Raw genomic sequence first — 142,392 nt, forward strand, 5'->3', positions numbered from 1 at the left:
ATACCTGTAAAGTGAACGCATGTCAAAGATTTTATGTAACCTAATAATGAACGAAGCAGTAAGATGTTTGCAGCTTATCAAAGGAGAAGCCGAGGGACCGCTGAAATGAATTTGCAAAAACCAGTCCATCCATAGGGCAATAGTCAACTGTATTTCACTACACTCAGCTAATTTGTGTATCTACAGACAAGAATTTTTTGCATTGCTGTCTGTTTTCTTCCGAAGTATGATATAGTGCAGACAAAAACAAAGGCACACAGCCCATGGAATCAAATGATTACCAGAGGCTCCTGAGTTCTGTTGAAAGAATATCCAGTAATCACTTCTGTCATTCTAAAGTCTGAAAGCTCTCCTCACAAAAGGATGGCCCTAGCCCCTGCCTAGATGCTCAGACAAGGAAAATGGAGGGAGGTGAGGAGGGGGAAGACAGAAGCGCCCAGGTGGAGGGGTCAGTCAGAATACTGACTTGGTACATTTGAGGCACCATCAAGTTGAGGTGATGTCAGTGAGATGGCTCTTCAGCGCGGGCTTTAAAAGAAAGCAGAAGGGGCTAAAGGTAGGAAAGGGGTCCCAGGAACAGGGAGAAATTCAAGCAGAGGCACAGCGGTGGGAAAGAACCAGATACGCACGGGGGAACAGCGGGGGTCAGAGAGAAAGAACCCAAGGGTTTTCCCGTCCATCATTACTACACACGGTGCAGCGGTGTGTGGGTTGCTCGGTGGACTAAAGGGAAGACTCCCTTTTGGTGGTGTCTTCCATAGCGGATTTTACTCACTGAGGACAGAACGGGTACGCACGCACAAAGGTTGTGGAGGTTGAGGACCTGACTACAACCCTGGCGTCCCCACCTACTAGCTGCACGGCAGTGGACAGTCACTGTGCGTTCCCAGGCCGCAGTCTCCCCAGCTGTGCACCTAGCACCTGCATCCTGGAGTTGTACTATGGAGACCGAATGTCATTTTACCAGCCCCAGGCCGGGCATGCAGGGAGTGCCCAATAAGTGCGGGCCCTCAGTTGACAGTACCAGGGGGAGAAAGTTGGTGGAGGCAGAAGAAGAGACGGAGATCCGAGAGGCTGGCCAAGCACCCCGCCTCCTGAAGCCGCACAGCAGGTGGGCGCCTGCGGGGCCTGCGCAATTATTCAGAGCACCCTCGTTCACTAGGAAAGTCGTAGATCTGCGCCTGGGTTTCCCACACATTTCCCGCGCACCTTCCTCTAGTCCAACCTGCGGGAGGCTCCTCACCTAGGGCCAGGGAACCGCCCACGACCCAGGCCTCAGCCAATCAGCGCACCTCAATGCTCTGGCTCTGATTGGCGCCGGCGTGGGCACGTGCTCCGACCTGGCCCAATGGGACTTCACCTAGGAATGCGGGCGCGCCCCAGAAGTGCTGTGCCTCGGGAAGTGAGAGCCAGACGCGGGCGGCAGGCTTCCCGGGGGCCGTGCGTCTGTGCCCGGGCTGGTGCGGTCCGGGCTGCGGCCGCGCCGTCCTTCTCCCGCGGCGCTGCGAGCCCGCACGCTCCCGGTGCCCACCAGAGCCCGAGCGGGGGCCGAGGGGCCATCCCTGGAAGGCGCGGGACAAGCCCGAGCCAGCGCGCACCTGCTGGGGCTGCTGCGCCCTCAGCATGGGCTGGGACCGGGACCCAGAAACCCGCCCTTAGTCTCGGCCACGAGGGAAGTCGAGGTGTGAACCCGCCCGCACCCCTTGCGGCTGCGCTGGAGGAGAAACCCTTCCTGCGCCTTCCAGCCTCGTGGCTGCATCACACCGTTTGCCTCCGACCGACTGCCCATGACCTCTGTGTCTGTCCCCGAAATGCCGCTGCCCCACTCTTAAAAAGAGAGGTGGGATTGCATTTAGGGCCCACCGGAATAATCCAGGATAAGTTCTTCCAGGCCTTACCAAATCCCATCTTTGCCATTTGAGGGAATATCCAGGTGCAAGGGATTACGACGTGGACTTACCTTTTTTTTTTTTTCCCTTAAAGATTTTGTTTTATAAGTGATCTCTATACAAGGTGGGGCTTGAACTCACAACCCCGAGATCCGGAGTTGCATGCTCCAGGGACTGAGGCAACCAGGCGCCCTGGATTTACCTTCTTGGAGGCCACCATTCAGCCCACCACAAAGGCCCATGAAAATGTTTTATTTTATTTTACAGAGTTACTTGTTTGTGCAGGATTTAGAGTGGGGGGAGGGGCAAGGGGAGAGAAGCAGACCCCACTGAGCCAGAGCCCTAGCAGGGCTACCATCTCAGGACCCCCAAGATCCTGACCTGAGCTGAAATCAAGAGTCAGACACTTAACTGACTGAGCCACCCAGGTGCTCTGAAAATGTTTCAAAATCAGAAGGAAAAAAATGGAACTTGTAGGTTGAGGAAAACATATGTAGTTGCTGTATTCGTTTTGATACCAATACATTTGTAAAAATAGAATTTTCCCCCAGAGGAAGGAGTCTACAATACAAAGTGCATAGGGCCCCTGAAAATGAGAGTTCCAGCCAGCTCACAAGGAACCCAAATCTGACAGCGAAGTGATTAAAAAGAGTAAAAAGCCAGATAATGGAAGGCTCCAGAAGGCGATTTCTTGTCTGAGTGACGGGGAAGGAGGAGGGTGTTGTAGGCTAAGTAGGGAAATTAGAACTGGAGTAGGGGCCTAACATTTGGCAACAGCCTGGCTTTATCAGGCACCATTGTGAGATTTAAAAAATATATAGAAGGTGTTTCATTTTTTTCCCCTCAAAACAGCTTTGTGAGTTGAAAATTATTCAAGAGCAGGTTTTTAAAAAAAAATTATTTATTTGAAGTGCGGCGGGGAGAGAGGGAGAGAGAGAATCTTAAGCAGACTCCATGCCCACCATGAAGCTCAACACAGAGCTTGATCCCACAACCCTGAGATCCTGACCTGAGCAGAAATCAAGAGTCGGACACTTAACTGACTGAGCCGCCTAGCCCCACAAGAGCAGTTTTATTGAGATACAATTGCATAAAATACACTCACTTATTTAATAAAATGTATGATTAAGTATTTTTTCATTGTTTTTATTTAAATTCCAGTTAACATACAGTGTAATGTTAGTTTCAGGCGTATGATACACGGATTCAATAATTCCATACATCACCTGGTGCTCATCACAACAGGTGCACGCCTTCATCCCCATCTCCCACCTACCTCCACTCTGGTGACCATCAGTCTGTTCTCTATAGCTAAGAGTCTGTTTCTTCGTCTTTTTTCCCCCCTTTGCTCATTTGTTTTGTTTCTTAAATTCCACATGTGAGTGAGATCATATAAGATCATTGTCTTTCTCTGACGGACTCATTTCATTTAGCATAATACTTAGTTCCATCCATGTCGCTGCAAATGGCAAGATCTCATTTTTTTAAAAGATATTTATTTATTTATTTGAGAGAGAGGGAGCACAAGTCGGGGAAGCAGCAGGGGGAGAGGGAGAAGCGGACACCCTGCTGAGCAAGGAGCCTGACCGCGGGCTCAATCCCAGGCTCCCAGGATCATGGCCTGAGCTGAAGGCAGACACTTAACCGCCTGAGCCACCCAGGCATCCCAATCTCATTCTTTTTGATGGCTGAGTAATATTTCATGGTACATACATGACATCTTCGTCCATTCATCAGTCAGTGGACATTTGGGCTCTCTCCATAGTTTGGCGATTGTTCATAATGCTGCTATAAACATTGGGGTGCGTGTTCCCCTTCGAATCTGTATTTTTGTATCCTTTGGTTAAATATGCAGTAGTGTGATTGCTGGGTTGTAGGATAGCTCTATTTTTAACTTTTTGAGGAACCTCATGGGGAAAATGGGAAGTCTCTAGGAACCATGCTCCCGTGTCCACCCTTCTTTGCAAGGGGACTATCCTGGTGTCTGGGTCCCAGAAGAGCACAGAAGGGGTGGCTTACTAACAATAGAAACTTTACTTCCCAGAGCTCTAGAGGCTAGGAGTCCAAGATCAAGGCGTCTACAGAATTGGTATCGGGAGAGCCGGCTTCCTCATTCGCAGACGGCCACCTTTCGGTGGCCTCCTCCCATGACAGAAGGGGCAAGGGAGCTCCCTGGAGTCCCTTTTACAAGAGCAGCGGTGTGAGGTCTCCCCCCACCGCAGGACCTGAGCGCCTCCCAAAGGTCCCACCACCAAACACTGTCACATCGTGCATTAGGTTCAGTATATGAGTTTCGGGGGGGACACAAGCGCACCCTCCGCAAGGGCAACCTAGCTGTGCTTCCCAACCAGAGATGGTTGGAGCCTGTCTCTCCAGCCTCTCGAGTCCTGGCCGGGCTCGTGACTTGTTCTAGTCAGTATAATGTGGCAGGAGATGATGTGGTGTGAGTTCTGTGGACAACGTCAAGGGCTCTGGCCCTGGGGCCCCCTTCGTTTCTGATCTTGTGCTCCCGGAGCCAGAGGCTGCACTGCTGTGAAGCAGCCCCGGTGGGGCGTGAGCAAGCCACGTGAGCGGGGACGCCCCCACCCCCCCCGCCCGGCCTGCAGCACGTGGGGGAGTCCGGGAAAGAGCAGCCCAGGGTCCACCCGGGTTGGCGAGCCACTGAGTCAAGAGAAACGAGAAATCATTGTTGTTTTTTTACCATGAAGTTTTGGGGTGGATTTTTACATCGCAGCAGATAAGAAACCAGAGCAGATGGTGATCTTTCAGTGGATTACGAAATCAATTTTCTGGGGGCAAAGACAGCATACAAAATAGAAGGCAGCAGAATAGAACATGTAACAGTGCGTGTGGGACACAGAGTTCCAGTCGTCCGCTGCCATGTAAGAAAGCGCCCCAAAAGTTCATGAGAAAAACCAACCAGCGTACCGTGCTGCGACATCGGGGATGGCGAGTTTGGACAGGGCACAGGGCAGCTCATTTCCGTTTCCAGTGGAGCCTCGGCCGGGCTGGCTCAGATGCTTGGCCGTATGTCTGGGGCCTTGGTTCTCACTGTTGGGGGAGATTCTTGCTCTTTCTCCCTGGCCTGTCTCCGGGGACCAGGATGTCCAGTGTGGCTCCCTCACTTATGAGCCGGGCACATCCAACGGGACGGGAGGAACCTCTGGGGTCTCACCGTCCACGGCCCCTCCGTGCGGCTCACTTGGGCTCCCTTACAGCAGGGTGGTTGGTCCCTGGGTGGTTGGACTTTCCTACTTGGGGGCTGGTTTCTGTAAGGCTTCTGATGGCCTCACTTCAGGGGTCCCCGAGCGTCACCTCTGCACAGTCCCGTGGTCAGCCACGCCAGTGAGGCCGGCGCAAGCTTAAGGGGAGGGCTTAGACTCCACCTCCAGATGGGAGTTGTCACAAAGGACCTGTGGTCCATCATAACTGGGACGCTCTTCACCAAGCCTGACACGTCACTGCTTCCAGGACACATCCTGCCTTCACACGTATCAACCCAGGCGCCCCTTCCCCAATATTATTTTAAAGCAAATCCCAGGCACTTTATTATTTCATCCATAAAACCTGGGGAATACAGAGGTACCACGTGCCCTTTGTGTTGTAATTCCAATCCCAGCAACCCACTTGGCTGGCAATAAGTAATGCTAAAATTCTCATCGCCCTTAAAGAGATGCCAGTAGATAAATCCTAAGATTGATGAGCCCGGAGCCCACACTAAGCACACGTTACTTAGGAGGAAGGCAGGAGGGGAGGAGCGGGAGCAAGGACAGCAGCCGCTGCTGTTTTTCTTGAAATGATGAGGCTGCTGTTACTTTGCTTAAAACATTAAAGGGGCGCCTGGCTGGCTCCATCGGTGGAGCATGAACCATCTCAGGGGTTGTGAGTTCGAGCCCCGGGTTGGGTGTAAAGATTGCTTAAAATCTTAAAAAAATAAAAATTAAAAATTAAAAAGAAAATCGGGTGATGGAGAACCGATGACTCAAATCTCTTCAGCCTTGTAAGTTGTGTAATGTCACAATTCCTCGGTGACACTGCTTTTGTTTAATTAAAAAAAATTCAAATTAATTTACATTACTTTTATTTTAATTAAACATTTTAAAAACTGCTTTTAATTTTAGGAGAGCATTCTGGGCCGTGGAGCGGAAGCCAGGAAGCCCAGGCTGGTGGCTGCCCCTCATCGCGAGCAGAGGACCGTGTTCTGTTGGCTTCCTCAGAGGAGGGCCGGTGAGACCTGTTTAAAGTATTCAAGATGAGCCCCACCTCAGCCCGGGCCTCGGGACAGCGGCCACGTGGGGGCAGTCAGGGTGCCCTCGCACAGCTCCGTCCGTATGGTGCGCCGCGAAACCCGTCCGGGGGGCCCCCCACGTGCCTGCACGTGTGAGCAGCGGCTCTATGGGACACAGGCCTCCCGCAGCCTCCCGCGCCCCAGCACAGCCGGCATCCAGGCGGGCGCTGCTTCCTCCCACTGGCGGGCGGGACCGTTAGTTGGGGCGTCAGGGTCTCCCCTGCACACCCAAGTGGCTGCCCTGAGCAGGTCCTCCACAATAACCTCCAGGTGGTTATTGAAATTGCTTTTAAATAGAAAAGAGACACCCTCCGCCCTTCACCACCACCAATTTGTGGCGGGGCGATGCTCGGCACCCTCAAGTTCAAAGATCAACGACGAGTAAACCCGTCTGCACGCAGAGCTCCCCTTGATTATTTTACAGTCCTCCGCTCTCTCCCCGGCCAGTCTCTGAGCCACTCCCTCCCCAAATCTCCGCTCACACTGCCCTTTGTGTGACCAGTCCTGTTCCCTGGGGGGGTGGGGCTCGTCCTCCCCACCCTGATGTCTCCAGAAGAAATGTCCAGGGTGAGGCGGGCTGACCGGCGGCCCCCCGGCGGGCACCTCTCTCTCCAGACCTCGGGAACCCGTGAATGGGGCTTCATTTGGAAAAGGGGTCTTTGTAGATGCAACTACGCGACAGAGCTTGGCGACCGTCCTGGATTCCCCGGGCAGGCCCCTGACAAGTGTTCTTACGAGCGGCAGAAGGTGAGCGAGCCCAGGAGGACGGCGTGGAGACGGCAGCCACAGGAGCTGGAGAACCCGTCCACGTGCCCAGGACGGAGTCCGCACACAGCCAGGAGTAAAACCCAAGCCCACAGTTACCTCCAGAACCCCCGACGCGAGACACGAACGAGGGGCTTCGGGGCGGCGGTGGGAGGAGCCCTCAGTGGGAGCCCGGGGCCATGGGTGTGGGAGGCGCAGACCCAAGCCGGGCAGCCCGCGCCTTCTCGGAGCAGCAGAACCTCCCGGACGGCGCTTGCTGCTCTCCTCCATGGACGTTTGTCTCTCAGGCATAAAGGGAATCGCCAAATTTTTTTAATGAAACACTTGCACCTTAACGAATCTGTGACAAGTTGGGTTTCCAGAAATGCCCGAGGCTTGCCTGGCTGTGGTCGGGGACAACGGAATGTGCGGTTAAAAAGGCAAGGAGTCTCCGCACTGTTCCAGATCTCACGCTTAACGCCCAAGAAGTAGGAAATGCAGAAAATAAGGCTTCCCCTGAGCTCGGTAAGCTCAGCCGGCACAGGTTCGACATAGGAAGACGCGAGGGAACCCAGCTGTGGCCTGGCGGAGACGGGGACCAGCCGGACTCATCCCCGGGAGGAGGACCCGCTCGCTCAGAGCTGGAGCGGTCAGCGCTGGTGGCGCAGGCAGGGCGGGTCGGTGAACTCCCAGCCACGTTCCTCGCAGGGCCCGCCCCGTGGGGCCACAGTGGGCGGTGCCAGCCACTGGGCTCAGCGCCCCCTCCCCCCAGGAGACCCCCATTGGGGGTCCCAGAGTTGGCTCGCCCTCCGAGCTCCTGCGTGAGAGCTGGGGCGGTGGCCACCCCCCGGGGAATCCTCTTCCAGCCCTGCAGTCGGGTGGGCCCCGCCTGAGCCGGTGCACCTGCCCCCTCCCCTCTGCCTGCTGCAGGAGGCGCCCCCCACCTCGGTTCCCAGGGGCCGAGGTAAGTGGAAGGACGCAGCCCTGGGCACCTCTCGTGACCGCGTGGGGAGAGCAGCAGGAGAGTAAAGCCCCCACGGAGGACGGCCCGGGGACGAGCAACAGTGCTGAGCACGCGCACACGCCCCCGCACCTCCTCCGGGCCCTGGAGGAGGCCAGTGAGACCGAGAGATGGAGTCGCTGCGCCTCTGGAACCGAGGGCACAGACCCCGGGTCCTCCTCTGGGTGGCGCCCCATCCTACACCTGCACCGCGGGGCTGTTTGGGTCTCCGAGCTGCTCTGCACACCAGACGCCCTGGGGGCCCGCAGGGGGGGGGGGGGGGGAAGCACGGAGTCGGCGCAGAACGGCAGCTGGTTCTCAGTACCCTTTATTGGCAGTGGAAAATGCTTCAGGACTGTATTGAAAGACAGCAATAAATAATACTGTGATAAAAACAGTTCAAAAGTAGACTGTACATACTTTGTTACATAATCAGGAAGTTCACAAAAGATTAATAGAAAAACAGGACGGTAACAGTGAATTGTACAAGTAAATTAAAAGCAGAAACCAAACGTAAGGACATGCCGTTTCTATCTATGTATCAGCTGCATAATAAATAATGCACCATGATGTGAACACATTTCTTGCTGGCTTTTTAATACGCCAAGTAGAAAGTAAGAGTTACATTTGCTACTTATACAATCCAAAACGGCTATCTCATCAAAATCTAAAAATGTACGACTAGGTCCATTCTTTAAACATGTTTACAAACAAATGTAAAAAGATGATTTCCATAAGAACAGTAAGGCCTTTGTTAGAATTGCACTACATTATTTCGGGGGGGGGGGGGCGCAGTGCTTCCTGATTGGTCCTCTAAGAGTTCTCGCCAGCGAGCTCCGCACCAGGAGGGCACCCAGGCCCCCCGCCCAGGGCCCCCCCCTCCCCAGGCTCTCAGGGTCCTCAGCTCGCGGCTTCAGCCAGTCGCTAAACACAGGCTGCCGGAGCCCACCAGGACAAGCCTATAAAGAGTTCACCAGTCCTAAGAGATTTTCATAGTCTTTCCAGTCCAAATTTTCAGAAGCTGATATTTAACACCAGATATTTTTAATCTGTTCAGGCTATGGTATAAAGCATTTCTTGCTAGAAAAAGTATAGTTAAGGTCAGTCATTAAAATACAACAACAATTGCTTGAAATGAAGTCTGCTGATTTCAAAATGATTGTTGTAGAGCTAGGTTTTGTTTGATAACACACGCTGTGTCATGATGATTTTACAAATGCGGTAGAATCCTTCTCTCGGTCAGGGTTTATTAATAACAAATTAAGTAATGATAATTACAATAAATGCACAATTTACAAAAGCCCTATATTTGTTCATAGGATTTATACATACAAGCATTACAGTACATTCATTTGAAAGACTAAATTAGATATAAGAACACGAATTGATTTGAAAGGATATTTATAGCCTGGATATACATGAAAAAGTAAGTAACTATATAAATGAAGTCATAAGTTTACATAAATATAAGAAACATTAAATTCTAAAATATTTTCTCTATAGTATTCATGAATTTTTCGCTAATTAAAAACTCTGTAATAAAATATCTCAGGGTCCATATAACAAGTATTAACAGATTAAAGATTCCGTTGAATTTTAAAATGTAGTCTTTGTGGGATTCAAAGTGGTGCATGATCATCTGTAGAAGTAGTGCGGGTAAACTGGAAAAGAAAAACAAACAAAACAATCAGTCTTAAGCCACCTAACAGTGACTTCCGGGCCCGGGCAGGCCCCAGCACACCTCCCCTCCCGCCCTGCGCTTTAGCCCCTCTGAGAAGTCAGAGAAAACATCAAACATTTTGCTTATCAATGATTGACTTCATTTTGGCCTTTGATTGACTTCATTTTGGCCTATGTCCAAAAGTAACCAATTTTTAAAAAGGATGGAAAAAACAAGTATTCTTTTTTTTTTTTTTAAGATTTTATTTTTAAGTAATCTCTACAGCCAACTTGGGGCTCGAACTCAGGAGCCTGAGATCAGAGCCGCCTGTTCCAGCGACCGAGCCCGCAGGGAGCCCCCAACAATCACATACTCTGGCCGAGACAGGAAAACAGTGAGAGCAAACAGAGCTCCCCCAGGGCCCTCGGAGCAGGGAGAAGAGGGCCAGGCTCGTGGGCCTGCACCCGAAATTTCACAAACTCAGCCCCTCTCATGGTAATGCACTTGGTTTTTGTTTTGGGTTTTTTTTTAGACCAACCCCTTAGGGTGTCTGGGTGGCACACCCGGTGGAGCATCGGACTCCTGGTTTTGGCTCAGGGCGTGATCTCAGGGTCGTGGGATCGAGCTCGGCATCGGGCTCCAGGCTCAGCGCAGGGTCAGCTTGAGAGTCTCACTCTCTGCCCCTCCCCCACCGTTCACGCATTCCTGGGCACACGCTCTTGCTCTCCCGCAAATAAGTATCTTGGAAAAAACCCCAATCTCCCGGTTGAAAGGCTATCAGTGTCACACGGTGGTTACAGTCTCATGAAACAATACTTTGGGGCCCGGTTCATTCAAGACCGCATCTGTAAAAGCAGGCCGGCCAGCAGCAGTGGCCCGGGCGCCCCACCAGGTGCACGCAGACGCCGAGGCCCGAGAGGCTGTGACCCGCTGGGGACAGTCCGCTAAGAGCCGGGCGATGCTCTCTTGTGCTCTCCCGCCTCCCCCCACCACCCCGAAGACAGCAGCAGATGTGGGAGCCAGCATCTTTGTGTTTAAGGAAAGAATGGAAATACATGTCTTCCCTTAAGAATCAAGGACACACTAGCCTCTCCAGGTTAAGCGTGAGCATCCAGAACACCAAAGTCCCCTCCACGGGCGCCGAGGGCTTGTGCGCGTGCGTCTGGTCAGCTTCCTGAGCTCACGGGGCCGGCTCTCCCAGCTACTCACCTACAGGAGGCGTCAGCAGGAGTAAGTCCTGACTGTGGCAGAATCCAGCCTCTGAGGTCCTGACACGCCACCTGCTCCGACGACCACGACGGGAGGCGTGCAAACACAGCATGCAGTTAGTCTCAGAGCGCCGCACGGCCGCACAAGCACACACGCACACTCACGCCCACAGCAGCCCCCACGGAGGGGCTCCCGGGGGCTTCCGAGCGGGACCGGAGGCGCCCAAGGAGGGGAACCGAGTCACCGAGTGGGCTTGTCCCCATCCCCCGAGCAGCCCGGGGGTCCGTGGGGCAGCAGGTGACAGGAAAGCAATTCTGCCACACACATCTGCATTGTAACAACTATGAACATGGTGACTGTTTCTCCTGAAAGCCTCCAGACTTACAGGCTTTTCTGGACTTTTTTGCAGCCCAGCAGCAATGTGAGCATTATCAGCCCGCTAAAGGGAGTCGGGTGCCTGTCCCGCTGCCCCCTCTGTCTGAGAAGGATGGCCTTACCCTCCCGGCAGCAGGTGCGGGACGATGACTGAGCCAAGGAAGCCCAGGCCCAGCCTCCCTTCCAGCCGGAAACGGCGCGCACCACAGATGCTTTTGTTCTATCAAGAAACCATCCGCGGGGCTCACTAGGTTTTTCCAACTCTGTAGCAGCTGTGGGCTGCTCCCAACTACAAGCCCTGTCTCCCCACAGGCTGCCGGTACCCTGCCCTGGGTCCAGAGAGCACGTGGAGAGAGCTGGGGCTGCTGACGATGGCAGCCGTGGCCCCGGGCCAGGAGGCCTGTGGCTGCCCCCGGACACGCCAGAACACCCGCTGGGCCGGGTTTCCGCCTCCGCCTCCGTTAGCAACGTGGGTAAGAGCTCACCTTCCACGGGCTACGCTCCCTATGCCTTTTTCCAGGGTTATGTTTCATTTACCTGAACTGTAATCCAAATGTCGCTGTTAACATTTATAATAAGGAAAAGGTGACTTGTGAAACGAAGCTGACAGCAGCTGAGACCAGGACAGCAGGCCGACTGCCCAAGAAGTCTAAGACTAAGTTACAACTAAAATCTATAAAAATTACCTACAGGCTTCTTGAAGAAGAACGCTATTTTTTTTTTTTTTAAGTTGAGTTTTTCCCTCGTTAAGCATAATATTGAAGTCTGGCGAAGAGATGGCTTTTTAAATAAAAACGCTGCCCAAGGGCGCCTGGGTGGCTCAGTTGGTCAAGCGACTGCCTCCGGCTCAGGTCATGATCCTGGGGTCCCGGGATCGAGTCCCGCATCGGGCTCCCTGCTTCTCCCTCTGACCCTCTCCCCCCTCATGCTCTCTATCTCGTTCTCTCTCTCAAATAAATAAAAAAATCTTAAAAAAAAAAAACGCTGCCCAATAAGCTGCTTTCACTCAAAGCTCAGCAAAGGCTTTATAGAAATTACTTTTCTCTGGTTTGTATGCGGGCAGCGAGAGCAGAACTCACAACCCTAGGTTCAGGCAGAGCTAAGGCAGGAAAATGGTAAAAACCACACCGTACAACTTCTACAACCACGTCCTTCCCTATAGCCTATCCATCCACGTCCGCCGAGAGCGAGCGCGCGGCCGCCCGTCACAGGCCTACGACGGCAGGGCCCCCGCGGCCAACACACACAGCACTCAGGATGCGCCAGACACTTGCCAACAGCTTCCCGCAAAGGACTCACCGCCACAAGCAATCAGTGAGGAAGACACCCGTGCGACAACCACTCTACAGATGGGGACACTGAGGCACAGTGCTCAAGGTCATGCGCCTTCTGCATGGCAGAGCCAGATTCCAGCCCAGGTGGTCTGACCCTCCATCCTGTCACTAAGTGGGACACGGTCAGAGCGGAGAGGTCCCTCCGCAGACCACGGCCAACTCTTCACTAGCGGTGGTCTCGAAGCAGAGGGACCGTCCAGGGATAACTGCACCCCAATCTGACACAGTGACTCTACAGCCGGTGTGCTCAACAAGACCAGCCACACTCTGAGGACAGCCAGGCTCCCCTTCTTCCGTCTCCCCGTCCCCTTATAACGTATAACGACACGGACAAGCGAGAGCAAGGACGAAGGTGGAACTGTGCCGATTACCATGGACTGAGTCACTCCTCCAGCGTGGAGAAAAGTCCTAGGGGTAAGGGACGTGGTCTGAAAGCCCCTGTGCTGCTCTCTGAGGGCAGAGCCCTTGAGGCCACACGAACACGTCTCTGCAAGTGTGGATGCCGGTCCAACGCTCTGAGGACGCACATGCTGCTTAGCTTTATTAGTTGGAAGAATATACTAATATTCAACCAGATAAGAACTTAAAATATCTGTATCGTTGTAAAACTTTTCTACACAGATGTTAGGATTAATTTTACAGCATGTAAACCTGGGCATGCAACAGCCCCCACACACTTGTTACGGATTAAAGAGGCCGTCCTGACCACTATTAATGTTCCAGCCAAAAAGCTGCTCGTGCTGCCGACAGGTGGGCGGGGGAGCACGGTGCATCACGTACCGTCCAGCTGCATCTTCTTTGGCTGCATAGAGGGTGAGGACAGAGAGGAAGTGACCCGGAAATTTGCAGGGAGAGTCTCTGCTGACCCAGCAGCTAAGCCACGAACGTCCTTTGGTCTAAACTTTTTTCTCCAAGAAGGTGCCCTCCTAAAGCTTTTATCATCGTCCTGGTAAATTAAAGGACAGAAAACAAGACTGACTTTAAAATACAGGACAAAATACACAGTAAAGTTACCAGCCCTTTAAAATGTCCTTGTCCCTGCATTTTTGTTCACATGTATCTAACCCCATTCTTTTTTGATTTTTTTTATTTATTTGACAGAGAAAGAGAGCACAAGCAGGGGGAGTGGCAGGCAGACGGAGAGGGAAAAGCAGGCTTCCCGCTGAACAGAGAGCCTGACTTGGGGCTCGATCCCAGGACCCCGGGATCATGACCTAAGCTGAAGGCAGACGCTTCACTGACTGAGCCCCCCAGGTGCCCCTCTGACCCCATTTTTGATAACCATCAGACTTCCTGCCCAGACTGGGAACTTCTGGGAGTAAAAGGAGGCAGGGCCACCCTCATGCTGGGACCCCAGCTGGGCACAAATCAGGATAGTCCTGGGCCACCTGGGTGTGCTCTCTCTGCCACCATGTGTCGCTTCTTATCCCGCAGAAATCAGCTTCTTGCTATGTAAGATACTGCATTTTTGTCTTCAAAACAGTCTTCAGGCTGGGACAGGCCAGCAGTGCCCGGCAGGTGTCCTGTTCCTGCCACCCTCAAATGTTCGCATGGCGACGGAGACAGTAACACGTCGCGGTGCGAAAGGACATGAATCATGGTTTCGAATGAGGAGAAATGAATGGGTCCTGTGTTTTTAAATAAACTTCTGAAACATTCTGCCAGAGCACAAGGGGCCCTGGATGGGGCTGAGGTATCCAGCTGTCCCAAAACACAACTTACAGACTCTATGCCTCGGCTGCAACCAAAGCTTTATGATGCGAAAAACATTTCCGAAGGATAGCAAAAGTTAAATAGCAGAAATTAAAAACAAACAAACAAACAAAAAAAAAACCTCCCCATCGTCGTGAAAATATTGCTTTCTTAATAGCTCATTTGTTAATAAATTAAGAGCAAAGCTTAACTTGTAAAGTAAAATTATCTCCACATTTGGAAGAGTTATCCAGACTACATGGCTCCTACAAATATGTATTAATTTACTTTCTTTCTTCATTTATTTTTAAAGATTTTACTTTTAGGTAATCTCTATACCCAATGTGGGGCCCAAACCCACAACCCTGAGATCAAGAGTCGCACACTCTACCAAACTGAGCCAGGCTGGTGCCCCCAAATATAACAATATTTGGGGTGACCCCAAATATAACATTTAATGCAAATTTAAAAATCTTTAGGCTGAAAACTTACTTCATCAAACCTTCGGTCAGTCCCTATGACCAAAAGGTTGTTAAACTCTCTTTCCAAGACAGCACGAGCCTGAAATCATAACAAAACAACCCCCCTTAGTGATATGCTAAGGATGTTAGCATATCAGTTATTTTTAAACCAAGACTTAAACAAACAACTCAAAGGATGAATGCTGTGAACACCACAGGGTACTTTAAGTCAGGGGTTTTAATGGGAGACGCATTCGCGGGCTTTGGGAGGTGGGATCCGTGAGCTCCTGGGACATTATGTAGCAAGTGTGCCGTGGAGGCCGCTGCTGGTAGGGAGGTTGAGGGTACTGGCAAAAGATATACAATGTTCTGTAGAAGAATAAAAACATTCCTGATTCTCCAATGAGCCCATGAATCAAAAAGGACACAGGGAAATGAGAAACAGAATTCCTGAGACCTCCGTGCGGCACACTTTAGTAAAAGCATCTCTCTCTCTCTCTCTCCTCTGCCACTCTACAGGCACCCGGCGTGGACGCAGGTCTCGCGCAGGTGGTTTACTCCAGGACATGGAAGGACAGGCAGACATGAGGAGGAGCTAACAAGCACTGTGGGCTTTGAGCCGCCGCATCAGGGATGAGGCAGGGGGAGACAGGACTGGCTGGCTGGGGGTTTGGTTACGCTCTCTCTGCCTCCACTCAAATGCGGAGCGCAGTGCTGGCGGGAGGGCGGGGTGCGGGCGTGGCCGGCATCACCTGCGTGTTCTGTGTCGGGATCTGCAGCAGGAGCGCCAGGGCGTTGGCATCGAAGGTCTCATCCAAGGCCATCAGCGCGCCGTGAACGCCACTCTCGATGAGATTGTTGGCGTATTCTTTAAGGCCGATCGATAGGATCCAGCGAATCACTCGATCATTGCTCCAAACTAGCACATCTGCAGATGAGTGAAAACAATGCTCAAAGGGGCTGCAGAAAGCTCGTTTCACCGCGTTCGCCCCGTAACACAGGATAAAGATCCACCCGCAGGCCCCGAGCCTCCAGTTCCTGACACAAGACGCGAGCTGCATGGGCCCCGGGGGCACTGCCAGGTGGGCAGACGGCCTCTGCTGCACCCGCACACCGCCGTCCTGGCCCTTGGCTTGTCCAGTGGAGACCGTCCTATTGGAACTCAGCCTTCGAGTGAGCCCTGGAGCAAGGAAGTTATTACACACACCGAGTTTCTAGAGAATAGAAAGCGATGGGGGCCCAGGCTTCGGAAACCAAAAGGACACACCAAGAACCTGAATGCCCAACCAGGTACGAATGTGCGCTGCCTACAGACTTCAGGACTTCTGAAATACTCTCCTCCCATCAGAGGCGTTGGCCCTGGAGCCGGGCACCTTGTGATTCAACGCAAACCCCTCACAATCTCAAAGACTTTTTGTTATCGCATTTTAAAAACAGAGAAATTGGAAGATATTCTCCAGCGTATTAGAGACTTGGGGGGGGGAGATCTAGTATTTATGCCAAGTAATAAATTATTAAATTTGCTCTAGTAGAGATCTAAAAATAGCCACCCTGTAAAAATACATCCAGATGATCACCAGTTACTTTCAAAGACAGCTTTTGTCAACTCTGAAAAGATTTAAGATGGAAATACAAAACAAATGGAACAGATTTGCGTATCTCATTTCCCACCTCCTTTTCTAGATAAAAGGACAGATACACACACACACACACACACACACACACAGAGCCATAAAATATTTAGAGATCATTACTATATTTATATGTTAAATGTATTACATTATGTGTGTATATAGAACATATATTACAAATGTAGCTTATGGTTTTTCTTGTGATTCACACTAACTCAATCATGGCTAGACTATCCTTCAAATGGGCCATCTCCCCAACCATATTTTTATCTTTAATTTCTGTCTTAGTAAAGACAAGAGATGAAAAACAGCACTTACAGGACTGTGGTCGTAAGGATTACATAAATTAACCTATATGCTTAGAGTTGGTCAAGAGGTCTCATCTGCTATTACCATTCTTAGTGATTTCTTTATACTGAAAATTTGGGGAGATTTTACTTGGAGCTTAATCGTTAACATCTTATTTCAAAGCAAACTACTACACCTGCTCACTTAAAGGTGTCCTGGGTGGGTGGCTCCCCAGCAGAGAAGAGCATCTGCTGCCTCCTGGCTGTGCACCCTTCTCCCCTTACACCCTCCGCCTATTTTCTACCTGAAATATTTCTGCCAGCCCCCTGACCCCAAGAAGAGGCTCCCACCCTGTCTTTAGGGCCCAAATGCCATGTTAACCCTGCACTGCGCCCTCAGCCATGGGAGCAGAACCACACTGTTCTATTCTGGGTCCCTCAAGGATAGAGCAATATTTTCCAGACTTCCACCAAGCAGCACACAGTGGGGGCCTGTTCACCTCTGCTCTGTTGCTATCTAGCGGTGTGTAGGAGCATTTCTGAACAAAAGAGGACATGTGTCGTCACGAGATGAAATGTCTGAGGTCACCGGAAAAATGCTTACCTTGAGACCCCGACCTTACAGACTGACGTAAGCACAAGGAAATGGGCACAGGGGAGGGTCTTAGAGGCACACAGTTCATCCCTCCCTCCTCTGTAATGATGCCAGACGAGTTTTCTCCACTTAAAGCCTTTCCTGATTTTTTTATTTTATTTATTTTTAATTTCTTTTTAAAATTTTGTTTTTAAGTAATCTCTACACCCAATGTGGGGCTTGAACCTACGACCCTGAGATCAAGAGTCACAAGCTCCACCAACGGAGCCAGTTATTTTTTAACTTATTTTTAATTTTTTTTTCCTTCCAGTTTTATTTTTTAATAGGCAGTCATTGAACTGTTAGCACCGTGGGAAGCAGAAATATGCTGCATCCATTACACATAATGTACTAGCCTTTTATTTCATTCTGGCTTTCTTCTCTTTTTCTCTCCAGTTCTTTTCGGTCATAATTTAACCTCCGCAGGCACATAATTCCACACTGGAAACTGTTTCTATTACAAAAAAAAAAAAAGTTAGCCGTGGCAACAGTGCAAACTCCCTGAGCTAATTGGTCAGGACCATCCTGTGGGACGCACCTGTGGAAACTGTCGACCATCTTCAGCTGCCCGCGCAGGTCCTTCTTGGTCAGGTGGTCCAGCATGCGTGCGTCCACCAGGCACTCCATGAAGTAGCTGCGGTACTGCGCCAGGCCCAGGCTGGGCAGCCACTCATTGCCAATCCACTCGTGGTTCATGTCCCCATAGGCCAGGGTCTGGTTGCAATAATTAAGCACATCAGTTCAGAAGAAAAGCCATGGAAGAGGTCACAAGGGTCATTTAAATAATTTTTAAACTGGATTTTTCAATCTGTTACCTATTCTCAAAGGCTAAACTAATAACATTGTTCTTTATAATTTCAAAATAACTTGATCTCCTATTTACTCTTAAATTGTTAGTAACATTTTCTACAAAGGGAATTACACCATGAAGAGTCTATGACTTGTGCTAATGAATTTAACACATTTACCAAAGCACAACAAAACTGGTTACACATTGTCTCTTTGAGCTAGTTTTCATGTATAATGATACAACCACAAAGAACGATCACGGCTCATGAACAAGTTTGAAGGATCAATCCAAGTCTACTCAGTAAAAATATCTCTGGCTGGCTTTCATTTTATTTTTAACATTTTGTTTTCTGTATTTCCTTAATAAAACATGTTAATTTCAAAATCAGGTTTAAAAAAGTGAATTAAAACACAAATTGAAAGGAGATGAACACGGTAAGACTGAGAGGAGAGACGGTCAGGAGACCTCCCCCCCCCCATTGTTTGGTAACGGACTGAGCACCTGAGCCAAAACGACTGGCTCACATAGATGGAGAAGCCCGGAAGCAGCAGCCTCAACTAACCCAATGGATGTGAGAGAGCGCTCCACCCAAAAGCAGCGCACACGGAATATTCTCCAAAACAGACAAAGCTCCATGTATTCAAAGAGACTAAAATCATACCAAATATATCTCCTCTGACCTCAAGAAAATTAAATTAGAAATCCATAAAAAAGACATCTAGGGGGCGCCTGGGTGGCTCAGTTGGTTAAGCAACTGCCTTCGGCTCAGGTCATGATCCTGGAGTCCCGGGATCGAGTCCCACATCAGGCTCCCTGCTCAGCGGGGAGTCTGCTTCTCCCTCTGACCCTCTTCCCTCTCATCTCTCTATCTCTCACTCTCTCTCAAATAAAGAAATAAAATCTTAAAAAAAAGACATCTAGAAAACCCCCAAATATTTGGAATTAGCATACTTCCAAATAACCCATGTGTCAAAAGAAGAAATCACAAGGGAAATGGGAAAATATTTTGAACTAAATGAAACTGAACATGCAAGGGACACCTGGTTGGCTCAGTCAGTGGAGCATGCGACTCGATCTCGGGGTTGTGAGATCAAGCCCCACACATTGCATGTAAAGATCAATTAAAAACAAAATCTTAAAAAAAAAAAGTGTACACACAATCATAAATTGTGGGACAAGGCTTGAGCAGTGTCTTGAGGGAAATTTACAGTATTAAGTACTTATAAGTGAAGGTCATAAATCAATAAAGTAAGGTTCTACCTTTAAAAACTTGAAAAAGAACAAATGAAATCCACAGCAAGCAGAAATCAGTGAAACAGAAACTAGAAAAATGATAGAAAATAAAATGAGGAAAGTAAAACCTGGACCTTCATAAACATCACTGAAATCGACAGGCCCCTACCCAGAAAGAACAAAGTTAAATCACCAACATCAAGAATTAAAGAGGGGGCATCAGTACAGACCCTACAGGCACTGAAAGGGTAATATGGGAAAACTGTGGACAGCTGTAAGCAACCTGGATAAAATGGGCAAATTTCATGAAAGACATAATCTATGAGAGCCACTCAGTAAGAAACAGGTAACCCGTACCTAAACTTGAATTTGTAGCTATAAACCACACAAGCATAAGCACACATGGTGCACATACACTCAATCTCTACTCTAAATGCCTTCACTGGTGAACTCTACCAAACATTTATGAAAAAATTACCAATTCTACACAAACTATTACAAAAAAGTGAAGAAGAAGAAATATCTAACTCATTCTACAAGAGCAGCATTGTCCTGACACCAAAACTGGACACATTTCAAGAAAACTACAGACCAATAAATATCCCTCTTAGACACAGAAGCAAATTTTCCTTAACGAAGTATTAGCAAATCAAATTAGTAATAAATTAAAAGAATAAGGTATTATGACAAGTGGGGTTTATCCCAGGAACATAAGTTGGGTCAATATTTGAATGTGCACAATAGCCAAACTGTGGAAAGAGTCGAGATGCCCTTCAACAGATGAATGGGTAAAGAAGATGTGGTCCATATATATAATGTCCAATGGAACATGACTCAGCCATCAGAAAGGATGAATACCCAACTTTTACATCAACATGGATGGGACTGGAGGACATGATGCTAAGTGAAATCAGTCAAGCACAGACGGTCAATTATCATATGGTTTCACTTATTTGTGGAACATCAGGAATAGCAGGGAGGACATTAGGAGAAGGAAGGGAAAATGAAGGGTGGGAAACTGGAGGGGGAGACAAACCATGAGAGACTATGGACTCCGAGAAAAAAACAGGGTTTTAGAGGGGAGGGGGGTGGGGGATGGGTTAGCCCAGTGATGGGTATTAAGGAGGGCACGTATTGCTTGGAGCACTGGGTGTTACACGAAAACAATGAATCATGTAACACGACATCAAAAACTAATGACGTACTGTATGGTGACTAACATAATAAAAAAAAAAATCAGAAATTCACTGTATCAAAGGACTAAAACGAAAAACCAGAGATGTGAGAAAGGTGTGTGACCAAATCATTACTCATTCATTGAAATCTTAGCAACCTAGGCACAGACAACATCGGCCTCAACCTGATAAAGGGCTTCTACAAAAAATGCAGATCTGACAGCACACTTAGTGGTAAAAGACTGTATGCATTTTCCCTACACTCAGGAACAAAGTTAAGGATGTCTGCTCCCACCACTTTCATTCAACACTGTACTAGAACTCTCAGCCACGGTGATAAGGCAAGAAAGAGAAATCAAAAGCGTGAGTTGGAAAAGAAAGAAAACTGTCTTTATTTGTAGATGACTTGATTATCAGTATTAGAAAACAAACACAGAGCAGCTATCTGAACTAAAGTGAGTTTAACAAAGTTGCAGGATATAAGATCAATAAAGAAAAGTGAACTGTATTTCTAAATACTAGAAATGAGCTGGAAACGGAGATTTGAAAAATACCATTTATGATGTCATCAAAACCGATGAAACCCTTCGGGATAAATCTAATAGAATATGTGCAAGATTTGTGCCATGAAAAAGAAATCAATACATTGTAAGTACATGTATACACATCCAAACAAAGGTACTGGATGTTCTTCAGTCCAAGAAGGCTAAGTTACAGTCACAGGAATTCTGTAGTTGCCTTACAGAATCCTTGGAAATAGTTAACTCTCAACTACCACGATGTTCTGGCTTGAAAATACAGCCTCTACTCTATTATTTACACCAAACAAGCTAGAAGAAACTAGTCAAATTTCAACAAGAACGTTCAAATTCGATAGAAAAAAAGTTTCACTACTTTCTCTAAATAACCATGAGTGAGAAAAGCAGCAAACATTCTTGGAAAATTGTCACAATGTCATGTTTTTCATTCTTTCAAACCTCACTCTCAATATCACAGACCTGACACTTAAGAGTGTGAATATCCATCACTGCTTTTTGCCTCTGTTTATGTATTCTTAATTGGACACAAAATGCAAAGAAATTTCTAAACAGACAATTCCATGGGAGCAGAGCCCTCCTTAATGTTGTTTACTCATTACATACTCTAGTCCCACTTCTTAAGTGGTCCATAACGTGAGCTCCTGGGGGAACCAGGCTCAAAGCCAGGAGACCCACACCTCCTGGGCTACTGTCACAGCCTTCTGAAAAAGCCCGTGACAGGGATCTCTCTTGGTCAGAGAACACCTGGGCTGCAAGAAACTGCCACTGCACAGGCTCTATTGTTTCCAGCACTGACATGATCACAAATATAATTCTGCTTTGTAACCTCTGTAAAATGGGAGGGATGATGGCAGGTGTCAATAGCAGGCAGCTTGGTGTGCACAGAAAGCACACCGATGCTACTTGCTAAGTGAATGCATCGACGACTTGACCACACCCTGATGTTTTCTTGCCCTGAATGCCCAAGGGCATCTCAAACTCGCCCTTGGCTTTAGAGCTGGTGACTCTGTAATAGCACGTGGAAGGCACACTGTCCGACTTCTGCCCTTGGTAGCAGGTGGCAGTTGTACCCAGGACACCTCTTCGTTCTCCTCCCATCTAGAAGAGGGATGGAGCAGAAACAGTCCTTGCTTACGCTGAAGGCCGATGCTGGCTAATTTCTGGTGTCATTGGCATGGCTCATCCTTGTTTATGTTTCCACTGCAAAGAGCAAACGTTCAGCTGATTTACCTTACAAGTCACGCCCTGATATAGGGAATCTCATACCGAGGTGCTGCCAAAGCTCTCCTTCTTAATGTAAAACACCGATGTTTAAGCAGTCATGAAATGCACTCTTTTTAATTCACTGATGGTCATTATTGGCTCTGTAAAGGGATATCTGAGCGGGCTAAATGATTAATGAGGATATTTATCTGGAGTAGTGGCACAGAGTGTCTAAATCATAGGGCTGGAGAGGGAGCTCACGGAATATTAGAGGCACTCTCCTCTTTTGCTTTTAAAAAAAAAGCGATAACATCGGTTTGATTTTAGGAGTACAAATAGAGGAAAACAGCTGTTTCAACCATCAACTGGAAATGAGAAAAATTCAGATTTAAGATTAGTTTGATTTTCTTCAGATATACCATGATCCTTTTGAGATCCTTGAACATGATGCCATTAGTAAGAGCCTCGGGAAGAACCTCCTGGCCGCGCCCTTGCAGCCTCCGATCTGGCACTAAAACAGAACAGCGAGTCAGGCAGCAATGGGGCTAGAATCACACATAGGGAACCACTGCTTTTCATCAAGCTGTCTCAAATAAAGGCTGCAAAACAGTCGTGACAGAGCTTTTTGTGAGCTGAAGAACCAGGGAGCTGAAAATTCAAGTGTACGTTTTGCAAGGAGAGGCTTGATTTCTGAGAATCCCACAAGTAAGAAAGCCTCTTGACCAACACAGCAGCAGGACACCACTTAGTAACACCCTGATACACAGACAGGCAGGGACAGCCCCCGTGCCAGCTCTCATGCTGGGTATGTACCCCAAGAGCTGCCAAAGCCATGGCACACTGTATGACAGCCGTGTGGCTAAACGAAGTAATCTCTGTCACGCAGAGTTCACCACCACGGTGCCACATGAGAAAGGTTCAAAATTGTCCATGAGACGTACTCTTTAATCCTATGCTTCGCTCTGACTAACGCTTTAAGTCATCAACAATATTCTGCACAAATTAAGATGTTCAAAATGTCAAGAAAAGTCAATTACAAGCTTTCATACTCCAGCTCTTTTGCTGCGGTACACATAGTGAAGAGTATATTATAGAGAGTCTCCAACCTGAGCCCAGCTTCCCTCCTCATCCTCCTGGTGTTACGAGGTTAGGAATGCAAGAGAACATAACTGTTAGTATTGGTGAGCTTAGTGATGCAAGCAAATTAACATTGTAGGGAAGGTGCAGAGTGACTTGAGTGAAAAAGTTAAAAAAAAAAAAATCAAAGCATCATGCAAAACTCATGCAAAACCAAAGATTCCAGTTCCTCATGCAAAGAGCCAATTTCCCATGGCAAGCACGTCCATATAAGGAGAAAACTAGGGCCAGAACACGAAGACTGACCGCCAAACTGATGTCTCTCCTTAAAGGAGACAGGAATTAAATCTATTCTAAATAGAGCGAGTCTACCAATTTTAAGCTCCTGAAAAAAAAAATCTAAAATAGAATTCCATTTCACACGTTTAACTAATACCTAATGGAAATACTTATCGGAACAATTTAATGTGAAATGACATTTTTGCTTCCCAAGGAAAAGCCAAGAATCGTGCCGTTCTTAGGTGGGGAGCACTGGGGGAGGGCAAGCTCGGGGCTGTGACTGACCGTTTGTGGCGTGGCTGTGAGCGTTTCCATCTCTTCGTGCGTTAACCAGACATTTCCTGTGGTCTAGGGTGACCCCAGTGATCAACCACATCCAGGGCAAGGGAAGCAGTGACAAAGAGGAAAGGTGGCAGATACGTAAGCCTCAGGCACATAAAAGGAGCAGGTGGAGGCAAAGGCCATTCTTCTCACCTTTTCATTTTAGATGCCCGTATGGAAAATGACAGAACATTAAAACAAGCTCACCCCCTTCATAAAGGATAACCACACCCTACTAATACTGTGTTGTCAGTAACCCAAGAACAGCCCATAATTCCTAGCACTTCATTTGCCATGCTTACCACCTGAGGTATGCAAAATATAAAAACAACATATTTTGTACTTCTGAAAATTGTGAATGATTCTCAACTAAATCTTATTCAATACATTTACAGTCTTACCCGGACAGAGCACAACAAAGAGCACAGTCCCCAGGTCTAGTTTTGGACTGTGGGACAACGAACGGTCCCCAGGAGGTGCTCTGAGGTGACTGGGCCACGCGGACGGGACAACCTTGTCTGGGGAAACCCAAGAGGCAGGGCACAGGGCTGAGGGCGTCGTCCAACACAATGGCCAGTGACTTCAAGGAGCCAAAATCCCGGCCCCACTGAAGCGCCACAGCGGACCCGAGACCCAGCAAAGCGCCGTGCCAGCCGCCGGGCCCCTCCGGGGATGGGCGCGCCCCGTCTCACGGTGCGGTCCCCTGCTTGGGGCAGCTCGCCGTGCCTGTGCGCTGGCTCCGTCCGTGAGCAGCAGCCTTCACCGGACAGTTCGTAAAGACTTTGGGAAAACCACCCTACACCTTCATTTCTAGAAAGGCCACTCTAACTGGAAAAAACTGGGCCACAGGGACCCGGTCAGATGCTGTGACAGAACGTTCCCAGCACAGAGCTTCCTGGGCCGCAGGTAAGAGCGCAGACGGTTCATTCCGACCCCTCCCCCCAGAAACAAAGTGAAACAAGCCAGCCAGCAGCCCCTTTCTGTGTGGGGGGCCGCAAGCCCCGACTCGGGCCCTAACCTGCCGCTCGGAGCAGTACATCTGTGAGGCTCTTCTGTCTCTCCATCGGGTTTTCCCTCAGAGCAAACCAAGAGCAGAGCGGGGACTAAGCCAACCTAAAGAACCCGCACTCTACAGACCACGGCTTGGCCTGTCTTGTCTCCCAGGAACCACCCAGGTTTTCATTAGGGTAGGGCCGCCCACTCCATGAGGGGGCCCCCCGTAAGGGCGGTCGTGGTCCTCCCACATGGAGCAGAACCTCGCGAGCACAGACAAGGCTCGGGGTGCGCCTGCAAACTCACGGGCTGCTTCCAGCTCAGAGCCCCCAGGGCCTCTGGCTCCCGGAAAGGGCCCAACACGTCCCTCAGTAAAACACTGGGCACAGTGCAAGTGGGGAATCGAAGCTTTCTCCCCTTCACTTTTGGTCAATTCATATTAAATTAGAGATAGTTACTTTTCTATGCTTTTAAAAACTCGTATTTCTATATCACAGAGCCACACTGCAGCCAAGCGGTTACGTTCAGGAAAGGATCTGTGAACCCCCCAACTGTCACCAATTAAAAGTTGTCATGTTTCTGAATGCTAAACCTTTAAGTTGGAACACTGGTATGTTTGTAAGAACTGGAGAAGCAATAGAAACAGCAGGTACACTCTTTCTGCAAACACGCACCGTTCTCGAAGTAGGAGGGGCTGACGGACTTGTCAGGGACATGATTTCCTGAATCGCCAGCCTCAGCTTCAGCCTGTGCAGAGGGTTGCTGATGCCGATCTCACGCTGGATCTCCGTGTCCGACAGGGCCGACATGATGGCCCCACTTTTCACATTGGCTCGGCAAGCGGCCACGTACCAGGCAGGCATCCCAACCCATAGCTGGAGACAAGAAGTGTTAAGGCCAGAAGGTTATGCACAGCGTACGGATGGATGAACACACTCACATATGGAACATACTCCACCCCAGAGGAAAAGAAAGATCTACCTCTAGCCAAACAACAACGGTCGGTCCATCCCACTGTGCAAAAGGCAAACCTTGTCTCCGGGCTTCCTCGAGCAGTTCATGCCTACAAACAACAAGAGATTCAGCATGAAAGACCCACCAGTGCATGCAAATATAAAACGAGCTGAACAGAGCTATTCTCTTTACACATTTCTAAAAGTATCCTCAAGTCATCTCCTGGCAGAATTAAAGACTTATTGCCAACATTAACAATCCCAGCAGTCTTCATGTCCAAGGAAGGAGAGTCAAGGGACTATCTGAATAATGAGGAAAACTGGGTAGGAGAGGAAGCTGCAGCCAGGAGAGCCAAGAAGCCTCTGTGAGGGCCTCAAGGGGTCCACACGGACAACATCACAGAGTTTTGCACCAGGAACGGTCTGATGTGGCCAGTAAGTCATGGCCGGGTGCTGGCTGCTTCCAGTCTACAGTGCTATTTAGGCTCATCAGGTACTTGTAAGCTAAGATGCTGGGTCATCCTGTGGTTTCATCCCCAGGCTTTATACCCAGGAAATTTAAATCCCAACCATGCATATCAGCGCACACAGGGCAGACCGTGAGACTCAGATATCATCAGGAGCCAACACCCACAGGGCGGCAAGCAGGAAGCACCAGAAATATTCTGTAGGCTTGGCTCTAAAACCCCCAAACCATGACTTTACCTTATTAGCATCTTTAAAAAGGACTGTTTACTGATAACGAAGTTATGTAAGGGGCAACACAACAATCTTTATGAATCTTATCTTACTTTTTTGTGTTGTGTCCTTACAAGGCTTTCTGAAAGACACTAATTCTTCCTAAAAATGAAAAGTATCCCAGAGAAGGTGGGGTTGGACTGGGGGCGGTTTACCCTATGTGCCGGGGCATCCTGAGGCATTTTTCAATCCCTAGGTCACTTTTAGTGTTATTTCTCTTTAATAATTTCCGCAGTCCAGTGAATCTGTTATTTCTAAAGATATACATAGGCTCTTTGATATATTTAAATATTATTAGACTTTTCCTGAGACTGTGAAATCTACGTAAAATTAAAGCTCAAAATGTTTCACATAAAATTTCAAGTAAGTGTTCCTTTAATCAACCTTGGGTTTCCTTGGAGTAACAGATATTGTAATTACGCAGGAATGATTACATCAGAGAATGCAACAACTCTTTTTTTTTCTTTCTTTAAAGTAAGCTCTGTGTCCAACATTGGGCTCGAACGCACCACCCTGAGGTTGAGAGTCACATGCTCCACCCCTGAGCCAGCCAGGTGCCCCAGAAGGCAACAAATCTTAATAGCTTGGGGGGTGGGGGAAAGGCAAACTTTTCTCATTAAAATAAGCAAGGCTATTCATAAACCAAGAAACGGAGGCCCCCGGGCTGTGGGCATCCTGCTCCGTGGCCCGAACACTGCACGGAAGAGGTCAGAGGAGGGGCCTCTCTGGGTGGAATAAGTCATCAACGTGCTCAATTAAATGCTGACTTCTGTGTCCTAAGGACAAATTCTCAAAGATGGTGGCTATATTTTACGTGAACACTTACTTAAGCCAAGTGAGCCCTATGATCAATACTAGTATTTCCTTGGCCAATGGGCTGGGAAAAGGCCTGAGCTGCGGAAGCGTGGTCAGGTGCTAAGTCCTAAACAGTGTGGCCCAGCCAAGGAGGGGCTCTGCCCTAGGCCAGAAGGCCTTTCAGAGGCCCTGCACTCTCAAAATCCACTGAGCAGTGACCGAACCCAGGGCACTCTGCCACACGTTGTCTTTTAAAATGAAATAGTTATTCAGGAGCACCTGGCTGGCTCAGTCAATAGAGCATACGACCCTTGATCTCAGGGTTGTGAGTTCAAGACCCACACTGGACATGGAGCCTACATTAAAAAAAAAAAAAAATCAGAAATAGTTATTTGTTGTAAACAAGGACTATAGGGTTAAAAACAGTCCACGAATCCCATGACCTGGAGGCTGGTGCACATGATTCTGACTTTACCAGCACCTTCCTCCTGGCAATGGCCATTTGTGCATCAAAAGCCTTTTCTAATATGGATGCGCTTTGAGCTCGGGCCCGTGGTCCCGCTGAGACGGAGATGAGGCAGTGGAGACAGGACTGTGCAGCAAAGGGATGCAGGAGCCCGCAGGAAGGCGGGGCCACCGTGGGGTGGCTGCGCCAGGCCTCTGCCCGTGCTCGACTGCCTCCCCTATCAGTGCACGGCGCAGAGCACTGAACACCAGCGGGACCCAGGTGGGAACACTGGCACCCCTTCCTTCTCGCAGGGGTGACTGCTCCCCCGACATGAAGCAGGCCTCCTACGTGAGAGTGGATGACACAGAGCCCCTGGACGCCGCGCCGACGGGGAGGGCACACCCAGGACTCCAGGGCCAGCTCCACTGCCGTCCTGTCACTTGTCACAGGCACACCCCTTCCCCGCCAGATCTAGCGACTGTGTTTCCTTCTCTGGCCACTGGGAACAGCCTACCGCACACAGCCAACTTCCTTCATTTGTGGCTGGTATAAATTAAGTGGCTGTGTAAACTTACAAACTTGCCCGTGTACCCAGAGGGTCACTCTAATGAGCGACAGAACCAACCGGTTTTCTCCTTCTTTACTACAACTACAAAAATAAGCATGATAGGTAATAGTTTACTGGAAGGAAATGAGGGATTCTTGTCCAGGTCAATTTCCCAGAAAACAAAATTCTTCTGCCACGAGTTCCAGAGCCTCAAACACAACACGTGAGGTCGTGGGGCTCTGAAATGTCCAGCGCTTCTCTGCACCTAACTCTGTGCTGAAGAACTAGGTTACGAGCCAGTCTCCTGGAGGGGCGAGAAGACTCGTCTGGCTTCTGCTGTCATTTACTTCCTTCCTCTGCTTTCGGATGCCGCACTCCCCACTGTGGCTGTGTCCTCCTCGCTGTATGGCCCGGGAGCCCAGCCGGAGGGACTGCCCCCTCTGCGGAGGAAGACGGAGGAGCCCTGCACCTGCCACAGGGGTGCCAGTGTTCCCACCTGGGTCCCGCTGGTGTTCAGTGCTCTGCGCCGTGCACTGATAGGGGAGGCAGTCGAGCACGGGCAGAGGCCTGGCTCAGCCACCCCACGGGTGCTGCGGGGTGACTTAGCTGCGACCTAATTTCCCTCTAGACCCACACACCTGATTTTCCAAACACCTGTTCTAACATTAAACTGATGCGGAATGCCCAGCCTTATAATGAGAGTTGCAGGAGAAAGACATTTAGAAATCTGCTCAATTCTATGGTGAACAGGCATACGTATGTGAGAAATCACATAACCTAGGACAGATGACACGTGTTTTTAGTTAGGACATAAATATGACAGTAAAGTCGCCTTTCCTAACAAGAAGCACGTGAGCCTTTGCTCATCAAATACGGTATGACAACAGGCATCGGGCCTCATCTTTTTGTTTGTTTTAAAGATTTTATTTATTTATTTGAGAGAGAGAGACACAGCGAGAGAGGGAACACAAGCAGGGGGAGTGGGAGAGAGAGAGAAGCAGGCTTCCTGCTGAGCAGGGAGCCCGATGCGGGGCTCAATCCCAGGACCCTGAGATCATGACCTGAGCCGAAGGCGGACGCTTAACGACTGAGCCACCCAGGCGCCCCGTGCCTCATCTTTCTGAGACCGGCACCTCGGATGCAGGCGTACAGGGCCCTACCCACCCCCCACCACGGTTCTGCCAGCCACGCAGAGCATAGCTCTCGAAAACCCGAGAATAACTTCTGACTCCCTAAAAACTTAACTACTCATAGCCTACTGCTGACCAGAACTGTTACCAATAACAAACAGTTAACACACATTTTATATGTTACATGTATTATAGGCTGCATTCTTTAATAAATTAAGCTAAAAAAAAGGTTATTAAAAAAATCATAAAGAAAATATATCTACAGTGCTATACTTTATTTATAAAAAAAAAGTCTGCATATAAGTGGACCTGCACAATTCAAACCTGTGTTGTTCAAGTGTCAACTGTACATTCTACAACTTGCCATGCACGACAGCAGAGTATGGGGTATGACCCACCCGTAGATACTCAGTCATAGCTATGGTAACACAGAACCAAATCCATCAATTTGAACATCTCAGCTCCAGAAAAACCTACACACACACACACACACACACACACACACACACACACACACGAGCACGCACACGCAGTGTGAAATTTAATCACACGCTGGGGCAAATAACTTAATAAAGGCTGTCCTCATATGGCCAAGTACTTTAGCATACCTCCTGACAGTGACAAAATAAATGCAGGAAACAGAGGAAACGTTTGGCCAATTTACGCTCCCATGTGAAATACACATTTCTGGGAGCAGTGGGGTGGGAGAGCCAGAGGGCACTGCCCCAAATCTTAACGTTTTCATTACAGAAAGTATAAGATGTGAAATAAAACACATCAGCAAAATCTAAGGGACAGAATTTTCCTAGCATGGTTCCAGGAGCAAAAGGCCTAGCTTCAATATTAAATTTCACACAGCCAAATGGCAACTCCCCAAGATATTTTAAAACATTTTTATACAGTTCAAAGATAGCAACATTCAGATTAGACCACTGTTAAGCGGTTTCTACAAATTTCCATTCCCAGAGAACCAAAAGACTGAGTATTCCTAGAGTACTGTGAGCAACAACAGAAATAATAGCATTTCACCTGAAACAGAATCCACGGTATGTCAGTCAAGATCATTTTTATGACTTCTGAAAAGAAAACTAAAATGAGGCACATTTCACCAAAGAGAAACCAGCTGGCAACTCCAGGGGCGAAAGGGGAGCCAGCCTCTAGCAGAGAGGGTCCCGTGGGCTCAGGCGGGACATGCGGCCCCAGGCTCCAGACCAGTGCTGGCTCTCAGGGCACCCGAGGGCAGCCAGATGCCTTTCCCGTTGTCAGGTTCATCTCAGAGCCCGCCACGTCCTGCCCCTTGCCATCGGCCCCATCCTCCTTCCTGGGCTCACGTCCTGCGCCTCCCTGCTACACTACACACCGCCTTCCTCTGTTGAAGAGCATCAGTTGTCAGATCACTGAGATATGGTCCCAGCTTATCCAGTTCATCCACTTAACTCTGGTTTGGGACATGGGGAGCCAACACACAACCTGCTCTGGATCAGAAAGTCCCAGAGAAACGCGTCAGCACTGTGCCTTCACACCCCTATCCCGAGGCATCACACCACCAGAGATCCTCGGCAGGAAACTGTCCCCACTGTTATCACTCGTTTCCAGAGTCAAGACAATTTAGAACTGACGTGTAAAAATAGACTACAAAACTGAGAATCTATTTAAGATAAAAATTCAGACTCTCCTGGGGAAGGAAAGAAGGACAACACAGTGAGGATTTCCTGACAGATGACTGGTATGAACAGCAAATTCTGCATGCTGGTCACCGAGTCTTCACAGGCTGTAGTCCTATGTACAATCGGACGTACAGTTAGTTTATCCTGTGTATATTTACAAAGACACAGACGTATATCTCACGCTCCCGAGAGCAAGGGAGGTTAAGTGCCCCCCTTGCTCCCACGTACGGAGGAGAAAGCGGAAGCACCCAGAGCCCCAAGATGGGCCGGGGCCAGAGCCAGGATTCAGAGTCAAGTGCTGCAAGGCCGAGCCCCGAGTGCAGACCACGACACGTGCTAAGACAATTCCCAAGGTGGGCGGGGAACCCAGGTTTGAGTCCTTCCGAAACTTCATAAGTGCTCTACCACCTCCAGGAAGTACTGTTTAATAAAGGCCTCAGGTGCATCTTTTTGGACACTACACTCAGCTGGACGGTACATTTAATAAATAACCATTGGTTAAAAATCAGGTGCAACTGACAGCCGCTCAGTGAGATGACAAATAAAAAATGCTTACTTTTTTTGAAGTTTACGATTTTTTTCAGCCTGTCCTCCCAATTTGCTGAGTCCCAGGGCATCCTGAGAGGAGTTTTCTGTCTCTGAAGCAGCAGCTGTGGGGAAGCAGAGGGACTGAAGTACCGAGAGGAACGGACATGGCCCTGTGCGGGCTCTTCCCGTCAGGGGGACGCGCGTCCACAGGCAGAGCGCGAGCAGTTCCGAGGGCGCCTCTGCCCGGACAGCCAGCACACGGAAGTGCCCGCGCACGCCACAGTGGGCACGCCTGCGCCACCAACCTGGTCCCGTGGGCTCCTTGCCAGCGTGGCCGGGACGGCCTTTCTCTTTCTTGCCAAACAACCGGCCAATCGAGGACTTGATGCCCTTCTTCTTGGGGGCTTTGTGCAGCGAGTCCTGGCTACTGTTGCTGCTGCTGGGGTTGCTCACGGGGCCATCCTGTGAGCCTGTGGAGCTTGGGGACAGGAAAGGATCTTGAACAAGTGCTCAGCACAGCACACCATCCCACACATGCGACCTAGAATGCTCGGCGTTTTTAATATTCCTTCACACTTCACAGCCAAACCTGAGGTCTTGCCTTCACAGAGTACGTGAGAAGCACAAGCTCCTATCAACACTCCCCGGGAGGGCTGTCCCCAGGAGGCTGACACTGTCTCTTTTTCAGGGAGGCTGCGGCGCCAAGCCAAAGGGGCCGAGCGCTTGGGAAGGCACTCCTACAGACGCTGGCCCTGCTGCCCCTTGGGAGCGCTGTGCTCCTCCCCGAGCAGGCCCTTCCTGGCAGCCAGCGGAGGTGAGAACAGGGCCACGGCACAGAGGCGCACACAGCCCTCCCCGAGCACCACCCGGCGTGGAACAGAAACGCAAACAGTGCTGGTCTGGAATGGGGTGCATGAGCAACAGAGTGGCTACTGGAATGGCCTGGGTGTGAGGACAGTGCGGGGCTCTTGGATGGCTCGGAAGGGCACAGAGCGCCGCCAACAGAAGGAGCCGTCAGGAGCCCGCGCGCTGGCACAGGCTCCATCGGGAATAGAAAGTTCTCCACAGTCAGTGTGCAGACTCTGAAGACATGAAGTCGTCCTAAAAGTGCTGACACCATTTAGGCCCTTTCTTTCCAAACTGACTTTTGCACAAACAGCCATGCGTCTTCTGCCTGATCCCTACAAGGCTCCCCGAGCTCCCGCAGGCATCCCAAGAACATCGTTCACGTAAACTCCACTCAATTCACTGGTATTTCTTTAAAATCATTGTTCTGCCCTTTTTTTCTCCCCCAAGAAAAGATCAAGGATTTCTTAAAACTGCAAACTAGCACCGGAGAGTTTCCCGTGGGGTGCGCAGCGCCCGCGCGCGCCTTACTTTCTGCCGTCCCTGATGTCCTCGTGGCTGACCGTGTGCAGCGCTCCTTTGTGCAGCCTGTCTAAGCGGAGGGGTCTCGGGGAGGAAGGGGGGGACGTTTCACATTTTATCGTTGCCTTGTCATCTCGTACCTCTTCGCGGGAAGCCGGCAGCTGGGGGGGAGACAGGGAGACCAGTTAGTGACACTCCACCATAGAACAATCACGAAGGCTCTAAACTGTAGCCATAACCTTATTTGAAAACCTAGGGGTGTACAAAAAGCCTCAAGTTGGCCTGAGGCTGTGCTACGGGGTGGTCCTGTTTGTAAGCAGCAGCCCGTGGACACCCCCCGCCCACATGCATGTGAGTGTAGGGCGCTCCTCTCCCCGAGCCTCCTGGCAGCCTACAGCTCACCCTCCCCGGAACCCTGCGCTGCCCACGGCGAGGAAAGCCACTGTAGGGGATGGCAGAGACCGGAGCCATGCCCCCAACCACATCACTATAAACTGGGCCCTCAGGAGCTCTCCCTGACGGAGTGCTGAGAAGGAACGTGTTTATCCCCTGATGCCATTCAAAACAAGCACTGGTGAGTGCAGAACCCTCTCGTGCAAAACTGTCCAGAGCTTCTTGTTTTGGGGGGAAAAAGAAATAGCCTGTACCATAATCCATCAATTCTAGTAATGATGCAAGCCGTGGAGTCCCTAAGGTCAAGTTCAAAGTGAACAGGCACCCCCCCCCTTCCACCCCACACAGGTGTCTGGCCCATGTCTCTCGGTGACGTTATAACCTGAGGATGGACCTGCAGCCTAGAGACAGCGGGTTCCACAGGGCGGGGATGAAGTGACCCTGGGCTGCCATCACGAGAAGACGGCCCCCTTCAGACTGCCCGTGTTATTTTCTGTGTTGCATCTGTGCGGCCTCAGGCAGGAAGGCGGGGCCAGTCCGGCCCGCGCTTTAACCCCACCTGGCAGGTCTCACTCACAGATCTGGGCTTTGTGGCTGGCTAAGGCAGGGCTGGGTCTCATGAGACATGCGTGGCAAACCCCTGTAGGAACAGTGAGACTGGGGCAGCCAGTGGTGCTTTGTAACAGGACCTCTGCAGCTGCGCAGGGGCTTGGGGACACCCATGCGCATTAGCACCGTGCGGGGCTGAGCTCAGGTAGGACACAACCGTAACCAACAGCTGGATAAGTCATTCGTTCTTTCCTGATTTCCCATCACAATCACTGGACAACAAAAGTTTATGTTAACTGCTTAGAAATTACCAACATAAAATTTAACAGAGACAGATTTCAGTAACAGGGATAAGATTTCAAATCCAGGTTAAAGCAATGATTTGTAAAAAAAAAATAATAACAAAAAAGAACAGGATGGGGGAGGGACACTCGGGGCTGTGCTGACAATGAGGTCAGCAGAGACACAGTTCCAAGTGCAAGCCTGCCCTGTGCCACAGCCCAAGCCACATGGCAAGCCCCAGCCAGGCCTGCCCTTCCCCTGTGCTCCCAGGAGAAGTGTACCCTGCCCAGCACTGGGGCCCACCAGACTTGTGCCTACAGGCTGCTGTAGCCTCGACTAGAAGGGGAGTCTCCACGAGAACTGGGAGTTAGCCCAGCACGCACCAGCGCCAAGCATGAGGAGGAAAAGCAGGGGGAGGAGGGGGGCACGGTGCACGGCACGTGCTGGCCCTGTCCGTGCCGACCCGGCACTCTGCGTGTGCACCTGGTTTCATCCCCCCAAAACCTCCAAACAATGCCCCTCCAAGAAGCAGTCAGCGAGCTCAAGTGACCACAAGCAACAGGAGCGGCTGTCCTGCCTGGGTTCAGGAGCACGCCCCTTCTTTCACTGAGAAAGTCCTGCTCCTAAGAAAACTGCAGAGGCAAGCCAGCAGACTCAGGCTGTGCTGGGCCCCGCTCTGCTGTGGGCTCCCAGCCTCTGCGGACGGTGTTTACAAAGGTGTAGTCTGTGGCCGGCCCGAGGAGCAGGATCCCCTGGTCCTCCTCACGTGACAGGAGAGCAAACCAGGGCAGAGCACACCCAGGTCACAAGACAGTCAGTGACAGAGCTGGAGCTTGAACCCAGGAGTTTCACTAAACGGCCACACCGGTCTGTGCAGCGGAGGGGCTCCCCCGGCCGCTGCCCAGCTCCTAGCACCGAGCCCCCGACCTAGCAAAGGTGCCGCCCTGTCAGCGCACGGCCGGGTGGGGTCGGGGTGGGGGTACACAAAGCACAACAGTTACGAGGGAGACGCTCTGGTCAAAGGACCTGTCCCCTGATGAGTTGTACTTCCTCTGAAAATGGGGAGGCCCGCCCCGTGGTCACGTGTACAGAGGAGAAGCGCCGAGGCCCATGCGGGTGGCGGGCAGACAAATCCGTACTGCACCGGTCTCCGCACCTGGGAAATGGGGTCACAACATAACCGGTGCCTCACAGGGATGCGTGCCAGGGTCAGGAACAGGCTCCCAGAGCACTCAGCGCAGGCCCGGCGTGCGGCAGGTGCTCTCTGACTGCTGCCACGGCTATGCTGGTGGTGCCCAGTTCTCAAATCTATGGCTCTGCTTCGGGAATTTCTCTTTTTGAAAACTATTATGTCTGGGGCACCTGGGTGGCTCAGTCGTTAAGCGTCTGCCTTCGGCTCAGGTCATGATCCCAGGGTCCTGGGATCGAGTCCCACATCGGGCTCCCGGCTCAGCAGGGAGTCTGCTTCTCTCTCTCCCTCTGCCGCTCCCCCTGCTCATGCGCTGACAAATAAATGAAACCTTAAAAAACCAAACTATGGCGTCTGGTCTAAGTAAGCATACAGTGAGCAGACATCGGTGAGAGAAAGGAGAGCGCCCCCGTCGGTCGCGGTGCTCTGGGAGGACCAGCTCAGCTGGCAAGGGTGACCACCACACTAGAGCACCGCTGGCCCCGCACCCCCTGGCACGAGCGTGCTGCGCGCTGGATTAGGGCACCCTCCTGGGGAGTAGGGGCACTCTTCCACATCACAGACAAACAGAGGAATGTTCCGCTACTAAAAATTTTACCTTTCTACGATGTTTCCTTAAATCACTAGGCTGATAGAGGCATGCAAAGAAATGAAGAGAAATCAGATTTACTGCACACGCTGAAGTTAGAAATTCAAGGACCAGAACAGGCAAATATATTTTAAAAAGAAGAACAGGAGAGATATAAGTGAGATAAAACTTGTTTAGGAACAACATAACTGGAAATAGAACTTTTTTCCACAACAAATTTAAACATAATAGGTTATTCAGGATTTACTAGAGAAATGCTATAAATTATTACACGGGGAGATAAATTCCATTTTAACACACACAACTAATTAAAATACGGCACTCTGCGCAACACAGGGACTGAACAGCTGTCTGTTCGAAACTCTTCTTGAGTCTGTTTTCCTTACTGAAAACCACGCTGCACTTTTATAATATCAACCTCCTGCCTGATGCAGAAGTTCCTGCATACCTACTCCAGCACCCAGCAAACCTGCTCTGGGGAATGACCTGCGGGACGGTAATGACAAATCCTCACCTAGAACTGATTTAAACCTTTTCAAAAATAAGTGCATTGTTTAAAGCAGAGTGCCCCGTGCGGATCTGTAAGAACAGGCACCGGCGTAAGAGCACGTGGCACCTCTACCTTCTATGATTCCATACACGTGAAAACCAGTCTGTGAAGGCAGAAAGTACACATGCCGGTAAGTTTAGGAGATTTCCAGTCGAATACAAGCATCAAAACCAGAACGTACGCCATTTGTGTCAGGCTTCCATTAATCTATGCTTAGCGCCTTAGTTCTTTATGTACGAAACACGAGTTACGTATCTCCTACGTAGCTCTGAATAAACACACTCCTGATTCACCTATATCATGCCCTTTTCCACATCTATAAAACAGTGACACACTAATTAAAATGTATCACTACCAGGGGAAGGAAAAACCCCACTATTTAATGCGAAACGAAGATCAAGCAGAAACCACACTAATGAGCCACGACTGACCACACACACACACTATGGACCACAGAGTCACTGCCACCTGAGCATGCTGTGGAGGGCCTTACGGCATGGGGCTGGATGAACCGAATACCGGCCGGGGCAGGAGGCTCAGGTCTGCATTCAGTGAGAAACCAAACCAAAGGATGAGACAGGACATCAAAACCAGCCACGGAAGCAGATACACTGTCAGCCAGCATACAGAATCACAAAAACGGGGGAAGAAAATAAACATAACTATTTTTTGTAACTACTCTTACAAACTCTCTGGAAGGAAGGAAGCATGAAAGCACAAATAAAACCGTCAAAGAGTTCAAAATATTAGTTAGCTAATGATGTGAATTATAAAAATAGTATGTCAGAATACCACAAAATCAACTCGTTACCACTTCAGATGCCGCTACGGTGATTCATAGCTGATTTAACTACATGTTGGCGAACAATGCAGCTAAAAATAAAAACGGACAGGAAGGATTCTGACAGACAGAAGTGCAGTTGAAAAGCAGAATGCTGTAAACATGAGTTTACGTAGGAAGGCAACGTGCTCATAAAACCTAAGCTACACACACAGGGAAGTTATAAAACATTCTTTGGAGCTGCACGCTTGTCACGGAAAACCGTAGGGTCACTGCGTTTCCAGACCCTGATGAGCGAGGATGCCCCTGGGCCTCCGCAGGAAGCCGTGCAGGCGTGGGGCCTGTGCTGGTGCCATCCTGGCCTCACGCACAGAGCTGGCGTCAAGCATGTGGTCGAGCGCGTCAAGAACCAATTTAAGCTTTACTTTTCGACTGTACGTCCTGTACCCTCCAGTTAGGCATCTCTAACGCAAAGGAGGACAACAGTGACTCCCTCTGTAAGTTTTCTACACACTACGAAGACTATCTGCATTGACTTTTATGAAACCATCTATTCCTAGAAGACGAGACTATTCCCCCTCGAGCTGCGCAGGCCTGTGTTGTCCAGTTACACAAATAAAAACTCTGATGGGTTCATGATGACATGCTACACCAGTCATCCAAATACTACAATTAACTTGTCCCTGTGCTATTGCTGAGTGATTAAACACTAGCTGGTTTGAAATATCTTGAACCTCTGAGCATAACAAATGAACTTGATTTCATTCTGGGTAAAAAACCAAACCAAAGCATATCTGTCGAGTCTGAGACAGAAGTCAGGGGGCTGGGGTGGGGAGGGCATCAGCCAGAAGAGTTGGTAAATACTCACTAGAGTCATGACCCCCAGTCTGTCCACCTCCCTGGCGGGGCTGTGCGGGCCCCTTCTCGGGGTGGAGCGCCCGCTGTGCGGAGGGGAGGGGCCTGCGAGCGTGGACGTGGGGTGTGGGGGGGCGGTGCCCACCGATCTGAACCGACCCGGGCTGTCTAAAGTGCCGCTGCCCACTCGGCTCTCAATCTCCTCTGCCCGCTGCTCCGTGCTCTCCTTCTCTTCTTGTATCAGCCTAGAACAAAAGCACACATTCAGCCGGGCTCCACCAGCAAACACATGAATGCATTTGTCCAACAAATCTCTGCTTGCTTCGACCGTATTCCCATCAGCTGACTCCAGTAACACTCGCTCCAATGCTAATTTACCTTCTTAGTAGACTTGATTTTAGAACACCACAAAATAAACCTTCCACTGAGTCCTACAAAGTTGCTTCCCATCATTCATGTCTGGTTTTACTTATGTACACTGAAATTCTGATGGAGGCCTGCTGGCAACTCTCTTCCTGCATAATGCGCTATGTAAATCTTACAATTCTTAGAGCAAAGCTGCATGTTTATAGATCAAATTCTTCAACTGGAAATTGGGAACCCTGACATAAATGAAAAACCAATCCATGAAGCAACTGGGAATTCCAAAACACTTAGGTGTCTAGATTAGATGAAAAAGTGGAGTTGATTTTTTTTAAGGCTGAATTCAAACAAAAGTCTTATTTGATGGAATTTTCAACCAGCCTCCTCTGAGTTTCTGGATTCACGTCAACCATTCTCTGCTAATTTGGAATTTGAGGTGAACACTCTTCTCCCCTGGTTAACTGTTATAATTTAGGGCAATCTCAAAACTTAATTCTTACAACAGAATGAAAGTAGTTTTATTATCGTGGGACACTTAGAAAGCATTCACAGTATTTGTTCCAGACTTTCTGAATGTGATACCACTCCCCAGACACGCTCGTCTCTGCGGCGCTGTGTACCTGATCTCTTTGTTGATGGCATCCAGCTGTTCCTGAAGCATCATGGCCAGCGTCTGGGCATCGGCCTGCCCACTGGGCGACAGCAGAGCGGCCGAACTGAAGAGAGTGTCCCTATCGTCTTCGCCATCAGACACGTCGACATCACTCTCAAACGCTTGTGCCACATTCGCCAGCACGCTAGCTTGTTGGGCACGTTCCCAATCTTGTTCATTCAGAGTCTGTACCTACAAATAAGAAAACTGAATCTCAGCAAAGATGGAAAGTAACAATAGCAGTTACAGAAACTTCCAAAGAAATCTACCCGAAACTCTAGAAGTTTCCAAACGGGAGGCCCAAAGAAATGGGGAATGGGCTGTCCTTGCAAGCTGCTGACATCTGTGGAGCAACAAGCAGTATTTGAGGCGCAGGGCGAGGGGGGCGGCCTATCACCTACACTGCCTGCAAGGCTCATGCCTGCGGTGGACGCATTTCTGTGACGTCATTCACATGGTGGAATGACCAGCTCAGAAACAAAATCTGAAAATTAAAACAGTATCTTGGTGCCAGTCAGCCACGCTCACGGAGAGTAAAAAACCCATGAAATCCACGGGGGCTGGGTGCGCCTCAGTGGCCCTGATGTCTCACCAGTGTCCCCCCCAACGCTGGGGACCTGGAGCTGCCCGAGGTTCCCGCCCTCCCTTCCTGAGGCTGAGCAGTGAGGATGCGGCACTTGCCCTCAAGCGGCAGAGGCACCGACATGCTGAGCCCACACCCTCCCGTCCGAGCAAGCGGGTGCTCGCAGGCACCACACACAGGACCGACCGCACACAGCGCCGTGCGTGGGTGCGAGCAGAGGCTCTCCTGGGGCTTTCCTGCCCTCCTCCCTCCACACCCGCGGTGTCCCCTCCTCACTCTCAGCGGGGCGCTGCCCCCCCATCCCCGGGGACAGCCCTACCCGTAGGCACGAGGCCTGGCCCTCGCATGCTCAAGGACGTCATTCTGCCCTCTCTCCGGATAATCAACTTTCTACCAGTTCATTCACATCAGCCTAAAAATGTTTTCTCCCTTCTCCCTCCAAATGAACAAAACAGAAACCACTGAACTTTTACCCCAGGGCTCCTTCCAGTTACCACTGCGGCTCTGCTCCCAACCAGAATACCCGCTCCCCAGAACGCTGCCCCTATTCTGTCTACACACCCTCGCCTCCCAGACTCCGGAGCTTGTCGCAAGCGGACTCCCCCAGAACCGGTCCCAGCTCGCCAGCAAGCCCCATGCTACTAGTCCACCACTGCCCTTGACCTCCACGCTACCCGGCCCAGCGGTGGGACCGGGCCTGCCGCTCTCCCTTCCCCTGAGCACCTTGCGCACTGGGTTCCTCCTGCCTCGATGTCACTGCTCCGTCTCCGCTTGTGCACTGGGGAGCGCCCGGAGCTCTATCCTTGGACCTTGGGTCCATCCACAGGCGCCCAACTTGGTGACTTTATCTTGCCTGTGCCTCTAGACGCCACAAGTGTGTCCTGGCCTCAATCCTCCTCTCCAGTCAAGGCCTCCTCAGGCCCAGACTGGAGGATCCAACTGCCCACCCGACATGTCCCCCTGGGTGTCTGATGGGCCCGCCGACCTGTGTGCTGGGCCGAGGCCCCACGCTAGCTTCCACGACCCTGTGGTCTTCCTCACCTCAGGAGACAGACTTTCTCTTGTGGAGAGGTCCCGTGGTGAGGACCTGAGGCCTCCCACCACAGCCAGGCAAGGGAGCTGAAAGCGCACCCTCCACCCTGAGGTGGGCCTTCCGGTGGCACAACCTCAGGAGACCCTGAGCCAGAAACACCCTGCTAAACCCTCCTAAATTCACAGACACGGTGAACTACTGACTGTTCATTCTAAGCCACTAAGCTTCACAGCAAGTTGTTACACAGCAGCAGATAACTGACAGATGTACGCATCTGACTTTCCCTTGACTGGCCTTCCTTCAGTACACGCAGACAGCTCAGCCTCTCGTCTGTCCTTACTGCTGCAGCCCCGGGGCTATGTGACGCCTGGCCCAAAGTCATTCAATGAGGACGGGCGCTCAAAATACAGACACGTCTATAAAGACACATGCTGCTGACCAGACAAAAGCATGAATGTATGTAAACTTCCAAATGTGAATTCTTTTTGCTTAAGGATGAACACGTGTTTACTCTTAATATCTCAAAACTGTACTAATTGGCACTGTGCCGTGCTTAACCATAGATCATGCTTTATCCACATTTCTACTTTTTAAAAAGAAAGAAAAAAAAGCCCTAAAAGTAGATTCTTAGCCAGCAAAAGAATGGGGTGAGGAGAGAGAGAAAGTGACCAATCAGCAGTGTTAACTCCAGAACAGCCTCAAAGTCAGAGGACAAGGTAGGTGGCTTTCATGGAGGTGGGGGGGCCTGAGAGCCCACTGGGGACGGAGGCCCTTGCCTTGGAAGGCTCATCTCGCAGAGCAGCCAGACGGCCCTTCTGGGGGCGCCGCAACACCGCACTGCTGCTGTAGGAGTCCACGGGACCGTCTGCCACAGAGAATCGGAAATCAGGGACACTGCCCAAGTGCGGTCGGCTGAAACACGGGAAAAAAAAAAAAAAGGTCGTTACTGGAAGAAAAGTGAACTGCGAGCTTTGTCAGCCAAGCCAGAACCTGTCAGTTTGGAAAATGATTTCACAGAAAAAGGCCTCCAAGGAGGGCATCTGTTCCCCTTGCTCCTATAGCCCATTGCTCACGCTCTGCAGAGAGTGTCTCCGCCCCAGCAGGTGCAACACCTGGACACCCAGGAAAAGCAAGACAGATGCCCTGCACAGACAGGTGAGCGCGCCACGGCCCAGCTGTCTGGGAGCCAGAGGGCGGATGTGCTCTCCAGCTCAGAACCCAGCCCCAGGCCCGCTGTCCTGCATCTCCGTGCCCGCTTCTCTCCCAGGAAGCACACTGACCCATCACGCCGGCCTTATACTGCCAGCGTCCCACTTGTGCCACGGCCCATGGTGTGAGGCCTAGTGACCACAGGGATCCCTACACCTGCCACTAACAGGCGTCTTGAGGGCACCGGCGGCAGAAGCCTTCTGAACCCCAACTCGCAGCTTACGTGAACTGCTTCTGGCAGTACACCTGGTGTTTCCAGGTCAAAAGCACAGACCTGTGTGCACTTGGACTGACAGACAACCCACTCCCCCGGCTGGAGAAGTCCAAGGAAAGGCAGATGGAGCCCTGGGCACCTAGGAGGGAGATGCTGAAGCGGGCCGTTAGCGGCTCCCCTCAGGAAAGGCTCCGGACAAGAACTGGTCAGCAGAAGTGAAGGAGGGCGGCGGCCGCCAGCCCGCACACCTGGCCCCAGCCTCACCTCCTGCACCCTGACCCCGGCACGGAGTCCAGTGGCTCCTTGCTCCCTGGGAAAGAGGAGCGACTGCCTTCGTTTTCAGAAATCCTTAAGATCCTGGGCGACAGGACCCACTCATCTGATTAAGGTCAATTCAAGAGGGGACCCCTGGTGCCGCCCTGCGTGGTCTGCAGACAGGGCCGCTCCGACGGGCTGCCTCCTCTACCTGTGCCCCACACACCTCCCTGTGGCTTTTAAAGGAACGTCTTCATTCAGCGTGCTGGACGGTGCTGCTGGCCGCAGCCTCCCTCCCCCTCTAGTCCCTGCTTCCTGAAGCCGCCCACCTGTGCTCAGCAGGAGTTTGAGCACAGCCGCTTTGCGGACATGGCACATGGCAAAACCGGCAGGAGCTACACGCACAAAACCCCCCCCCCGAGTGTGATGTGGGGTGGTTCACAGATCCTCTGAAGGTCACGAGTGTCACTGAATTCTGACCCCTTTCCGGGGCTCACTTCCTCCCGAGCCCGCCACCCTGCCTCCGGTCGTGTCCCCAAGCTCTGTCCCATCGGCCCCATCTGCGTGTGGAAGCCCGTCTCTGCAACCTAGACTGTATCCTCCTGCTGGAGAAGGTCACGCCAGCAAGACCGGGGGGCTGCGCTTGCCAGCTGCCAGCCACCTTTCCAGTCCCAACCCCATGGCCCGCCCGTGCTTACCGCACCGCTTCTTCTGTCTCAGCTCCTACCGGCCTCTCATCTGCCACCGGGGCTGAGACCTCTACCTGAGACTGCTTGGAACACACCCCTCCCTCCGTCAGCGTCCTGCCCACGGCCTTCGGACCACACAGCCGCCCGTGACTGTGGCTGCCCCCTCCGCCCCTCTATCCTCCACGTTTGCTAGCACTCCCAGGACAGGCAGACACGCACAGACGCCTCTGCCACCACACCATCCCACAGTGCCACCCCTCAGGTTCCCACGCGGCCCCTTCCCTTCGGGACTTCAACTTCCGCGAGAGTGGCGGGTGCCGTGACCTCCTCTGCCGGCTCCCGCGGGCCTCCTCACACACGGATCTGCAAGCCCTTGAGCAGTGACACTCATGACCCTGGCCTCTCACCAGCAAGGCTCTCTATCAGCAAACCTGCTCTGTGCCCTGATCCTCCTGCACACTTCCCTCTCTCGACACACACTCGCGCTCCTCCAGGCTGTCCCTCCGGTGGTTCCACAGACGGGGACAGCTTCCGGCTCTGCCTCTCTGTGACTCTGCCTTCCCTGATGTGTCCTCCTTCCTACACGTGGGCTCAATGGGGACAGCCGCAAGATACCCTCGACCTTCCTGAGAGCCCACGTCTGCAACCGCAGAAACACCTGCGCAGCCTGAGTGCGCCTGCGATCCAAGCAGGAGCCGGCTTCCTGCAGACTAGAGAGGGTCAATCAGCTACTCCAGCAGCTCTCGTTCAAGTGTGACTCTCACGTGATGACTACGTCCCACAATGGGGCCGACAAACCCTTCAGCACCTTCACAGCACTTACACTACCTGCAGGATGCGGGGCGACCTGCTAGGCTCACGGGCCGGCTGACCCGCTCCCACAGCCGCCAACTCTGCGCTGTCCCAATAGCTTAAGGCAACTACATATCATTCTCCTTCAGTCTCTTAAAAAAACGTAGAAAACTGTAAGCGCTATGCCAAGCCCACGAATGTCAAGGTATCCCCACAATTCTGGCTGTGCAGCCACTCCCTTGGTGACTTCAGTGACCTCGTGGAGGGGCCTACTGCCCCCAGGTGCAGAGGGCCCTCATCTGACACACTGGGCTCCGTCCTCCTGGCCCCACACCAGCAGTGGCACACTCTGGGGGCCTGCAAATTCACCTGCCCACACATGAACTAATCATTCCCTACCTTCCAAACCTCTGCCCGCAGCTGTGAGCTTGGTCAATGACAGGATTCCCAGTCCCCCTAGTGCCCAAACCTAACCTTTCCCTCTTGCCTGCCACTAAGCTAGCTCCTGGCTCCATATGACCAAAGGCACACTCTTATAGGTACACACAGGTGCTAAAACAGGTATGTGTGAACTGGTTCATGTCAGGCCCATGGTTCATCTAGTCTGTATTTGCACGCTGGTTCGGGTCATATGCACGGCAAAGGGAAGCGGCCCTCGGCCTCATCTGGAACATCTCTGTGAACTGGTACATGTCATACCCGTGATGAAGGGGCGTGCCTCTCAGTCTTGTCTGGTCTAATTCGGCTCTCAGTGCTTCCACATTTAGGACAAGCTGATCCTACAAAAGAGCAAAGGATATCCGCTGTAGCCATCTCTTTCAGGATTCAAAATGATCTGCATCAACAGACTCTTAAACACAGAGCACACACTGGTGGTTGCCAGACGGTATGTGGCTGGGGTGGGGGTGGCATCGATGAAGGGGATGAGAGGTAAAGACGTATAAGCTTCCAGTTCACAATCAGTAAGTCACGGGGATGGAAAATGCTGCCCAGGGCACAGGGCCAGGGATGCTGTATGGGGATGGGAGGTGACCGCAGTGGTGGTGAGCACCGAGTGACGTACAGACTCGTGAGTCCATCCATGTGCCGTACACCCAAAACAGACCGAACACCGTAGGTTAATGATGAGTCAATTAAAAAATATGGAAAAATGATTTGCATCACGTGTGCTCAAACGTTGAGCATAACTACAACAGGATAAATTTAGCAGTTACAAACACCCAACAATTAATTTTGATCAAGTTTTCTCCAAGAGTCCTACAGTGAACATAAAAAGATCACCAAAATAACTTCATAAACCCTAGTGGACAAAGAGTTGTTAGGTCTCAGTCATAGCCAGCTTTTAGAGGATAAACACCAAGCCATTAATAATTACTAATTTTGTAGCAAGAAGAACTTTTTGGGTGGTGGGGAGAACAATGCTCACTCTCTACCGTGCATACTTCTCTGTTTTGTTTTTGTCTTGCACAGAGCATTTGTAGCCCAGCCTCACTTCTGTCCACGCAAAACAGTGAGCAAAACTGACAGAACTCTTAGGTCACCCAATAGCTCGCTAGCCATGCGGTCCCACGCAGTAGCCGCGTGCCACACGCATGTATCGGGTTAAGTAAACTAACTTCACTCGCTTTTCTTTACGGTTGTAAATGCAGCTTCAAGAATATTTTAGATGACACACATGTCCCATGTTAACCTCCTGCTGGCCAGCACTGCACCAGATGAGAGGTTTATGGGAACAGTTCACTTTCGAATGAACCAGAAAGGACTCGAATCCTGAACCATGCCCGCGTAGGACCGCTGTAAAGCTCATGGCAGTGGACTGCCGCGGGGGTACTGTGACCCCCGGAACACATATGCAGCCACTGTAACAGCCCTGAACTCTGCTCCACTCACGTCTCAGCGGCTCTCCAAAGGATTGAGAGAGGAAAGTACCTTATCATGTTGCGCTTCTTCCAACTGCTTCTTCGCAGTTTCAACTTCTCGCAATAGAGAATTCTGAAAAAGATATAGACAGTACTTTAGTGTTGGTTCTTGAAAATGTTCCACGCAATATAGTATGGCCACGCTTTTGTGTAAAATAATATGGTACCACAGAAAATGAGCAGGCTTACATGCCCGCAGAGCAAATGCGGACAGTGACGTCACAGCCTTTAACAATGAGTCCGTGTAAAACTTCTTCACCAATCGATTTTCTAAATGTAAGAATGACGAGTTCACAGAGTAAACTTATTTTAATCAGTTAAACCAGTTTGTACTAGATTTTAGGCTTTGTAATTCATCAGTTACTTGGGAATCCTGAAGTAAGTTTCAAATGTATAATTCAAATCTAAGATAAAGACATTCCTACATGAAGGCTGGCCCACTGATCAAGGAGCAGTGCGGTAACCAACCACCCTATGTGGTAATTATGCATTTCATAATGGGTTTTACGTAAAACAAATGTGTCATGTAATCAGCAGTGGTCACTGGTGTCTCCGAAATGAGCATGACTCCAAGGGCCAGTCTTAGGGAAGATTCTGGGCCCATCTTTAGGGACATGGCTGTAGCCAGAATAGATTTTATCAAGCTGGAGTCCAACTGTTGCCATCAGAACTTCTCTGACATAGACTTTAGGACACTCCTTCACTCCGGTTACAGCTCAGGTATTTCCAAGATGACGGCAGTTAAGAGCCCAGGCTCAGACTTTTTCCAAAGCAGATGAAAAGAGAGAAGACAGGAGACGGAAGAGGAGAATGTCTGTCTCCAGCTGACCACACCCCTTATGTAACACCAGGCTCCTACGGAGTCATCTTCATGAGTGGGGCAGAGATTAGCCCCCGAAGCTGGAGCATCGCGGCTGAGGGCTGGACACAGTTTCGTGCAGGGCTGAAGGAGGTGACATCCGGCCACTGCCCAGTGCTGGAGATCAAGGGTCACTGGCACACAGCCACACCCACCTGTCACCTACGGTCTATGGCTACTTTTGTGATAATTACTGACTAGCATGAGGTTATTTTACACATATTCACAATTAATAAAAGCCTATGACACTTACAATTCTGGCCCTTTACAGACCCAGTTTACAGACCTCTGCTCTAGACTGAGAGTAATACACACATGTCGGGTGAGGACAGGACGCTGGAAGTCAATTCAGTGAGTGGATAACAGTCTGTCCTGTTTCCTCGCCAAAGAATAATTTCTACTTTCTGTAACGTCTGTCGCCCGCTGTTCTGCATTACTCCTCAGGAGCAGAGCGTGAGCACTCTGTGGAGGGTGGGAGCCCCCCGGGGCATGATCTCGATGTCCCACCTTGTCTTCCAGAGCAGCCATTCTCTCCTTAAGATGAAGCTGAAGCCGCTCATTGGATTCAGAAAGAAGCTTGTCAACAGTGTCTGATAAACGCTTGTTATGTTCTTCATTCATTTTTTCTCTCTGCCTTGCCTAAGAGAGAAGAAACAAAAGTTTACAAACTTCAAGAAAAGGTATGATCCATAGTTTAGCTATTGTGGATAGCTGCTATAAATACTGGGGTGCAGGTGCCCCTTCGAATCACTATGTTTATAGCCTTTGGGGTAAATACCTAGTAGTGCAATTGCTGGGTTATAGGGTAGCTCTATTTTTAACTTTCTGAGGAACTTTCATACTATTTTCCAGAGTGGCTGCACCCGTTTGCATTCCCAACAGTGACAGATAAATGGATAAAGAAGATGCGGTGTGTGTGTGTGCGTGCGTGCGTGGAATATTACTCAGCCACCAAAAAGAATGAAAGCTTGTCATTTGCAATAATGTGGATGGAACTAGATAGATGGTCTTATGCTAAAGGAAGTAAGTCAGTCAGAGATAGACATACACCATATGATTTCACTCGTGGAATTTAAGAAACAAAACAGATGAACATAGAGGAAAGGAGGGAAAAATAAAACGAAACCAGAGGGGCGCCTGGGTGGCTCAGTTGGTTGAGCGACTGCCTTCGGCTCAGGTCATGATCCTGGAGTCCCGGGATCGAGTCCCGTATTGGGCTCCCTGCTCAGCGAGGAGCCTGCTTCTCCCTCTAATCCTCCCCCCTCTCATGTGCTCTCTCTCTCTCTCATTCTTGCTCTCTCAAATAAATAAATAAATCTTTAAAAAAACAAACAAAAAAAAGAAACCAGAGAGGGAGACAAACCATAGGAGACTCTTAACTCTAGGAAACAAACTGAGGGCTGCTGGAGGGGAGGGCGGTGGGGGGATGGGGTAACTGGGTGACGGGCATTAAGGAGGGCACGTGATGTAATGAGCACTGGGTGTTACATGCAACAGATGAATCACTGAACTCTACCTCTGAAACCAGTAATACACTATGTTGTTAACTAAATTGAATTTAAATTTAAAACTTTTTTTAAAAGAAGAAAAGGTATGATCAGTATTTCCAAAGGGCCAAGGACCAATGGCGTGACTCACTCGTGTGCCGCCCTGGGCTGGTCTCTCCCACTGCCATCCTTGGGGCACTCGTGCACCAGCACTGACGTATCGGTGCAGAGAAATGCAGGGACAAGTCCCCAAGATCATTAATTAGAAGGTCCCATTGTTTCTGTTAAACAAAGCACTCAGGGGGCCGCGGGAATGTCATGAGTTATTAACTCTCAGATGACTCGGAAGGCAAATTTACATGCAGGAACGAGCATATTTTTAAGGGGATCAGCTTATTTACACACGGGGAGGGGGAGGAATTTTCCCGTGTATAAACAGAAGCTTGGGTCTGGTTTCGGGGGGGGGGGAGGGGAATGAATCAAGTTACATAGCAAAATTTCGGGAAATTTTGGAAAAAACTCAGTGGCAACAGAGACTTTCACCTGTTTTTCTTTATGTTCTTACATCACCTGAATGTTCTGTAACGAAAACTTACATTCGAAAATTACAACTAATTACCTCAAGGAATTTAAAAACACAGTAACAAAGTTGACAGGTCTGTGTTTATCAAACCATCATCCATTTCCTGGTTTAAAGAGCTTGTGTTTGCCCCCTCTCCTGAAGGAAGACGAAACCTAAGGCGTGGGAACAGGAAGTACTCAGGGCAGCGGTCAGGACAGTCACTGAGGGCATCACCTGGGCCAGGGGACAGGGCTCAGGGGCCCGTCCTGGGCGGACGGCAGCGGGGACGGGGTACAGATGGGCCCTCCAGCCGCGCTGCCCCCGGAGGAGGAGTGAGCCCACAAGGAAGCACCACAGACTGGGCAACAGAGTCAAATCCCCTGTGCTCTGGCCTCGTCTGTAAAACATGAGTGCTGGCACCTGTCTTCTTGTAAGGATGAAACGGAGCAGAGAATCACGCCTTGCACACAGCGACTACCATCACTTGGAAATGACCCAGCACACCCCACAAGAAGGAATCAGCATTCGAGTATTTTTAAAGCAAAACAGCTTAAAAGACTACTTTGAATTGCCTTAGTTATAAAAGAATCCCCATCTCAACACCTGTCCTTTCAAACAACAATCCAGTCCTGAAAAGTAATGAAGTGCATCCCTCAACAGCTGAAGTCTAATTCCCTAAGAGGCAAGCGCCTGCCTGTGTGCACGCGTGTGTGTGCATGATGGGGGTGCAGGGGCTGACCAGCACGCAGCCCTGCGACGGAAGTCAGAATCCTTACTTCCCAGAAGCTCGTGTGGGACCCTTGGCAGCCCCTGGCCAAGCACATACATTTCTAGTGAAGACAAAACCTCATGGCCATGACTGACAGCCCACGGCGAGGTGCCAGCTGCCTAGGGCCACGGCCTGGTCTGTTCCTGGTTTGTCCACAGACATCTGAGCAACTCCTCCAGCGAAAACTCTCCAGGGATTCAACGGACAGAGACCTCCCATAACAGCTCAATTTCGGGTTTCCTCTTCTTAGGAACGTCCGTCCTGACCTATGCCTTTATGTCCGGAGCGATACTTCAGTATTTTAGGATGGAGGTCAGGCCTGTGACCTGAATTCAGGACCTCAGTGTCATGTCCTAGGCGAGCAGACTAATCCTCTGGGACGACGCACCTTCCCCTAAGTTTCAGGGGCCCCCAGCCAGCACCTCCAGTTTGGTTGAGGGGCACCTGTGAGATCCCATTTGCACGTGGAGCAGTTCCACTGACAAGCTCGTCAGAGCAGCGGGATATGGGGTCCCTGCACCCTGGCAGCACTGCCCAGGGGGCACCAGTCTCTTCCCCCGCCACCAATGCAGACATAACGTTGTTCATGTGGTGGGTGCACCCACCAGCAGAGAGCTTGCAGAGGAGGCCACTAACTCTGCACCTAACAGAATCGAGAAGGGGACCAGCGTCTGGGTGGGGAGAGGCAGGAAACAAGGCACCGCCTCCCCCTGCCTGAGCCCTGTGCTCAAGCAGCGCCCGGCGTGCAGCCTTTCTGCTCAGACACGTACCCGCTGCAGTTCCTGGTTTTTCTCCTCCAACTGCGCCTCCATCTGGCGGAGCCTCTCCTCAATGTTGCCGTGCCTCTCCTCGGCCTGTTGGCAGAAACACCGTCAGCTCAGCGGGCGACCACCCCCCCGTCAATGCCAGCATGCTGTGCGCGACCGCGGTAGCCACAAGCACTACATGCTCTGCGCGGGCTCTCCCACCGGCTGGCGTGGACATCCTCTCCTCCCGCCTGGAACACACCCTGTGCGGCCTCAGGTGTCACAGTGTGAAGCAGCCGGCCTCCCCACGCCGGTGACCCAGGCCTGGCCGGTGCTGGTGATGGACTCTGGTGAGGAGAGGGGCTTCTCCCCAGCCCGGCCCCGTCTCCGGGGGTGGGGCCTTCTCCCCACCCTCAGACGGCCTGTGCTCAGTCAGCATGAACAGCAGGAAGCAGCAAGCACCACAGAGCAATGCACACATGCTACCTTCCTAAGCTGGGAAGTGAGTTGGAACAGTTTAGCTTCCTTAGCAGCAGAGTTTCCAGAAGACAAAAGGTCAGACTACAAGGCCGACCAGGGACAGGAGAGATGACAGGGGGAGAAAAGAAATGGAGACTTTACACGCAGATCACAAAGGAGAGGCTGTTACAGCTGTTAGCAATGACCTCACTCTCTGGAACGGTCTGGTGAGTGCCCGAAGCAGTCTGACCGACCAAAATCAGCCTTCAAGAATAGCACCCGGGCCTGTCCTGCCCTTCTCACCCGGGCCCTCAGCAAACTGGAGCCAGGTGAGATGGAAGTACCGAAGGGCGTGCTCCTACTGGCTCCCTGGGCCCTGGAAGGAGGGACGGTCTGCTTCCTCCTCCCACGTGGACCCCCCAACCCCAGCACCTACCACATCGCAGCTGGACACTGCATCCTTGCCTGCTGGCGTCCCCCCGCAGATGTGAGGCCTGGGAGGGCTGGGCTCTCTCTTGCACATGCCTAGCCCGTATTTGTCGAACCCATGAGTGAATTACTTAAAAATTCGTTTATTATAAATTTACTTTATCTTTAAAAGAGAACAGGGTTTTCCTGTTTCCTAATCTCTATGCCAACGTGGGGCTTCACCTCACAATGGTGAGATCAAGAGTCGCGCTCTCCACTGGCTGAGCCAGCCAGGCGCCCCTACCCTTATTTTATCCAATTTTCTCCAAAGCTTCTATCTTGAGCTTTGAGTTGTTGACTTAATGACTCTGAGAAGCAGTGAACCTTAGATCAAGCCCACCGGAAACAGTATACATCCCTGACAAAACTGGAGGGAAATTAACGTAGGGATAACAAAAAAGGGGATGATTCCTGACATTTAAAAAGCGTTCTGATCTCAGACAAAATAGCACTGGAAACAGATCTGGGCTCTTTCGTGGATTTAGGCACACTGACATGAGGAACAGGGTAAGGAAGGCACACGATCCAACCACCATCAACATCAAAACCCCACCACGGGACCCCGAGCGAAAGCCAGGCAGCACCTTGGAGAGCGCCGCCACCCTCTGGGCCAGCTGGGCCTCCACCTCGGGGAGCGTCTCGGCCTTCCTCAAAGTCTGCTGCAGCTTCTGCTCCGCCAGCTCCAGGCGCTCTTGTAACTGCCGGTTTTTATCCTCAGTCTAGGAACGGAAGGCAAAGCATCAGAATGTGGCCAACCTTCTATCCGTTTCTATTTTTAATAAAATGAAACAAAATCTAAATGCAGAGATCTACTAAATTAGTTCTGACAGAAGCCAACTGTTTTGGTAGCTGCTTCAGAGTAAAACTTTTCTTCCTGTGAGGAATATACACCCACTTTCCTGGGCTCGATTTCAATGTGCAAAACACCTCTTGCCAAAGTATTGCTCTTCTTAAAGATCTTCAACGAAGTCTTTAAAAAGCAAAAAGTTCCCATGCATTAAAGAAAACCCATACTCTGTAGAAGCTTGCTCATTCTTCTTGACAACTTAAGGAAAGAAGGGTTCGGTCCTAACCCTGCTTAAAAAATAATCAGACTCCTCGTCTTTCGCAGACCATAGGCATGTGAACCACAAGAGAGCTCACACCTCCTCTGAAATACAGACCTTCTAAGAGGATGCCTAATGAAATGCTAGTCAGGTTATTTTTGTAAATGTATAATTATTCTTTAAAAACACACTCTTCATTCTAAAAAATCTTTCTCAATGAAGAAAATTTAGACAAGATTTTTTTTTTAAAGAAATTTTAAAAATCATGTGTAAGCTGAGGTTCCTGAAAGGCAAACATCTGCTTACATGCAGCCTCCTTTCTTCTGTGCGCATCTCTGTGTTTATATATACACACCCTCAGAAGAAGATACATCACGCTGCACGCAGTATTTTGTCATCTACCTTTTACGGTCATTATTTAGAACATCTTACATGCTCTTAAGTAGCATTCCACAAATGTAATTTTTAATGGCTTCCTAGTATTTTACTTTTTATTATTAACTTGGGTCCAATGATACACTTTACAACATATCAGACAAACTCACTTTGTTTCCAAGAGGCTGGATTTGGTTTTCCTGTTTAACTCTGGATGACCTGAGACTACCCAGGCAGAGAAGCCAGCCTGGCTTCCCAACCCACAGGAGGCTCCCGTCCACATAACAGACTGCGTTTCTGCACCTGCCGTTCACCCCCACCCCAGGTACCAACAAACTGCCAACAGCCCCCACGCTCTTGGCCACTCCTTCCTCCTTTGGTAAAAATGCTAACAAGCAACAGATTAACATACAATGAAAACAAAACAGAAGAAAGAATTGAGGTTACATAAAATCCTAAATAATTAAAAACTTGCAAGTTGAAGTAACCCACATTCGTGAACATAATTTTCTAAGATCATAAAAACTTTACATTGAGACTTGATTTCCAACATGAAAGTCACAGAAAAAAGGTCTTGAACTTTATTAGTAATTAATAAAAGTCGAACGAAGTTCAACAAAAGCCGCTACCTGCCGATGCATAGAGTCTTTATTTGCAATCTCATTTTCAAGTTTATCATTGAGGTCGTGCACAGAGGTGGCTTCGCGCTGTGCCGCGAGGTAGCGTTTTTCAAGAGTAGTGATCCTCTCTTCCATGTCTTCCTTCTGGGCCATGGCCTACATCAAGTATTTCAAGGGGAAAAAAGGCAAATAATTAATGGCTGACAACATCAATATACTCCAGACACAAAACCTGGACTAGATCCTAATTTTCAAATCAAATATAAAATGAGTGTCCTCTAAAAATTGAGAGAGATGCCAACTGTCTCCAATACGAATGAAAATATACCTACCTCCAATATCCCAAGTATTCCCCTACATGACCAGTAAAGAAAGACTCAGCTGTTTTAATACTACATCTGGCCACTCAGTTTACCAAGCTTATTCTTTCCTACACGATGTTACAAAAGAAACGTGGAATCAAATATCCCAACATTGCAAGACTGCCAGGAGCTGAAGATGTGAGCAGTGAAGGCGCAGCCTCTACTGGCCCTGATACAAGTGGGCTTTCACAGATCAGGGAGTGGCCTCTCCATAGACAGAGCAGTGAGACATGCTGTCATTTCCCTGTGTAAAAGCTGGATGAAATCTCCAATCACCACAAAATGGAAGCAATACTATTAACAAATGGAAACAAAACTCAAAGTCTGATATAATTAGATGCGACCTTCTGAAGCCTAATCCTGCAGCAAAATTCTATCACATGGTATCTGACACTGAAAGTGGGCCCAGAACTTTCTGCTCTGCCCTTCCTGTCCCCCACCCTAAAGATTCATCTTAGGTCCCTCCCTGTTTACTAAGGAACTTATGTCAGCAAAGTCTTAATATTAAAAGTGATGAGTCTTAAAAAAAGAATTTCAAAATTCTCTGCATATTAAACTCTGCTGCAGAATCTCCTACCCTTGCCAAAGAGTAATTTAACTAAGTAGCTTACATAATTTCTGCAAATATTTTTCTTTGTTTTAAACTCTTCCATGAAATTACCCACACTAAGCTACTACACAGAAAGTAAGCCTGTGCATCCACACTCAAGGGTGTGAAAGGGTCTTCCTGGAGAGGGGGGGTGATGGGGGGAGGGACGACGGTCTACAAAGGACAGCTTACAGTGAGTGACAGGAGGGGGCGCCAGAGAAAGTATCCTGCCCTTGGCCTGTTTTTGTAAACATGATCAGATTCTCATAAATCACTGTACACGCAGAAACGTTTGCCAGAAATGAGTATATGTCTACATGTTTTTACAGCACGATCCTGATGACCCAGGTGTGAGCAAATCCCACTCTCACTGTGTGTCTGACTGCCGATGTTCAAGAATATATGTTGTCCATATATGTTCAAACATAACCCTTCTGGGAGCAGCCAGGTGAGACAGCTAGAAGGCAGCCGGCACCACTCCCTCGGCGGAGCCGACAGGGGAGGCCCACGGCACTGTCCGCGAACTAGCAGCACAAGAGATACTGACGTGTGTACCGGAATGAAACGTGAGCCTGACGAAGAGTAAGTTCAGACAGTCAGACTCTGCAGAGGGGAGACGACCACACACAAGGGTCCCACCAAACACCCCACATTCAGCTCAACGACAGCGCGGCAATGTCTACTGTCACTCACTTCACGAACGTCGCGCTGCAGTTTTGTGTTCACTTCCTCAGACTTGATGAGGTCCTTCCTAGCAGTGTCCAGGTCCTCCTCCAGCTCCGCCACGTGACTAGAGAGGGCGGCCAGGCGCTCCTTCATCTGGCTCTGCTCCTTCGACTGCTTATCTATGATTTCCTGGAGCTCGATGACTTTGGCAAGGTCTTCCTCGTGGCTTAAAGAACCGTCAGAAGATCTCTGGTGGGGGAAAAATCCTTAAATAGCCTTGTTTGCCGAGCTAGGGAACAGAGCACTTCCCGGAAAGAGTCAAGTCCCACGGTCTATGCCGGCTGTCGGCTTCCACCACTCTCAGGAGCGCGCAGAGGACATCGGGGAAAGACAGAGAGAAAGCCTAAGCACTTGCCTTTCCATTTGTGCTCGGAGTATTTTCTTGTTCATGGTTCATGTCAAGCACTCCGTCGGTTAGTGTTTTCTTCTGATTATTCTGTTCTTTAAGAATCATTAGCTAAAAGCAAAGAACTGAATATGAGGGTGAGGAGATAAAGAGAAACTCCTCTTGGAAAGATGCAACTACAAGCTGTAAACACGGGACGGGAGAATACACAGCGATGTTGTCTAGCCTGAATACAACCAGGTCAACAACTAGGTTGGTGCTATCAACGGGACGATGGGAACATAAGGGACCATGCAACTCGGCAGTAAGAGCCTAGCACGCTGGTCACTGGAGTGGCCGGGGAGGGTGGCTCGCTGGTCAGAAAGACCAGTGACGCCTCATGGCCAGCACTGAAGGCTTCATACTTATAAAAACAAGGCATAAACCTTAGAACCCCTCTAACCAAATCCTCTGGTGATTTACGGAGCTTACCTCTTTGTGTGTAGCCCCCAGTTCTTCTTCTAACAAACTACACCTTTCGAGTGCTACTCGTAGCCGCTCCCTCACCTGCAAACAGAGGGGTGGGTGTGTATTTGTTTAACTGCTTCTTAATGTACATCACCCTTGGGTCCCATTCTCATAAGGTAACATGACAGAATGACTGCAATGTCTTTCACTGATGTTAATGTCAAGAAAACTGGCTTGTTGGGGCGCCTGGGTGGCTCAGTCGGTGAAGGATCTGCCTTCAACTCAGGTCATGATCCCGGGGCCCTGGGATTGAGCCCTGCATCAGGCTCCCTGCTCAGCGGGGAGCCTGCTTCTCCTTCTCCCTCTGCTGCTCCCCCCCACCCCGCTCATGCACCCTCTCTCTTTTAAAAAGATAAATAAGATCTTTAAAAAAAAAAAAAAAAAAAACTTGCTCTGTAACAGCCTTAAATTTTTACATTTGAGAGAAGTCTTCCCCTAAGTTATATTACCCAATTTTTAATGGCAAATCGATATACAGAATATAATAAATCTTAAGACATTTACACTAACCACTACTTTTTAACCATACAGAAGTCTGTCTTCTTACAGAACAAGTGTTTACAGGAGCTCGAGAAAATTAGAAGTGAACTGCAGACACACACACACACACACACACACACACACACACACACACACACACGTGAAGTGTGTCTCTGACAGTGTGTGCACACCAAGAAGCGCTGGGGCTCAGGGCACCTTTTCGTCCAGGGCTTTGTGGTGCTCAAACAAGGACTTCAGGGCTTTGAGCACCTCCACCTCGCTGGACACGCCCGCCGGGGACTGAGCCTGCCGCTTCACCACTGTCATCCGCAGGGACCGCTCATGCCTGGACACGAGGCACTCCAAGTGCTCCAGCAGCAGCTGGTGGGACAGGCCAAGGTAAAACCATGTTTAAAGAGCACTTGCAACTTCATACCTCAATTTGGGGCAAAAACCCCTTTCAATCGCATGCTATACCAAATGTGAATCCCTTCAATTCAGTCTAAAATTAGAGAAATGCACCCTCAAGAGTTAAAATAGCATTAGTTCTCATCATGACTCAAACAGGGATGAGAATGCTGAGCTCATCAGTCAGGGTCGACTCCACGGGGAAATGTCGACAAGGTGTTTAAAAGCCGATCGAGCAGATGGTGCCTGAGTTTAAAGACAGAAACAGCGCTCCCTAGGTGACCCTCAGACAGCATTCCAATAGCGAGGACGCGCCTACTGACCCTGGTGTTGTTTCTTTCTGCCTTCAGTTCCGCGATCTCTTCCTCTCTCTCCAGGAGCTGCTCCCTGCAGACGTTGAGCTCCTTAGTAAGTGCCGCGAACTCCTGGGGGAGGGGGCAACAAAAAACGGAGGGAGTCAGTGGGGGGTCTTTAGCCTCTGCGGCCCACCCCAGCCCACGCAGACTGCCCTGCCTCCACGCCCACCAGCCACCCCAGAGCCTCGCACGCTCGCAAGCCCCCGCCTCAGGACCCGCCTGAGTCCCAGGTATTTTACCGAGCTTGGGGCCTGACACCCAAGGGGACAGAGACATTTTCAGGTGCCTTGCAGATATGCAACTCAGAACCTCTGCTGAGGGGCACCTGGGTGGCTGAGATGGTTAAGTGTCTGCCTTCGGCTCAGGTCATGATCCCAGGGTCCTGGGATCAAGCCCCACATCGGGCTCCTGGCTCAGTGGGGAGTCTGCTTCTTCCTCTCCCTCTGCCTCTCCCACTGCTTATGCTCTCTCTCTCTCTGAATCTCTGTGTCTCAAATGAATAAAAAAAAATCTTTAAAAAAAAAAAAGAACCTCTGCTGAGGGGAGAACGTTAGGCTGAGAAGGCCACCGCTCATCCCCAGCCTCCTGTCCTAAGCCAGTTCCTGTCTGTGAAGACCACAGGGCTTGGAGCAGCCCCAGGAGGAGGCCGATAACACCCAAAAGCTGGTCTGTTAACCCTAACTGGCTCAAAATTGACCATATAAAATAGACTTTTCACAAATGCTGGTAGGCCTCTTGAGGAAAGGGACAGCTGAAGATTTATTTCTGTAGTCAGAGAACTTTCTAGAGGAAGTGTCACTGAGGTGATGCCAGGGTTCCCCCCACCCTGCTGTGGGGTTGCTCTCCCACAACACCGAGTGCTGCCCTGGGACGAGACACAGAGGTGGGGTGTCCAAGGAAGAGGACACACACTCTCCGGTCAGTTTTTCAACAAGCAAAACTCCTCCACAATAAGTAATGTCTTCGGCCAATGAATCTCCATATTTTAAGAGTTTTCTCTTTAAAGGACAAAGGAGGAAATAAAGGTTCACTTAACAATCTGACATTCAAAATACAGAAAGTGGTTGATTTAAGCAATTCTAGAAAATCAATTTATAAACAAGTGGCATACCTAAAGTTCATTTATAAATTAACCCTTTGCAGCTCAAAGGGAACTTGACCATGGAATGTACAGCATTCCCTGCGATCCGACTTCACAAGGCTGGTCCACAAAAGTCTACTGAGCCATGATACAGAACCGAAACAGAGCTGACCCGTGAACAACACAGGCTTCAACTGTGCAGGTCCACTTTTTTTTTTTTTTTTTTAAAGATTTTATTTATTTGACAGAGACAGCGAGAGAGGGAACACAAGCAGGGGGAGTGCGAGAGGGAGAAGCAGGCTTCCCGCGGAGCAGGGAGCCCGATGTGGGGCTCGATCCCAGGACCCCGGGATCATGACCTGAGCCGAAGGCAGACGCTTAACGTCTGAGCCACCCAGGCGCCCCAACTTTTTTTGTTTTTTAATATTTTATTTATTTGACAGAGAGAGAGAGAGCACAAGCAGGGGAAGTAGCAGGCAGAGAGAGAAGCAGGCTTCCTGCTGAGCAGGGAGCCCAATGCGGGGCTCAATCCCAGGACCCCGGGATCATGACCTGAGCCAAAGGCAGACGCTTAACAGACTGAGCCACCCAGGTGCCCCTGTGCAGGTCCACTTCTATCTGGCTTTTTTCAATAAACACACTAGAAAATGTTCTGGATCTGCAACAATTTGAAAAAACTGGCAGATGAACTGAGTAGCCTAGAAATGTCAAAAAACTAAGAAAGGGGCACTTGCGTGGCTCAGTCGGTTAAGCATCTATGTTCAGCTCAGGTCACGGTCCCAGGGTCCTGGGATCGAGCCCCGCATTGGGCTCCCTGCTCAGTGGGGAGCCTGCTTCTCCCTCTCCCTCTGCTCCCCAGGCTCCTGCTCTCTCTCTTGCTCGCGCTCTATCGCAAATAAATAAATAAAATCTTTAAAAAAATTTAAGAAAAAGGCATGTCATAAATGAATAAAATATATATGGGTACTAGCCTATTTTATCATTTGCTGCCATAAAACATGCAAATACTCAACAGTCCCATACATGGTGCCATTCGCAGCCAAGAGAAACGTAAACAAATGTGAAGATGCAGTATTAAATCATAACTGCATGAAATTAACGGTGGTACATGCTGTACAAGTGTGATAATTTTGTGCCACCTCCCGTTGCTACTGTGGCGAGCTCAAGTGCGGCAAGAATCTGCTAAAAACACCGTGACGCTAATCCTCTCCTGTAAGCAGTTCCATTCTCCAGTACATTGTGTATCGCAGTAAAAAGTGATTTCTTGTGGTTCTTGCATATTTTTGGTTGTGTTTACTGCAACACCATAAACTTTGAATAACACCTTGGGACTCCTATGAAGTGCCCTCACTAGTGCTGCTGGGAGTGCTCCCAAGAAGCAGAGAAAAGTCAAGGCGTCACAAGAACAAGGTGAACTGCCTGACACGTACGGCAGACTGAGGTCACAGCTGCAGCTGCTGCCATGTCAAGAGAAGAGAATCCAGGTGGTTTATGAAGTTGTCACTGCAGCTACACTGGCAGACGCAGAAACCATGCAGTTTTGGTGAAATCCCTTTTTGTCTCGTACTGAAGATGCAGCCTTTCTCTGGATGCAGGACTGCTATAGGAAGGTATACCTACAGACCCTGGTATGAATCTTCGAACAAAAGGGGAAATCATTACGTGACAACTTAAAGCCAAAGGAAGGTGATGGATCTAAAGCTGGAGAATTTCAATGCCAGCAAAAGATGGTTTGGTAATTTCAGAAAGAGGTCTGGCTCTAACACATGTCAAGGTAACAGGAGAAGCAGCTTCCACCATCAAGAGGAAGCAGACGATCCCCCAGACACCACGGAGAGAATCACCGAGACGCTGGAACTAACGTAACACTGCATGCCAACTATACTTCAACCGAGAAGAGACGAGACGAGAAGAGACAAGAGACAAGAGAACAGACGAGAAGAGATGAGACGAGAAGAGACGAGAAGAGAAGAGAGACAAGATGAGAAGAGGGAAAATCACCGAGGACAGGACGTCCACCTGCACAGGTTTTTCACGCACATGGAAGTGCCCTCTTTTGGGGGGACATTTATTCGTGAGGAAGGCAGGAAGGGGTGAGTGAGCTAGCGCGTGTGCGGAGGCAGTCTGTGATCAGGCCGGCCATATCTACGAAGCTAACCCTGGGGGGCTTAATGGGGAGACACAGACACCGGCAGCCGGTCCTCTGTTTGTGCAACAAGAAGACCTGGATAACCAGAACCTTTTCTCAGGATCAGTTCCACTGATGCTTTGTCCCTCACCCTGGGAGGTACCCTGACAGTAAGGGAGTGCCCTTTAACGTTCTTCTGATATGGGACAATATCCTGGCCACCCAGAACCCCACAAGCTCGACATCGAACGTGTCCAAGTGGCCCATGTGCCCCGGAGCACAATGTCTCTAATGCAGCCTGTGGGTCGGGGGCCATGAGGACCCGCAAGGCTCATTACACACGATCCTTTATGAAAAGGACGGTCAACACTATGAAAGCAAATTGCAACAGAGAGAACACCTTGGAAGTCTGGAAGGATTACACCACCGGAGATGCTGCTGATGTGACAGAAAATGTCGTGAAAGCCATCAAGCCCCAAACAATAAATTCCTGCTGGAGAAAACGGCCCACATGCTGGGCATGATCTCACAGGATTTACAACACAGCCGATGCGGGAAATCATAAAAGAGATTGTGGACATGGCAAAAAAGCTAGGGGATGGAGGGTTTTGAGATGTGGATCTTGGAGAAATTCAAGGGCTCACAGACGCCACCCACAGAGTTAACAGAGGACGACGTGACAGAGGAGAGCTTCCGGACCAGCGCCGGGGGGTGAGGAAGGAGACTCAGAAGACGCTGTGCCAGAAAACACAGTGACATCAGGCACCCTGGAGAGGGCTCCGCTTGTTCAAGACTGCGCTTGGCTTCTTGTACCACATGGACCCGTCCGTGGTACGGGCACCGGAGCTAAAGCTCGTGGTGGGAGTACTGGCGAGGCATATACAGACATTTGTAGACAAAGGAAGAGGCAAAATGTCAGACAGAAATGTACTTCCACAAAGTGACACCAGGTGTGCCTGCCTCCCCTGGGACAGCAAGGGTGCCACCGGATGGTTTTGGAGGCTTTGAATAGTTGTTTTTATGTAGGTGTGTGGGGCTTTTCTTGCTGCCCCAGCATCACCCCCACTGCCTCCTCCCCCTCCTCAGCCTCCTCCATGGGAAGGCCACAAGGAGGACGACCTTTACGGTGACCCGCCTCTACCCGATGGACAGTAGAGAACCATCATGGCGTACGTACACTTACCTGCTGTGTGTGCAAATCCAGTAAGTGTGCAGGGACAAGGTGAGTGAGATTTAACATAAAATTCATCATGTGCCAGTTGTTTTATAACTTTGCTTTCAAAGAATTACATTACCTCACAGAGTGCTTCTCTCATCATTGGAGAAAATGTGTATCATCCTATTATCACCATTGTTTTTTAATGTAGACTACATTATGAGTATGTCTGTAATACTGTAGGCTATAAAAGTTTTATAACAATTCACTCATTAGTGGACAGGCAAGGCTATGCTGAAGTAATCGTACTGATGACACTAGGTCACCATAAAGCAATCACACGTAGTAACACATGAATTGTTAGACCTGTAAATAAACAGGAACCTTTCACATTATCTTCTCATTTCTGATGTCTGGTGTTAGTAACAGTGTAACATCTGCGTGTTGCAGAAGAGAGTGCTGCTGCAGGCACTGACAAGTCATCTTGTAAACGGACGACACACTTAGCCATCGATGCAGCTCAGTGCTGTCACTGTATTTTCCTTGTAATTTTCTTAAAATTTTTTCTCTAGCGTACTTTGCTCTAAGAATACAGTATATAATACATACAGCACAGAATATAAGTGTTAACCGAGTGCTCGTGCTACCAGGAAGGCCAACAGGAGGGTCTCGGTAGTTCAGTTTGGGGGAGCCCAAAGTTAGACTCAGATGTTTGACTGTGGGCAGGTCGCACCCCTAACCCCAAGTTGTTCAAGGGTCAACTGTACTCATGCATGGGAAATGAAAAGAACCGGCAGTATTGTTAAAATCAACAACAGAAAAGAGTAAAATTGCAGTATTTTCTCTTGGATGGGGTTATTTCAGGGGGACAAACCGGAGGGGGTGGGGAGGCAGGTAATTTACAGAGACTGAGCACTTTCATGGGTATAATAAGCTAACGGTCATTTTATCTAATCTACCTCCTAAATCAGAGTTTCTTCTTCAAAAACCCACAATTGTGGGTGATCAGCTTCCAGCTTCACAGCATGAAAAGCCCTACACACCTACATAAAAACAACTATTCAAAGCCTCCAAAACCATCCAGTGGCACACAACAAATGAAGAAACATCTATTCAAAAAAATCTACAAAGATTCAGTAAGAAAGGCAAGTCTACAATATTTGAACCCAAACTGACCCCCCCTTCCTCCCAGCTCAGGGAGGTGGAGATTCCCCTCCAGAGGCTGTAGCCAAGAACACAGGGTTCCCTCACCACCCCAGAACAAGAGCACAGGGTTCCCTCACCCCCCCAGGAACAAGAGCATGGGGCTCCCTCAGCCCCCAGAAGAAGAGCATGGGGTTCCCTCACCCCCAAGAACAAGAGCACGGGGTTCCCGCACCCCCCCCAGGAACAAGAGCACGGGGTTCCCTCACCCCCCCCCAGAACAAGAGCATGGAGCTCCCTCACCACCCCTCTCCCCAGGAACAAGAGCACAGGGGTCCTCTCACCCCACCCTGGAACAAGAGCATGCGGTTCCCTCACCACCCCCCATGCCAAGAACAAGAGCAGGGGCTCCCATGTCCCCCAGCCCCCAAGCCCAAGGGCTTTCAGTGTTTCTCATCATGCCCCAGCTGCCTGTCTCGTACAGAGGCCACATCCCGGGCATGAGTGCTGGAAAGGCAGGGGCTCCCTGGTTCTGCCCAATCCCACTCAGGGAACGGAGGCTGGAACCCTGGGTGGAAGGGGCAGGCTGAGAAGCCTGAGTCCTGGTCATCTTTGCTCTTGGTCTCAGAGATGGTGGTTGCATGGGTGGAGAGGACCCCAGGCCCCGGGCTCCTGCCCGCCCTCCCCAAATTGCTCAGTTCCTGGAGCAGGGGTGTCGTTCAGACAAGGCTGCCTCTGTCCCTAGGCCTGGTGCAGAGATTTGGGGCGGGGAGTGTAGCAAAAGAGATAGCTCCCCATCTCTTCCCAAAGGAAATGGGCTTCACAGGCCAGTTTAAACCCAGGTGCTCTGGAGAGCAGAGGGGTCGTACTGAACGTCAAGTGGGCAGAGAGCAGCCTAGACGACAGGCTGGTGCGTGTGCAGGAAAGAGGAGGAGGTGACAGCCACAGGAGGAGCCCTCCCAGGATTAGGACACACACCAAACACCTACTTCAGGTACAATTCCTAGGAAGGAGGCAGAATTTGATCGGTTTAGTTTGTAGAGACATTTATACCCCAGAGCACTGTTGAAAACAACAGAGCAACTGGCTTGCAACAAGAGGGGGTCTTGCAGCTGAGTGTGGTCACCCAAGGGGACCAGGCTAGGGGCGAGGGGGCCTTCAGTGAAATCATCCAGCTATTCAATCAACTGGCTGCAATGTTAAATTTTATATATATTTCACCACGATTCCCTGACACGCACAAACACACACGCACGCACTGCTCTTTGCAGACAAGGCTGCATATATTTCACGATTCCCTGACATGCACGCGCATGCGCACACACACACACACACACACACACACACACACACACACACACACACTGCTCTTTGCAGACAAGGCTGCTTCTGTGATAGATCACAGACAACTCGACTTCAGTATTTCAAGGCAGAGCCACAAACACAAAGAAATGACAGTAAAACTATATGAGAATAATCCAAACGTGTCCTCAAACCTGACAAAGGTTGTGTCAAGTGCTGGGCCAAGTGCTGGGCCGTCTCAGAGACCCAGCGGGGAGTGCTGGGGGGAGGGCCTGCAGCACGGAAGCGGTGGGGAAGCAGTGGGGAGGGGGGCCCTATTCTCCCATCGGGTCCCGCTCTTTCATGAGCTGCAGAGACTTCTTTCCTATGTGCCAAAGTTAATTAGGCCAAATACTTTGATTTTCATCTCCTCCGGTAAATAACTAGCTGACCATCAGGTCATTCAATGCCTAACGTTGAGAGATTTGCATCTAATCATCGAGATCTTGTATCAGAAAATACTGTTTGTGTTGTAGGTGAAAGAGAACCTGACCCAAACTAGCCTCAGTGAGATCCGCGATCATTCACGCGGTGGGAAAGTCCAAGGGGGGGCTGGCTGCAGGCTCGCCAGGCCGGGGCCACGGATTTTATTTGGTCGCTTTGTCCCCTGGTGCAGCAATCTGGGTCAATTCACTAATTCGGTCTCTGATTACGTCCGGCCCAAAGTGTATCGTGCTAGCCAATACCTTCTTCACGTATTAGATTTTAGATGGTTTTCTGCCATGCCCTCCCTTCCCTTGTTTCACTTCTGTTTCTGTTTTATCATTTCCTGTTTCTCTTCAGGGATGTTCATTTATCTGGTTAAGCATTTAAGCAGACTTATTTTGACAGTTTTGCTGGACTGCAGATGGAGTAAACGCATACTTCCGTAGATGCTGACTCTGGGAGCTGGAGGATCTGGTTTCCAGCTCAGCCTGAGCAGGTTCTCTTGCTGGCATTTCCCTCCCTGCCCTGTGTCCAGCAACTGCCCCTCCAAGCATCCCAAGGCCTCAGGCCAGAACTCGGTTTCCACAGTGACTGAGGGTTCCTGCTGCCTGCTCCTTATGGACAGTGGGGATCCTGTGAGAGAGTCAATGGACAGTGTGGCCCAGCCCAGGAATCGCTTCCTACTCTCCTGAGGCCCACAACTTCCTATAAAGCCCCAGTGTACCGGAGACAGTGACCTTACATGGGGAAGGTCTAAACCTTATCTAAACCCAGCTCCAAACAGTGAGTCTGATTTTAGTTCTATTTCCTCTGGACACATCAGTCCCTGTTACCCCAACCTGCAGGAGCCAAGTTTCCTGCTGCCCCTGCATGCTTGGTGCTTGGAGCGCGGCAGGCCAGGGAATCTGGCCAACTCATGCTTACCACACTGGGTTTCTAGTCTGTTCCTGTACGAAAGGGATTTTTCTCTTGTGGGGGCCTGGCTATGTATTTGGGTTTATTTGTTTCTCTATTTAAATTTTACCTTTGCACTGCTGTTTGGAGATGAGCTATGTCAAAGAGTGAATTTATGCTGCCATCCTGACTGGAAGCCACAGTTCATTCCAGAGATGGTTGCACGCCCACTCTAGCTGAACACCAGACAGGAGAGCCTGGCCCCTCCTCAGGGTGCTGCTGCAGGACAGACAGATAAGCCAGCAATGACCCCAGTGTGGTCAGTGCTCCAAGTGAGAAACGCCCAGGCCACCATGGGAGCGGCATGGAGGTCGTCTATGGTGGGAGGCAGACATGCGGCTCCAAAGGTCTGCCAAAGGAGAGGGCGCCGCAGTTGAATTCAGAACAGGAACCAGCTCTCTGGTAGGTGAGAGCCCCTTCACAGAAGCACAAAGGCGTCTGGTAGCGGAGGACGGGGTCAGTGGGCTGTGGCCCGGGCAGTGTGCAGGAAGGGGTAAGGGAGGCTGGGAGTGGGCAGAGGCCAGATGGAAGGCCCCCGCGCGCCACAGTGAGGAATCTGGATTTCATCCCCAAGGTTCTGGGAGCTGTGCATCTACAGACTTTGAGGGCCCTGAAAATGGAGCGCAGGCGCTGCTCGACACAGGGGCATGCGTGCTCAGAAGAGTGTGTGGAATCAAAAGAGAAGGCCCCGGGAGCAGTGCCAGAGCAGGGCGGAGGAAGAGGTGAACAGTGAGAAGCCAGCCGCGGGCCCGCAGATGGAGGACTGTCACAACCCCGGGAGAAATGAAGGTCTGAACCAAGACCCGTGTTGGAGAGCTGGAGGCCAACAGAGGGTTTTCAAAACGGAACACAAGTAACCAACATGCCACTTGCTGTGCCCCTCATCAGTTTTAGAGGATCCCCTGTACGGAGGCGGGGCCAAAGTGGAGAGACCCATCAGGCACTGCCATAATGCAGGCAGGCTGGGGTGCAGGAGGCGGGTGGCTTCTGGACAGCGGGTACAGGAGAACCTGCTGACGGATCCGAGAGAGCGCACGGCCCAGGAGGACTCCAAGAGTTCTGGCCGGAGCAAGTGAAGGGACAGTCAGCACTTCCTGAGGAGACAGGCCTCTGGGCAGGGCCCGTCTGGAGAGGAGATGGAGCAGTCGGGTCTGGGGCGTGCTCCATGTGGGGTATTATAAGACAGTCAGGGGCAGGATCAAGTAGATAGCGCGGCTCCCAGCCCGGAGCTCTTGGGAACATCGGCAGAAGTGGGAGAGCAATCTCACTATAGGCAAATCAGAAGGCACTGAGTGCAGATAAGAGGCGAGAGTCAAGCAGGTGCCTGACACCACCGAACAGTCGGGCAATGAGGGACAGAGTGGGAGCGGTTAGCAAGCAGGAGGAAACCAGGAAGGGGCCATCTCAGGGGTCAAATGCTTCCAGGAGGACAGTCACCCGGGTCGGCGGATGCTGGCAGATGAGTCAGCTGACGGATCACCGAGAGGCGGGCTGCCGAGGCGGAGGGCAGTGGGGGCCGTGGGCACAGCGGTTCCGGAGCAGCAGCGGGGCTGCAGGCCTGAGGGCACGGAGGTCAGCAGAGCATGGGAGGAGGGGCAGCAAAGCCGTGGGGGGGCGGGCGGAGAAAGAGGGCAGGAGGAGGAAGAGCCGGGGTAGAGAAAGGCCTTCTGTGGTAAGAACACAGGGGAGAGGGGGGCCTGGCCGAGCGGCCACTCTGAGCAGCTGAGAGCAGAGCAGCAGGGCAGTGCAGCGGGCAGCCTGTCCTGGGAGCGCACGGCTCCTCCACGGGGACGGGCAGGGCTGCCCAATGCAGGGGCACACACCCAGCCCGATCGGGAGATGTGTGTGGGAATTTATGGGAGTCCCCCCTGGATTTCTCCTAGGCCCACTGGAAGTGGAATGCAGACAGGACGGGCAAGGAACTCTGGGGAGGGGGAGTGAGAGCTGCCTGGGGGAGAGGGGCCCGGGGTCACTGGCCAGGAATGTGTGCGGAGAAGGCACCGAAGTCCTGCCCGCTGAAGACAATGAAGTGAAAGCAGCGAGCGGCTGGCCGGGCCGTGGTGGGATTTCAGGCCGGGGAGGGAGATGGGGGGCCATGAGAAGGGCAGAGGGCCACAACACAGACACCCTGGTAGGGTCCTGCACTGTGGGTCCAGGAGGGTCGAATATCAGTGTTTTAAAAATAAGTCTTTCTATTATGAACAAATCTCACTGGCTTTGAGTGAAATCCCTAGTCAAAACATAACAAGCAGACGCCAGACACTGGGAGGAGTGACATGGTGCTCCAGAACCAAGACACGGGCGCCCGGGCGGCTCAGTCGTGGGGCGGCGGCCCTCGGCTCAGGGCACGATCCCGGGGTCCTGGGGTCGAGCCCCGCCTCGGGCTCCCTGCTCCACAGGAGGCCTGCTTCTCCCTCTCCCGCTCCCCCTGCTTGTGTTCCCTCTCTCGCTGTCTCTCTCTCTGTCAAATAAATAAATAAAATCTTAAAAAAACAGAACAAAAACAAAAACAAAATTCCAATACGCTCTAGCCACAAGGAGCTGACCACTGCAAAGCCTCCTGGGTGAGTCCTGTGCTCCCCCCCAGCCAGGAGGAGGCCATCACTCCCATGCCCCCAGGCTAGAGGAGCTGGTCACTCCTGCCGCCCCTAGCTCAGAGAAGACCATCATTCCCGTGCCCAAGTTAGGAGGAGCTGGTCACTCCCATGTCCCCCAGCTAAGAGGAGCCCATCACTGCAGAGCCTCCTGGATCTTGGCAATAGGCTCCTGGCAACGGATGGATCACCCCCTCGCCCCATCCACACTCAGCTACAAGCCCCTCACTCCACACCCGCATCGGCTCACTTTTCCTGTAACTCCTCCAATCATCAAAATAAGTCTGAGTCTAAAGTCTCTTACATTTTTCATAAATCCCAAACTGTCTTTGTTCACCTATGAAGAAAATATATTTACTTCCCATCATTTTGGTTAAATATAAGTGTTTCTTACAATAAATTCAACAGCCCAAACCATTCTATGATACACTGTTTTGGCTACGGCAGAAAATGAATTTCTAAAATTTGACAATTATGCTTACTCAAAGAAAAACCTTTCTCTTTGGACAAAAGAATTCAAGTGAAAAAGTATCAAATAAACTTAAACTTAGGAGTTCAGATAAACATTCGACAGGAAATTCCAAAGTTTAAGATTCCAAAAGCATGTTCACATGTGCACTGTGTTTGTATTCTTGCTGCGGAGAAAACCAAATGCAGCGGAACCAGCCCTCAACACGAGCCATGAGTGACCAACCTGGTCAGCACTGATGGGCCTGGCAGAAGTACACTTTCTCCTCTTTAGAAAAAATGTTTATTTAAGAAACACAGTAAGCCAAACCTACTACTAGTGACATTCTATTTACTGTAATCCAAGTTTGAAGTATTTTTTGAAACTGAATAGATAATGACAATCCCTGGAATATTCTCATTTTAATAAACTATAAGTCTGAGCAAAGCAGGTTCGTGTTCCTGTTTGACATTCCTAGGACTGAGGACAAGAAAAGCAACATTTAACCATCAAAATCAGTTTAAGAACTTGGTTTCACACAGTGCTTGAAAATGTTGATATTTGTCATTTCTGGACAAGAGGCTCAGACCTGGGTAACAGGTTCAGATCATACAAACCGACACTACTGATCAAAATCCACACTCAGGCCAATTTTAATTTAAGTCCCATGGCTCAGATTCGACACTCAGCTCCCAAAGTGACAAACACAGTGGTTCCAGTAGGAGGACTCTGGGTGGAAAGCAGCGGTGGTGCCTCACCCCGCCACCCCCCCCAGGTCCTGACCCCTCCCTTCTCCTGCCCTGTTTCCCTGGTCACCCTGAGTTACTTTTCCACAGCCTTTGGTTTCATTCTCCATCACTGGCTCCATTTTATTTCTTAATGACTTTTCACTATTTTGCTAACCTGCTGAAACAAGAATAAAGTTTCACAGAAGGCAGATAATATATGTCCTCTCTATGTAGGGACACAGAGTGCAACAGACAGAAACGCGCTCTAATTTAGCAAACAGAAAGGAACACCTGAAAAACTGACTCGCTGAACAGGCTTAGATTATTTTGTCAGTAGAAGCTATCTGCCTCAGCCTGAGGCTTAAAAGCATGCCAAATTTTGAAAAGAAAACTGGAAGTTTACATACCAAAATGAATGAGCAAATCATAAGTTCTGAAGCCCCAGTGTCTTGATTAAGGGTATGCTCAGAAAGGTCATGTATAAGGGCGCCTGGGTGGCTCAGTTGGTTGAGTGTCCAACTCTCGATTTCGGCTCCGGTCATGATCCCAGGGTCACGAGATCCAGCTCCACAACAGGCTCTGCGCTCAGCGGGGAGTCTGCTTCTCCCTCTCTCCCTCTGCCCCTTCTCTTGCTCGCTTTCTCTAAAATAAATAATCTTTTTTTTTTTAAAGAAAGGTTATGTGCAGCTACCTATCTATGGATATGAAAAGGGCGGGGACACCGAGAGAGAAAATGGCAAACTTCACACCTTTGTAGAATGGGGCCACGGGCTCACGAGACTTACTTGGAGCCACTATGGATGCAGTGGCACTGGGTTTTCAAACACTGACTAGTATTTGCAAGCATCAAAATAAAATTCATAAGAAGTTAAAAAATTCCAATATATAATTTATTTTTCCTTGTCAGTTTCTTTAAGCAACAGATACTGACAAAATTTATGCTCATACTGAGTATTTAGCGATGAAATAATGAAGACTGTATAATCTGAATCCAAAAAAACATGGTGCAGAATGGTATTTCAAGGTGATCTCAATTTGGGTAAAAGCAAACACATATTAGTATTTTCTATATGTGTATAAAAGACAAAATACAGATGGACACCCACCTGATGAAGGTTACCCACTGTGGCTGGGAAAGGGGGCTGGAAATGAGACTTTCAATTTGTACTCCTTTTTAATTCAATTTTAAGTATGCATTTTCTTTGTATTTAAAAAAAAATACTAATTCTCCCTTCCTTGTTCTTCTTCCTAAACATGGCAAAACTACAGGACTCGAGCATGATGCTCACAGACCACGGGGACACACGGCTTTCCCCTGAAGTCGCCGACTCTTTCTCTTGCTCTCTTCCCAGGCCCTGCACCTCGGCTTCCGCCCCCGTCACGCCGCTGCGAGAGCTCTGGCTGAGACCACAGCGACGTCCTCAGCTTTGCTGGCCCCGGGCCCGTTTCAGTACTCCTTCCACCTGCCTGATCGGGGAGCCCCTGACCTGCTCCCTCCCACTCGCTCCTGCCTCATCCTGTTCCCGTGCTCCCTGCTCATCCCATCCTCGGTCCCCTGCCCACCCTACACACCGTGCCTGCCTGACCGGTGTCCAAGGCTGCCACCACCGCCCCCCCACCACCACTCTGGGCAACTGTCCACCTGCCCACGATGCATCTCCATGTCTTCCAGGCGGCTCAAACCATCTTCCCCAAACCGAGTTCCTCAGCGTCCTCCGGGCGCCAGTCCCCACCTGACTCTCCACCATGGTGCAGTACAGGACTGCGTCCATCCAGCCGTCCAAGCCAGACACCTGGGCACACGCTCCTTCCTCTCCCTCCATGTTAACGGACTGCTGGCTACGCCAACTCTACTTCACACCAGTATCTTCTGGACTGTCTCTGCTGCCTCCTCCTTTGCCTAGACCACCACGTCTCCTTGGTCTGGAGGGGTGGGTCCAGAAGTCAGCTCTGCAAGCTCCGTCCCTGCTTCTCTCTTCAGCCTCCTTGCTTATTGCTTTGTGCGTCATGCACAACGTATGGTCCCAACTCACCCAGTTTCCCAAACACGTTTTGTTCCTATGCTGCTCCTTGACACACGGTTGCCCCTCTGCCTCAGACCTGTGAATTGGCCAGTCTTCCCCTGACCAGCTCCCCCAGCTGGTCTGCCCTGGAGGTTTCATTTCTGGTGGGGGGCGGGGCAGATATGTATTTTGTTTTGTTTTTCCCACTGTACAGCCCCCTTCAGTGCTCAGCGCCCAGCAGTGAGGAGACTGGGCCATGGTTCGGGGACGCACGCACCTCTGCCATAGGTACACTATGAGAAGCCCATGGAGAAGGGCCCACCAGCAGTGCATCAGCACGCATGAGATTACGTATTTTGAAGAGCTTCCTCAGGTAATTTACCATCCTTCTGTGTTGGGCAACAACTCACCTTTACAACTTCAGACCGGTCTCTAAGTTCTCCGTCTGGGTCACTCATCTACAAATGCGGGTAGCAGCACCTGCATCCCATCCCAGCCCACAGGTGAAACAACCAAATAAGCACACCATCAACGGGCCAGTCCTCGAGGCAGGGAGTGGCCGACACTTGTCCAGCAGCCCCCTCCCCAGGCACTCCCTACTCTCATCAGAAGCCAGCTACTCCACAGAAGCTGGCGGCTGATGGGGTTCAGGGTTTGGACTGACTCAATCTGCCATATTGTTAAAATGATAACCAAGTGTTAATTCGGTTCCTAACAGCATCCCACATGAGATGGAAAAGGAGCACATCACGCTCAGCGTTCCCAGTCTAGAGAGGACGCCCTGGGGTCCCAGCCTCCCCTCACCCCCTCCCATTACCTTCCAGACAAACTTTTCATGGAACAGCCTACGTTCTCCAACTCCGCTTCCTGTGCATCTCGCACTCAAGTTCTTAGAGCCTGTCCCCCCTTCTCCTCACAGCTCCCTACCTGCTCTCAGGGATCAGCAAAGCTGAGCAGTGCTAAGGACCTGCAAATCCCGGACCCCCACTTCTCTCCCGCAATGGATCCTGTGCCTGGGATGCAAGTCACCCCCGGGCCCGGTCTTGTCTTGCAGAACTAGTCTCTGCTGAATACTGAGGTGCCACTGCTACCAATGTGAGCTTGAACTTGTTCTGTCAAAAAACTGAATGTGATTTTCATTTGGAGAAAAACAAACAAACAAAAAAAAACACCACCGTAGTGTTTTTTAAAATTTGTGGATGGACTAAGTTAAAAACATACTATGCCAAATGTTAAGAGCAGCTTTATCCACAATTGCTGAAACCCAGAAGCAACTGAGATGTCCCTCGGCAGGTGGACAGATGAACAAGCTGTGGGGCATCCAGACGATGGAGCAGTAATCAGTGATGAAGAGAAATGAGCCATCAAGCCAGAAAGGACATGGAGGAAGCTAAACTGCACCTTACTAAGTGAAAGAAGCCAATCTGAAAAGACTACATACTGTAGGATTCCAACTTTGACATTCCGGAAAAGGCAAAACTATGGAGACAGTAAAGAGATCAGGGGCTGCCAGAGGTCAGGAGGGAGGGAAGAATGAATAGGCAGAACACAGGGGATTTTTAGGGCAATGAAACTACTCTGTATGACACTGTAATGATCTTTACACATCTGTCTATACCTACAGAATGTGCACCACCAAGAGTGAGCCCTGGTGTAAACCAGTGACCGTGGGTGACGATGATGTGTCCGCGTGGGTTCACAGACCGTGCCAGGTGTGCTGCCCTGCTGGGGATGCGCACAGTGGGGGAGGCTGCAGGGCACATGGGCCATCTCTGTACCTTCCTCTCAAATTGGCCGTGAACCTAAAACTGCCCTAAAAGACAGAAAGTCTATTTGGCCTAGCAACTAGGGAGGGTGCATATTGCTTGTCACTACTTCCAAACCACTTTCATTTAAGGCCGAACCCGAAAATCTCGCTGGAGGCTGTGGTCTGTGTACCAGCTACAGAGGCACTGCCAGGTGGTGAGAACACAGACACACCTGACGGCTCACCTGGCCTGCCCGCACTGAAATCTGATCACTTTCCATGACTTGTCTGGCTTTTCTCATTCAGCTTCCCGCTTTCCAGGTTCACCCACGGTGCAGCGCGTGGCAGTGATTCATCCACATTTATGGCTAAATAATACTCTACTGTGTGGACACAGCATATCATGCTTGCCCCTTCACCTGCTGATGGCCATCTGGGTCAGTTCCACTTTCTAGCTGTCACACAGAACGCTGCCCTGAACTCTCCCGAACGAGTTTTTATGTGGGCTTATGTTTTCTTTCCTCCTGGTGCACCTAGGAGGAGACACATTTCCTTACAAGGTAAGTGCGTCTGACTTCTGGTTTAAATGTCCAGCTGGCTTAGCTATTGCTCCCTTCTTCTTTGGAAGGCATGTCTTTTAGGCAAAAGGTGCTGTCTCCTCACGGGCCGTAGGTATAAGTATTGCTTCACATACTTTTATCTTTCTGCTAAAGAGCAAACCAAACTATTTTTGGTTGTTGTTAGCGTTTCAGTATTTGAACACAAGTAATTTACAATTAGGACTATTTGAAATATGAATGCACACATATATTAGTATAAATCTGTATTTCATGTATTTTAGAAACAAGTGTATAACATTACTGAAATATTCATGGACAAAAACATTACAGTTAAAATTTTTATTTATTTTTTAAAAGATTTTATTTATTTTTTGACAGAGAGAGACAGTGAGAGAGGGAACACAAGCAGGGGGAGTAGGAGAGGGAGAAGCAGGCTCCCCGCTGAGCAGGGAGCCCAATGCGGGACTCAATCCCGGGACTCCAGGATCATGACGTGAGCCAAAGGCAGCCACTAAACAACTGAGCCACCCAGGCGCCCCTACATTTAAATTTTTAAAAACTGAGCTGGGGGGGCGGGGGCAGGGGAAAATCAAACCAATGTAATAAAAAAGCTAGTGCAGAAATCCTTCGTTCAAATAGGAATGAATCTTCTAGGTAGAGTTTGTTTTTGTTTATTAACATTACATTATTAGGTTAAAAGAGAGTTTCAGATAAATTAAAAACACCCAAAGGGTGCCTGGGTGGCTCAGTCAGTAATGCATCTGCCTTTGGCTCAGGTCGTGATCCCAGGGTCCTGGGATAGAGCCCCATGTCGGGCTTCCTGCTCAGTGGGGAGTCTGCTTCTCCCTCTCCCCACCGCCCCCATTCATGCTCTCTCTCTCTGAAATAAATAAAATCTTCAAAAAAATTAAAAACACCCTAAAATAATAAAATGAAAACAATATGAAGTACATTAACGTCTACTTTATATTTACATTATGTTTCAAGCTTCCCAATAAAGTGAGTATGTGCTTTTTGGCACAGTTCTTGCTCACTGGAGTATGAAATAATTTTCATTTTCAAATATTTAAGTTCATAGATCTATGCACATGCCAAGAAATTACAGTTACATAAAGGAACTGTCTTTAAAGTATGAGACCAGAAATGGCCTGTCTGACCTCCACAGTCTAAAGCCAAAATTAGGAATAGTGTAAAATCCATATTTCCAAAGAGATGTTTTACTCTCTAATTTATCAAGAAGATATCTCTGAATGAAAAGGTCTCGGCACAAAACTATAACTGAAGGAACCTTATTGGGGAATTTCTCTGTGGCTCTGTTAAGCTTAGTAGATAGAAATACACAAACTTAAGAATGAGCAGCCCTTTTAATTTGGACAAATAACTTAGCAAAAACAAGATGTCTGAGATACTATGCCAAGTACTTATAAGGTACAATATTAATTTCAATAACATTATATTTGCTTAATGTTTTATGGTTTTCAAAATTGTTTCCTACCTTTTACCACATGTTATTCTCAGCCACCCTGTAAGGCACACATATTACCTCATTTTGCAAATCAGAACACAGGCCCAGGAAGGTCAGTGATGTGCAAAGGTCACTGGGTTAATAAGTGGCTTGGGATTCAGAATTCAATACGGATGTTATCTTCAGGGGACGAGAGGATGGTAAGCACCCAAACCAAGTCCCCAGGCCGGCCGAGTCACCCCAGCTCCGACTGTGTGTGGGATGATAAGGGGTTTGCACACAGACGCCTTACACCTACTGAGCACCAACTCGGTGCAGGCTGTTGTGGGCGGGGTCATTTCAGCACTCACTAAATCTGCATATGCTGACAAATCAACAGTATTCTTGAGTTTACATGTGACCAGACAGTCTCAGAAGTAAAACACCCTGGCCAAGAGTTCAGTATGCAGGGCCCCAAGACTTGAAGTGGGGGACAGGGGGGTGGAGAGGGGGAGGGAGGTCATAGACCCTTGAGAGCTCTCTCTGTGACTCCTGCCAATCAAGGATGACCGTGATACACGCTCAATACTATTTTTTTTGGAAGATTTTACTTATTTGAGAAAGAGAGAGAGAGAAAGCGAGAGAGAGCATGAGTTGGGGGGGCAGAGGGAGAAGCAGACTCCCCGCTGAGCAGGGAGCCCTGGGATCATGACCTGAGCCAAAGGCAGATGCTTAACCACTTAACCAACTGAGCCACCCAGGCACCCCACACTCAATACTATTTCATCTGTGTTTTTCTTAAAACTGATGGCATTTTTAAACAGTGGAGAAAAGATAAAAGAACAGAAAGTAAAGGCAGTCCCGGGCATCAGGCCCCATCCTCTTTGAGAGGAGGGACAGCCCCTGAACCTCAGTGGGCAACCTCAGCGGTACCCACAGCAAGCCTGGAGAGACAGGTGGGGTGTGCCACAGGGAAGGTAGGGAGGCACTTCCCGACAAGGGAGCTGTGTAGGCCCAGGGGAGGGGAGCACAGCGAACAGACTGGTTTGGCCAGAATGAGGGGGTCTGGAGAAGAAAGGGGGTGGGAAAGTGGAGCTGCACCAGAACATGGAGCTGTGAGTGCCAAAATGAAAGAGATCTTGCCCCTGTGGCCACCAAGAACGGACACTGCAGGAAACCTGGCCACGCAAGTCTGGGTTCAGCCGAGGGCGGCAGAAAGTGTGCTGGATGTTCTGGAAAAGGAAGAAGGTGTTAGCAGAGCCTCACTGTGTTGGCCTGAGGCACAAAGGGCCCAAGCTAGGATACCGGAATACAAAAGGAAGTAAAAATGGCACTGGAAAAGAAAACAGGGACGGAAACTGTGCTGTGGGACAGGGGGCTGAGAGAGGAGGAGGGGGGCTGAAGCCGGGGGATGGGGGAGGCCGAGAGGGGAGGATGGGCTGGGACGGGGGACGGGGCGGGGGGGAGCCGGGCTGAGAGAGGAGGAGGGGGGCTGAAGCCGGGGGGACAGGGAGCTGAGAGAGGAAGGAAGATCACAGCCCTGAACTCAACACGCAGTGGGGCATCTCTGGACTGTGTGTAAAGGCCGTGACAAAAGGCAGGGCTGGGTGGGGAAGGAACATCACAAACATGGGGCTGAGGACACAAATGTAGTTTCCTCTTCCAAAGGGGAGGCTAACCCCACAAAGTGGACGCATCTCCAAGGTAAGGGCTACAGAAAAGAGCAGAGGGGTAATATATCTCCTAGTCCCGGGCGTGTTTTCAAATGAAAACAACTCTCCACATGTCTCTGTGCAGCAAGTGCTTCCTTTCCCTCAATTCTTTCCACAAAAGTTCCGTAGCAGGAAAACCGTGTGGGCGCAGGGAACCCACAAAGAGTAGACATAAGCACCAGGCAATCTGAGCTCCCTCTAAATGACGGACAGGTTTTGGTTGGTTTTTTTTTTTAAGATTTTATTTATTTGAGAGAGAGAAAGAGTGCACACGAGTGGGGGGAGAGGAAGAGGGAGAGGGAATCTCAAGCCGACTCCGCACTGAGCACAGAGCCCGACGTGGGGCTCGATTCCACGACCCCGAGATCATGACCCGAACTGAAACCAAGAGTCGGCCGCTTAACCGACTGAGCCACCCAGGCGCCCCCATGACTGACAGTTGGCAAAGTTACTTCAAGACAGCACTGTGTGTCAGGCCGCTTGCTGTGGTACTCCTGTAAGCCTGGCAAGGAGAGAACCTCAAGGTGAACTGACGAGGGAGGCAACACGGGGAGTGTTTCAGCGCAGAGGAGACACACGTCCCAAGTGAGGACTCGGAGCAATGTGCTCGCTGAGCGCCACGCGGCCTGTGGGCAGCACATGGAGGCTTCTAGGCCAGCCCACGGGCTGGAGCAGCCTGGGGGCTGCCTCATAAACAGGCTGTCTTACTAACAACTGCAGGTTCTCTGGGAAAAAACCCTCACTTCATCAGAGCACCGTGCCCCTTCAGGAGCAGTCCCGTGCAGTGACACACAGGACAGCACTGGCCACTCAGGGAATGCGCTTTGAGCAATCTCTCAATTCACCACTGAACCTTGTTGGGAGCAAGCATTTCAGTAGTTGGCAAAAGAAAACCACCTCGGAATGTACATTCCCTCCGACTAGGACGTGTCATCGCTAGCACCGCCTAGTCTGCCCTCCCCGGGCCTCACTACTTCAGGTGACTACACACAGCAGAGGCAGCACTCCTGTCTGTGGACCCTTCTTGTACTTTCTCCTCAAAATGCAGCGAAAGGCATCAGGAAAGGGAGTAGGAAAGGGCAGTGATATAATAGAAGACATGATGGAAGGCAGAAACTCCCAATCCACCCCGTTCAATCCTTATTTGCTAAGTGTCCATTTTCCTTCCCAGGGAAGTTGGGGTGGAGGGTAGATGGCCGTAACGATTCTCCCTGATCATCCCTGCCAGGGTGCGCACGAACACCAGCCACAGGGGTAAATGCTACACTACATCCTTCAGTTTTACAGGCACCACTGTCAATCCCGTTAGTCCTGCTGTTGCCATTTGTCCCCAACTTTGGCCACCCAGCCTCTGTGCCCCCTTCCCACCCTTCAGGAGCAGCACGTGGCCCGAGGAGGCTGATGACAGCCGGCGCCGGCTTTCCTAGCCTTCCTGGAGGTGGGGACGGCGCTGGGCAGCCCCAGGCCCCAGTCACGCTCGGAGCCCGACTGTGAATGGGAGGGAACACGTGCCGTGTGGACAAGCGGCTTCACCAGAGCCTCCCACAGCAGGACTGGGCTCTCCCACCTTCCCAGAAACACTGCCAGCTACTCAGTCCTCACAGCACCCTACCCTGCTGCACCCATCACCCGGGCAGCGTGCAGCTAGACCTCCTATCTCCACGGCGTGGAATGCCACCCGTGCGGCTCAGCCTCAGCACGCTGCCTCTCCGGCGGTACCCCACACTGCAGGCCCCGGGGAACGCTGAGGGCTGCGTACATCGTACGTGTCCGTACCGTTTGCACTCCCCCCTACTGGCCACAGCTCCCTCCAGGAACCAGAAAGAGAAGCACTCTTCACCATAACCAAACTTCCTTATGCGGCTCAGTGGGGACTAGCAGGAGAGTGGCTCACAGTCACTGCTGTGATGCCGTCACGGGTGCGCTCACGTCACTGTCCCCACAGCCCGGGACGCTGCTCTGATGGCGACTGGCAGAGTAAGAGCCTGGCCAGAGCCCAGGCTCTGAGCACGACCCACGGGTCACACCACATGAGAAAGCTGTTCTGCGTGCATCAGTAATGCCTAGGCCCTGTGTGCAGGCGGCGCCAGAAGGGAGGATCCCCACGGACATCCTAGTCCAGGACCACTTTCAAGGCCAGGGTAAAGCAGGAGGTAAAGCCTACGAGGCGCGCAAACCTCTCTGTGCCCCCGTTTCTTCATCTATGACACAGGGTACCTGCTTTCCGGTATTGTTTACAGTTCCGAAGTATACTTTACAGGATCGCGAAGAGGCTTCAGTGAGGCGATCCCTATCCAGAGGCTTCGAGGCCATCAATGCGGGCTATCATCTTACTGAATCGCCCAGACAGCCAGCTTCCTGGCCCTCGGACAGTGCCTCGCACGTGGCAGACAATCATAAATGTCTGCTAAATAAAGTTGAAGCTGCTGCCCCTCCCGTACTGATGAGGACACTGGAGGCTCAGGGATGGGGTCACGAGGGAGAGACTGCACGCAAGCCCTGGGCTCAGGGAACAGACTGCTAGGCCACCCTGAGCTTGGGGCGCGTGGGGGAGTGGGTGGGAGCAGCGTGCAGACTTAGGCCGAAGCAGAAGAGATGCAGTGACATGCACCTGCCTGCCTGCTTTCAGCTATCCATCTGGTTGAGGAGGGAGATGCACCTGCTCTGGGAAAATGCTGCCCAAACAGCAGGAGGATGGGAGGGCCAGCTTGCCCACTGCCTCCCTGCAGTGTGTGTGGGTGCTGGAGGTGAGGGGGCGGAGCCACGGACAGCACAGTAAACTGCACAGTTTCTGAACCATTAGCATCCACGGATGTCGCCAATGGGGCCCTTCACAGCATATCAGACTGTTCAAATTAACACTCAGACTCGTCAAAACCATCTTCCCCGCCACTTCTCTGTTTATTTCAGGGCACACAGGACACCCCGACCTGAACTGCCATCCACGTTTCCCCATAAACTATTTTGCAGGTGTGGGAAGAGTGTGCCCTAGCTTCTTAACAGCAGGTTAAGATATCAAGAGAGATCAATGGCCCAGAAATATGGATGAGCCTCCTGGAGAACCTTAACTTTCATACACACGATTCAACTTCAGCATGCCACTGCCCAAAATCAATTTTTATACTACCATTGGCAAAGGTTTCAAACTACACAGGCAGGAGGGATAATTAGCCCATTTGCAAAGCAAAAAAACTTGGAAATGCAAGATATGCTTCAACTTCCCAAATTTATTTTCAGAGCAAGATGACATTTCCTACTCGAAATGAGAATAAGACCCTGACAGCCAAGAGCAAAAACTCCACGGATGGACCTTGCCTGCCAAATGAACCACAATCCCAGTCTGCAGAATTCAGCCAAGAGCTTGCTTCTAGCTACAGGGAAAAAACCTACAAAGTGGAAACATTTTGTCCACATCTCTAAATGAGCATTAGCAAGTGCCAACAAAGTTTTAGCTGTGCCTCATTTCTGAGAGTGAAACAGGGCACAGTTACTAATGGCTCCAGAAGAACAGGCAAACCCAGGACTAGCTCATGCAAACCAGGACACATGGCCACCCCACCGGTTAAAGGTGGATGACTCAGTGACAGGGGGACAAGGCTTCTGAGAGTGCCTTTTTCTAGAGTTGTTAAACCATGTAAATGCTTTGGGTATTTGAAAACAACTCCAAAAGAAAAATCCAAACCCTAAAATTAGGAATAAACAGAAACAAATGAATCTAATGGTATATCAAATTTCGTACGGTTATGTGACCAATCACACTGCTTTAAAACCCATTACTCTAACTGTATCGTCCTATGACATGTTTATTCTAAGATCCAGAAGAACTGCAAAGACATTCTAAAACTTCACTCTGTAGGATGATTATACCAATATGGCATTAGAAGGCTGAAACTGCTTTATATCCATCATTGGATAAAGAAAATAATGCTGACATCACTAGAAATTATAGATAAGAAACATAAATATAAAATAAATCAGGAGGAAATTAAGTTTTAATTTGTGAAGGGAAGGGCAATATGAAATCCAGGTTTCTCTTTCAATGAATATTTTTGTCTAGCTCTGTCTCCAAAACGGACCTAAAAGCAAGATGCTAACCCCAGTGACAACGAGCACACCTAGCTCATTTAGATTTCTGAACATCATTTCCCTACTAAAAGGAACCAGGGCTCCTCAGAGGAATGATTTCAGATCTGAGGCAGGAAAAACACAAAGTGAGCCTGGGACAAAGTGTGCCAGAAAACAGTGAAATGTTCAAAGACTAATAGGGCCTTGGCAAAAGGACACAGGAGCCAATATGAGAGGGACAACAGAGCATCTAAGGAATGATGACGATAATTGAGTGTGATCACTGAATAAACACAAATCCAAGTGTGCACAGCCATTACGAGGGGGAGAAGGACGACAAGGGGGGCTCTTCACGGAGAGGGTCAGCCAGTCCGGGAAGAAGGACCGAGCGCTGCACAATCCACTCTGCAGCTTCCAAACAGGACCCGCTCTGCACAGGACAGGGTGGATGATGCAGCCCCCAGGGGACTTCCTGTGGCTCCCCGCAGGTTAGAGAGCTCTGCGGTCACCCCGTAGCCCACTCCTACCTCCGACCACAAGAACGGGCTGCTGGAAACCATGAGCCTCCCCAAGTAGTGTCAAGCATGGAGGGAATGAGGGAAGGCTGGGGGGCAAAAGTACGAGGCGTCAAGCCCCCGTTGGAAGGGGGTTACACAGTGTTCACACTTTCACATGGTCTGTAACTGGCAGGTGTCACTCCTAGGATGTCCTAACTAATCAGAAATGTAAATAGTGGGGCGCCTGGGTGGCTCAGTTGGTTAAGCGACGGCCTTCGGCTCAGGTCATGATCCCAGAGTCCTGGGATCGAGTCCCACATCGGGCTCCCGGCTCAGCGGGGAGGCTGCTTCTCCCTCTGACCCACTCATGCTGTTTCTCTCTTGCTCGCTCTCAAATAAATAAAATCTTAAAAAAAAAATGTAAATAGCGTAAGCATGGTTTCCTCTAGATAAGAACACTTTCCTCAGCACTAGGAAAACTGCTCAGTCAGAATACAAGTATTTTTGAGGGTCTTCATATACAGGGCAAAACTGGTTCCCCAGAAAGAGTCAGTTACCAAATGACTTAGTGGTATCCAGCACTAAGGGCTAGCAAGCAAAAGACAAGGTCAGTAAGAAAGGCCTTCCTCTCAGATAGAACAGCACATTTACAGAGAAGGTGCAGGAGGACAACAGATCTGCACATGATGAGCTACCCACAACACAGCATGACTGGCACGGGGCCACGGGGCCGGGGGGCCGGGGAAGCCACCAGAGTCGGCCCCTCCTCGACTCCACCTGATGGAAGACAGGGTCCAAATCCCCAGAGTCCTCAGAGATGGCCTCTGAGACAGGAAAGGTACAGGGACCGGAAGGGGAGCACGGTGCAGGAAAGAAGCAAAGCCATCCCCCTGGTTTCAGACCACCCAACCAGGTAGAAAACAGTTTAATTCACAGGAAGAGGCACACATGTGGGAAGAGATGGTTTTGGTCAATGCTGAATTTAAGGAGCCTGAAGTCCGTCCAAATGGAGGTACATCACAAAGCGCTCAAGCAAGGCATTTGTGACCCGGAGTGGAGAGCATGAAGGAGAACAGAGGGCAGCGGAACCTCCCAAGGAAAACTGCCTCCCTGGGTCTGGCCTACACCCTGCAGCCGCGCCGTCCACACGTTTCATTTGCTCAAACTGAGCTCTACGTTCTCTACTCTTCTAGTTTTCTTTGTGCAACCACAACAATATCTGGGCTGGGTAACTGTTACTATGTACTGAATATTCAGCACCTAGAACAGTGCCTGGCACACACGCAATACATACCCAAATACTTTAACGTATACATTAGACACATAAATATAAATATTATGCACACTGCTTTTAACATTACCTATTTGTGTATATTACATAAAAATATACGTTGTTCTGTACTTTATGAGATGGGTGATGTTAAGCTGTTTTAATTTTTGCCTAACACACTAACTTTACAGCTCAACCCACGCATTAGCAAGGACTACTCTAACCAGTGGTGTCTACCCTGAGTCCCCTCTTGTCTCCACTACCAACCCATTATCCACGCAGCATCAGTTCAAGATTTTAAAAAATTCAACCAGGGGGCACCTGGGTGGCTCAGTGGGTTAAACGTCCAACCCTTAATTTCAGCACAGGTCTTGATCTCAGGGTCTTGAGTTGGGCTCTATGCTGGGTGTAGAGCCTACTTAAAAAATTCAATGAAATCATGCCAATCCCTCCCCCTGAGGCCACAATGCCCCTGGGCCCTCAGCAGTACTTAAAAAATAAAACAGAAAACCCAACTCTTGATGTGGCTAGGCTCTGTCCAACCACCAACTAACACCTGGCTCCTCACCTTGCTGTTTCCATGGCTTAAATCAAGGCCAAGTTCGTCCCTGCCCCTCGCCTTTGTCCCTGCAGTAGCAGTGCTGGGAGAGTACTCTCTCAGCCTTGGCTCAAGCGTGACCCCTCCGAGAGGCCCCTCCCAGACCACAGTGTGCCAGCAGACAGCCCTTCCTTTCGACATCTTCATGCTTTCGGGTGCATCTCACAGCAAGAACTTGTCCTGAGAAGGGGCAGGTATGCTGGCTTGCTGAGGACAGGCACCCAGAGCACACAACCCAGAGCCTGGAACGGGGTAGAGCCATGGAGGCGCCCAACAGGAGTGGATGGCCCTGTCTTGCACAGATGATTACAGGTGCAGCAACACAGAAAGATGAGAAGACAGGGCTGCTTGCAAAAAGAGGCAAACTGAGTGTGCCACTGACAAGAAGCAAGTGGTCAAATACTTTGAAGGATCTGCTGAACTGTTTCATAAACCAAACAATGGAAGTAAGCAGTCTTCCAAGAGGGGTTCTGCCAACTACTCCTACTGAAGATCAGTCCGTCAGGGGGGACTACCAAAACTCAAGGGTATTACTAGAACCTACCCTTGCAGAGGAGTCTTTTAGCTCATTTCACCTCATTTGGATTATGAGGTAAAGTCTCCCTAATGTACTAACTTAAGCCTGGCAAGGGGTCAAACCCTGTGAAGAGCACTAACAATGAAATTACGGTGGAGCGTTGCACCCCACTATGCATTACAGCAGTGCTTGAGAAAAGCCTGCTGTTCTCTACCCGAGAGGAGGCTGCACGGCAGAGTGCAGAGGCGTCCCTCTCCCAGTGTGGTGGCCGGTGTTAGCATCTTCCGTGGCCTCCCGGGCCACAGAGCCTGGCCCTGACTCATCCTCCTGACCAGGCTCTGTTTCCACCTTCCTCCCTTGCCAATCCATCCGGGTGCCAGCTAGCAGACATCTCTGTGGTGACAATCAACGTACCTGCATAGGTGGCCTTACCTGCCACTAAGTTGTGCTCATAAGACCTCACTCTTCAAGATGCTCTGAGTCCTACATGAACGCTCTCCCAGGGATTCGGACTCTGGGTGAGACATGGGCAAAACCTGGGGTTCTGCCCACAATTCAAGCTGAACAGATTCTCTTTTCTTGGAATTCTCTGGGTGAGATGTCTTTTAAGAAACTCATTTGTTGCTTACAAAAAGAGTGTGAAATCACTGCACTCAACTTGGAAGAATAAAATCTGCATTTTCAACTTTAAATGAAATTGGAGGGAAGACTAAATGAGCAGTAATTTTTAAAAGCACTGATCAAACACTGTGATCAAGTCACAGAATAAGTGTCACTTAAGCCATCTCATCCTCCTTAGCCTTCTCTGCCACAGCCAGCCTGTCAGCACAAAGCCCACCCTGCGTCAGCTTTGGGCAAGGGAGGAGGAGGGCACCTGGTGGGCTGGGCCGCTGACCCCATCATCTTTCCATGCACGGTGGGCTGAGCATGGGCAAACCGGAGACTTAGATTAGGAAAAGAACAATGGGTACTACATAAGGACTAGTGGATTTGCTTTCTCCTGTACCAAATAATGATGATTGACATTTTTACCATGACTTCTACATGTGCTTCAGATATGGAGAGCACGCCAGTCTCCCCCCGCTTCCAGTTATATACACAAATAGTCTCTAATCAACCCACCAAGAACTAGAAAATCCGAACACAATTTTAAGTTTGTTTGAAGGCATCAAAGAGATATTGAGGAAACCACAACTGGAGGGAGATTCCAAACAAAAGGGATCCCACTGAGGCGACCCTAATATTTAGAGTGCCACTCTCTCCCTCAAGGTGTTTGACGATTCTGATTTTCCTCAGGGATGGGGGGCAATACACCAATAAGCCAGAAAGAAAACATAGCAGAAAGCCAAGAAGAAAGTCTTGGCTAACAGAGCTCTGGACAGCTCCCAGTGTACGGGAAGACAAAATTCGAGTGCAGGCCTAACAAGTTAGGTCTTAAAGGTGAAGATCCCCGAGAGCTGGGAGGCACAGAAAGTGAGCCCAGCACTCTGCAAGCACTCCCTGAGAGCTGAGCCTTCAACCATCTCCTGTGCTCAGGAGACAAGAACTGGCCTTCGGGACCTGCCAAGAAGGAGGGGCGCTGGGAAATGCTCCAGGCCTCCAGATGGAGACCCTGGAGGGCTACATGGTGGGGAGGGGGGGCAGCTTACAGAGCTTGAACCCCAGTGTCAAGTAACTCACACCTGCCCCACTTGGGGTGTGTCAGAGGAGATGCTCAAGGAAGATAGCCTCACCCAGAGCCTCTATAGCTTTTCATACACAATATCCAACACGAAGGAAGGAAGGAAGGGAGGGAGGGAGGGAAGGATGGACAAATATAACAGCATATAGGCCAAAAGAAAAAAGAACAGAGGCAGACCAAGAGATGACACATACTGGAGTTATCAGATACACACATCAACTTTTCAAACACATACTTGACAGATGGGAAATTTTCAGAGAATCAAAACAAATTCTAGACTGAAAAATATAGCAGTTAAAATTAAGAACTCAATCTGTGGGCTTGTCATCAGAATAGACACAGGTGAAGAGAGAATCAGTGAACTGGAAGACAGGTCAGTAATATAAAAAAAAAATACCTAGACAGAGGTCGCAGGAAAAAGTCTAGAAAACTGAAGAGCCCAAAAGACACGTGGGACATGGTAAAAAGGTCCGATGGGAACCCTCAAAGTAGAAGAAAGACAGAATGGGGAATAATGAATATCTACAGAGATAAAGTCAAAACTTCTCCAAAACTGATTAAAGAACCAAGCCATTGACTCAAAGAATGTCTGAGGCAAAAAGAAAATGTTAAAAGTAACAAGAGGAAAAAAGATACTGCCTTCAATGGGATAACAGTAAAACTGCCAGCTGACTCTTCAAGAAAAAGAGAGGAAGCCAGAAGATCACTGTAAAATGCTGAACAAAAATAACCACCACCTGGAAGTCTATGCCCGACAGAAACATTCTTCAAAAGTAAAGGCAAAGTAAAGATGTTTCAGGTAAAAAACAAAAAAAAAGAGAGACAACTCACCAACCACAGACATGAATGAACTAAAAGAAATATTAAAGCAGTTCTTTGGGGAAAAGAAAAGTAGTTTTTGACAGAAATATGAAAAAAAGAAGGAGTAAAGAGAACTTTATGACAAAAAGGGTAACTAGGAAAATAAATCTTAAGTTTTTTTTTAAAGATTTTATTTACTTATTTATTTGACAGAGAAAGAGAGAGAGAGGCAACACAAGCAGGGGGAGTGGGAGAGGGAGAAGCAGGCTTCCCGCGGAGCAGGGAGCCCGATGCGGGGCTCGATCCCAGGACCCTGGGACCATGACCTGAGCCGAAGGCAGACGATTAACTGACTGAGCCACCAGGCATCCCAAATCTCAGTATTAACAGCACAAAGCAATGATGACAGGGCCAAAAACGATCTAAAATTTTAAAATATTACCGTTGACAAAAACGGAGGAGGGGAGTTTAATGCCATTCAAGTGTCAAAGGAAACAGTAGTATCAGGAAAATAGTAAAAGTACTAAATGAGGCCTAAGTTTATTTATTTATTTATTTTTATTTTTTAAGATTTTATTTATTTATTTGACAGAGAGAGACACAGCGAGAGAGGGAACACAAGCAGGGCGAGTGGGAGAGGGAGAAGCAGGCTTCCTGCAGAACAGGGAGCCCGACGTGGGGCTTGATCCCAGGACCCTGAGATCGTGACCTCAGCTGAAGGCAGATGCTTAACGACTGAGCCACCCAGGTGCCCCTGAGGCCTAAGTTTAAACTGCACCGTGCATCTAGGAATATATATAATCCAACAATCTAAAAGTGAACTATACAATTAAAAAAACACTTCACGCTTCTAAAAGAAAGTCAGAAAAAGAACACAGAATAGGTGGGACAAATAAAGAACAAGTAGTGATATGGTACCTGTAAACCAACATATCAGTCAGTATGTTTATTTATTTTTTTTAAAGATTTTATTTACTTATTTGACAGAGAGAGACACAGCAAGAGAGGGAACACAGGCAGGGGGAGTGGGAGAGGGAGAAGCAGGCTTCCACCGAGCAGGGAGCCCGATGCGGGGCTCGAGCCCAGGACCCTGGGATCATGGCCTGAGCCAAAGGCAGATGCTTAACCACTGAGCCACCCAGGTGCCCCTCAGTCAGTATATTTAAACAGAGCAAATACTCCAGCCAAAAGATAAAGATCGTCAAATTCATGAAAATAAAACTAAGCATATACTATTCACAAAGGTATACCTTAAAATGTAAGCTCACAGAGAGGTGAAAGTAAAAGATCCCCAGGTAAACCCTAACTAACAGAAAACTGATATGGCAAATACAACTATCAAATAAAGTAACCTCTAGAGCCAAAACCATTACTAGAGACAAAGAGGAAAGTTCCATGATAAAAGTTCCATCTACTAAGAAAACAAGAGTTCTAAATTTGAACAGACCTAATAACACAATCTCAAATTACATAAAAATTGATGAAAATAGAAAAGGAGAAAGAGCCAAATCCACAATCATAGAGGGAGACCTCAGATACAGATCTCAGTAATTGACACAACTAACAACAGGGTGTAGGGCTGGGCTGTCCAATCTGTAGTCACATGTGGCCAGTAAATACCTGAAATGTGGCTACTCCAAATTGAGATGTGCTTGAATATAAAATGCAAACCAGATTTTAAAGACTTAATATAATAAAAAGAACGTAAACTATTTCATTAGATTGTTTAATGTTGATTATACACTGAAATGATATTTTGGATATTTGTGTTAGATAAAATATATATATATATATTTAAGATTTTATTTATTTGACAGAGAGAGAGACAGCGAGAGAGGGAACACACGCAGGGGGAGTGGGAGAGGGAGAAGCAGGCCTCCTGCTGAGCAGGGAGCCTGACATGGGGCTCGATCCCAGGACTCTGGTATCATGACCTGAGCTGAAGGCAGACACTAAACGACTTAGCCACCCAGGCACCCCGATAAAATATATTCTTAAAATTATTTTCACCTCTTTCTTACTTTATTTAATGTGTCTACTAGAATCTGAATTACATGACTAACAAACTTCACCTCACTAATAAACACAGAACACTGCATTCCCACCAATACACATTATTTTCAAGTGCCCAAGGAACACTTAATGAAAATTAATGTACACCGAGCCACTAGAAAAGCTCAACTCATTTCAAAGGATTGAAACTATGCAGGTCATATTTAGGGACTGCAACAGATTAACAGTTTACATTCCCCCCCGTTCATCATCTCCAAGGTGATGGTATTAGGACATGGAGACTTCGGGAGGTGACCAGGTCATGGGTGGAGTGAGCTCCCTCACCCCTGCCGCAGCGTGAGGACAGTGGAAGCCGATGTCTATGAACCAGGAAACCAGGTCTTACTGGACACTGAATCCGCCCATGCCTTGATCTTGAGGACGTCCCAGTCTCCAGAACTATGAGAAATAAACTTCTGTTGCCTATTAGTCAGCCAGTCTATGGTATTTTGTGATAGCAACCCCAAAAGACTAAGACAGATACCTTCATAGAATTAAGACAGAAATCAGCAAAAAGATAACTAGAAAATCCCCCTAAACCTTGAGAAGTGATATACTTCTAAAAAACTTTATGAATAAAAAAATAACCACAATGAAAACTAGAAAAGATTTTTACATAAAAGATAATGAAAATTTGGCTTATCAAAACTTGTGGGCTAATCAAACATGTGCTTAAAGAGAAACTTGTAGCTTTAAAATACATATACTGGAAAAGAAGAAAGGCTAAAAATCAAGCTAAGTATTTAGCTGAAGAACTAGAAAAAAGAACAGCAAACAAAACACAAAGTAGATGGGGGAAAAAAAGAACAAATTAATGAAACAGAAAACAAATAGAAAAACAAATAGAAAAAAAAATCAATAAAGCCTAAAGTTGGTTCTTTGAAAGGACTAACAAAATTAATAATCCCCTAACCAAGACTGATTAAGAAAGACACAAAGCACAAATTACCAATATCAAGAATTTTTAAAAGGAAATATCACAACAGATTCTGCAGATGATAAGGATATTATGAACCACTTTACACTTATTACTTGGAAAGTTCGGGTGGCCTAAGCAAATTCCTAGGAAAAAAAATGCCCTATCTGAATAGATACAAGAAGAAATATAAAATCAGAAAAATCCTATTTCCACATAAAAAAATGAATCTGCAATTAAAGACCTTCTCACAAGGAAAACCCTACATCAGCTGGTTTTGCTGATCAATTCTTCCAAAAATTGAAGGAAGAAAACATCAGGCTCACACAAACTCTTCTGGGAATATACAAGGAACACTTCCTACCTTGTTTTATGAGACCAGCACAGCCTTAACCGAAACCCAACAAGGACAATACAAGAAAGTACAATTACAGACCAACCTCTTTCATGAATACACATGAAAGAATCCTAAGCAAAATATTAACCAATAGAATCTAGCAAAAAGAGAATACACAGAGACCAAGTTGGGATTACTGTAGTGTGGCAAAAAAATTTTTTTAAAGTTAAATCACCACATTAAAAAGAATCACTTATGGAGAATTTTCATATTTTGATAAAAAATATCTACCAATAAAGCCACAGCTGGTATCATATGTGATGGTCAAATCCTGAAAGCTCTCTCTGGTATTGGCAGTGAGACAAGGACACCTATTCTCACCACTTCTACTCAACACTGTACTGAAGATCCTACCCAGTACAAGAAGGCAAGAAAAATAAAAATGGTTATTGCATTGGAAAGCAAAAAAAACGAACTTATCAAAATACACCGAGGGAACGAAAAAAAAAATCTGCTATCCATATATGTATTCAAAAAATATAAAAAGAACTCCTTCAAATCAATAAAAAACAAAACAGACAACCCAATTGAAAAATAGGCAAGAGACAATTATTTCACAAAAGAAGATATCCAAGTGGCCAATGAACACACACAGAGAAGTCCTGCCCCTGCACATTTACTGGTCGTCGGGGAGCTGCAAGCTCACACCATACTCCACTCCCTACCACTTGACAACCACCAGACAGCTAAAATGCAAGAAGCGACAAAACCGAGGGTCAGCCAGCCACTGGGTGCTCACATATCGTGCGTGGGGGGTGAACAAACACACACGCCATCACTCAGCGATGCTGCTGCTTTGAGCACACTCAACAGAAACGTATACATATCTGTACCAACAAACAAGCAAGAATAGTCAGGGGCAGCATTTGTGAATACCCATGCCCAGCAGAAAGAGTAACTATGGTATTTTCACACACCAGGGACTAGACAGCAATGAGAAAGAACAAAGCTACACGAGGCCAAACAGACGCATCTCATAAACATAATGCTGAAGGACTATTTCATTTATATGAGGTCAAGAGCATACCAAAGCAATCAATGGCGAAAAGTCAAGACCATGGGTAGCTTTGGGGCAGAGTTACCAGGAGTGGGTAGGAGGGGGCTTCTGGGAAACTTGGTAATGTTCTATTTCTTCATCTACGTGGTGGCTACAAGCATGTGCTCACTAAGTAAAAAAAGTCTCTGAAATGTATACTCACCATTGTGAATTTTTCTGATTATGTTATAGTTAAGATTTGTTAATGTATATTACTACTTGCTTATATAACGTGATAGTAGTACAAATGCACTTACTCATATACCTATCTGGCCACACTATCAGCCACCAAACATGAGTCAAACACCAGAGAAAGGGAAGGTTCAAAACGGTTTACTTAATGGTTCCTGTGTTTCTGAAATGCTGGTCTCAGGTGCTCAGGCCTGGAGGGGAGGCAGGGAGGAGGGGAGCCCAGGGAGGTAGGGAGGTGGAGAGGTGGAGAGGCAGGGAGGCCAGGAGACCAGGGAGGTGGAGAGGTGCTCAGGTGGGCAGGCAGGGAGACCAGGGAGGTAGGTGTGGCCAGTGTTGCACTCTCCACTCAATGAAGAGCTTCCAGGCTACAAGACACTGAGCAGTAGCTAAAAACCAATCACTGAGGGCGCCTGGGTGGCTCAGATGGTTAAGCGTCTGCCTTCGGCTCAGGTCATGATCCCAGAGTCCTGGGATCGAGTCCCGCATCGGGCTCCCTGCTCCTTGGGAGCCTGCTTCTCCCTCTGCCTCTCTCTCTCTCTCTCTCTCTCTCTCTCTCTCTCTCTCATGAATAAATAAATAAAATCTTTAAAAACAAAACAAAACAAAACAATCACTGAGCAATGGTGTGGGGTCACACCCTCCACTGCACAAAACTCCTGTCCCTTCTGTTAGGTCGTGTGTACTCATTCTTTCAAAAATCTACATGATCAAATACTTAAGTATTTGATACGCACTTCAGTGCACGGCCTCAAATTACACTAAAACAAGTAACAATCACAAAACAAAAAACAAACAAAAACTACTGAAAAATTTACAAGTACACTAAAATCCTGATGGAGCATCATTTGGCCCATGCTTTTGAGCTTGTGGTAATAAAACCTGACCTACACGAACTACATAATTCGTGAGGCTTGCACGAGAAAGACCGTGATGGTTCTCTGAGCCCACGGAAAAGGAGCACTACAGCAGGAACGCCAGATTATTATTGCTAAAAAGGAAATGCAAACGCTTGGCTTATCAATCTTTCAGGAGAACTGACTACAGCCAAGAAACGCATTGGGGCTAGCAATTACTCATTTACTAATTTAGCACTGCAGACGGATGGCAGGAGCAGAAGTGTGTACTTATGCAGGCCTACCTGAAAGGACCACAGAGGTGCCTATTATGGGTAAGTCAAGTGGCACCTAGGCGGCCGTGAACATCCAAGTAACCCCGGTGTCTCCCGCACACTCGGTGCCACTCGCCTTACACTTTCATGGGTGACATTCTCCCCTCACCTATCATTACGTTCTCACTCGGCTCCACAAGAAGAGGCTCTGAAACACCAGTAAATGTCATATACTCAGATGAACGACTTTGGTGTCACTCCAAGCTTACTATTCTCATCAGCCAAGAGAAAGTTCTGACGGAATTAATCTCCGTCTCATGTCCCCCATGACAAAGTTCATTTACAAAACACAGGTGTTCTTCTAAAGGTGGACTGTAAAAATATCTTTCCTGCGAGAGCAATCCTATCTGCCCATTAAATTTCATTAGAAAATGGGAGATATGTGGTAAAATCCGTGAGAAACACACGTTCAGCAAGAAAGGCCTGAGACAATAGAACGGAAGGTACCACACAGCTTGGATGCCTCATGGCCTTTGTCCAAAATCTTCGGAGCATTGTCCCAAATCTAGACAGTTCCTTCTGCTGCCCGAGGAAGGGAACAAGAGTTATGAGGTGTTTAAAGTAAAGCGCACCACAGAGTTCCTCCTCCCTCAGAAGTTTAACCCTCGGGAACGCTCTCTGCATGTGACTTACGAAACCCAGAACCATTTCACAAACTTGTCTAAAACATGAACACCGTGAAAGATGATACCATAAAAAAACATTTAGAGAGGGAAAAAAAAAAGAATCTGTAGAGTTCCAGGTGAAAAGCATCCATACCTGTGGGAGTGCAGTATTGAGCTGCCTCTGCAAGGAGTCTCTCTCATGACCAACCTCGTGTAACTTCCCCTGGGTCAATGCCAGCGTTTCCTGAGTCTCTCTCAGCGTGTCCAGAAGACGGTCCCTCTCTTCCAGCATGGACACCATCAACTGTTCAAAATGTGAATCTGCATCTGGCTGCGAAGGGGAGCCGGACCCATGGCTCCCGCTTCCTCCTGGCGGGCCTTCTGCTTCACTGATGGTCGGCATCACCTCGCACATCATCTTGAAATAAAAGACCCAGACTCCAGTCATTAAGTGCAAAATAAAGGCTCCCACAAACTGCAACTTTATAGCTCTGTGTAGCTAATAAACCGAAGGTTGACAGACAGCCTCATTATTCTCAGATCTGACTGTTACACTCTGAATATAAGCGGGGAAAACATATACCCAGGAATCTTGAGCGCAGGAACACACAAGATGAACACATTAATAACCGGCGAAGGGTAAAGACCCCAGAGACTACCCCTCGCATAAAGAACAAACCCTGTGGCATTTTGTTTGCAAAGCCGTACTTTCTAGTTGTTGGAAACAAGCGTGCTTCTGTAACCTTTTTTTTTTTTTTTTCCCCTATTTCCCGGTGGGGGAGAGAAAGTCAAAACACATGCCACCCAATCATTTTTCAGGAAAAGCACAGAAGGAGCATACAGCCAGTAAAACTGACAAGTACAAAATCCATCAGGCATCTTACAGGAATGTGTGCAGTCAGCTCCCGAGGAGGACTGACGGCTCCCTGAATTCTCGGGCTGGATTTGGTGAGCGCTCAAAGGAACTGGATTCGTTAAGGGCCGGGAAAGGCGCTTTTCAATAGCTGCAAGGTGCGACGGTCAGGCGACCGAACTTATGTAAGTTTACAGCCGAAGAAAAGAAAAGGAAAGAAAGAAAACTTTCACAACGAACATAAAGCTGGTCGCTACAGCCGCGGACGGCTAGGAAGGAAGGAAGGAAGGAAGGAAGGAAAAGTGAAAGGGGAGAACCTAGACGCTGTTAAGTGTCTCCAACACAACGCCGGCACGAGGCGAAGGAGGGCCGGTTCCCGAGGCTGGACCCCCCGAGAGGGCGATGCCCAGGACTGCGCGCCGGGCGGCGACACAGCGACCTCCGCCCCCTTCGCACCCGCGCCGGGCGCCGCAGAGTCCCCGGACCCTGAGGCGGGGAGAACCGCTGACAACTGGAGCGCAGCCCAGGTCGCGGCTTTTCTCCGCCACAGGTCCTCGGCCCCCGCGCCCGGCTGACCGGGCTGACCCGGCCACCGGGGTGACCGGGGCGCCGCGCGGCCCCAGGAGCCCGTCGCTCGGGGCGCGTCCGCCGGGGGTCCTACCGGGGTCCCGGGCCCCCGCCCCCGCGCCCGGGGGGCTGACAGCCAGCGCCGCGCCGCCGCCGCGGGGAGGGGGCCGGAGCCCGCCCGGGGCGACCTCGGCCCCTCTCCGCCCCGAGCCTGCCTCGGTCTCCCGCTCCTTTACCTTGCTCGCCGGCGGGAGCGGGCGAGGAGGCTCCGCGGCAGCTCGCGGGCGGCTGCTCGCTCCGGGCGAGCTCGGGGCCCGACGAAGGCAGCCCGCGCCCGCGCCCGCCGGCCCCGGGCCCGCAGCCCCCAGTCACCAAGGCCGGCCCGCGGCCGGACACTGGCTGAGCGCAGGAGGAGCGGGCCCGGCTGCGCGTCGCCGGCGTCAACGTGCCCGACGTCGGGCGCGTCGGCGCAGCGTCAGCGCCGAGCGCCGCCGACCGGCCCCGCCCCCACGGGAGGAGCGCCGCGGAGGCCGAGTGCGCAAGCACCGCCCCCTCAGGTGGGCGGGCCGTGCCTCTCGGGTTCCTATTGGCTAGGTGCGGGAGGAGCCCGCTCCCGCCACGCCCCCGCCACGCCCCACCCAGGTGGGGGTCGTCTGCCGGCAGTAGCAGCTCCCCGAAGGCATCTGCCCCCAGATCTCCCCTTAGAGCCGCCGGGGACGCCAAAGGCCGTTATCGAACGTATACTGTGCATCAGGTTCTGAGCCAGACCCTTACCAGACATCACGTCCACACACCTTAGAGGAGGGCGCGCCCAGGCGCGACTCACCTGCTGGCTGGCTCCTCGGGATCGGAGCCTCTTTGAGACCAAACCTTACCGGACTCAAGGATGCGGTTTCTACGCAGGGCCCACTCACCGAGTCTTACCTGCTGTACCTGCGGAGGCCCAGGTGGGCGGCGTTTGATGTGGAGGCTCGTGGGCGCCGTAGGCTTGGGAGCCAGGCACAGCTGGTTCAACTCCCAGCAAAGGCTTGTCCCCACATTGTGGGGCTGGGCGACTCAGTGCCCCGTCTGTAGGATGCGACAATGACACAGACCTACCCCAGGGATGGTATAACAAGTGGAATCCAACGCTGGTCAGTTTTATCTTTGTCCTTACTCATATTCATATTTTGTACTTAAACTTTTAAAAACACCTGTTTGTGCCAAGTCCTGTGCTGGATCTTGCAGACACAGAGATGATAAATACACCTTTAATAAATTAAAGCAGATGCCCCCCCCCTCATGGTTTGACACCTCCAGGACAAACTCTTTACAGGCCAAAATGTCAGGGCATTGCTGCCAGGCGCCACTGGGCTCCTGTATGCCGGTGGTGAGGTAGCGAGGAACCCCTGAACTAACCCAAGTCTCAGTGAAGGCTGCACGGGGAGCAGGTGAACCCATCCAAGGTGGATTCCTTGATTCCCCCTGTGAGCTCACCCAGAACAGGTGCTATCTCTGATTGGCTTTCTCCCCTAGGGTCCAGGACCACACCTTTCTTTCATTCATGTATTCATTCATCGAATAAATATTGACTACACATAAATACGAATTTGCACCCCTGACTCAGGGTCTGGAATGGAGGAAAATTTCCAGCTCTCCTCAAGTGTACCAGCTTAATTCATCTAGCCCATATTTGCACCCCACCCATAAAGTATCTGTCTCCTAAGAAATCAACACAATGAGAAAATTTAGTTCAACCCTGTGGAATGTTCATTCCATAGCCAGGAATGGCCTAGGTTTTGGGAACACAGAGCTGTTTAAGAGATCACTTGGCCCAGTCCACAGCCTGGAGGGGAGAGGAGAAAGACCATTAGAATGTTAGGTTAATAAGCATGTAACTTAGTGCCGTGGGACCACAGAAGACATAACATCTCAGCTGGGTCTTGAAGGATGAGCAGTTCTCCAAGCAGAGAAGGGAGAAGCCCATTTGGTGTAGCTCCAGGAAGATGAGATCCCAGATTTCACTCATTTTCCTTCATTCATTCCATTCCCCCAGATTGCAAAATCATTAAGAGGAAAATTGTAAACAACTTAAATGGCCAAAAAAAAAAAAAAAGAGAGAGAGATTGATTAAATCTTTGCACTTTCAAATGACAGAAACCTTGGTGGCATTCATAGTCGTGTTCTCAATAACTAGGTAATGACGGGCAAAATTCCACATTTCAGTTGTGGCAGCAGTCACACAACTATATGCCTTTGTCAGAACTCACAGAGCTGTCTATTAGTATGGGAAGTAGGCTCTAATTTTTAAAATGAAGGAGAAAAACTAAAAAAAAAAAAAAGCAAGTCACAAGTATAGACAGTGTGAGCCTAAATTCAAAGAAGAAAATGTGTTTAGATGAAGAATGTATCATGTAAAATTTCTTGTCTTGCATGTGAAAAACTCTAGAATGTTATTAACCAAAGTGATAACATTTTAAGAAAATGAGTTTTACATGAAATAAAATATTTTTGAAAAACGAAATTAAATTTTAAGTCTCAAAGTTGTAAAAAACATATATGCTTATATTTGACCGTAGTCAATTAGTTTTCCACCTTTCTCCACATACACATACACTTATATATTCCTGGAGAGAGATATGTCAGAATGTGGGCCGTGGTCTTTGCGGGGGACTGTGGGTATTTTTCATTTCCTTCTTTGTGCTAGTTTGTGCTCTCCAGATACTTCATCACGAATGCACATTATTTCTATCATTAGGCAGGGCCCACCCCCAAATGTTCCTTTAGTAAAACCTAGGCAAGCATGAATCATGAAAACTGGCCTTTGGGAAGCTAAAATGCCTTTTCTACGTATCTGTCTATACAGCCCAACTAAATAGTTCCCCAAAGTATTTATCCGAAAAATATTTTAGAGATTGGGTGGCATTCTTATAAGGAAAAAATGAACAGGGGAAATAGTTTCGCTCCCAGCTCTCCTGTTGAAGGTTCGATAAAGAAAACCCAGTAACACGGGAGGGGAGGGGAGGGATGGTTCAGTATTATGCCTAGGGTTGTGTCTTCACAAATGTGCCCACCAGCTCAGCTCTCGGGATGATGTAGTTGTTTGTCAACCTTGAACATGACCTGGGCCACCTCTCCTCTCTAGAGATGTAAGCAGCTCAGGAGGAGCATTCCTATAAGATCAGAGTGTGGCCTTGCCTCTGTCCTAGAGATCTGGGTGTGTCCCAAATCTATCTAGAGTATGGAAAACAACCTAATGAAGGGGGGTGTGACAATACAGTTCAGCAAAGGTCTGAGCTGGGGGTGGGTGGCAGAAGATGTCGCCCTCTGTTCAAGAGGAAGAAACTGAAGTCCAGTTTCCTTTTGGATCCCAAAAAGGATTCGCCCACAGGCACCCAGTTAGTTTAGAGCAGAGATGGAACTGAAGCCATGAGTAAACCGAGGGGCTTTTGATTCCTGATCCAGTGGCTATGCTGTTGGGACCAAGGAGTGGTCTCTTTAAGGGACAACCAAAGAGTAAGCACTGGAGAGTGCGTCTCCAGTGCTGCCCAAGTAGTCCAGTCGCCTGCGGAAGAGGTGGGGGGCCCTGGGCTTGGTGACTTCAGCCACTACGTCAACGCTGCTTGGGTTTCCCATGTGTCCCTGCTGAGGTGGCAGGCAGTAAAGGAGGAGAGAGGGAAAGAAAGAGAACCATTGTACTTGCTTTTTTTGTTTCGTTCTCAAAGTAATTCACAATCCGTCCTGTACCCTTCCTACTATACGGAGGAGGAAACAGAGATAGATCCAAGTGGCCGGTGAGCTGGGAAGATCACCAGTCAGAGTGTTCCAGTTGCCATGGCAGTTCTATTCTTCATTGTTAACCAGGTCTGTAATTTTGATCCATGCATGAGACAGTTGGGAGGTTGGTTGAGGTGTGTCCGTCCCTGAGAACACAGGAAAAATCACATTTGCAGAACATTTATGGAGACCCCTTCCCCCCATATAACTTCACTCGACCCTCCCGGGTGTACAATGAGGACGCTGAGACCCCACAGATGAACTTACCTGCCCAGTTTATGATTCCACTGAAGCTGGGCTTGAACCTCAGACTGCCTCCAAAGATAGTTTTCTTGATGCACCATCAAAAGGTGTCCCCAGGCCCCCAAAGCTGGAGCTAAACCCCCTGGACCAGTGCTGGACCACCAAGATACTGATTCCAATGCCCAGTGAGGGTCTATGGGCCACATTGTCCCAGCCACGTGCCAAGCACAGGGAGTCTCCAGCTCCTGGAACATCCCAAGGCTCCCTACACAGCCGTGAAGCCTTCTGTCTCCTTCTTCTATATGATTATATTTTAAAAGCAAGTCATAAACTTCTCGCAACTTGTGTCTCTTGACAACTTCATTGTGTTCATTACATTCATAACAATGACCAGCCATTGTAGGGAGAAGGTCCCACAGAGGTAGTTCAAGCCCTCCTGGCTAGGCTGGAGCCCAGGCCCTTACCTTTACCTTGACCTCGGGCAAGGTACATGGTAACGTGTACTAAGCCTCAATATCCTCATCTGTCAGGGATAATAACAGCCACGGGAACCACCATGATGGGGCTTTGGGAGACTCATGGCTGGAAATTAGAGGTGACTAAGTGCCCTGGACCCCCATCGGGGTGACCTCCCTGCCCTTTTCCCTCTTTGAACGGTGCTTTCACACAGTCATGAACATAGACTCTGGAGTTAGGTGGTCTGGTTCAAACCTCGGCTCTGCTTCTTTTGGCCATGGCTGTGTACTCATAGGCAAGTTGCTCGACCTCTCTGGGCTTAGTTTCCTCGTTCCTGAAGTGAGGATGATAGTGCTGCCTCGGAGGGTGGCTGTGAGGGGTCAGTGAGTCGGGAAAGGCTAGATGGGAGATCATCACCAGCGGAAGGCCCTTGTATCTGGGCCTTGCCCAACCCCCTGCAGGGAAGCGGGATTGGTTCCAGTCCACTGGTACCTCATCCGCCTTTGTCCCCGACAGGCTGACAGAGGGCCCAGGCCCCTGTTCTCATCAGTGTCACATAAGGGACAGCCTGCAGGATCTTCTGGGGTTTTCTTCTGTGGCGACCAAGAAAGCCCTGAGGCCACCGCCCTCTCCCGTTTGCAGCCTGCCCTGGAGGATGTTTGGCTGGCAGCTGTGAAAGCCACAAGACATCCTGAGACACTGCCCAATGTGTTTCCAGACAGGAATTTCTTCCCACCGTCTCTCGGGAAGGTTATGTGTTTCCCGACCCCAAATAGCCAGAAAGACCCGTCCAGAAATCCAGAAAGAAGGGGGCACCTGGCTGGCTCAGTCAGCTGGGCATTGGACTCCTGATCTCAGCTCAGGTCTTGATCTCAGGGTCGTGAGTTCAAGCCCCGCACTGGGCTCTATGATGAGCATAAAGCCAGAAAGAAAAAGAAAGAAAGAGAGAGAGAGAGAGAAAGAAAGAAAGAAAGAAAGAGAAAGAAAAAGAAAGAAAGAAAGAAAAAGAAAAAGAAAGAAAAAAAGAAAGAGAAAAAGAGGAAGGAAGAGAGGAAGGAAGGAAGAAAGACGGAGTGGGGAAGGAAGGAAGAGAGAGGAAGGGAGGGAGGGATGAAGGAAGGAAGGAAGGAAAGAAAAAAAGAAATCCGGAAAAAGGGAAAAATATGGTAACTGTCTTCGTAGAGTTAAACTTGATCACCACGAAGGGGCTACTGGTTGGTCCAGTCAAAGCGGGGACGGGAAATGCTGCCACGTGGAGTCACCTAGAAGGGCGAGGTTGACAGCTGAGAGCTGCAGACCAGTGGCGTTTCTGGCACGTGGCACGTGGGACGGCAGCAGTCTTGCTGGCTTGGGGCTGTGGCACGGGGGTGGGGGTGGGGTGCCTGTGCTCCGCCGGCCTCTGCCAGTCGTGACTCATTCTTGCAAATAAAATAAATATTAATGAGTTTGGACACACAGCCTACTTCAAACAAAGCCAATGAGTGGTGTTTTAAGGAAAAAGCAGACCAGCTTAAATTGGCAACGGTGGTACCTGCTTCCGCGTTGTGCTATGGCGCTTGCTGAGGGATCCAAATGGTACAGGATCTGCATCCCCCCCCCATTATACTTGCGGACGTCTTCCAGGGTTCGAATATTCACTGTATGCTACGGTTCCTTGTCAAGCAGATGAAATAGTTTCATCACTAAAAAATGGCCTCGTGGGTGAGACTTAAGGACATTACGTTGAGTGAAATATGCCTGTCACCAAAGGACACATTTCACCTAGAAGAGGTCCCTGGAGTGGTTAATTCACAGGGACGGAGAGTGGACGGTGGGTGCTGGGGCCAGGGGAAGGGTGGGGGTCGGTGTCTCAGGGGGACAGAGGTTCAGTTAGGGAAGATGGAAAGTTCTGGAGGCAGATGGTGGGGACGGCTTTGCAATGTGAATGTGCTTCGGACCACTGAGCTCTGAAGTTAAAAATAGTTGAGATGGTAAATTTCGTGTTATACATTTTTTTACCACAATAATAATAAAAAAAAAAAGCAGCCAGGACTCCTGCTCTTGCCCAACTTGATGATGCATTGTACAGACTCCTAAAGATTTACCAGTATCAATGCCCAGTGAAAGAAATTTTTCCACGACTGAAATATATGTCATGAAACAAAGGATCAAGATTATCAGATAGAGCAACTCACCTTTTAAGTATTAGACATTTGTGGAATTATCTTTAAGTGTTTTTAATGATTTGTATTCGGTAATTATTTTTTTGTTAATTCCTTCTTCAAATGTTTGCTATTATCAAATGTCTAACAGATGGAGGTCATTTTCACATGTTACTAAAATATGTAATATTGTCAAAATAATGGTTTGTAATGAGAAGAAGCCATGTGGGGGGCTCGTGGGGGGCTCAGTCGGTTAAGCATCTGCCTTCGGCTCAGGTCATGATCCTGGGGTCCTGGGATCGAGTCCTTTATCGGGCTCCCTGCTCAGTGGGGACCCTGCTTCCCCCTCTGTCTCTGACCATTCCCCTGCTTGTGCTCTTTTGAGCTCTCTTGCTCTCTGTCAAATAAATAAATAAAATATTTTTAAAAAGAAGAAGAAGCCATGTGTTTGTGATTTTTTTTTTTTTTTTTACAGAAAACCTGTGAACCTGTGTATTCGGGTCACTCATCATTTAAAAGCACATAAATATAGTGTTCTGAAAGCTACAGAACGATTAAGGTTCCCAAGCCTTAAAGGTGAGTATGTGTTGGGAATTTGGAAACCATGATTGCTGCCATAACCGGGAAAGAGGAGCACCCTGAGAGGCCGTGCCAAGTGGCCTCGCTCCGTGGAACACTAGCTGAGTGTCACATTTGAGCATCTTCGGGTGAACAATCTGGTGCATGTCCAGGTGGAGAAAGAGATGAATGAGCAAAAGATCTGCATCTGCTTTGAAAACAGTGTGTGTTCGGGCCAGTGACAGCTCTTGAGACAGACTCGCATCGGCCGATCCCCTGAGTCAAGAAGAGGATTTGAGGCTACCGTGTGGCTCCAGGCTCCTCTCCAGCCTCCTGCGTCTCCCATTATGTGGAAGAGGAAATGAGCTTCCGGGGAGAAGCCAGAGTGGCAGATGGATGTGAACGCAGGGTCGATTAACTGATGAGTCCATCTGTCAAGCTAGGAGCTCTTACGTGAATTTTGGATCTCTGTCTTGGAGAGCCCGGTTGTCAACCTTCACCGCTAATACCAAGTTAATTTAGAACCAAAGGCTTAGCATTTTATGTGACAACAAATGGGGGAAGCTGAAAAACTTTTTGCTTGCAATTGGCGCCTGTGTATTTGTTTGCTAGGGCTACTGTCACCATGTCCCTCAGTCTGGGCACTTTAAACAGACATGTACAGTCCCCCGGTCCTGGAGGCTGACGCCTGGGATGCAGACGCGGGCAGGGCGGGGTCCTCCCGAGGTCTCTCTCCTCGTGTGTGGACGGCCATGCTCTCCCGGGGCCCTCCCGGGCTCGTCCCTCGGTGTGAGTCTGTGTCCTGATCCGCTCTTCGTGTAAGGATCCCGGTCGTGTTGGATAAGGGCCCGCCCTAGTGACCTTAGATCTTCTTACCTTAAATCATCTCTTTAAAGACCCCAACTCTAAATACAGTCACATTTAGAGGTGCTGGAGGTTAGGACTCCAACCTAGGAACTTGGGGGACACAGGTCAGCCCCTGACAGCCTGCTTCCGCAGGGCCCTTTGCTATGGACAGTCCTTCCCCCACCTGCAGTGTTGCCTGCTTGCCTCTCCCCCACATTCCCAGGGTCTCCGGGTGACGGCTGACTAGCTTGAACTGGATGGGCCGGGGGCTGCGGGATGCTCTCTACCGCCTCGAGAGACTGGTAACAATGAATCTAGAAACACTCAAGCCGGGAGCAGATTCTTAAATCCTCATTAGTAAATTATATTTTTCACTCTCACACCTGAAGAATATCTAGTTTTACATTAGGTTTATTGGGACGCCTGGGTGGCTCAGTCGGTTAAGCGTCTGCCTTCGGCTCAGGTCACGGTCTCAGGGTCCTGGGATCGAGCCCCACATCAGGCTCCCTGCTCCGCGGGGAGTCTGCTTCGGATTCTCCCTCTGCCCGGGAGAATCCCAGGCAGACTCCATGCTGAGCACGGAGCCCAACTCGGGGCTCGATCCCACGACCCTGAGATCGTGACCTGAGTCGGATGCTCACAGACTGTGCCACGCAGACGCCCCTCTATGCTCCTCATATAACGCCGTGGAGAGACAAGTTAGTGACGATGTGCCTTAATGGGTAGTTGGCGGGCGACTTCTTTATCCCAGCTGTTGACTTCCTCTAATTGTGTGTTCACAGCATCTTTAGGGAGGAACCTGTGATTTTCTTGGGCTTTCTTGATTTTCACACATCTGATGCTTATTCCAGGCTGCCTCCTTAGGTAGCACGTGACTTTAGGTCCAAAGAGTTGGGTGGGTCAGATCCGATGTGAGAAGAACGATGTCCCCACGTGTGAGGCAGACGTGTTTCCCACCAATGGAGCCCGACAGCCTGCTACAGCCGTCCCATGTGGGTGCCCTCCTCCATGCACCCTCCTCCCCTGCCCACTGCCTTCGATTCCAGCCTTGCTTGGTGCCTGCGGCTTGTGCGCCTTCTCCTGGCCCCACGATGAGGAAATGAGGGCTTCCAGTTTGGCTGAGACAGAGGGAGAACGTTCTCAGAAGCTGCTGGCTGGGATTCAGAATGCAGGAAGGGAAAGAGGCCTGATCCTTGGATCAGGAGTGGGGATTTATTACTATTACTATTATTATTAGGATGGAAGTCTCCACCTGTGAAGAGTGCTCCTCCTGAGCCAGACAAGGCTGCCGCGTCCCTGGGTCCTGATGAAGTCCCAAAGGCCGGAGGTCCCAGGCCAGACACTAGGAGCCGCTGTGGGAGGCAGGGCTGAGGGAAGGGGCATCCGAGCTCCCGGAGAAGCGAGGGCTTCATCCTCCCAATCAACCAGCCGACACCTAGACAGCTCCAACAGAACACAAACAACACTGAGGTTGTACTGGGGGAGCTGTGCCAATGGATTTCCAAGAGCGGATTCCCAGACTCCCAGAGAAGCGGGCAGACTTGCGGCGTGGGGCCCGGGAATGCGCAGGCTGGGCGCGGCCTCTCCCCACTGGTGCTTCAGCTTCGCTGCCAAGGGTCTGTTCAAGAGAATTCATAGCTTTTTGCTGTGAGGCTTGGCTTTTTGCATTAGGCAGAAGGAGAACGTGTGGGATCTCTACGAGGATTTGCAGTTTTCCCAACATGGGCGGTTACAGAGCGGAGAGGGAGGAGCCCTTCCCCAAGTCTGAGCCAAGGGAAGGTTAAAGCAGGCAGGGAAGGGGCCCGAGGGGCAGCCGTCTGTCCCTCCGCCGTCTGTCCCTCCGTCTTGATCTCCGATATGGAGCAGGTGCGAAGTTGGGGAGCAGGTGCTGCCCGTGGAAGCCTCCCGACCGCCCAGTCAAGGGGACGGGACGAGGGACAGTGACCGCGGCTTGCCTGGTGCTCTCAGCGGCTGGAGGAGAGGTCCCAGCGAGAGCGTCTGGAGTAGTCCCTTCCTCCTGGGCTGGTGGGATGCCCCACTGTGACCCTGCCGATGAAGCCGCCTCCTTTGGGCCAAGCTAAGAAGGGTCTGGGTCACGCACGCTGGATCTCATGCATATGGTCCACAGTGACCTCCGGAGGGCCTGCAAGGCAGGGGAGACGAGCCCTAAACAAGTCATCACCCTCCTCGTTTCTCTAATAACACGGGGAGACATGCCCCAGAGGACAGAACAGGATGCAGGGAGGACCAACGGCTGTGGCAAACCGCACCGGACAGTCCAGGCTAGTCTGAAGGAGGAGGGTGGTGGGCAAGAGCAGGGTGCTGTGGGTGGCAGGTGCACATGGGAAGAACCGGCTGCCCCTCTCCATGCCCATCCACATCCTAAACCTGAGCCGGCTCCCGAGGAACCTCCCAGCAGCCTGGACCACATCTCTCCTCCTCCACCCCACTGAGCAGCTAGGGTACCAAGGGACCCAAGATGTGTCCCCCCCCCCCAGGACAGGCAGTGCCAGGGTCATCCTCACTCTATCAGGGCCCTAAACTGTTTGATCAAGCACCCCAACAACTAAGTAAATTTTTGAGCACATTCCTCTATGTAGTGGGTGAACAGAAGCCCCTAAAAGATATGTCCGTGTCCTAAGCCCAGGTCCCTGTGAATGCAGTCTTGTTTAGAACACAGGTCTTGCAGAGGTGGTCAAGTTAAGGATGTCAAGAGACCATCCTGGATTTAGGGTGAGTCCCACATGGAATGGCTGTACCCTCAGAAAAAGAGGAGAGGGGCGCTTGGGTGGCTTGGTGGGTTGAGCGTCCAGCTCTTGATTTCAGCTCAGGTCAAGATCACAGGTCAAGTCCTGTGTCAGGCTCCGTGCTCAGCGCAGAGTCTGCAGGAGATTCTGTCTATCTCTCTCTCTGCCCCTCCCCTGCTCTCTCTCTCTCTCAAGTAAATAAATGAATCTTTAAAAAAAAAAAAAAAAAAAAGGAGCGAACACAGGCTCACCGGGGAGAAGGCCACGTGAGCCTCCCCAGGGAAGAAGCCCTGCCCACACCTGGATTTCGGGCCCCTGGCCTCACGGAAATGTGAGAGAATATGTTTCTGTTGTTTCAAGCTGCCCAGTGTGTGCTGGTTTGTTAGAGGAAGCTAAAACACCCGAATACAGGTCTATTTATGTGTTTATCCATGAAACACAAACTCCCTATTAATATCCCGTTCACTGTGAAACCAGAAAGCAGTGGGCCCCCCGGCGGGAGGGGCCCAGAAGGAGGGGAAGGTAGACGTGAAATCTGGGTGGTGACTGTGGGGCCGAGTGGCCGCCGGCCAGGGCAGGAGCTGGGCTGCCGGGTCCTGGCGTGTCTTACTTCTGTCTTAGGCGGGGGGGGGGGGGGGCATGCGGTGTCCGTGCCCCTTTATTCTCCCCCTCTGTTCTCTTGTGTGAATGAACTACTCCACGGAAAGGATTATGTTCAATAGCGCGGGACGTGGAGTCAGACGCTCAGCTCGTTCTCTGCTCGTTCTGGCCTGTGGCTTGGGGCGGTCTCCAGAGCACACTGAGCCTCAGTTTCCCTCCTCACTGGTCACGTGGGGGGAAGTGGAGCGGTGGGTGTGCCTCGTCGGTCCCCCAGGGACGGGACGGACTCCGTGGGGAGGGCGGCATCCTGACGGCAGGTCAGGTCCTCTCTAATAGGAGGGAAGAGGTTGGCCCTTTTCGTCATAGGACTTAATGCCTTTTTACCATATAACTCATGTCTTTGTGTAAATGCCGCGAACTCGGGCAGAGGCGGGCCTCGCCGCTTTCGCTCAAAGGCTAAAATGCTCATCGAGCCACGTCTACATCCCTGTGGGTGGCTGAAAAACAGGTTCTCTCTGCCCCTGACCTACTTCTCACCAGGTCATATCAACTCTGGGAATGGGAAGGTGAGCAATGCTCCCGCGGCCCCCGCCGCCCTCTCCGGATGCTGTCCTCCTGGCTGGGCCTTCCACTGTGGGTCCCTGCAGCCGGTATGTCCAACAACAGCCAGCACGTGCAGGGTGGCCCGGGTGGCCGGGGCAGGGGAGGCCGTGGGACCCCCGGGAGTCCCCCAAGCGCTGTCAAGCTCAGCAAGCCACCCTGGTGCCAGGAAAGCCGGCCTGCAGGCTGAGTCACAGCACGTTCTTGCCTGGCTTCCGACACACTTGGAATAAGACCTACAGCTTGCCCGGCTCCACTCCTCCTGGCCTGTGTGGCCCGCAAACCTGCCAAGCTGGTTCCTGCCCCAGGGCCTTTGCACGTTGCTCCTCCTTGCCCAGAACTCTGAGCAGTCCCTTCACATGACCGACATCTGCCAGTCCCTGAGTTCCCCACCATCGAGTCACCTCTTCCAGGAGGTCCCCCTGCTCTGTAGCCCCCTTTGTCCCCCTTGCCTCTCTGCTTCTGCTCTGTGGGGCACAGAAGCCCTCTGCGTCATTCCTGGCTGGATGGGGTCCCAGTGGGGGAGGGGGAAGGCGGGAGCTCCGGGCAGCGAGGCAGGGAGCTTCGTCCCCACAGGGGAAGGGGAGAGAAAGATAACAGGCTGACCCCTGTCCCAGCTATTGCAAGCCTCTGATGTTGTGTGAGGCCAGGTGCTGAGGACACCAGGTGGGCAGGAAGGCATGGCCTCAGCCCTCAAGGAACCTAAACGCCATTGGCAGAGACAGAAAGCAGGGTAGAGAGACAGGGTAGAGGCTATTCTGGGAGCACAGGGGAAGTCACCACCTCAGGCTCAGGGGAAGCAGGGCGGTCTTCCTGGAAGAAGCAGCATTGAAGGCGGGACAGGAAGGGTAAGTAAGAGTTAGTCCTGTGAGGAGAGTGGGGCAGGAGGTCTGGGCGGAGAGACGAGCCAGCCCAAAGGCTGGGAGGAGAGCATTCTCCCAGGCTGGGGAGTCGACTCCACCCTTCATCCCTGCTTCGCAAAGATCTGGGGAAGAGAAATTCCACAAGAGGGAGAAGGGGCTCCTCCCTGCCAACCCCTCTCTGGGGCCCCCTTTCCCACGGCCTGCAGCGGGCTCCACCCCACCCCAGCTACCAGCTCGGCCCCCGGGGAGTGTGGGAGGGCTCCCTCCCACTGGCCGTGCAGCAACTTGCCGGGGATAGCAGCCTTCCGTCCCTCGTGGGAAAGGTCCTGAAACCCTCTAATAAAGACTGAGAAAACCAGCCCAGCCCAGACACCCTCACTGCTATGGCACAAGTGAGAACTGGGAAAAGCCAGGAGGGGTTTCTCCAGGGCCTTCCCTGGACAGAGCCCACCTGGGGCAGAAGGTGGAGAAAGGCCGAGAAAAGCAGGCTGAGCGGCAGGGCCAACGTCCAGCTCCAGAAGATCGCAGCCGCACGGAGGCCTGGAGGCACCTGGCTTCAGGTCCGCACCTGCCCTCGGGACCCCAGGCCCCAGGCCCCTGTCCTGTCCCCCCGTCGGGCGCAGGCGGCACAGGGCAGAGCTCCAGGCCAGGCCAGGCTCCAGACAGCTCCCGGGAACCTTGGAGCGGATCCATGGGCCGGGCAAGGCGGCTTCCATGGTCCCCCTGAAATCGGCCAATGACGTTCCAGCCCGCTAGAGGAGGACGAGTGGCAGGGGCAGTCCAGCCACGCTCTCTGGGGCTCTGTGAGGCCCTGGGTCTGAATCTGGATCCCAGCCCATCCCCCTTCCTGTGTGACCGTGGGTGGGTGACTCTGCCTGTCTGTGGCTCGGTTTCCTTAGCCGCTGGGCAGGAGCCGCGATAGTGCCAGGCCACGCAAGGGAGGTGCGCACGCGGCGCCCCACCCGCCTGCAGCAAGGGGTCCACGGTGGGGCCGCTGCCTGCAGGGGATGGTGCTCCCAGGGGCCCAGAGCACACTCTCGGGAGCCTGCGCGCCCTGCAGGCCTGGCCTGGGAGCTGCAGAAATCAAAAGGAGGCCTTGGGGACGGGGTGGATGGGAGCCATCACGCGGCCGGGTCCTCTCTGCAAGGGTCCCTGCAGCCAATTGTCCCTTGAGGGGCAGGTCCACTGTTGTTAGGACTCCTCACTCCATGCTCTGCACGTGTGGCCCTGTCCCAGGGATGGAGAGTGAAGGTGGTGAGTAATGGGGTGAGCAGCGGGCAGGGGTGCCCTCTCCCATGACTGGGGACCTGGGACAGATGAGAGTTTAGCACCTGCCGGGAGGCCAGGCCCCAGTCGCCTGCCCGTTCACACGCACACACTCCATATCTGCTCCAGGTCCCAAGCCGCCTCTCCTCTCCTCTGTACGCCCGGGCAATGGCATCCAAATCCCAGGATTGAACAGTGATCCCCACCCCCCACCAAGTTCACACCAACCTAGAAACTCAGGATATGAACTTATTTAGAAATAGGTGTTTAGAGATGTAATTAGTTAAGACGAGGTCATGCTGGAGTTGGGCGTGCCCTCAATCCAGTGACTGATGTCTTCGTAAGAGGACCACGTGAAGACACACAAGGAGGAAGGCCACGTGCCCCTGAAGAGGCAGAGACCGGAGGGATGCAGCTGCCAGCCAGGAACACCACGGTTGTTGAAAGCCACCGGGAGCTGGAAGAGGCAAGGACGGATTCCTCCCTGGAGCCTTTGGAGGGAGCGCGGCCCTGCCGTCACTTTGATTTCAAGACTTCTGGTCTCCAGACGTCGTTTTAAGGCACCTAGTTTGTGGTCATTTGTTACGGCCGCCCTGGGACACTAAGGCAGTCCCTCTTCTGTACCCTGCCACGACCCATCTCCCGAACTTCACACCTGCATTTCTGCCTGCCTGCCAGACAATTCCTCTCTCTCAAGATCTGTTCCCTCTCCGGAACCGCTCATCTGGGGGACTGCACCACTGGCTGCCCAGGCCAGAGCCCAGCCGTCACCGGACCCCTCCCTGCCCTCCACCTGAACCCCCAGTGACTCATCGAGCCCTGTGCGTTCCATCTCCCTCGTCTTTCTTGGAGACCAGAGAGACGTGACCAAACGCAACCCTGGAAACTTGATGATCTTTGGCTTCAAGACAAAACCCAACTGTAAATGACATCCCTGAAGTCACTGGGGAAGTCTGAGCACAGACGGGACAGTACGTGCTGTTGCTGTTCAATTTCCAGTGTGACACTGATCTGTCGTTAACGTGGAAGGTGCCCTTACTCCAGGAGCCGCAGCCGAAGGGCCTGGCCAGAGCATCATCATGCCACAACTTACTTTGAAATGTCCAGAAAAAGGAAACCTGTCTGTCTTGTTATTTGCCTATTGAGAGAGAGCAAAAGAACAGGAAACATGTTAACGGTTGCTGAAGCTAGGTGGAGACAGTGTTTGTCAACCGTTCTTTCATCTTGCAGCAGGGTGAAAATCTATGTCATGAGATGTGGAGGGGAGAGCTCAGCCTGTTCTCCTGAGCCCACTACCCGTGCCCTGCCCCAGACTCCCCCCACCTGCTGCTGTCTGGGCCATCTCTGCTCCAGCTTTCCAGCTGACTTCCTTGCGCGACTCCTGCTCGCCCCTGCCTCCCATCCACTCCAACCCACTGTCCACATTGCAGCCGCTCTGATCGCTCCAAAACCAGAGCCTATCATGCCCTTCCTTGCTTGAAACCCTCTAACCCTGTTCTCGCGACAAAGTTCAAATTCCTTAAATGGCCTACAAGGTCCTTTGTTACTTCTCTAGGCCCGCAGTACTCTCCATCTACCTTCTCACCTCCTACCCTTCACAGGGACGTCCCCCATCTTCACCTGCCTGTAACTTTCAGGTGTCAACTTAGAAATGCCCCCTTTCTGCAAGTCATTCATCTGCACCATGTGCTCTGTACACGATCTATGAAAGCTCAGATGCTGTAAATACTTTCTGACAGTTATCTCCATGGGGGGAAGGACTGAGACCGTATTGTCTTTATCTCCTAATGTATTGGGGCTGGGTGGGTGGATGGATGAGTGGATGGTTGGGTGGATGGACGGATGGATGGTTGGATGGTTGGATGGATGGTTGGGTGGATGGATAGGTGGATGGGTGCTTGGATGGATGGATGGGTGGGTGGGTGGGTGGATGGATGGATGGGTGGATGGATGGATGGATGGATGGGTGGATGGATGGATGGTTGGATGTATGTATGTATGTATGTATGGATGGATGGATGGATGGAAGGATGGGTGGATGGATGGACGGGTGAATGGATGGATAGGTGGGTGAATGAGTGGATGGATGGGTGAAATAGTACAAAGGTGCCAGGAGACCCCAGAGGAAGTGGGGGTCAGCTCTAACTGTAGGAGGCAGACTGGAGGACTTGAGGGCCGCATTTTGGTGACAGCTGCAATGTAATGATCACTTCCTCCTGGCACTTCACGTGTGATACCTCCTTTCATCCTCATGGCAACCCTCCCTTGGAGTGAAATGCCTTCCCTTATCCTAGGTCCCTTGTCATTGGTAATTAATATTTTAATACAAATTTTAAATAAGTATCACTGGCATTCGATATAGCATTTAAAAGGTAGAGAAGGAGAGACAGTAAAAAACACACTTTCCCCACCGCTGAATCCCCAGACTGCCGTGGACATAGTAGGAGCTCGATAAACATGTATTGAAGAGAATGGCATTTTACATGTGAAGCAATTGAAGCTCGGAGAGGTTCAGGAGCTTGTCCAATGTCCCACAGCTAAGTCAGCAATGTTAGGGTCTGTAGTTAGGGTTTGTAATGAGTTTTCCTCCAACTCCAGGCCTGCCCTGTCAGCCCAGGAGGAGAAATGGGGTGGGGAGCGTAGGCATGGTGGGGTTCAGAGACAAAGGCTCAGAGGCAGTGGAGTCATGGCATGTTCCGGGGGCAGAGAGGAATTTCGCTGGAGCCCCGTTCCTGAGGCTGGCAGGGGCCCTGCTGCCGCTGTCGGGGGTGAGGGGCATCTGAGCCCCTGGGCCCTTCCTTGCAGAGGCCGGGAGGTTGTAACGACTTAGAATTGGCAGTCCTCGCTCCTGATCTGGCTTTGCCACCAAGGAGCTCTGCGATGTGAGCCTGCCTCTCTGAGCTTCAGCGTTTCCTTCCGTAAAATGGGACGACGTGTCTCTTTAGGGAAGCCGTGAGCAGTAAGGACGGCTTGCAGTGCCTGGGGGGCACACCGTGCACATTAGTCCCAGGGCCTCCTTTCCTCTGGGCCTCAATTTCCATGCCTTTGAAATGGGGGTGATTGCTAAAGATGGTGGTAAATCTGTGGGGTGCTCCCAGCTGAGCCTCTGCCAAGATGGGGTGTGGGGCCAATTCTGCTCTCTGCAGCCTTTTGCACATTTGATTTACTTACAGGAAAGAAGTCCACAAGGAGGAGCCTTTATGGGGGTGTCAGGGCCCCGAGGCCTAGGGAGGCGACGAGGAGCAAGGAGACTTGGCCCCTCAGGAAAGGCCACACAGGAGAGCACGGGGGCGTTTGGAAATGCAGGATGGGGGTTGCTTGTTGCGGTGAGTGCGGGTTCTATCGACATTTAGTGGGGGGAGAGGCAGGGTGCTAGATCATTCTAGAATCGCATTTCAGGAGGGTGAAAAGGGTGGTACGTGATGCCTGTCATAAAAGGGGGCACTGGGACTTTGACCCCCCGCTGTGGCGTGGGTGGCCCTGGAGGACACTGTGCTGAGAAACAGGCCAGACACCAACGGACAGATCCTGTAGGATCCACTCATCGGGGTCCCTCGTGCAGTTGGATTCACGGAGACAGAGTCGGACAGTGGGCGCCAGGGGCTGGGGGTGGTCACTGTGCAGTGGGGACAGAGTCTCGGTGTTGGAAGACAAGGTTCTGGAGACAGATGGTGCTGGTGGCCTCAACAGTGTGAGCGTGCTTGATGCCATTTGAAATGGTTTAGATGGTCCGGTCTAGGTCATGCGCATTTTACCAGAATCCAAAAGGGGGGGATTAGGTTCAGAACCACTGATCCTGACCCACATGCTAGAGTGGGGAACATGGGAGAACCTTGCGGTTCTGGGTGACAGGACCGTAAAGAAGGGTCCTCTGGGATCAAGGTTTTCTCTATCTAGATGGCTGGGGGATAGGGTGGGGAGGGAGACAGAGCCGGCTTTGCCCCGTCCCTCTTCTTTCCACTCAAGGAGAGAGTCTGTCCCTTGATTCTTGTTCCCTGAGAAGGTTGGCACCCAGGGCTCACTGCCCCCTGATGGTGAGTCCATCTTGGAATTTGCCTTGCAAAGGGTCCGGCTTTGTCCGTGAGAAAACCATAGGTTTCCTCCCAGGTGTGTGTCACTAAAGAAGGGGACCGATGTGGCGTGTCTGGCCCGGATACTTTCCTGGGGGTGATCCCACTCTACTAAGGAGCAGAGGCAGGGAATGCACGAAGCAAGGCTTCTTAGCCGCACGAGTAAACGTAGTTGTGACCTGTGTAGACCATCACGTGGTGGACACGGTCACACTTGGTCAGCATCTGGTCTTCCATGGGCTTTTGAAAGACTCATGGCTTCTTTTTTCCCCGCCATGGGTGGTGAGCCAGAGAGAGCAGCTGAGTGGGTGGTCTCAAGCGGGGGGCACAGAGGATGGAGGGGCGGAGGGCATGTGTGAGTGTCCTCTGGTTGCTGGAGCGCAAGCCCCGAGACGTGGTGGTTTAGAGCAACAGAGGGGGATTCTCCCACAGGCTGGAGGCCAGCAGTCCTAAAACCCGTGTGTCAGCAGGGCTGGCTCCTTCCGGAGGCTCTCGGGGAGAACGTGCTCCACTCCTCTGGCCCAGCCTCTGGAGGGTGCCGAGAGTCCTTGGCGATCTTTGGCTTATTGCTGCATGGATCCAGCCTCTACCTCTGCCATCCTGCAATGTTCTCCCCTGTGTGTCTTTCTGTCCAAATTTCATCTTCTTATAGGGACACCGGTCACTGGGTTTAGGGTCCCCCCTACTCCAGGGCGACCTCATCTTAACTTGGTTACACTGCGAAGACCCCATTTCCAAATTTGGTCCCTTTCGGAGGTCGCAGGGGGACGTGAATTTTTGTGGAACACCATTCAGCCCCGTGAGGGGGGTCACGGAAGGGACCCCAAGCTAGGGTTCCCTGCCTCTGCGGCCTTTCATGTTCTCCGTGACCAGGGACCAAGAGGGCCGGCGGGCCGGACGCCAGGAACGCAGTCCAGCGAGGCGTCCTCTGGCCCCTGCCGCTCAGTCTCCCTTAGGCAGAAATTCTTAACTCGGTGCCGCTCTGCCGGCGGGGCTGGGGAATCACGCGCAAGGCGCTGCCAGGATCTGCCTGTGGAGTGGCTGCCACGCTGGGGGTGGGGACGGAGCGTCAGGTGAGCTCACCTGCTCGACGGGAATGGCCGGCTCCCGCGTGGGGGCCCCGCTGCTGGCCAAGTGCCCCACACAACCCTCCGCCCAGCAGCCGGGCCAGCCTGAGGGAACCAACAGGTCTTTGTCTCCTGACGGTTCCTGGGGGCCGCGAACAGGATGCGACCTGACCTGGGCGGGGGAGGAGGAGCGGGGGCAGGTTTCAAGAGCGAGCTGATAATAACGGGGCTGCCCCGCCTGCAGACATCACTTAGCGGGGCACGTGGCAAAGCCTTCAGGTGTTCCCGCCCACAAGCCCTCCGAGGCGAGCGTGAGTGTACTTTCCCACATGCTCTTCTGGAACTTTCCCACAGCCCCATCAAAGAGGGGACTCTCATTTCCCTCTCCTTGACCCTGGGCAGGCTGGGGACTCGCCCTTGCCTCGAGCCCGAGCGCTGGGCTGCCACGTCAGGACTGGAGCCCCGCAGCCAGAACCACCCGCTGAGCCCTTCCTGAGTCCCATCCTGCAGGAACCAGGAGACGGGAGCGTGGTCGGTGTCTCAGGCCACTGAGTCTTGCGGCGTTTGCTTGCACAAACAGATCATGGGGCCGTCAGCCCATTTCTCAGGTGAGGAAGACGAGGCTCAAGAGCAGAGGTAAACTTGCCCAGGGCCACACAGCAAACAGACAGGAGAGTCCGAATCCAAAGCCAGTGTGCGGACCTCCAGGCCCGGGCTCCACAGTGCTAACATTTTCTCCCTTGAACTTACCCGCCAACGTGCGTAAAGTAAACGCCACTGGAAGCCCCTTCTGCGGGACAGTGCCGGGCTCAGGTTGGGGACCTGGCTGGGAGGGTGGGGGGCTCATTGCTTTGTCGGTCCTGTTTCCTGAGCACCTGCTGTATGCCAGGCTCCTGCTAGGCGCTCGGAAGTCAAAGGTGAATAGATTTCCCTGCACAGGGTGACTCGTGCTGATGGGCAGGGTGAAGCTGTGTGTGGAGAGGCTCTGGCAGGTCACCCCGTCACCCCCAGGAGAATGGACTCCCTGCCCGTCCGGCTTGTTGCTGTGGTCCCCTCGCTTGACACATAACAATAACAGCATGTCCCGGGGGCTTAGCCCGTCCTGGGCTCTTTTCTAAGGGCTTGATACATATTGAGTGAGTTAACCCTTCAGGCCCATTTTACAGATGGGCAGGACTGAGGCCGCGAGAAGCGACATAACTCCCCCAGTGCCCCAGCCAGCAGGGGGCAGGCCTGGTGGTCCGGCTCCGGAGCTGATGCTCATGGCCACAGACGGCAAGGCTTGAGAGATGTGTCCGAGATGATGAACCAGCGTCATCTCGGGGCGGGGCGTGAGGAGGAGGCGTGCGGCCGAGGCGGAGGCAGGACGTGGAGTTCCGGAGGGTGACGGACACGTCCGCGGCTCCGAGTGGGGCCGCTCATCACGGCCGAGCACACGGGGCCCTGGGGAGGGTGGACGGCCCGGTGGCCCCAGGAGGCAAGTGGGGGCGGTCGGTGGGGTGCTGAGGGAGGCAGGCCCTCTCCTGCCGCGCTGAGCCTCCAGCCTTGGGGCCGCGTCCGGCCTGCTGGTTTTAGGGAGCGGTGAGGTAAGGCACCTGGCACTAACCCACCTCTGTCACATGGTGAGAAAGTCACTCCCGTTTGAATTACTGGTCAGTCCTGAATACACGGAGACAGTCTCGGGCTAATGACGACTTATGTCTTCTTTCACAAAGACAACAGCCCTTGTGTCCAGAGCCTCGAAGGGCAGCCGGTTCCATCGACAATTTCAGAATATTATTTTTTCATTCATTTCTACAGTCACTGTCTGCTGACCCCAAGTGATACTGTGTTTCTGAAATCCCCAAACCACCGTGGCTTCAGTGAGAGAAGTTTATTTCTCTCAAACAAATGCAGTCCTGAGATAAAACTCCGAGGGCTGCCGGAGAGGCTCCCCCGCCATCGGGAGCCTGGGCTCCTTCCTTCTTCTTGCTGTTTCTCTCATGGTCCAGCCGAGCTGCCAGTGCTCTGGTTATCATGCTTGTGTTCCAGAAGGAAGAAGAAGGGGCTGCTGAAGCGTGCATCCACCTGCCGCTCCAGCCACATGCCGAAGCCCAGAGAAGGTCCATACCTCACTGCACGGTGAGCTGGGAAATGGGCCTGGAATCTGGGCAGCCACGCCTCAGCTAAACCTCAGGGCCCTCACGGAAAGAAGGTGTGGACAGACACTGGGGACACTAGGGCCGTCTGGCACAGGCTGCTTTCCTTTTGTGGTGGAGACGTCACGCTTTCTCTTTAATTTAAAATTAAGCAAGGAAAGAGAGTCATTTTAAAGAAAAAGCTAAGTAACTTAGAAGAGCAGGTGGTCTATGGCGAAGGCAAACCCGCCAAGCTGGTTCTGGGGTCCCTGTGATTTGGGAAAGGCGCTGGGACTGGGGAAAAACAAGCCGGTCAGGTGCCGTACTCAGGAGGAGGTCTCAGGGCCCCCACGGAGGAAGAGATGGAGGCAGGGGTCCGGGGAGGAGGCAGGTGCTTGCTCCAGAAGGCAGAAAGCATCTGAGCCAGGTACAGGAGCTGGGAGGCCAGGAGAAGGGGGTCCACAGGGAGCCAAGGCCAATGGTGGGAGAGGGTGGAGGCGGGGGCCTGCCGTTGGGTCTAAGAGGAATGAGAAAGGTTTGGAGCAGGGGCGGCGACCTTAAAGGGGGATAGGTCAGAGGTCAGCAGGTCGGAGGCTGCTGAAAGGAACTCATGGGTCGGTTGAGCTAGTCCCGCCGGCGATCCTAAAGAAGTGTGCGGCCAAGGCCCAGTGAGGGCGGTCCGCGGGGTGCTGACCTTGTCTGCATCACGCATCCCCTTGGGTCCTCACAGTAGACCTGTCCCCGGTCTGTCCCCATTGTACTGCGAGAGGACACTGGTCCCCATGGTGTCACAGCGCGTAAGCAGCAGAACAGATCCCCCCTGGGGCTCGGGGTCTGAGGTCCGGCTGCTCCCTGATGCCTGGAATGGTGCCTGGCGCCTGAGGGTGACGGAGCAGATGAGCTGGTAAAGGAGCCAGAGGGTGGGTGGAAGGAGGGCCCGCCGCTCTCCAGCAAGAGCTGCAGGGGACAGTGCCGCCCCTCCCTCCACAGGCAGCCCCTGGGGGGAGCCTTTGATTTGCCCAAAATAAAAGGGTGTGGGGACCGGAAGTGTGGCTCCCTGCCTCCACCCTGACTTCTCTGGGCGGGAAGCCAGCAGACGGGGTTATTTCCAGTGCTGGCTGGCTAGCGCTTTCAGCAGAGTATTTTTGGAGCCCACGCGAGCGTTATTTCAGCTTTGGGGTGCTCCTGCGCTGGGCAGGGACACTCCCCGGTGACAGCCTGCGGTGACACCTTCCCTGGACAGGATGCTGGCTGGGAAAGGCTGCACCCCCGCCCTGGACTGGGCCACTTTCTGGGCCTGCCGCGCTGGTGGGGGAACTAGAAAGTTCTGCAGGGCAGGCCGGTTTTTGGTCCAGCAGAGCAACGGAAGCCCTCGCTCTTTCACCTTCTACTGCGAGACCTCCGTGCTCATCACCACCCCCTGCCCCTCCCCCATGCACCTGCACTTCTCGCCTGTCCCAAGGGGAAAACCACCTCCCTCAACCACAGTCCCAGGTTCCCCGTGAAGCTAAAACCAGAGGCAAGTCCTCCAAGCACCTTGGAAACAACCAGAGCTGCTCTAACAGCCTTAACTAATGCACCGCGTCCTTCCTGAGCCGTTAGCACCTATTTCTCCGTGTTTCCCCTCGTGACTCAGACCAAGCTGAAGTTCAGCCCCTAGCTATCTAGTTGTTTTGTTTTCTCATTTTCTGATGAACAAATACATTCATCGCCGAGAAAGTGAAGCTCACATTTAATCATGTCATTGTCCTGCTACCAGTACGTTACTGGTTCCTTTTTGTCTAGAAACTCCAGCCCTTTCCTTTACCTTCAGGCTGCAAACAGCCCCTCAGCCTGCCGGAACCAGCCCCACTACTCTATGCGCTTGCTGCCTCCTGAACAAGCCCTCCGATTTCTCGCCTCTGGGCCTTTCCACTTCCCCTTTCCCCACGCCTGAACCACTCACCCTCTGGAAAATTCCTACTCATCCTATGAAGCCCAACTCAAAAGGCCCCTTCCTGGAAACATAGTTAGGTGTCCTGGGACTGGCACGGTCCTTGGAGTCAGAAGCTTGGGTTCTAGTCCGAGCTCTTCCTTGTGACCTGACAAATCACTTCGGCTCTTAGGGCTGCCTTCTTGTCATTGTTTCTCTGTCTCTCCCGTTACACCTGGAACCCCTCAGTGACAGGCCCCACACTTTGTTCATCCCCAAGTCCTCGCCTCCCTGCCCAAGGCTGAAGGCAGTCACCACCTCATGATAACAAGTCAGTGACCAACTTCAGTGGGACTGCCAGGTGTTACGTTGGCTAGCCCTAGGGGAAGGCGGGAGTGCCCCAACTTTACCCACCGGAAATGCAGGATTGGGGGTCCGATACCAGGGGGCAGTAAGCGCTTCCAGGCCAAGGCACGATCCCTCCCTCAGTGGGTCCTTCCCGTGCCCCCCACGGGTCCCAGCACTGGACATGGCATCATGAGGACCTGAGGCCCAGCTGTGGGGACTCCCTGGGCGTCAGAGGCAGCCAGTGACACCTTCCTGAGGAGGCCGAGAGCACAGCCGGGGAGGAAGGAGCGTGAATCATACCCCGTTTGTTTTACCAGTTGGGTGGCAGAGCCTCTCAGATTGACCTGAAACCCAAACAGAAACCAAACCCACTGGGAGTGTCGTCACCAGCCTGGGCGACGGTGGGCTCAGTGGTCCAGGGGCCCAGGGGTACCTGCCTCCCCAGGACACACCTCTCCCCGTCCCCCACGGCTCTGGGCTTGTGGGGGTGGGAGGCCCCAGAGGAGCCAGGACCACCGTCTGTGGGTGGTCCTGAGCAGCTAGGCCGGGAAGAGGTTGGAGCTGGGGACAGTTCCTGCTACTTCAGGGTTGTGATTACACAGTTCTTGGGCCCCAGGCAGTGGTGAGGCAATGCGTGGCCCCACCCAGGGCTGAATCAGACTCTCTGGGGGATGGGGTCTGGGATCTGCAGTTGGAACAGGCTTCCAGAAGATTCTTGGGGGGAGTGGGGGGTGGCAGGCAGGTGCAGCGTCCCTGCTTCTCCCTGTCCTCACGGGCCTGGCGTCCTCTCCTTCAAGGGTCTGGCCCCCGCGCCTCCCTGGACAGTCGGCACCCACACACTCACGAAGTTCTCCTGCCACCCCGCACTGCACCTCTTTGCCCACTGGACGCCCCCTCGCACCTCCAGGGCACCTCCCTGTCTCGTGCCCCATACGCATGCCAGACACCCTTCCTGCTGGTCGCCCAAGCCCCCCTCCATCATCCTCCACGCAGCCCAGTCCAGTTACCCCCAGCCCCGGCCCTGTGGCCCCTCCAGCGCCCTCCAGCCCAGCCCACAGCCAGAGCTTGAAAAATGCAAATCTGATCGCGTGGCCTCCGGCCGGGGCCTCTACAAGGCTCCCCCTGGCTCTCAGGACAGGAGTCAAACTCATGGCAGGTTCTAGCTGCAAAACAGAAGCGGAAAACAGGAGGGAACAGAGCTTGGGGGGGTTTACGTCGCCAGGCAAGGTGGTAAAGGGCAATGGGAGGCTTGCAGGCCTCAGGAGGACTAGCAGCGCCCCGGGACTCGTGCAAGCCACTCCAGGGAACCTTAGAGCTGGCGCTGCCGCCCAAACCCCCGTGAGGCCCCTGTCGCGCTGCTCCCGTCCGTGCGACAGGCCCCATGAGACCGCCGTATCCCTGCCCTTCCCAGCTGCTCGCCCAGAGAGGCTCCTTTGTCCGCCCATTGTCCGCCCAGCCCCGGGCAGGCCCCCCTGGGGCCCCGCAGGCCTCCCCTCTGTCCGGGATCCCATGTGGCTATCTTCTCTCCCGCTGGAACGGAAGTTCCACGAAAGCAGCTGGATGACATACTCCCGTGCTGGTGTCGTCTACCACATCATAGGTGCTCAGCAAACACTTGTTGAAAAGCAAACGGGTGAAGGACACTGAACAGGCTCTTTGCCCTAAACTTGAGTTCCTTCGTCTATGAATGCCTGCCTTCCAAACTTGTGTATCGATCGGGAGTCTTGGAAGGCCCCCCCGTGGATGCCTGAAACCCTGGGTGGTACTGAACCCCCCATATTGTTTCCTGTCCATACGCACCTAGGATAAAGCTTCATTTCTAGGTTAGGCGCAGTCGGAGACGAACAGCCACACAAACAAAAAGGGATGTTACAATATACGGTAGTGAAAGTGACGTGAATGGGCCCCTCTCTCAAAATGCCTGGCACCGTCCCCGCCCTGCTCCTCGTACCCACGCGGCGACACGGCGGAGGGGATGGGGCGTCGGGCTGCCAGCAGGAGGACCACCTCGCCAAGACCGCCGCAGGCGGGCAGAAACAGGAGGGGCGGGAAACCGTGGATGAGGGGCGGGGGCGACGGTCATGCTCTCCCCGACAAGCAGACATTCTCGGTTCTCTGAGTGGCCAGAGTGAGGTCTTTTGTCTGATGGCCCTCTCCTTCCCGTGCCAGACGAAGAAGCCGTCGTCCCTCCATCTCGCTTCCCGGCTTCCCCCGGCGCCCCCAGCAGGCTCCGGACCTCACCATGGGAGGCGTGAGGCAAGTGCCTGATGACCTCCCCCGGGCTCACCCAACCCTGCAGCTGAATTTTTTTCTAACTTGAAACACCACCTTTATCATATTCTAAATCCCTGGGTGATCACCGTCACTGCAAATCCCAGAAAACCTAAGCAAACGGGCTTAAAGTGTTGGCGCCTGGGACAGGGAGCCCGGGCAGAGTGAGCTGATTCAGGGACCCTGAGCTGCGTGTCGGGGCCGCGCTGGGGCTGGGGTCACGGGCCCTCCCTCCTGGCTCGCCCCGCGCTCTAAGAGCCGGCCACACGGCGGGGCTGGCACTCGAACCCAAGCAATGGACTCTGGAGGCCGGCCTTCTGCAGAGGCCGGCCTTCTGGGGACAGTGACATGTCCCAGCCTTGCCCACCTACGTACATTTATGTCATTCTCTGTACTCTTTGGTTTATGGTCTGGGCTCTCAGTGGGGATTCCTCTCTCCGAACATAAAACCCCCCAAGGACGCGGCAGCCAGCTGAGAGGCACAGGGGCTGCTTCCCCAGGCACCTCCGTGCCTCCAAAGACCTCCAGGACGGAACCTGTGATTCGAGTGTTTTGACCCAGCCAAGCTGGTGTAAGGGCAAGTCCTTTTAAAACATAAGTCACTCAGAAACCATTAAAATGACATTTAGTGACCTTTACAAGGTGCCAGTCACTCCCAGACACCACACCTCATCTCTTTGAATCTTGCAGCAACCCTGGGGGAGGGTCTGATCAGGTGAGAAAGGGGGCTTGGAGGTGGTGCTCTGCTGTGGGGGTCACCCAGCTAGAAGGTCAAAGCTGTTGGCCCTCCGCTAAGAACGCAGAGTGAATGCACAGACGGATGAATGGGAGCAGGAATGAAGCAGACAGCCCGCAGCAAAGGGCTGTGTGCTCTTAGGCACATGGCATTGATCCTGCCTGGAGAGAGGGACCCTTGAGGTGGCCTGTGGTGACTCAGGGGGTGGGAGACACCTCCCTGGGGCCCCTGGATCTAACTCGCTGGGACTAGACCCTGTGAAGGGCAAATCCTGGGGCTGGGTCCCTGCAGGACATGCTGGCTGGGGGTGTTGGCATTGGTGATGAACAGAGGGGCAGCCTGGCCCCCGAGAGAACGCTGCTGGCCTGCCCGCATCCGCCCCGGCTGGGACTGTCACAGCCTGACCACCCCTCTGCATGTGCCCTGGGGGGTGGGGGGTCAGACAAGGCTGCCATCAGACTGGGTGTCTGAGCAGGGCCTTAGGCCCAGTAAGGACTGCAGATGGGGAGTTCAGGCACGAGGTGCGTGGGGCTGGGTGGCCCTTCTGTGCATCGTGATGCTGCCAGGCAGGTTGATCTGAGGGGCCTGGGGACCCTTGGGAGCTGGGTCTCTCCGGCCAGAAACCCCTTTGGGAAGAGTAGCAGGGACCCAGTCTCCCGGCGATAAGCCAGGTTTTATGATCACGTTACCTCAATATATACAAACATAAGGTCAGATAGGACCTTATGCTTCTGAGCCTCGTAAACTATAAAATGCCAGTAAAATTACAAATCAGGGAGAGAAAAACCCACAAGACACATACAATTTAGATTAATAGCACAATGAAATTCATAGTTTATTTAATATGAGGTATGTTTTTTTGTAGTAAAATGTACACAAAATTTACCCTTGTAGCCATTTTTTGAGGGCCACTGAGCGCATTCACACTGTTGGGTAGACACCCCCACCATCCGCATTGACAGGCAGGTTTGGGGACTCAGGAGGCCTCGCACCTGCATGATGCCTGGGGTGACTCAAAGGGCCCGGGATGTTTTTCTGTTCAAGCCATACCACGAAAGCTCCATCCACGGGTCACGTGCTCTGGCTCAGTGAGGACTCCATTCAGGCACTGAATCGGTCTCTGTTCCTTGGTGAAAATTAATGCGGTTAGCACACACGTGACTCCTGCCGTCCATGTCACTTAGTCAGTGACTTAAGACACAGGGCTTCTGTGATAAAAGGGGATCTCCACTGCCAATTTTCCCTGTAGAAGGGAAGTCCTGTCTCCATCAGCATATGTCGGGCGACTGGCCATCTTCACGTGAGCAAATGCCGCTCCAAGTCCCACTTGCCCGCCGGGTCCCAACAAAACGCACAGCATCACGTGGCTAGAAAGCCGTCAGCAAGGTGACTCAGAGTCGGTATCATGGAAATACAAACACAAAACTAAAACAGACGCAGGGAGCTTGCGGTTGCTAAGAACAGTCAGGGGCCTGTAGTCGGATTCTGCTTTTGTCTGGGGCCTGATGGAGGGTGGGGTCCTCGAGAGAAGGGATGGGGCTCCGTGGGGGGGATAAGAGAGGGGGCGGAGAGGCTGTTATATATGGGATCAAGACCCAAGGGGGAGGGGGCCTGGTCTGCACCTTTGGCAACTGGGTGGATTGTGGTGCCAGGTGTAGAAGTGGACGCAGGCAGGGGGAAATACGGAGTCTGCGTGCCATGGGCAGAATAATGCCTGACCCCCCACGATGCCCACGGCCTAATCCTGGACCCGTGAACGTGCGCTTACATGGCAAAAGGTGTGGCCCCTCGGCAGCTGACAGTAGGGGTCTGGGGTCTCAGAGAACCATGTGGCAGGCACCGGGGACCTGGCGGGTGAGGCCGAGGGCCTGGCTTCCCTGGGTGCTGAGTGGGAAGAGGGTTCTGGACATGCAGGGACGGGGTGTGGGGTCTGCGATGCGGTGGCCAGAGGAAGAAACAGCGGGAGAAAATGTCATGCAATTATCAAGACAAGCATCAACTGCTGCGGAGGTTGAGCAACAGACCACAAAGTACACAATGGGTTTGGTAACCTGGGACCTCACAGGTGCAGCTCGGCGGGGGTGGGGGGGGTGGGGGTGGAGACACAGGGAGTGGTCCTGGGGTGCTAGGGAGGAAGACGCAGCAGGGGACGAGATGGGACGGGGGAGGGTCTGCCTCGACCCTGCCCCAATGCAAACCTCCAAAAGGGTCTGGAAGGGCCTGACAGGGCTCCACGTGTATGCATGTCCACAGCGCAGGAGGGCTGGCTGGGGTGGGAGGGCAGAAGGGGAGGGTATGAAGCCGGGAAACCTGGCGGGAGCATGAGACTAGGGAGTTGGCCCTCTCTTCCAGGAAACACTCAACCAAACTCCCCTTCATTGGCCTGAAATCTCCCACAAAGCATTTACATTTGGGCCTTTGCCCCATCTTTCTCAGGAGATGACTTGTGTGCAGCCTTTACTGGAACTACGACTCTCACAAAAAAAGTCTTACAAAAAATATAAATGGAGCATGAATTGTTTTTTTGTGAAGTTGCCATGACAAATTCCTCTAAAAATTGTAGCCACTCCCCTAGCCAGGGCGGGGTGTCACTGGTCCCATCACAAAGGTCCTAGTTCCAATCAGATGTCAGTCAGACCCGTCCCAGAACACCTTCTCCCTTGAAGCGCTGGTTCAAATCATCGGTGGGGAAAATGCTCAGATGTGAGAGTGACAAGCGACATCTCAGGACGAGCGGCCACGGGCTGGCCCCATTGTAGTGAGATCATGAGGAACAGAACCTCCGCGGCTCTGGGTGAAATGTCACTGCTTATTTTTGAGGTACCTGAGGAACAAGTTGCCACAGATTTGGGCAAGCACTTTATATTTGCCGAATCATCCCTTTTTAGGGTGATGAAGCCACAAGGGGCAGAGCCAGGGGTGGACCCCATGCTCCGCGGCTCTCTGGGGACACTCCCACCAAACAGTCCAGGTTACACCTATTCCTGTATCTGGTGGACAATGAAAACACATTACAGGAAATGTAGAAAATATAAGAAGTATAAATATCATTTAAAAACAATCATTCTCAAAGATTTGCCGTGTATCTTTCCACTTCCAGTGCCCATGTACGCATTTGTGCTTTTGCTATAGGCCTGTGTTTACTTTCATTACACTTTCCCTTTCGTTTCACAAAGTAGGGAAGCTATGTGCTTCCTGAGGGCAGGCTGCTTGTCCTGCTGTCGCGCCCCAAAGCCTGGCACGGTGCTGGTGAGGGCGGAAGCCTCCGGCCCGCGGATGTGTGAACTGGCCGAACAAACGGGTGCCTCCATCTGGCTCCACCAGCATCTGCTGGGGGGCAGCTGCTTGTGCAGGTGCCCATCACCAGGCTCTACGGCTCTGCCCTGGTACGGGGGCCGGCCCACCTCCGGGCCCCTGGAAATGGGTGGCGGGCATGGCCTACAGGCGCAGGATGGAGCCTCTCTTTGCCCACCATCTTCTCCAAGTCTCGGAATCAGATCTCAGCCTCGAGAGGAGGTCACGTGCGGTGTTCCAGAGCCCAGCTCCGTCTCCCACACCGTGTGGCCAGGAGCTGCTCTCCATGGAGGTCCTGGGGTGTGAGTGCGGGGGTGGGGTGGGGGGTGGTACGGGATGACACCCGGTGCCTTCACAGCATGCAGGACTGAGAGACGGGCCACAGGAGCGAGCTGGTGGCAGAGCTGGGGACCAGGCCCTGTCTGCTCGCTGGCCGTGGAAAATTTCAGGTGCAGAAATCACAGGTCATCAAAGCCTCTATCATGACTCGTGGTGTGATGGACGGCTGGGTGCTTCTTCCGGGTGTGAGAGGCATGCAGGGGGACGTCGGGTGCATGTCAGGATGTCTGGCATTTACCCTTTCAGTAGCTTATCTCATAAGCCATGAGGGAATGGAAGAACCTCTGAAATCTGCCTCTGTTCAAGAAATAGGGACGTACTTTTCAGCAAACCTACTTCCCAAAGCTACCCATCAGCCAAGCCTCTGACATTTATCGACAGTGCTGACGTGTCTGTTATCCACAGAGCTAGCTCTGCCCCTCCGCCTGGAGAACAGGGGTGCTGGCCGGCAGGTGGGGAAATGCACAGTGCACCACACAGGGCCAGGCCGCGCCGGTGTGGGCTTGAAACAGGCTCAGGGCCTCGGCGGCACTCTGAGCTTGTGAACTGCTTGAACTTGTATTCCTGGCCAGGAGCTTGAGGTCTACAGTGCAGGGCCACGTCTCTCTCATTTCCTGTGGTGGTCCCAGCCCTTCGCCATGCCCGGCACGGGCATGTACTTGCTGAAGGCGTGCAGGGGCTCAAAGGCTGGTCCATAGCTTAGCAGGACAGTTATGTTCAGGACCTCAGCCATCTAAGGCCACGGTGGCACGGCATGACATCACGTGTGGCTTTCCCAAGGTCACAGCTGGAAGGCCTGAAGGAGGGACGGCCACTTGGCTCTCTGATGCCCTTCAGCAGCAGGTGGGCCTGAAGCTGGTGAAAGGTAGCCTCTAGCAGACCAGTCTGCTGAGCGCAGATGCTCCCCTTGTCAGTGGCTCCTGGAGCTGTTATGAAGTCCAGCTACCCTGTTCATGGCTTAGCCTAAGAGAAGCGGCAAGGGGTACTGAAATTGACCACAATGGGACTTTCGAGAATATGAGAAATGAAGTAATCCTTAATAGGAATGTAAAATTCTTTGTAATATGGAGTTTCCCACTGTAAAGGAATAAGCTTTAGCAGGATTACCTTAGAAGCAGAAAGACCACTTTTTAAAATTACAGGACCCTGTTATCAGAATGGTGATTTTGACATAAAACAGTAATAAGCTGTGGCATCGCAGAAGTCCTAGTATTGCTAAGGACTGATGTTTGTAGAGCACTGACTGTGTCAATCACCCCTGGGCACTTAACAGTCCCATCGCAGGCCATCCTCCCTCGGCTTACTACCCCCTCCCGACAGCCTCAAGGGCCAGGAGCCCACCGGGTATCCCCTGGTGTACAGGGCTATGCGGATGGCCTCAAAGCCTCTGGCCGACTGTGGCAGCAACAGAGTGACCCGGGGTGACCGCGTGGGCTCTGGAGCCTGACAGCCTGGCTTCCACCCTCAGCTCGCCCCCTGCTACGGACTTCCTCCAGCCGCCAACCGCACACAGGTCCCCCACCTGTGGAGTAACAACACTGATCACTGCTGACTCTGACGTTCCTTCTATGTGCTGGGCGTGGACCCAAAACTTCCTCCTGCAGAGACTCATTTCCAGGGACAAAAGGCTCTCCCCCTCAAGGGCGATCATGAGGCTCGAATGAAGGCATCTGCATGGCGTCCGAAGCCCCGCCAGGCATGGAGCAAGCACTCAGTGAATGCTGGCTCTGAGAGGTCAGCCGTGGCTCGGGCACTGGGGTCCCTCGTCCTGGCTCACTGCTAGGTCTTCACAGCACCGGTGCGTGGAGGCACTTGGTCAACCTTGGTGGGGGGACCCAAGTTCGGGCTGTGCGGATGCCCTTGGGCCCCTGGAGAAGAGCAGCTGGGTCACCAGGGGGTCCCCAAGGCGGGCCCATCTGAGTCGCAGGACGTCAGGGACACGGCGATGCTGCCGCCACCGCCTCTACCGGGCACGTTCTCGCCCTCGTTCTCGAGGCCCCGGGCCTGCTGATCCTCCACGATGAGGTCGGCCACCAGGTTCAGCTGGCAGGCCCTGAGCGCCCTCACCAGGTGCGACACTGTCACGTCCTCCCTCTTGGTGCTCTTCCAGACTCTCAGCGACTCCCTCACCTGCTCTGTCAGATTTCGGGGATACTTCTCCTCGATGGCATCGATCTTGGTGTCCGTCACTTTAAGGTGCCGGGCCAGTCTTCTCCAGTCCTTCCCCACATTATCACAGATGATGTCAAATGCGGCACGCAGGTCTGGGGAAAGAAGAAAATGATTTACCAAAAGTTTGGGGAGCTCGTTAGGAGACAAGCAACCCCATCCTCCCAGTGGGCTTCTTGGTGCTGACCTAAGTGCTGGGGACACAAGAGGTCCTCTTGCAGAGGCTGGAGTCACCCAGCAGTAGAGGGGCCAGGGGAAGGTCAGAGAAAACCCAAGGGGGGGCCTCTAGTCCTGCCGCCAGCCTACTCCAAAACTGCCCAAAAGGTGTGGCCCTCTGAAGAGGGGAAGGCTGGTGCGGGCGGTAGTGCAGCTAACTGCCTGGGCGGGGGAAACTGAGGGAGGGCCTGGGAGTTGTCCAAAGGAAGGAAATGGAATTACTCCCCCATCCTACCCTGTAGTTAAGTGGTGGCCCCTAAAAAGTTATGTCCACCTCAAATCCCTGGCACTGTGAATGTTAACTTATTTGGAAAAGGGTCTTTGCGGATGTGATCCAGCGGAGGATCCTGGGATGACATCATCCTGGATTATCCAGGTGGGCCCTAAATACACTGACAAGTACCCTTAGAAGACAAACAGCAGAGGAGGCCGTGTGATCATGGAGGCAGAGATGGGAGAGATGGAGCCATTTGCCACAGAATGCCCAGAGCCTCCAGACTTCGGAAGAGGCGGAAGGATGCTATTCTAGAGCTTCCAGAGGAAGCCTGGCTCTGCTGACAATGTGACCTTTGACTTCTGGCTCCAGAACTGCGAGAGAATCGGTTCCATGTTGCCTCAAGGCCCCGAGTTGTGGTCTTTTGTATGGTAGCCCCAGGGCACTAAAACCCAATTCTTATTTTGGAAGCTGCCTGGACTGACCACCAGTCTTTGGTCCCTGGCTACCATGTCCTCATCTGCTGAAAGGTCACGACCGAGACCAGCAAGTGGGGCACTACCGACCCTAACAGGCAGTTTCTGGAATGAGGGAGCAAGCAGAGAGGAAGGACAAAATGCTGCTCGGAGGGCCCCCGCAAACGTGTATCTTCAGCTACAGAACCCCAGGATGCCGTCAGTCTGTGTGCCTACTCTGCTCCGGCCCCCTGGAGGTGGGCAGGTGGGCACCTGTGTTACTGTGACCACTGGTACAGAGAGGGAAACTGAGGCACAGGGAAGCAAAGTGATTTTCCTGACGTCATACAGCTAGACAACAGCACAGCCAGAAAGCGAAACCCTGACAAGTCAGGTGCCGGTCCACTCGACCAGGATGCTATCCCGTCTTTTGTGCAAGAGTAATACAGGATGGGCCCTCATCAACCCACCCCTACCTGTCAATCTCTGGTGTACTCTCCTGCAACACATAGTATCTACACACGTACAAACACAGACGGACACAGAGAAATCTAAAATGTTCTGATCTGTGTTTTGTGGACTGCCTTTTAAGTGTATTATGGCAACAATCTCCCCTCCATTGAATGTCCTTGAAAACATAATTCTTCTACGTCCTGTTCTGTTTGCACAGCACTGAGCGTGTGTATATGTTTATATACGGGTCTTAACGGAGTTAACACCTGTGCTGTTAGAGGTCTACCCTTTCCCTTTGGTGACCGAGGGACTGATGCCAGGCCAGAGCTTCAAGCCTATGAGGATGTCCCCGAAGCACTCCCCATCACCCCCTCCCAGGGCTCTGAGAACACAGGGGTGTGGCTGAGAAGCCCTGCTCTACCCAGGTCTCATTTTTACTCCTCGAAACCTCTGCAAGCCCCAGGTGAGGGTGGAAAGTGGGGATGCCTGAGCACAGGGCAGGAAGCCACAGAGAACTGACCTGGTCGGAGAGGCCTAGGTGCTAATACCACCCAGCCACCCACGGCTGCCTCAGGTCAGTCCTAGTTAGCAAGGGCTGTGCATCTTAGGCTCCTCACTTCACCTTCCAGCCATGGTCCTCCGGCTGGTAAGACATGAATAAGAAAAGCAGAACCTAACTACGGGGATATCGTGAAAACTAAACAGCTGGGCTAGAGACATTTTCAGTACTGTTCTGACAGCGTCAAGGGCACAGCGGGGCATTCCCAGAGGCAGAAGGAAAACGAAAGCAGCCGCAGGCTCACCTAGCTCCTCCCACCCAGAGGAGGTGAGCAACGCCCTTTCCTTGGAATGCTTTCTAATTAAGCCGGAGGAAGAGGGGGGAGGAAATACTGAAGTGTGTGTGTGTGTGTGTGTGTGTGTGTGTGTGTGTGTTCACGTTTTCCAACCCAGAGGAAGTTAACTTTTATGAGCTCTGGCTCTCCCCTCTGCAAAGTGGGCAGCTCACCTGTCTTCCAGGAGTGCTGAGACAAAACCTGCGCAAATCGAACCTGAGAGAGGTTTGGCGCGGCTGCCTGGCCACAACTACTGCCGGGCACACCGGCCCCGCCTCCCGCGGGCTCGGCCAGTCCCCCGGCCTCCCGGGCCCCGCGCCGCCCCTCCTCCGGCTCCCTCGGGCCCCGGCCCCCCGCGCCCACCTCGCTCCTCCGGCGGGGCCCTGGCCGGCGCGCCCGCCTCGAAGCTGTCCAGGCGCTGCAGCAGGTCCTGGCGCCGCAGGGAGACGAGCAGCTCGCGCAGTAGCTCGGTGTGCTCGGAGTCCAGCTCGTTCTGCTCCAGCAGCACGTTGAAGAGGTCGAGGCCGCTCTGCATGCCCTCCAGCTTCCTCTTGCCCACGCGGCCCCGGCACAGGAACTTGAGCTCGGTCAGCTCGTCGTTCGACAGGCCGATCGACACCGAGTGCAGCAGCACCAGGAACGGGTCCATCGTGGCGGGCCGCGGGGGGGCCCAGCCAGGCCCTCCGCGCGTGCCCCGCTCCGCCCCACCGTCCTCTCGGCGGCCCGGCGGCCCCGCGGCCCCCGCGGCCCCCGCGGCCGGGCTTCCCCGCCACACAGCCCGCGCCACTGGCTGGGGTTCCTGGGCCCCACTACCGGAAGTCCGCGCGCACGCCCACGCCGCCGAGGTCTCGCGAGAACTCTGGGACCCGCGCATGCGGCCGTGGCCCGACTGTAGCCATTTCCGCCCGGGAGGCGCGCGGCCGCCGCCGCCAGGGGGCTTCCCCCGGGAGCTCGCGGCGCCGGGTTGGAGGGCTTCCGCGCCTGCGCCCTGCGGACCATCTCCCGCCCAGTGAGGCTACTGTGGCCCCGGGGTCCGGAGACCCAGGCGCGGGCTGAGAGGATGGACCTGCGTTTCCTGGGCAGTGCCGCACTGCGGATGCCGATGATAAATGCTTCTATTATTAACATTTGTGAGAGTGCAAAGGGTCTTTTAATGCTCCCTGGGCAGAAGAGACGGTTCAGAGGTTTACTGAAGTTGCAAAGTTTGATTTCATTAATATTTCATTTTTATAGTCATTTATGCGTTCGAATGCTTTTAGTTTATTGAGCGCCTGCTGTGTGCCAGGCAGTAGGTGCTGGGAACACATTTGGGAGAAAAGAGAAGTGCCCGCCTGCCGGGAGCTACGTCATCAGTACCCAAGCTTACATAATACAGATCAGAAGGTCGCGCCGCATGCCGCAAGTTAGTTAAGAGCCAGGGCAAAGAAGATAAGGGGATGGGGAGTGTGGAGGGCGGGGCACGATTGGAGGGGCTGGTCAGAGCAGGCTTCACTGCGCAGGTGCAGGTGCAGGTGCAGGTGCGGCGACCAGGTGCAGGGGCCAGTGGCCAGGTGTGTGGCTGTTGGGGGCAGGGAAAGGGTGCGGGCGGGGGCACAGCCACAGCAGAGGCACTGAAAGCGGAGGTTCCGGGGACACCTGGAGGACCGAAGGGTCTGGAGCAGAGAGGGGGGTCGGCGGGGGTTGCCAGAGAGGAGAGGGGAGGGGTGGATTAGGAGGGTGCCTCACGGGCCAGGTGCAGACCCGGCTGTACTGCTCCTGAGAGGAGCCCCTAAAGAGTGCGAGCAGAGGAGTGAAGCCATCGGGTGTCCTAAAAAAAAAAAAATATACATATATATATATACAGATAAATACACATATACACACACACATAAATATTTAATTGAGACAGAATTCACAACCCATCTAACTTACCCATTTAAAGTGTATATTTCAGAGGATTTTAGTATATTTGTAAGATTGTGCAAGCCTCACCATTAGGTAATTTTAGAAATTTTCATAAGCCTGAGTAGAAACCTGCTACCTATTAGCAGTTACTTCCTTTCCTTCCTCCTCCGCTCAGTTCCTGATAACCACTACTTTATTTTCTGCCTCTTTGGATTTGACTATTCTGGACATTTCATATAAACGGGACCATACACTATGTAGCCTTTTGTGCCTGGTTTCTTTCATTGGGCAAAATGTTTTCAAGGCTCATCCATGTTGTAGCATGTGATGGTTCTCCATTCCTTTTTAATGAGTCAAGTAGTAGTCCACTGAACAGATGGACCACATTTGTATATATCCAGTCATCAGCTGATGGACATTTTGTTTCCACTGTTAAAAATCAAAACTCAACTGAGTAAATTTGAAGATCTAATTGACTTTATTCAATAATTCATGAACCAGACAGTATCCTATGTAGCAAGTAGAAAGCTCTGGGGAGCTGAGTGTACAAAACAGAGGGTTTTTATAGACAGAAGGGGAAGAAAAGGAAGTTTTCTAAGGAAGAGTGGATTGTTCTGGCAAGGTCACCTTCCTTTGGGAGAAGGTGGAGGTCTATCATGCAGATCACCTCACTAGTGCCCAGCAGGGAACCCCAGATTGTCTGGTTTGAGGTTACATTTCTGGGAGAGGGTGGAGTCTTGGTTTGCTGTTGTGGGGAAAAGTGACTCTGTTTTTGGCCCGTTGTTCCTTTTTTAACAGCACCTTTTGGCTGTTACGAATAATGCTGCTATGAACCTGGTGTTACATTTTTAGAGGGTCACTCTGCCACTGTGTAGAAACTAAATAACCCTGATGAGAGATGAGGGTATTTGAATCAAGAGCAGGGTTGGGGAGGACCTGCTAGATATGTTGATTGGACAGTGGCATGCACAGGACAAGGGTTTGGAATCAAGACCTGGGCAGGAGACGTGAATTGGGGAGTATTCAGCAGATAGATGTGTGTGTGGCGGTTAATTTTAGGTGTCAGCTTGACTGGGCTAAGGGCTGCCTGGTAGCTGGTCAACCAGATTCTGGGTGTGTCTGAGGGTGTTTCTGCAAGAGATGAGCATTTGAACTGATGCTCTGAGTGAAGCAGATGGTCCTCCCCAGTGCGGGCGGCATCATCCAATCTGTTAAGGGTCCAAATAGAACAAAAAGGTGGAGGAAGGGAGAATTTGCGCTCTCTGCTTGAGCACCATCCCCCCACCCCATTTTCTGGCATTCACACTCAGACTGAACTTGACCCTGGCTTTTCTAGGTCCCCGGCTTGGACTTCTTGGCCTCCATGACCACTCGAGCCAATTCCTATGATAAATCTCTTGTATTGATCTCTATATAGCCTAACGGTCCTTTTGTCTGGAGAGCCCTCACTGGTATAGTACTTAGAGCACTTGCAAGGTGAGGTCATCTATGTGGAGGGAGCAGACAGAAAAGAGGGTCAAGGGCTGAGCCCTGTGGTGTCCAGCTTTTCAGGAGAAGTGCAGGGGTCTGTGAAGGAGGCTGAGAAGGAGCCCCTCGAGGCAGGAGGTCAACCAAGGAGAGTCAGACCACACCCCTGCTGGCAAGTCCTATTTCTTTGTCCCTTGCACGTCTCTTGTCTCCTGATTTACCATATACTTGGCTTCCTGCTCTGCATTTTTCACCCATCTCTCCGGCCAGAATGTGACACTTGGAGGCAGGGTCCCATCCTCCACATCCTTGCTGACTCTGATTACTTTCTGTTTTTGGATCATAGCCATCCCAGTGGGTGTGAGGTGGGATCTCCTTGTGTTTTTAATTTGCCTTTCTCTGGTGACTCATGGTGCTGAGCATCTTTTCATGTGCCATTGGCCATTCTGTCTACTCTGGGGAAATGTCTGTTCAAGTTCTCTGCCTGTTTTTCTTTGGGTGGCTTGCCCTTTTGTTGTTAAGTTGAGATTCTTTATATAGTCTGGATACGGGTCCCTTATCAGAAATACGATTTGCAAATGTTTTCTCCCATTTTGTGATTGACACTCTGCTGATTGTGTCCTTTGATGCACAAAAGCTTAAAATTTTGACCAAGTCCATTTTATGTATTTTGTTTCACTTGGCGTTGTGTCTTTTTTTTTTTTTTTAATTTTAAAGAGAAAGCATTTGTTGGTTTCATGGATGCAAACTGATCTTTGGGAGGACAGTGAGCAGAATCATTTCCTTTCTGTTTCTCCTTGTATTGTTTCAGTTTCCCCTGGGTGCTTTTTCTTTTGTTTCGGTCTCATTTATGATGAAGGCTTTCCTCAAATATCCAGGGACTCTGGGCTTTGCTCAGGAGTAGTTAGTCTCTTCCAAAGAAAAAGACCCTTTCCTGACGATGGAAAGGGGTATATGGTAGGGCAAAGAATGGCCCCCCATGATGTCCACATTCTAATTCCCAGCCCCGTGAATACGTTAGTTTACGCGGAAGAAGACGTGATAAAGATCCAGGTCTGGAGCTGGGAAGATTGTCCCGGATTATCTCCGGGGACCTAGTCTAACCAGGAGTCCTCATAAATAGGGAAGGACTCGCCCTGACGGCTGGCTTGAAGATGGTGGAGGGGGTCCAGCCTTGCAGACAGCTCGATTGTAGCCCAGCGAGTCCCGTGTCAGATGTTCGACTTATGGAAACGTAAGATAATACATTTGTGTTGTTTTAAGCCCTTAAGTGTGTGTGGCCATTTGCCCCTGGAAGCAACCAGAACATTAGCACAGACCCCGCGGGCTACGGCTTTTCCTTCCCCGGTGCAGCTCCCACAGGCAGCCAGCAGAGGGCAGCAGCCACCGGCAAGTAGAACCAGGCTCTCACGACTGTGGCTGGAAGCCAGGACTGCGAGACAGGACCGGTCACCACCCGGCGAGGAGGGGTGACCAGAGGCTGCTGAGGGGGCGTGACTTTCTGAGTCCTGGCTACAGGTGTGTGTGGAAGTTTATTGCACGCATAAGATGTACAGTTTTCTGGATGTCATACTGCAGGAAAATGTGGGGGGGGCAGGGAAAGCTGGGAGGGGGCAGGGGTAAGGGGCGAAGAGAAGGGGGGATGAGAACGGAACACAGCAAATCAATGACTTGGCAGAAACCTCAGCATCTACAAGGTTTGCCTTTTCTCCAGGGATGCAACCCTGGCAGGCTCCTGGCGGGGGCAGCAGACACCAGCCCATCTGAGGAAACGCGGTTAAAATGCCTGGGCTGGTCCAGGTCAGTGTTTCAGGCACCGCCCACTCCTCTGCCAAGAGCTGTGTGAGGGAGCAGTGGGTGAGCTGCCTGCCATGGACATGCCTGTGGTCCAGAGGCATCAGAGCCTTCCACATAGCCCTTACCTCCTCCGCCAACACCCCTGCCAACTTGACTCCGAGATCCCCTCAGCTCAGAGGCAGAAAGACCCAGTTGTCAGTCTATTTGCCATCCCCATCTGTCCTTCCATCCATGCACCCAAATGTCCATCATTCCATCTATCCATCCACCCCTCCTTTCATCCACCCACCCATCCATCCATCCATCATCCATCAATCCGTCCACCCATATCCATCCATCCATCCAAACACTCATCCATCCATCCACTCATCCAACCACCCATCCATGCATCCTTCCATCCATCCATCCATCCATCCTTCCATCCATCCATCTCTCCCTCCCTCATTTATTCATTCATTCAGCACTTTCTGCTGCCTCCTCTGTGCTTGGCACTATACCAGTGCTTCTTATTGATCTGTTTCCTGGCAAGAGTTAGCCCTTTTTTACTTTGCTGTGGCTCTTACAAAACATGAACAGGAAAATGAGTGTTGCCTGAGTATGGGGACGCACACCACAGGTAGGGGGTTATTTTAAGGGGCACACAGATGCCTCCTGGGAACCTGTATGTGAATGTGTGTGGGGGCTGGGGAGGTGGGCACCCTGGACTAGGGGCTCTGAATCTGGCCTTGGCGTGGGGACAGCCCTATCCCAGGCACACCCCCTGGCTAGGCTCTGTTCCAGGGAATCTCTCGGCTGGTCCTGGATCCCAGGACTGGAACCTGGCCTGAGGCTTGTCACGTGAGGACGTGACGTGCTGAAAAGCTGCCTGTGTTGGCAGGTGGCTCGAACTTTCAAGAGAACATTCAAATCTGGGTTTTTATGTTGATTTGCCTGGTTTTTATATTTTAAGTCAACTAAAAAAAATTAGCCAACACTGAACCTATCAAGTGGAGATTGTCTTGGGCTGGATGCAGCTCATGGCAGCCTCCACCTGGGGAGGGAAGCAGAATCCCCAAAGCAGATGCCAGCACAGGTGCCCCCCAGCCCCAGACCTCGGGCCCCTGCAGGCCATGGCCCATCACTGTCATCTTTGGACGGGCACGACACCACTCCGGGACCAATAGCAGACAAGGTTCAGCGTTGGGGGCCGTGGGGCCTGGGTTCGAGAGACGGCTGTGTCGCCGGTTTGCTGTGTGACCACCGTGGAGCCCTGACCCTCTCTGGGCCTCTTTCTTCCAGTCTGACATAGCAGTGCCGGCCGGCCAGCTGATCTCGGGGGTCCTTCCACGGCCAGATCCCAGGTCTCTGTGACATCATCTTTTGGTTTTCCTCCACCCACGTCCACCACCATCCTCCAAGCCCTACTATTGCCCCCTGAGTTTCTGCAGCACCCCTCTCTGACTTCCCTTCCATCGCACTGCAATCCACCCCCGCCCCCGACAGCTGCCATGACCTCAAAAGGTGAATCAGATCCCATCACTGGGCTGGTTAAAACCCCCCAGTCTCCGCTGTGGCATCTGCCACCAAGCTCGAAGTCCCCACGTAGCCAGGGAGCCCTGTGTGAGTTGGTCCTGGCTACCCCGTCTCCCCTGTCTCCTGCCTCCTTCCACGCCCTCCCCTCCAGTCAGCTGTCTGCACACTGCTACCTCAGGGCCTTTGCACGCCCTTCTGCTGCCTGATCTGTCCTGCCTTCCTCCAGGATTTGACATCCTGGGTCCTTGTTGCTCAAGCCTCCAGGGGTCTTCCTGACCAAGCCTGGTCACACCGTGTTCTGTTTTATCAGGATCTCTTTCTTCCGCTGACACTATCTGGTTCTGGGGTCCATTTTCTGGTTAAGCATCTCACACCCTCTGCAAGAAGTCTTTGCCTGAGGGGAGGAGGGACTGGTCTGTTTTGACCACTGCTGTCTGCTTGAATGTTGTATGAACGAATGTCTACAAGGTTTGGGTGCCAGTCTTGGCTTAGGTGCTAAGGAGCCCTGTGACCTCGGGCAAGTCACTTCCCCACTCTGAGGCTGCTCATCTCTCAAACGGGCCCTCACAGGCTTCTGGGAGGACCCATGGAGAGGGGAGGTCCCTGTGATGCTGCCCCCGGGTGCTGCCTTCATGTCTGGACTAAGGAAGCAGTTCCAAAACTTTAGAAGGGCATTCTTGACAGCGGGTAACCAGGACATTGCGAGCCTGAGCTTTGCTGAGACTTTTCTCGAGGGCGCAGGAACGCGAGCACTAGGGGGCGCCAAAGCTCTCCCTTGTCCTGGAGATGGGCGAGGAGGCATCACCCCGGAAGGCTTCTAAGGAATGTCCCCAGCTAGCAGGGCTGCGCGGCTTTGCTAGCTTTGGGTGTGAAAAATATCTTTCTTTCGTGAAATGGTGGTGATCAGAGGTGATAGTTTGAAAAAGCGTCCCCACTTGCCCACACAAAAACACTGGCAACTCTAGGTGCGTCCCCAAGAGGGTTGGGGACATTTTAGGTCCACGGAATCCTAAGTGCTACCATGTTGGGTTGGCGGGACCAGGGGTGGGAATCTGAGGATCGTGGAAGAGGGTGCTGGGAAGGTACGAGCATGACTCCCATCCCAACACAAACGCAGGTACGTGCACGCACATGCACACACACGTGCCCATGCAAACACATGGGTACACCCGGTGCACGCCTGTGTGCACAGCCCGCGCGTCCACACATGCACACACACGTGCCCATGCAAACACATGGGTACACCCGGTGCACGCCTGTGCGCACAGCCCGCGCGTCCACACATGCACACACACGTCCCCATGCAAACACATGGGTACACCCGGTGCACGCCTGTGCGCACAGCCCGCGCGTCCACACATGCACACACACACACAAGCGCACGCATACACACAGTCACAGAGAGATGATGAAGTCCCAGGAGCATCCAAAACCATTCACGTGTCTGGCGCTGCAGGGATGTGGACGCCTATGATCCCTCCCGAATTTGCAGCTCAGCCAGGGCGCTCTGGGGACAGCCCCTCGAGCTTCCTGCGGGGAAGGTCACATGGACAGCGTTCGAGTGAAGACAGTGGATACACAGTGTGTACCCAAATTTATTTAGCTGCAGGAAGGTTCAGTCACGGTCCTCTGTGAATCTGTGTACATTCACTTTAAAAAAAAAATGGTTTCCATAAAAGGATTTTTGGTCATCACCTAATTTTTAATACAATATTTATATACAAAACCCCCATTTCCAACTACTTACTGTACAAGAGAAACTAGAAGCGTCAGACCCCATGACTGTCGCAAACGCCTACAGACGGCGGTCAGGGTCAGGGTTGGCAGCTGAAGGGGATGCCCTCATGCCGACCACACGTTCACGGCAAACCCGTTTCTCTTCTCTCCCTTCGATGAAACGTTTTTTAGGTTTCGCTTGGTGCTTGAGAGATTTCAGATAATTGGTTAGTATAACGGCTGCAAATTTAGATCACTCCTGCCATCTGTGAGACTCGTTTTTACAAGCTTTAAAATTGTAACTGTCCCACAGTCACATTCCTGTAAGTAAAAATATAGAGAAGTATTACCAAAATAGAAGGCTTTATTAATAAAAATCTTTGGTAGTAACAGCGTTTTAAATTCCTCGCGATGATATTTGGTTAACTAATAAAATAAACTCCTTCCACCTTGGAGCGACAGAGAAAAACCCGCAAATCCACCCTAGAACTGATTATTTTAAAAACCCAATAAATATTCTAAAGCTGTGAATGTTCTCCCGACGCCTTAAGATTTCATGGAACCTGAAGCCATCTTCAGAAATGTCTCTGGGGTCCTCTCTCTCTGCTCATTTTCTGTCCACCTGGTTTTCTTTCTTCTTCTGCTTTTTTTTTTTCTGCCCCACCAAGAAGATGGACAGTTCTGAGGCCGGCTCATGGGGGAGGGGCAGGTGTGCAGCCGACGGTGGGGACCCCGACGGTGCGGGTCACCCGCTGTTCTGAGGGACACCTGCTGCCCCGAGATTCTCCAAGAGTAAATTCCAAGCTCACAGGCCGTCTGCAGGGACAGGGCCAGGGCACCTCTCCTTCGGGCCGGAATGTCTCCCGGTTTCTGAACTAACAAAAAACAGAAGATGAAAAGCCAGCTGACTTTTCCGACCTGGTGGCAGGTGAGCCTTCTGGAACTGGTGTCAACCTTGTTTTTCCGCTCTCCCTCCAAGACTGCACGACGTTTATCCAATGCTTTGCAACACCATCTTGAATCCCTCTAAAGGCTATCAGGCGGATTTGAAAAGACGCTTTCTGGAGGCCTCTGTTCACCTTCCACTGCAAAGGAGACCCGCGGTTCCCAAGAATTGTTTCTGCAAAGTGCCCGCATTCCCGTGTGTTCTCACCCTAACCCCAGCGATCATTTCGATTAACCTTGAATACTAAAGATAAAAAAATTCCCTGCATATGGTTTTGTGCAAAAACAAGAAGGAAAAAACAGAAAAAAAGACAGAAGAATGTTGTCCTATCAGAAGGTGGTCTTCCAGGTTTGCGACGAACACCGGAGCCACCGGGCCTGGCTGGGGGAGGGCGCCCGTCGGCCGGGAGGCTAGGGGCGGCTACAGGGCGCCCCCGGGGTACTCGGGGCTGTCCAGGCAGGCTTTGGGGCCGTGGTTGTTGCATGGCTCGTCCTTCTTCCGGGCCTTCTCCATCCACGTGTCCAGCAGCTGCTGCTTGCCCTGCTCCTCCCTCATGAACAGCTCCACCATCAGCACCTTCTCCTTGTGCACCTGCTGGCTAATGTCCTTGGGGATGTCTGGGATGACCCAGTCCACAAAGTCGCTCATGAACATGACCAGGTTCTGCAAGGAGAGTCAGTGTGTGGGGGTGGGGAGGGGGACAGCAGGAGATGCTCCCCACCTCCCCTGCACCCTCCTCCGCCCCCACCTGCCTTCTACCCCACCATCCCCCCCACCCTCCCCATCACCCACCTCCGCCGCACCCACCTCCACCGCACCCACCTCCACCGCACCCATCCTGTCACTCCTAGCCTGCGACCCCAGACACACACTTTGGGCTCCCTTGGCCTCGGTTTCCCCCAAGGTATAAGTGAGGCAGGAAACCAGCCAGCAGGCCCTCCAGAGACGGCTGCTGACTTCTGTAAAGCATCGGAGCTCAGTGAGTAGCAAGTTTCTGAATAATTCTGACTCCCTGGTCTGGGAAGCTTAAGGGATGATTGGATTGGTCACGCATCACCGAATCTAACAGGTGTCGGGCTTTAAGGAGAATAGTTAGAATAGAAATAGCCGGGTGGAACTTAGTCTCTGATGATGCCACAGGCCTTTCTCCAGCCTGCAAGGCCTCCCAGGGCCACCCTGAAAGTCTGCTCCCTCCCTGGAGAAATTTCTAGTGCACGGAGAGCAAATGATTGGCTTTTACAGAAGAACTGAAATCTGTTTTTAAAACTTCTGTCCAGTGATCCCTTGTTAGCACATCTGGCTGTTTGTCACCTGGTGGACAGCGCTGGTACCCGCCTGCCCACCCCCCCGGACCGCCTTTCCTGGCTGGTGCTCCCAGACCCCAGCTGTGGCCAGTGTTAGCTGCTGATGCTCACAGCTGCCTCCTTTCCACGGAAATCCACCCCTCCCCCAACCCCGTCTCCTCTTCTTGGTCTGAACACACTATAGCCAATGCCCAGCCGACACGGGCAGACCAAAGGTGCTCTCTTGCCTCAAGAGAGGCAACCCCGTGTGTGCGCTGGGGTTCATGCTCTGGAGCTCCCCGCAGGATCAGGCAAGGCTGTCTCCAGCTGAGACTCCCTTTCTGCTGCTGCATTCCCTCCCCTCTCCTGGGGAGCTTCCTTTAATAACCCACTTGCACTGAATCCTTGTTTCAGGCTCTGCTTCTTGTAAACTCAGCCCCAAACACTTGTTCCCACTGCAGAGCGTGATGGAAAGCTGACAAGTGAGGCAGCAGGGCGTCAGGGGGGGTCGAAGTCCCACCTACAGCCACACTCTGTAAAGGGCAGGGCTGGGGCTTGACCCCAGTCCCTGGGATTCCGATGTGAGGGACACATGCCTGAACGGAAGCTCGGCGGGGCCCACATGGCTGAGGATGCTCCTCCAGCTCTGGGGCTGTAGCTGCTACAGGCACCAGTCTGGTCCCCAGTCTCGGGTCCTGGGCACCGGGGATCACCTTTGCCTCAGTTATTAGGCCACCCCCTCCGCAGAGACCAGGTGAGGCTGGGCGCCCTGGCTCCGGGCTGGGGGCTGGAGTTGGCCAGGAGCCCCCTGCCCTCCCCCTGCCTGTACCGGTCCTGTCCTCGGACGTCTCCTGCCACACAGAGACGGTGAGAACTCGAGCCGGGGCTCCCTTCCTCCCCGTCCCCTTCAGTAAACACCACTCACATCGAACTAACCCCGCCTTCCCCGAAGAGGTCCACGTCCCTCCGTCGGCGCCGGCCCAGGCCCTCCCTCTGCCTTCCTGGGACCTGTCCCCGCACAGGGCCCGGGCTCGCCAGGCCTCCAGGCCTCCCAAGGCCCCCACCGTGGGCCAGCTGCTGCCTTCTGACCCCGTTCTGGGCTCAGAGCGCTTCCTCGGTGCCCGCTTCTCAAACCTTCCGGAAATGGGGCCTGTCACACCTGGAAGACGATGACGAAAGCCAGCCGGGCCGCCAGCACGGCCCAGAAGTCCTTGGAGATGTCGTACTTGTGCTCCGACCACGGGGGCTCCCGGTAGTCTTTGTACCTGCAGAGACGGACAGGAATCGACGGGGGGTCTTCAAGCAGAGCTGGGGACGCTGGCCGGCGCCCTGCAGCTCCGAGCTGGCAGCGGGAAAACCGGCCTCCTTCCTCTCTTCCGGCAGCAGTTTCTCGGCTTTTCCCGCCTCATCCACACGCGACACCCGTCCGCCCGTTCCCCTGATGTATCAGCGTAGACGCTGCCCGCTGCCTTCCTCCCGGGGCAGACACCCTCCCCGCAGACCCCCCTCACCGGCCCTCGTTCTACGGAAGGTGATCTTCCTTGCTTTCCTGTCCACTGCCCTGCCAGCACACAGTGTCCCCCCACCCAGAGCGCCCCGTCCCCTCCTTTCCAGAGGTCCTGAGATGCCTAGTCTGTGGGAGCGGGGTGAGGATGACGACCCGGGGTCCTGTCTCTACCCAGGCCCTCCGACTCTGCCCCAAATTCCGGGGATGCTGTTGGCTTTAATGGGGCTGATCCTGGGCGACGTGTGGGAAAAGCTTCCCCAAAGCTGTCAGAATAAGCTTTGAAGTGGGGGCAGTTTCTGGGCTTGGGGTGGTAGGTGCACCCCTGCTGGCCGCTGAGGTCCGGTGGTGGGGGCGGGGGACCAGAAGAGGAGGCACCTGGCTCTGGCGGCACAGCCCTGGCCTGGCCCCAGAACCAGTGACCACCTTGCTGTGTGTTCTCGTGCAGTGGCTTGGTCCCTCTGGGCCTCGGTCTGGCACCCTCTCAGTCACATGAGAAGCATTTAGTGAGCAGCTACTACATTCCAGCTCTCATTTCAGGGGTGGACATTCAGGAACACGCAGCAGACAGGGCCCCTCACCCACAGAGCTTTACTCCTAGAGGGAGCTGGATGGGAGCCTCCGAGGAGCTGCGGGGTGCTAAGCTGCCAGACCAGAGATAGGATCGGCCTCCCTGGGAACGATCCTATCTGGGCACCAGCTGCAGAGTGACACAAGTCTTGTACAACCTGCTCTCTGATGGGAACAGGCAGCCCCTCTTCTCCCAGCGTCAGAGGCCACGCACGCTCGCTCCTCCCTTTGCTCTCTGTGCTCATGGCCTGCTGCACTGGGGTGGGGGGGGGGTCACCTGGCAAACTCCTAGGCATCCCTCAAAGCCCACTTAGACCTGTCCAGGGGCCAGCTCCCACCATCGGCACTGACCTCGATCAGAGACGATCTTATGTTTTCCTTGCTTAGCTCTGGTACCCAGCCTGCCCGCGCCCCTGGGGAGGATCATAATGCCCCCTCTGGGGGTGGCTCTGGGGCTCAGATGAGAGAGCACCTGGTTCAGTGCAGACATAAGTGGTAGCCGGCAGCGACTGAAGCTCTGAGTGTGCTCTGGGTCTCCCCACACCCACCTCCCCAGGCGGGGCTGGGTGCCGTGCCTCCTGCCACCGATTCCTATGAGAGGCAGCTTGCGCGGGCGCAGCTGCTGAGGGCCTGGAGCTCCCAGACCTGCGCTGCTGGATCTTGGCCAACGGCCGGGGGAGGGCCTGGCTGGAGCCCGAATCCCAGGGAGCAGAGTGGTCGGATCCATGGTCTTCTGACTCTGTGGGGGTAAAAGCTACGGGACACTTATAAATGGGTCTCGGCTCTGTCAGCCTGGCCTCTCCCCCACGTGGCCAGGACCCTGGGCTGATGCATGGGACGGAGCTGCTTCCTTAGCTAATGTCTGGGACCCAGTGTCCGGTTCTCAGAAGCCGAGGCTAACCCTGTAAATACCAATGCAGAGGAATTCCTAATAAGATGACCACACATCTCTTGCCTTCTTTGCTTGTAATTATTCTTTCTCTAAAGAGGACCTTTAGCAAAGTAGGTCAAGCTTGTGCGCTTAGCGTGGAGCGTCGAGATGATGCAGGGAAAGTGTTGGTGCCGCGGGAGGTGTGGGGGTCCTGGGCGGAAACCTGGGGGTGGGGGGCTGCCTGTCTGCACCAGCCTGGAGCGTGCGTCTGCTGAGGGATGGGGGTGGTTGTGTGGAGCCCCCTCCCCTGCACTTCTGGCTCCCCAGGCCATCCCCTCTCCGAGGTGGCCACGCCGAAGCTGGGAGCGGACCATTCCGGGCCTCCCCTGTGATTTTCGGTCCCATTATGTGCATGTGGGTGGGATCCGGAAAGCTGGACCCGGGCTGGGGTGCAGGCCTTGCGGTGTTAGCGCCCTGTCTAGCTGGCAGACGCGGCTCTAATCGTTCCTGGGTCCCGAGCAGGTGCCGTCCCCGCCCTGATG

General features: G+C 51.7%; 3 protein-coding genes across 9 annotated transcripts in view; all 3 read right to left on the reverse strand.

Moving 5' to 3' along the window:
• Positions 1 to 8,233: 8,233 nt before the first annotated feature.
• On the reverse strand, positions 8,234 to 94,158 carry PPFIA1 (PTPRF interacting protein alpha 1). 4 transcript variants are annotated; one of them, XM_073883340.1, is made up of 31 exons: positions 93,967 to 94,158; positions 92,465 to 92,728; positions 57,018 to 57,119; positions 56,503 to 56,667; positions 55,771 to 55,845; positions 55,309 to 55,410; positions 54,921 to 55,142; positions 53,286 to 53,432; positions 51,820 to 51,954; positions 50,795 to 50,869; positions 50,333 to 50,416; positions 47,252 to 47,383; positions 45,896 to 45,958; positions 44,666 to 44,745; positions 41,584 to 41,719; positions 39,160 to 39,383; positions 38,190 to 38,421; positions 32,998 to 33,149; positions 31,926 to 32,098; positions 31,649 to 31,742; positions 25,796 to 25,877; positions 25,489 to 25,689; positions 23,786 to 23,848; positions 23,251 to 23,277; positions 17,743 to 17,918; positions 17,561 to 17,658; positions 15,405 to 15,580; positions 14,684 to 14,752; positions 13,280 to 13,445; positions 10,791 to 10,861; positions 8,234 to 9,582 (listed from the first exon to the last, which is right to left on the reverse strand). In XM_073883340.1, exons 2-30 carry the CDS (start codon positions 92,726 to 92,728, stop codon positions 10,803 to 10,805), a joined length of 3,774 nt encoding a protein of 1,257 aa, XP_073739441.1. In that variant the 5' UTR covers positions 93,967 to 94,158; the 3' UTR covers positions 8,234 to 9,582; positions 10,791 to 10,802. The 4 variants fall into 4 exon arrangements, with proteins under 4 accessions (XP_073739441.1, XP_073739439.1, XP_025734626.1 ...); XM_073883338.1 differs by lacking the exon at positions 50,795 to 50,869; XM_025878841.2 differs by lacking the exons at positions 23,251 to 23,277; positions 23,786 to 23,848; positions 50,795 to 50,869 and having other exon boundaries at positions 93,967 to 94,157.
• A 26,973-nt stretch (positions 94,159 to 121,131) lies between these two features.
• FADD (Fas associated via death domain) lies at positions 121,132 to 129,126 on the reverse strand. Its single transcript, XM_025878573.2, has 2 exons — positions 128,664 to 129,126; positions 121,132 to 126,224 (listed from the first exon to the last, which is right to left on the reverse strand). Exons 1-2 carry the CDS (start codon positions 128,947 to 128,949, stop codon positions 125,848 to 125,850), a joined length of 663 nt encoding a protein of 220 aa, XP_025734358.1. The 5' UTR covers positions 128,950 to 129,126; the 3' UTR covers positions 121,132 to 125,847.
• A 7,515-nt stretch (positions 129,127 to 136,641) lies between these two features.
• ANO1 (anoctamin 1) overlaps positions 136,642 to 142,392 on the reverse strand; it is a 137,485-nt gene continuing 131,734 nt past the window's right edge. For all 4 annotated transcript variants that reach the window (XM_073883343.1, XM_073883342.1, XM_073883344.1 and 1 more), the window contains 2 exons: positions 140,065 to 140,170; positions 136,642 to 138,285 (listed from right to left, as the gene is read on the reverse strand). In XM_073883343.1, the coding sequence (XP_073739444.1) occupies positions 138,043 to 138,285; positions 140,065 to 140,170 (349 nt within the window). In that variant the 3' untranslated portion in view covers positions 136,642 to 138,042. The remainder of the gene's footprint in view (positions 138,286 to 140,064; positions 140,171 to 142,392) is intronic.

Source organism: Callorhinus ursinus, unplaced genomic scaffold (assembly GCF_003265705.2).
Source record: "Callorhinus ursinus isolate GAN/ISIS: 27379988/994484 unplaced genomic scaffold, GSC_fseal_2.0 scaffold51, whole genome shotgun sequence".
In the NCBI taxonomy this organism is placed as follows: domain Eukaryota; kingdom Metazoa; phylum Chordata; class Mammalia; order Carnivora; family Otariidae; genus Callorhinus; species Callorhinus ursinus.

Coding starts and splice junctions, on each gene's coding strand:
- PPFIA1 (XM_073883340.1), bottom strand. CDS start 92,728: ATGATGTGCGAGGTGATGCCGACCATCAGTGAAGCAGAAGGCCCGCCA. Junction 51,955..53,285: donor AAGACTCTATGCATCGGCAG/GTAGCGGCTTTT, acceptor TTCCGTTCCTAG/ACTGAGGATAAAAACCGGCA. Junction 50,870..51,819: donor GGGTGGCGGCGCTCTCCAAG/GTGCTGCCTGGC, acceptor TCGGCCTTGTAG/TCTGACCTTTTGTCTTCTGG.
- FADD (XM_025878573.2), bottom strand. CDS start 128,949: ATGGACCCGTTCCTGGTGCTGCTGCACTCGGTGTCGATCGGCCTGTCG. Junction 126,225..128,663: donor GGCCCCGCCGGAGGAGCGAG/GTGGGCGCGGGG, acceptor TTCTTTCCCCAG/ACCTGCGTGCCGCATTTGAC.